The following is a 135,649-nucleotide window of genomic DNA, read 5'->3' on the forward strand; positions in this document are numbered from 1 at the left end:
GCCTGGAGCAGGCTGGCCATGTGGTGGACAAGGACATGTCCCTGCCTCCTGGTGCCCCTGAAGAGCCCGGAGCCGCGTTCCTCCCACTGCTGGTGCTGTCCATTCGTCCCCTGGGCTGGCCGTGCCGCTACATTCCCGTCCAAGCAGAGCCCAAAGGGGTTTCAGTCCTGAGCGGGGGCCGCTGTTCCTGCCCGGGCAGCGGGAGAGGCTCTGTTGGCTGCCGGTTACCGGGGCAGGGGGGATGCGGGCGGGGGGAGCCCCCCGAGCGGAGGCGGCTGCTGGCGGTGACTAAGGCTCACGTGTGACGGGGAGCGGGGGAGCAGCAGCTCCAAGGCCTCTCGAACAGCTGAGGTGGGGCTCGGAAACGGGCAATCGGTGTCTTTTTGGGGTGCCTGAGGCTGGGGCAGCTGCCCCGGGTGGTGCTGGCTGCGCACCGCGGTGCTGCTCAGGGCGGGGCGTGTTTGCTGCGGGGCCAGCGCTTCGCGCGTGACTGGAGCATCACAAAATGAGTGTGCGAGCCCCAAAATCTGGGAGAGCAGGGGCTGGAGGCGGGAGAACGGCCGAGCAAAGCTGGGGGATGCTGAGCACTGCGGGGACAGGCCCGAGGCGGCGGTGACGGGCGCAGGGTCCCAGCCGCGGCTGCGGGAGGAGCGGCGCCGGGTCGGGGCTGCGGGGCCGCGTCTGGAGCCGGGGCGAGGCGGAGCATCCCCCGGCCGCTCCCCCCGGCCGGGGCCGCGGGGCCGGGGCGGGGAGCGCTGAGCGTCCTCCCCCGCGGGCCGGGGGGAGCGGGGCTGGGCCAGCCCCTGCGCCTGCCGCGCCATGGAGCGGAGCTGCGCCGGGCGGGAGCCGCAGCCCCGGCCCCAGCCCCAGCCCCTCGGTAAGGATCCGCGGCGGCAGCGGCGCCGGTACCGGCTCCGGGGAGCGCCCGGGCCCCCTCCCGCACGGCGGGGCCGCAGGGAGTCGGCGTGCGGGATGCGGCCGAGGGCTGCGGGATGCGGCCCGGGGCTGCGGGGTCTGCCGGGGGTGCGGGATGCGGCCCGCCGTGCCGGCGGAGATGAGGCGCCGGGTCCGCGGAAAGCGGCGGAGCAGAGCGGGGCGGCGGCCCGGGGAGGCGGTGGAGGAGCCGGGGGGGCGAGGGGGGGAACGCGGTGCCGGGGCCGGGGCGGCTTCCCGGGAGGGACAAAGCCCGGGCACGGCCCTTCCATCTTGGGGAGGGCCGGAGCGGCCCCGGCCCCGCCGGCGTGGGGGAGGCAGGGGGGCTGCCCTTGGGAAGCCCCGGGGGTGGCGGCGCCGGCGCCGCCCCGGCTCGTCCCCGCCGGCCGGTGGGCGATGCCCCCCGTGGGAGGCACCCGCCGCCCCCCGCCCGCCCGGGGCCGCCCCCTCCCCGCCGCGTGGGATCGCGGCTCGTCCCGGCAGGGCCGGTCCCGCTGCCCCGGGATGAACCGGGGAGGGCGGCGGCGGGGCCGGGGCCGGGCTTGGCGCTGCCTCTCGGGGCTCCAGCGCAGCGCTCGCTGTGACTAAGCAGAGCTCCGCGGAGTCGCTTCCCACCGCGGGAGGAAGAGGAGAGGCGGCTCCCCTCCCCCTCGGCCCCAGTGCTCCATCGCCCGGGCCCGCGCACAGCGAGGGATGGCTGCGGCTCCCGGCGATGCTGGAAACCGGCGGCTCCTGCACCAAGCGGCCGCAGGTCCTGGCATCGCTGCCCGAACGACGCGTCCTGCGCCAGACATGTTGTCTGAGTCCCGCTCGCTGCCTTCGCTGCCTTCCCGCCCGCCCTGGCCCGCCCGCTCGATGCTGTCGCGGCCGGGCACCAGGGCTGGCTGCTCCCGGCCACCCTGGGCTCCCCGCACACCCTGTGGGTCACTGGCTGCTCTCCCGTGAGTGCAGAATGGTGCTGAAGGAGCAAGGGCGGTTTTGCACCATGTCCTTCTTCAGGGACCATCCCTGACCTGTCCGGCGTGGGTGACCTGCATGGCTGGGCAGCCCGGGCTGCTTCTTGTCTTGCTGCCTAGAGCGGGTTGGAGCCACCAGCAGGGAAGAGATTTCACTCAAGGGGCCAGGACCCACCATGTGTGGGGCAGCCAGTGGCACTGGAGGCCAGAAACTCGTGAAGGGCAGCTAGGGCAGGGTGTGACCTGCAGAGCTGCCCAGGTGGGCAGAGGGATGCAGTGTACAGAGGGATGAGGACCAAGGCAGGGGGCAGGCAGAGGTTTGTCCTTATCCAGGTTTTCCCCACTCCTCCAGCCCTTCTCCCTTGGCGCAGCAGAGAGGGAGGGCGAGCTGGTTGCCCGCCAGTGCCTGTGTTTGGGAGCAGCAGCTCAGGAGTTCTCCCAGCGCGGGAGCCGCTGCTGCGAAACCGTCAGAGCAACGTGATGCGATGTGCAGAGTGGTGATGTGACAGTCCCGTGGTGCCATGTCCAAAATAGTTAGCACAGCTCTCGCTCCTTGGAGGGCTCTGAGCAGGGTTGGGCAGCCCCACAGGCAGCCTGCTGGGAGTGGAGCTGGATCCTGCACGGCCCCAGCCCTGGTAGGTGCCACATCTGTGTTGTGAGGCACAGGAGCTGTTTTTTTGGGGGTACTGACCTGCTCCCCAAGGGGCTGGATGCTGGCAGGCACAGAGCCCCATGCCCTGCCTTCCAGCCAGGTTTCTGTTTCCCAGCATGATGCTAGCAGACAGGTTTTCGGGAGCGCGCCTGGGCTGGCTGCCCTGGGCACTGGTGGCGCCACATGGGTCGCCCCAAGGACGAGGGCACCTCCTGTCGCCACTGCCAGCGTGCCAGATGGATGGTGGGCAGGTGTTCCTGCCCCTGCTCTTGGGCTGTTTGGGGTTGCACTGTGACCACAGCCACAGTTTGCTGTGGGGGTGCTGGGGCCAGGAGCAGCTCCAGCTCTTTCCTTCATGTGTGTTTTAAACCATGGAAACCCCCTGACTCTGGCCTTGCTCTCACCACAAGATCCCAAGTTCCCCTTGTTGCTCTCCAGCTCAGCACGACAGCACCGTGGGAGCTCAATGACCTCTGCCCTGGCCCGGGGGCTGGTGCAGTTCCCCCATGGCTGCCCCCCATACCTGTATCCCAGAGCCTTGGCAGGACACGAGCCCTGGGAAAGGAGGCTGGATATGCCTGGCACCTGGCTGTGCCCTCACAGGGGCCCTGCTGCAGCCTGTCCTGTCCCTGGAGGCCTGTCCCCTGCAGCGGGGCTGTGGGCAGTGCTGGGGCACTGTGGCTGAAGCCCAGCCAGCTGCCAGCTGTGTTTCACTGGCTCCAAGGTGGCGGGGAGAGGAGCCAGCCATGGGTGACAGTGCCCATGTGCCTGGGGACAGGCTGCAGGTGGCTGTCCCCGTTGAGGACAGGGTGTCATTGCTGGTGGTGGCTGCCAGGGTGGCACTGGCCACCCCTAAGGAGGGAGCTGCTGGCATTGCCCATATCTCCCTGCCCAAGCATGTGAGCCAGCACTGAGGGCGCGTGTCAGTGCTGTGCCTGTGGGCAGGACATAGTGGGGACGTGTTGGGAATGTGCTGTGGACGTTCCAGGGATGTGTCAGGAGCGCTTGCTCACTGTCCCTGTCATCCAGGTGTGAGGGTTGCTGCAGCGCAGGGGAATCCCAGGAGCTGGGTGGGACAGGGCAGGGCTCAGCCCCAAGGCACATCTGAGTGTTGAGGCAGGGGTGGGATCAGGGGCAGAACTGTGGCTTGGAGCACACCCAGGCCTTGGAGCATCCCAGTGCATCCCACAGTGCTCTGGGGGCCTCAGGCAGAGTGGACACCAGCACCCACACAGCCACCCCTGCTCTGTGGCCACTCTGCCTTCCTGCTCTGCACCAGGACCTGCTGGCAGGGAGAGACCCAGAGACCCATCCCCATGGAGCTGCTCTCAAGGCAGGGGAGGCAGCTGGGAACAGCTGCACCCAGGAGGGCCTGAGGGTGTATTGCACACATGAATGTCCCCACGGGCTGTGGGGAGCAGCCCTTCAGGGCCAGCAGTGGCTTTTTGGGCTGGCCTCAGGGTCTTGTCCTTGGCACAGCAGGGACTGCCGCAATGCCGAGATGTCTGGGCACTGTTGCACCAGCACCTTTGGGTGGCATTCCACTGCTCACCAGTGACCTCCACTGCACCATCAGCCCTGCTCTGCTGATGCCCCCTGCCCGCTGGGTGCTGTGCTGCGGAGCGGGAACACGAGGATACGGAGCTGAGGGGAGCTGAGGTGACATCGGGCGGGTGCCCCCCCTGTTCTTTTGGGCAGTGCCCTGCAGGGACAGTTAACGAGGAGGGCCGCTGGTCCGAGCAGTGCCCGCGGGCCTCGATGTGCTCTCGCTTCACGGCACCGGGGATCTGCCTGCGCCTGGCTGAGCATCCCTGGCCATGTGCCGGCCAAGGAACCGCGCTGCACCGGGCACTGCCGGGCTGGATGTGCCGCTGGCGCTCGGTGGCACGGGCACCGGTGCCAAAGGGAGCCGTGCGAGGAGCAGGACGGGCTGGGTGATGCGGCGTCGAGGGCAGCGCCTCGCCCTGAGCTGGGCACGGCGCCGTGCCGGTGGCGGCAGCGGGGCCGGTGCCACACGGGCTCGCCCGGGCTGGGTGCTGCAGGGCAGCCGTGCCTGCGTGTCTGGGGGGACGGGAGCTAATCCGTGTGGAATGCCCTGGCCGGGGGAGAGGGGACGCCCGCGCCGCCTGGGCGCAGGCAGCGTTGGGTTTCAGGGCAGCTGCCGTGCTGGAGCAGCGACAGGGACAGATGGCGGCAGGGCTGGCCCTGCCCCACCTTGGGGGTCTTGGCTGGGCCTGGAGGTCTTGGCCGTGCCCACAGCCCTTCCCTGGCCACAGGTGCTGTTGTCTCTCTGGCCAGTGGGGCACGGCAGATCCTGCCCAGGGCTCTCTGCCTGGCTGTGTGGGCTGGCAGGAGGCACCCACTGTCCCCTGCCAGTGGTCTCCACACGTCCAGGGCTCTCTGAGGTATTTCCATCTGCTCAGGGGATCAGTCTGGCCTTGATGCTTTCACTGGGCCCTGTGTGCAACACTTGGCTGTGCTGCCACAGTGGTGCCAGGGCCACCCCTCCCAGCTGGGACACACATAGTGACACCGCAGGTGCCATCCCGGGATCTGGCACCTGGGCGCTGCCAAGCCCTGCTACCTGTGCTTGCCCATCTGAGGCAGCCCTGGGGGACAGAGCTGGGACCCCCCAGTCCCAGCCCCTCATCAGACCCGTGGCTGCCTCGCAGGGCGCAGCGCTGGGGACATGGGATGTGCAGGATCGGGGCCAGGGGATGGGCCGGCTTCCTGCAGCAGAAAATACCCGGAAAGTCTGCGGGGGGGCCGGGGCTGCCTGTGTCCCCACGGAATCCAGGGTGGGGGAACCCTGTTGGCACAGCCCTGGCCTGGGGGGCTGCAGCAGCACCCTTGGCCCCTCTCTGGGGACCAGGGGACCTGGGGTGTGCCCATGCTGTCAGTGCAGGGAGCTGGCAATGCCTCTTTGGATAGCCTGGGCTGACCCTGGGTTTGAGCACTCCAGCATGGAGTGGGTGAGGAGCCATGAGGTGGATGAGGAGCTGTGGGGAGGGTGAGGTGCTGCAGGACGGGTGAGGAGCCATGGAGTGGCTGAGGAGATATGGGATGGTTGAGGAGCTGCAGGATGGGTGAGGAGGTGTGGAATGAGTGAGGAGCTGTGGGGTGGGTGAGAAGCTGTGGGGTGGATGAGGAGCTGTGGTATGGGTGAGGAGCTGTGGTGTGGGTGAGGAGCTGTGGGGTGAGTGAGGAGCTGTGGAGTGAGTGAGGAGCTGTAGGGTGGATGAGGAGCTGTTGGGTGGATGTGGAGCTGTGGGATGGATGAGGAGCCATGGGGTGGATGCGGAGCCGTGGGATGGATGAGGAGCCATGGGGTGGATGAGGAGCTGTGGGGTGGGTGAGGAGCTGTGGGGTGGGTGAGGAGTGGCGCCGGCTGTGTTTGCAGAGCCCACACTTTGCCCCTCGCTGAGGGTTGTGGAGAGCTCTGCAAACACGGCTGAGCCAGCGTGTGACATCAGCTGGTCGCTGGGGTTCTGCCACCCCCTCCCTCTGCAGTGCTGTCCATGGGGCTGGAGCTGTGTGTCCTGCAGTGGGGCTGGAGCTGTGTGTCCTGCGGTGGGGCTGGAGCTGTGTCCTGCGGTGGGGCTGGACCTGTGTGTCCTGCGGTGGGGCTGGAGCTGTGTGTCCTGCGGTGGGGCTGGAGCCGTGTGTCCTGCGGTGGGGCTGGAGCTGTGTGTCCTGCGGTGGGGCTGGAGCTGTGTGTCCTGCGGTGGGGCTGGAGCTGTGTCCTGCGGTGGGGCTGGAGCCGTGTGTCCTGCAGTGGGGCTGGAGCTGTGTCCTGCGGTGGGGCTGGAGCCGTGTGTCCTGCGGTGGGGCTGGAGCTGTGTGTCCTGCGGTGGGGCTGGAGCTGTGTGTCCTGCGGTGGGGCTGGAGCTGTGTCCTGCGGTGGGGCTGGAGCCGTGTGTCCTGCAGTGGGGCTGGAGCTGTGTCCTGCGGTGGGGCTGGAGCCGTGTGTCCTGCAGTGGGGCTGGAGCTGTGTGTCCTGCAGTGGGGCTGGAGCTGTGTGTCCTGCGGTGGGGCTGGAGCTGTGTCCTGCGGTGGAGCTGGACCTGTGTCCTGCGGTGGGGCTGGAGCCGTGTGTCCTGCGGTGGGGCTGGAGCTGTGTCCTGTGGTGGGGCTGGAGCTGTGTCCTGCGGTGGGGCTGGAGCTGTGTGTCCTGGCAAGTACTGGAGGGTTTGTTTGCAGAGGGCAATAATGGGGGCCGGGGGAGTCACCAGCACTGGTGTCACTGGTGTCACTTCCGACATCCCTTCTACAGGGGCACGTGCCGTGGCACTGCCAGGCGCTGGCACCGTGTCGGGCTGCGCTCCGCGCTCCCTCAGGGTGCCCAGCGGCCACCCAGAGTGGGAGAGATCCCCGGGCTGCCCACGGCCGGCCCCACGCGGGGAGTGGGCTCTGTCTGGCGGCCTGGTGTGCATTCCTGGGCCGTGAGGTCACGGCTGTGGGTCTGGCGCGATGGGGGCCACCACGGGCTGTCATGGTGACGTCAGGCCACGGCCCGCGCCCATCCTGCCTCCGGCGCAGCCGACGGTGCCGCGGAAGCGCTCGACGTCCTCGTCCCCTCGGGGAGAGTGGCAGGGGAGAGTGTGGGTCCCCGTGCCCGTGGGGGGTCTCTGGCCCCGTGTCCCCCCACGGCAGGGCCAGGCGGCAGCTGCCAGGGGATGAAGGGCAGCTTTGTGGTGGCAGTGCCTGGTGGAGCCCGGCTGTCCCTCTGTGCATTGTGCGCCCAGCGCCTGGCACCCGCTGCGGGTGCCCCCCAGGATTGGGGCAGCAGCAGCAGGGCTGAGGTGGGGTTCCACCGCCCTCCCCACCTTGCTCCTGAGGGATGTGTTTGGGGGTACAGGGCTGTGTCCCCTGAGAGCTGTCTGGGGAGATCTTTCACAGCCTTCCCCAACTGAGTGACCTTGTGTTCTGCTCTGTCCCTCTTGCAGGGAAGCCACCATCCCCGATGGGAGACAGCATCCCCCCACCCTCCGTGCCACCCCCTGTGCCTGGGGGTGCCCTGCAGGGAGAACGCAGCTTCCCCCAGCATGGCCGACCCGGCCCTCCAGATGTCATCCCCTCGGAAAAGAGCATCCCACCCATCCCTGCAGCCATCACCCCCTCTGAGAAGATCGTCCTGCCCGTCCCTGCAGCCGTGCCCCCCTCCCAGCAGCCCGTGTGCCCCCCGGCCGTGATGCCCCACTCTGAGAGCAGCCCCCCACAGCGTGACCGACCCAGCCCTCCAGCCGTGGCACTGCCAGGACAGCCCGTGTCCCCCAGCCCTGCAACTCTGGTCCCCTCAGCACAGAGTGTTCCTCCCCAGGGTGACCAGTTCCCCCCTGTACCCCCCAAGCCGCCTGGGATGGAGCACCCCAAAGAAGAGGCGTTGCCCCACACCGCTGGCCAGCCTGTCCCCGTCCACGCTGCTGCCCCTGGCTCCACAGAGACGCCGCCCCAAGGGAGCCAGCCCCCAGCCCCAGCTGCCACTGAAGGGGCCCCTCCTGATGCCAAGAGCTCCCTGGGTGCCACAGCCGGGCCCTCAAAGGACGTGAGCCCCCGGAGCAGCCGCCCCTCACCGTCTCCTGCCGCCAGCCCCCGGCCCAAGCAAGGTGGGTGCCAGGATGTTGTGGTGCTCCAGTGATGCTGCACCCTGTGGGCACCAGTCGATGCCTGGTGGGGCTGGGCACTGCCCTGACCATGTTTCCCCTCTGCAGATGCCCAGAAGGCCCAGGCAAGGCACAAGCAGGCGAAGGAGCGGCGCGAGGAACGGGCCAAGTACCTGGGTATGGGGCTGGAAGGGAAAGTGGATGGGGGGGTGGAGGCAGGGGCTAAGGAGCTTTGCTGGGTCATGGGCAATCCCATTAGCTGTGGTGAGCTGAGCTTGGGTGGGAACTGCAGTGCTGGCAGCTCTGCCCGCCAGGCACAGCACTGATTCCCTGGCACATCTCTGACCCCCGGGCACACTGCTGACCCCCGGGCATATTGCTGACCCCCCAGCACACAACTGACCCCCCAGCACACCACTGACCCCTCCAGGCATACCACTGTCCCCTAGGCACACTGCTGATCCCCAGGCACACTGCTGACCCCCAGGCACACTGCTGACCCCCAGGTACACTGCTGAGCCCCCCAGCACCCCACTGACCCCCAGGCACACTGCTGACCCCCCCCAGCACACCACTGACCCCCAGGCACACTGCTGACCCCCAGGCACACCACTGACCCCCAGGCACACTGCTGACCCCCCCAGCACACACTGTTGCCCCCTGCTTTGGATACTCCCCGGGTGTGTGCAGGTGCCACCAGCGCTGGTACCCGGCTCTGCCGTGTGCAGGCAGCCCCAGGCAGCCCCACAGTGGCTCGGGGCAGCGGGCGAGCAGGGCCCCTGTGCTGAGCATGGGGCCTCCTTGTCCCCGCACTCTTTCCACCCTCATTCCCCCATTGTTCACCGCGCGCCTCGGCGGGCTCCCGGCGGGCTCCCGGCCTTCCTTTTGTCCTGGCCCAAACCCCTCCCTCACCGGCCGATGCTGCCTGCCCCGAAAACCCAGCCGCATGCCCTGGCCGGCCCGTGGCCCCACGCCACCGGCATGGGCACGCGGTCCCACCGCCGGGCTGCCCGGGGCTGTGCCTCCGGTGCCACCCCACTGCCCCCCACAGCTGCCAAGCGGGTGCTGTGGCTGGAGAAGGAGGAGAAGGCCCGGCTGCTGCGGGAGAAGCAGCTGGAGGAGCGGCGCAAGCGGCTGGAGGAGCAGCGGCTGCGGGCGGAGAAGCGCCGGGCGGTCCTGGAGGAGCGGCAGAGGCAGAAGCTGGAGAAGAATAAGGTGGGGATGGGGATGGGCATCATGGGTGCAGCGGAGCAGGGGCTGGGGTGGCACGTGGGATGCAATCCCTGAGGAGTTCTCATGGCTCCAGCAGCCCTTCAGGAGATGTTTCATGAGCCTTTTGGGAGCTGCCCACTGCACCCACCCTCTGCTGCCCCTCCTTCCTGGTGCAGAGCCTGCGCTGTGCCCAGCTTCTTGGCATGTGTGCCCTGGCCAGGGCAGGCATCACTGTCCTGTCTCCCTCCAAGCACCTCCATCACTGGGAGGCTCTGGCTGGCCCCAGCCCCGCTCCCTCAGCCGCTGGGCTCAGCCTGTCCCTCTCCCTCGGGCAGGAGCGCTATGAGGCAGCAATCCAGCGGTCGGTCAAGAAGACGTGGGCAGAGATCCGGCAGCAGCGGTGGTCCTGGGCTGGGGCCCTGCACCACGGCTCCCCTGCACACAAGGATGGTGAGTGCCGGGGTGGGCACAGGCACCTGGGGACCCTGTGGCTCTGACAGCGGTGGGGGCAGCTGGGCATCTCTGTGCCAGCCCTCAAATCCCGCTCAGCCCCACTTGGTGCGTCATGCTGCCATCACTCTGGGCTGTGCTGGGGACTGATGGGTTTCCTTGGCTGTTCTCTGCTCCTGTGGGGCTGGGTGTAAGCTGGAGGCTGTGTGTCACAGTCCCTGTTCCACTCAGAGACCTGCCTGCAGGCAGCCCTGGCTGCTTCAGCATGCCATAGCCACACTGCCAGGTCTCCAGCAATCATGAAGAGCCCCCAGCCCCAGGGGCTGTGGGGCTGCATGAGGCCTCTCTGAGCTCTGGTTGGGGTCTGTGCTGTGGCGTGTCCCCTTGTCCTCCAGCTGGGTGGGGGGCAGTGCTTGGCCTCTGCAGGTCCAGTCTGGAGGTGACTGTGGCTGCATGTGTGGCTGCAGAAGCTGGTCCTGCTCCATGGGGGCTTCTTGGGGACACCCTGCACGATTCAGCACTTGGACATGTGGAAGTCTCCACTGTCCCCTGACTGCTGTGCTGTGCTGGCAGGTGCCAGCACTGTCTGGCATGGATAGTGACATAGAGCACTGTGTCCCTAGGAACTCTCTGCCTTCACATGCCATGGGGTGGCTGTGGTGGCCCCGGCTGTACCTGGCCAGACTGTGAACAGGTGTTGTATTCCTGGCTGTACCTGGCCAGACTGTGTACAGGCGTTGTGTTCCTGGCTGTACCTGGCCGGGTTGTGTACAGGTGTAGTGTTCCTGGGTGTACCTGGCCGGGTTGTGTACAGGCGTTGTGTTCCTGGCTGTACCTGGCCGGGTTGTGTACAGGCGTTGTGTTCCTGGCTGTACCTGGCCGGACTGTGTACAGGTGTTCTGTTCCTGGCTGTACCGGCCGGGTTGTGTACAGGTTGTGTTCCTGGCTGTACCTGGCCGGGTTGTGTACAGGTGTTGTGTGCCAGGTTGTGCGCACTGGCACCGTGTGCCCAGTGCCGTGTGTGCTCAGGTGTTGCATGCCCAGCTGTACCTGGCTGGGCTGTGTGTACAGGCTCCACGTTCTGGGTACGCCTGTCTCGGTGCTGTGTGCCACTGTGGCTCATGGCACACTCGGGTGTCTGTGGTGCAGCACCTGGCAGGGTCTGGCAAGGGTGGACACCTTCCCCTGTCACTTCTCATCGGGATGTGCTGCTGGAGCTGCTGCCAGGTGTCTCTCACCAATCTCCTGCCTCCATCGGCCCTGAGCTTCCCTGGCTGCTTTGTCCAGAGGAGCCCAGGCAGGGTGGGGAGATCCCAGCTACCTGTGGAGGTGCTACCAGCCACCAGCACTGTCCTGGCAGTGCCGTAGTGACCCAGCTCCGGTGTGATGTTGTCTCGTGTCTGTCTGGACCTGCTGCGCTCACCCTGCTCCCCCAGGGTGGATGCTCGCCTGGTGCTGCCGAGGTTCCTGGACACCTGCTCCCGATTCCCAGACTGTGTTTGGGAAAATTGTTGTAGCGGGGCCTGGGAGCCGCCCTGGCTCTCTGAGGATGAGATCCCTGCATGACCCCAGCATGACCCTGCAGGGTTCAGACACTGTCACACTGAATGCCAGTGCTGTGTGTCGTGTCCCCGGACACCAGTATCTCCTCTGGCCCCACTCTGTGCCGTGTCACTGGATTCCAGCATCTCCTGTCCCACTCTGTGCCGTGTCCCCAGACTCCAGCATCTCCCGTCGCATTCTGTGTTGTGTCCCTGGATTCCAGCATCTCCTGCCCTACTCTGTACCATGTCCCTGGATTCCAGCATCTCCTACTCCATTCTATGCTGTGTCCTCCGACTCCAGCATCTCCCCTGGTCGTTCCACTTCTGCCCCAGTGCCCTGGCACGGCCGTGCATGCTGCATGTGGGGGGCCTGGCCCCGGCCCCGGGACCTTAATGCCCTTGTGTCTTTTCCCTCCTCCAGGTGCGAGCCGGTGCTCGGTGTCCGCTGTAAACCTCCCCAAACACGTCGACTCTATAATCAACAAGCGGCTCTCCAAATCCTCCGCCACCCTCTGGAACTCTCCCAGTAGAAGTAAGAGCCCTTTGCGTTTGCCCCAGCGCAGGGGGCACAGCCAGGCCCCTGCCCAGAGCTGGGGACCCCCGATGCCAGGGTGCCCCATCCCCAGGTGCCCGCGGAGAGAGGAGAAGCCGTTTGCTGTTTGGGGGAGGAGGCTGGAACCGGCCGGTGGCTCCTTGAGGCTGTGTGGGCTGGGAGGAGAAGGAAGAGGAGGAGGAGGAATGGCTGCGTGGTGGCAGCCCCATGGGGCGCCAGGACAGGGATGGGAGCTTGGCTCCCTGCCCCAGGGCAGCTCTGGTGGGTGCTGGTTCAGCCACAGAGGGGCTGCCTGTCGCCGACCCTCCTGGGGCTGGGCACGGCTCCAGTGCTCCCACAAGCTCCAGGGGCTGGGTGCCACAGAGCTCTGTGGCCATGGTGCTGCAAGGTCATCCTGGCCCTGGGAGCGCTGCCCAGGGCTGCAGCCATGCCAGAGGGATGTGTCCAACAGAGGGATGTGTCCAGTGCCGGGGCTGCTGTTGTGTTTCGGGGTTGCCTGGAGATGAGCGCCTTCCCGGACGCGTATAAATAGCCAGAGCAGCTGACGCCGGTGGCTGTGGTGACGCAGGCAGCTCCCAGCGCCCTGTGCTGGGGCTCAGCCCAGGGACAGGCTCCTGGGGGCTGTCAGCACTGCCCGGGTGGGAGCAACATCTCCCTGGGCCCGTGCCAGACCTGCCACCCTGTCCCCCTGCAGCACCCATGGCTCTGTGCTCTCCCCTCCTGGCAGCCGGTGCTGCCCCTGGCCTGACGCCCAGTGGAGAGGGGCAGAGGGGCCCTGTCTCCATGGGTGGCTCCCATGCGCCGCAGGGTGTTTGGTGACATGTGCTGCAGGGCAGCCAGTGGCAGCTTGGTGCCCAGCTGAGCCAGCTGTGTGGCCAGGCATCGCCGTTCTGTGGGTGCTGTAATCCTGGCCTGGCTCCTGGGGCACGCTTGGTGATTTAGCACAGCTCCTGTGGGATGAAGGCACACTGTGGTGTCCTGGGGCAGCTGGCACGTGCCATTGGTCACACAGGGCAGGGGCACAGAAGGGTGCCATTGCTGGGCACAAGGAGAGGGCAGAGTTGGAGGCTGTATCACCAGGATGGCACCCAGCACTGCTGGTACACGGTGACTGCAGTGTCCACAGGACACAAGGGCACCACTGTCGTCATGCCACAGCGCCGTCCACAGGCACCCAGCCGCCCACCCATGGGCACGGCCCTTCATCCTGCTCGGCTGTGTGGGGCTGTGGGGACCCCTCCCCAGCACGGCCAAGCTCTGGGCACTCCTGGAACTGTGCATGCACCGTGGTATTGCTGCAGACACACGGCTGCTCCCTCCCAGCGGCGGCTGTGAGGGCAGGACTGGAGTCTGGAGGTTTGTGGTGCACTAATGGCTCCTCTCCCTCCCCAGACCGCAGCTTGCAGCTGAGCCCATGGGAGAGCAGCATCGTGGACCGGCTGATGACGCCCACCCTGTCCTTCCTCGCGCGCAGCCGGAGCGCCGTGACCCTGGCTGGGAATGGCAAGGAGCAGGGTGAGCCCCCCGGGGGTCAGGGACACACGGGTGGGTCCTGGCGCAGGCAGGGAACCAGGATGAGGGAGCCTGGAGTCAGTGGGCAGCTGGTGTTGGCTCCATCCTGACGCTGGCCACTCCTCCCCCAGTGCCCGTGTGCCCTCGCTCAGCCTCTGCCAGCCCCCTCAGCCCCTGCCACAACCACCGCCTGCCGCACCGCTGCTGGGAGCGCCGGAAGGCGGCCGCCGCCAGCCCTGATGTGACGCCGCGCCGCAGGACCGAGCCCTCGCCCGTGAGTGCCACCTCCCGCGGGGACCCGGCTGCCAGGGCGGCTGTGGGGCACGGCGTGGCTTCAGGCCGTGCCCAGCACCCAGCGCTGATGCCATCCCTGTCTGTCCTTGGCCGGAGCAGAAGAAGAAGGAGAAGAAGGAGAAGGATCGGGAGAATGCCAAGGAGCGCAGCGCCCTGTCCCGTGAGCGCAGCCTCAGGAAGCGGCAGTCGCTGCCGGCGGCACAGCCCCGGCTCCTGCCTGCGGCTGACAGCAGGTCGGGACCCCTCTCCCTGAGGATTCCCAGCCCCTGGCCCCACCCGCGGGCTGCCCCAGCCCCACTAACACTCTCTCTTGTTCTGTTTGCAGCCCCGGCCCCAAAAACCGTCCCTCATCCCCTGCCACCCCCAAGAACCGTCCTTCATCCCCTGCCACCCCCAAAAACCGTCCCTCATCCCCTGCCACTCCCAAGAACCGTCCCTCGTCCCCTGCCACCCCCAAGGCCCGCCCGGCATCCCCCAGCCCGGCCCTCAGCTCTCCCCACAAGCCGCCCCTGCCTCGAAGCGTCCATTCCTCCCCCAAGGTGCGGGCCAGGGCTCGGGAGGAGCGGGGGGAGCAGGAGGGCCAGGCGAAGGCACGGGAGAGGAAGGAGGAGGAGCAGGGTCCTGCACCCCCAGCCCTTCCCGAGTCCCCCAAGGTGCCCGCAGAGCCGACGGCAGGTGGGTACGGTGTCGCTGGGGAAGCTGCAGGGCTGGGAGAAGCCAGAGCAGCCCTGACGCTGCCTGCCTCCCCCAGGCCCCCCAGTCCCTGCGGTCCCCGGCCCTGTGCCGGCCAGTCCCCCGGCCAGAGCTCCCGCCGGCACCACGGACCGGGAGGAGGCTGCCCGGCTGCTGGCGGAGAAGCGCCGCCAGGCCCGGGAGCAGCGGGAGCGGGAGGAGCGGGAGCGCCGGGAGCAGGAGGAGCAGGAGAGGTGGGTGTTGTCCCCTTGGCCCCCAGCCCCGGCCTCCTGCCGTGCTAAGTGCCCCTCCCCGCAGGCGGGTGCAGGAGGAGCGGGCGCAGCGGGCGGCCGAGGAGCAGAGGCGGCGGGAGGCCCTGGCACGGCAGCGGGAGGAGGAGCGGCGGCTGCAGGAGGAACGAGAGGCCCAGGAGAGAGCCCGGGCTGAGCGAGAGGAGGTGGAGCGGCTGCAGAGACAGGTTGGGCTGACAGAGTGTGGGGGAAAGGGGCTGCAGGAGGTGGGGGACAAAGGCAGGGATGGAGGAGGAAGGCGGGGATGTTCTCACTCTCAGGGGAGAAAGGGTGAGAACCAGCCCAGCCTCTGCAGGACCAGGGCGGCAGGAGGGAACAGGGCAGGGCTGTGCTGAGCTGTCCAGGCAGCAGATCCCCACAGTCCCTGCCCCATCCCTTTCCCCCTGTCACATCTCATCCCCTCCCGCCCTGCTGTGGCACAGAAGGAAGAGGCCGAGGCGAGGGCACGCGAAGAGGCTGAGCGGCAGCGCCTGGAGCGGGAGAAGCACTTCCAGCGTGAGGAGCAGGAGCGGCTGGAGAGGAAGAAGGTGAGCATTGGGGGCACCTCCAGGCATGGGGCACAGCAGGTTTTTCCCTGGAAGGGATCTTGCCTGGCTCCGGGGCAGGTCCTGGTGGTGAGAGCCGTGTGTGAATCTCTGTGTGACTGCAGCGCCTGGAGGAGATCATGAAGAGGACGCGCAAGTCAGACGCAGCAGACACCAAGGTGGGAGCCTGTCCTCTGTCCTGGGACCCTGGGGACTTGGGCACTCGACAGAGCCCTCCTGCCCCTGCCTGCAGACCCTCACAGCTCTCCTGTCCCTGCAGAAGAAGGACGACAAGAAGGTGCTGAACGGGAAAGCAGCCGAGCAGGAGGATGTCCCAGGTGTGTGGGCACCCCGGGCCTGCTTCCCCCAGCCACAGTCTGGCCCCAGCCACGGCTGAGCCGGGTTCTGCCATGTCCTCAGGCCACGAGAAGCACCTGGGGCCGATCCCGAAGGCAGAGGAGCTCCCAGAGACGGAGACCCCAAGCGCAGGGACACCGGGGGGAACGAAGGGCTTGGTGGGCGAGGGGCTTCAGCCGAGGTGAGTGTGGGGACACCGGGTGGGAGCCAGGGGCTGGCATGGTCGGGGCTGAGCCCGGCCCTCCCATCCCACAGCACCAAGGAGGCGGCGGCCCTGGTGAATGGTGTGCAGCCCAGCAAGCACGAGAACGGCTTCTCGGGCACCGAGGGCTCCAAGGAGCTGCGGGATCTCTCCCACCACGGTGGTAGCCCCGGCAGCATCATCCCCTTTGGCGACAAGGAGCCCTTCCTCAAGCAGGCTGTGGTGAAGCCCCCGCAGGTGACAGGTGAGCAGCGGGAAGGCTGTGGGGGGACGGTGCTGTGAGCACCACACACTCACACCGCTCTCCCCACCCACAGAGGTGCTGTGAGGGCCTGGCCGATGCTCCCAGGGGCCACTGGCCACACCCTGACCCTGGTGGCCCACGCAGACCTGTAGCTGTCGTCAGAACACGACCCTCGCTGCTCCTCCCGGGCGCCCGGGGGCTGCAGGGCCCTGGCCAGGACGCCTGGCTCCTCTCTTCGTTCTCGTTTTTATTTCGTTTTGTTGTTTTTTGTTTTTTTTTTAATTTTAAATATGCACCTTATCAGACTGACAGCCCACCCTCGCAGCCCGCCGGAGCCGCCTCAGACGTGTGGTGTAATGATGTAGTTATTTAACTCGCTGGGTACAACGTCTGTGAATACTGTAAATAGAGCCGGCCGGGCATGGGGATGCTCTGGGGGGCACGGGGGGGCCATGTCACAGCTCCTGTCCCCACGTTCCCCCGCACGTCCGTGTGTCAGTGTCCCCGGGCCCGGCCGGCACCACGCTGCTCTGTGCCCTTGTGACAGTGTTATGCATCCAGACAACCTTTGACAACAATTAAAAGTGGACAATGCCCTCGGCGTGCCTCTCTGTGTCCGGGGAGGGGAACTGGGTGGGTCCGTGCCCGTGTCAGTGCCTCGGTGCTCCACCGGGATGGGATGGGATGGGATGGGATGGGATGGGATGGGATGGGATGGGATGGGATGGGATGGGATGGGATAGGATGGGATGGGCAGGCTGGGCTGGGCTGGGCAAGGCAGGGCAGGGCAGGGCAGGGATGGGATGGGCTGGGCAGGGCAGGGCAGGGCAGGGCAGGGCGCTCTCCTGGCCCCCACAGCAGCGGGGCAGGTTCACCCCCATGCCCGGGTTTGCCCCCGGAGCCCCCACCCGCAAGCCGAGCCCAGTCCCAGGCTGCCCCTTCGCTCCCGGGCCCTCAGGAGCCGCCTGTGGGACAGCCCGGGAGGGTTGCATCAGGAGGAGGCCTGGCGCGCCCCGCCCCCGCCGCCATTTCCCGCCCGCGGCCCTGCTCCCCGCCGGAAGGGCTGCGCGCACCGCCGCGCCACGGCCGGAGGAGGAAGTGGCGAAAGGGCGCGCGCGACGCCCGCCGGGAGCTGTAGTGCGGCGGAGCAGCCTGGCTAGGGGCGCGCTGCGCGGGCCGGACTACGGCTCCCGGCGGCCCCCGCGGGCGGGCAGAGCGCGCGCGCGGAGCGGAAGTGCGTGAGGCGGAGGCGGAGGGGGCGCCTGGTGCGGAGGGGCCGCGGCGGAGCGGCGCCGGTGAGTGCAGGGAACCGGGGGATACCGGGGGGTCCGCGGGGCTCCGGCTCCGCCCGCCGCCACCGGGAGCTCCCCTCACCCCTCCCTCCTCCCCGCGCCCTCCGCAGCCGCCTCGCCCCGGCTCTGCCCACGCCCCCCTGCCGCCCCTCCTGGGCCTCACCGCGGCGCTGCTCCCTCCCTTTCCCGGTGTCCTGGCCCCGCGCGTCCGCGGGCGAGGCTCGTTCGCAGCTCTCGGCACCGCTCCGGCCCGGCCCCAGCGGCGCCTCGTGGTAGGCCCGGCCAGGCCTTGGCGCCTCCTCGCGGTCCCGGGGCCGGTTGGGCCTGCCCGGCCCTTCCCCGGAGCCGCCCGTGCTGCGCTGTGCTCTCCGCTGTCCCGTTCCCGGAGATCCCTGTCCTCTGGGCCGCGCCCCTGGGCATCCCCCCGCTCCGTCGGTCTGTCCCGGAGGTCCCATCCCGCTGTCTGGGGCTCCCCGTGCTGCCACGGCCCGGCCCCTCGGGGGTGCCGCAGCCATCGCCCCTCGTCCCAGCCCCGCGGGCGTGTGGCTCCCGCAGCGGCGCTCAGCACCGCCCGTTTCCCGGTGCAGAGGGAAGCACCGGAGCTCTCTCGGTGCCTGCCTTGCGTCTTGCTTACTCGTGAAGTTTGGCTGAACTTCAGGCGATGTGGCAGAAGAGACGTTGCAGTGGCTCAGACACGCGTGTGAAGCCTGACTCTTCATTTTCCTGTAGGATTTTTCTGCTAGTTCATGTTGTTTTAGGGGAAATTAACGTGTTTGAGGTTTCTACAAATGCGTTTTAAGCCTGCCAAAGGTGATTATCACCTGAATGGGGTTCTGGGTGTTTGTGTGGAAGGTGACGTGGTAAGTCTGGAGTGAGCAGTGCTCCATAGAATCACGGAGTCATGGGATGATTTGGGTTGCGATGCACCATAAAGCTCATCCCACCCCCTGCCATGAGCAGGGACACCTTCCCCTATCCCAGCTTGGACACTTCCAGGGATCCAGGGGCAGCCACAGCTCCTCTGGGTGCCATGTGCCAGGCCCTCACCAAGCTCACAGGGAGGAATTTCTCCTTAATCTTCGATCCAAGCCCACTTTCAGTGTGAAGCCATTCCCTGTGCTCTGCCTTGGGAGGAGCAGGCAAACTCTTGTGTGTGTGTGTGTATGCAACACCATCCTCTCAGGACCTGTCAGAGGTGGGAGACTCCTTGATTTTTATGTGTACAGTGATGTGCCAGGTGTTGTGGCACAAGAACAGATTTGCTGCTTGAAATGAACAATTTAAAACCGTTTGGAAGATGGTCTGGGTTGTCTGGTAGCTGGTGGTGGAAGAGAAGAGCCTTTATTGCTACATCAGCAAATGGATGTTTTCAGGCTGCTTTTCCTGAGAGCACAATGAAATCACCCAATTATTCTCTGGAAGGACTCCTGAGAATTCCCTGTGGCGGGGAGCAAGGGCAGATGCTGTGTCAGTGCTGATGGGGTGTGACATTTTGGGTGGGCTTTACTGTGCTCTTGGTGGGTGCTGGGCTGGGAGAGCTGCTCACAGGGATTGGATGTCACAGCCTTGGCTCCACGCACTCAAAAAGGTGTTTCAAAGCTTTGCCTCTCAGGTTCCCTCAAAGAGAGTCAGCTGTAGGCACAGGATAGAGCATTGTCTTCTCCTGGAGTCTTCTGTGGTTGCTCTGTGTCCTGCTCTGGAGCTTCACAGGTGCCCAGCATGGAGTGAGGAAATGGCTGACTTTGTGACCTTTCTTGCGGGTTGCACAATCTCACAGCACATGAAAGGACAAAGCAAGACAGTTAGTGTAGAGAGCTTTTGCAAATGTGCATTTTTGTGTCACAGGATCCTCTGGAGGGTCTAGAGCCTTGTGATTTTTGTCTAACATTTCTTTGGGTGCTGCTGCATATTTTTGAATTGTATTTTTCCATCTAGGAATTATTGTCCCTACCTCAGCGGGAACAGGGAGGGCAAGTAAGAACTTGATTTGAACAGTTTCCTCCAATGTCCTTAGGCAGCTGAAGGTTGGGAATGCTGCTCCTGAGGCAGTGCTCCAGTGGATGGGCCTTGGTGTCTGTTCCACATGAGTGTGATTTGGAAATGCTACAGTCTGGTCACAGGGAGGTACAGAGTTCTGGGGCTTGAACCCTTCCCCTCCAGCTGGGGGTCCTGTCCGTGGGATGAGGGCGGTGCAGGGTGCCCCTTATCTCATTTTCACATCCTCTTTGTCCAGAGATCCAAAGAGGAAACTTTCTGCCTGTCAGGTTATTGCAAGGGGAGGTCAGGCATTGGAAGGGAGGAGCTATCCAGGGAGGTCTGGAGTCCCCATCCCTGGAAGTGTCCAAGGAACATCTGGATGTGGCACTCTGTGCTCTGGGCTGGGTGACAAGTCACAGGCTGGACTTGATGATCTTGGAGGTCTTTTCCAACCTAAATGAATCTGTGAAGAGGTGACCTGGCCCTGGGAAGGAGATGCCTTCCCAAGGTGCTGTGAAGAGCTGTGGTGCTCTGGCTGCAGCCATGTGTTCACCCAGACTGTGTTGGCAGCAGCAGGTGGAGCAGCCACGGATCTCTGCCCTGTCCTTTGTCTGCAGGAGTCCTGCCTGTGTCTCTGCTGAGTTATACCCTGCTGACTTCCTGCTGTTTTCCATCCTTCCTAATTCCCTGCCTCTCTGTGAGTTGTGTGTCTCTGGAAGACAGTTCTGCTGTCAGTGCTTCAGCAAGTGCTAGCTGGGAAGAGGCTTCCTTAGACACTGGGATTTTGGACCAGCCATGTGCCCTGACCTTCACTTCCAGTTCTTTTTCATGGAAGTAAGGCTTTGTCATGTGTATTGTAAAAAAAAATTGGATATTCTGCTGATGGGATTATGAGAATATAATTTAGCTGTCTGCTGCTTTCTCCAGCTCACCTAAGTCAGGAAGTGTGTAAAGTATTAAAGGAAATGCTCATTTGGGTCAGGCCAGGCATGTGGGCTCACAGTGAGGTGTTTGAGGCTGCAGGAAAGCTGGGGAACACTTTCTGACATGCGTGTTGCTATTAGAAAAGAAAAATGCTATGGTTATAAAACACCAACACATAGAGTAAGTGACAATCCATGCACATCAGCAGATCTAAATTTAGTTTACCTGTTCCCACTTTCTCCATTGTTAAGGAAATACTGCTTTGGGAGGCCTAGGGAGTGCTGAGCTGGACTGGATAAGCCTGAGGATGCTTTTCATTGTAAGGCCATGATGTTCCATAGTTGTATCCCTGAAGGAATAGAATGGTTTTGCCAGAAGTCTGAGTATTTTTCAGCTCACTTGGCTTTGTCTTTGTGAAATGACAGTTTGGCGTGTTGGAAGTTTTTAATTGTTTGAGCAGCCACAGAGCCCTTGAACTTTTTCTCCATTTCTGGAAAAGTTTAGAGTATCCTGAGCTGTGTTTAATGGCTGCACGTGCCAGGGCAGGGACGTGGGGTTAGGGTCGTGGGTTTCCTCAGAATTATGGTGGTACAGGGAGTTCTTTGGTGAGGCAGGAATTTCAGGATATTTAACCACGTAGTTCAGGCCACGGATGTTGGAAGAGAGAGGAGCAGTGGTGGCAGTTACAGAAGCTGTTCTGGCTCCCTGGGGAGCTTGTGCCAGATGATGGTGCCAGGCTGTGTGACAGCTACTGGTGGCAGTGGGGCTGTGCCAGTGCCCCTTGAGCTGCCCCTGTTCCTGGACACAGTGATGCCTGTGCTGGACAGGCTGGGAACAAGGCTTAAACTGCTGTGTGGGATTCTGTAGTGGGTCCCAAGATGAGGAAGTTGTTACTCTTGGCCCTAGCAGCTCATCAGGTCTTTGTTTCTGCTGGTGCCAGGACAGATCAGTGCGTGGGAAGGAGCCGGTGCCATTTTGTTTCCAGATGACAGGCTGGGCATGTGGGTCTGGAGTTTCCTACCCTAAAGGAAACATCCTTCACCTCCTCGCAGAGAAACTGTGTTAGGAGAGCCTGAGCATTGAGGGAGTCACTGCTGGGAGCTTGGAGAAGTGAAGAGTTCCTGCTTAATTTAGCTTTATCATGTCAGAGCTATGAATAGTGAAATCACGGGATCACATTTCATGCCAGCTGGGAATGGTGTTTGCGCTGCCTCACTCCATGGTAACCGGAAGCTGCCGGGCCTTAAAAAAAAAAGTGAAGCGAATGGCACACAGAGATGGCAGCCGGCTGCTCTGGGGCTGTTTCCCACCCAAGGAGGGGTTTTCTGTGCATGCCCTTGCTCCTGTCACACATGAACACAGCTTGTGCCTGTCTGGTGTCTGAGAGTGAGGCCTGTGCACAGCCCTGATCGCGGCTCCAGCGATCCCAGAGCAAGTGCCCTGCTCACAATTTCACCTCCACAGTCGTCACCCGGCCATTTTTAGCCTGCCATGATTTACAGGGTAAGGTGGGTGTGCAAACCCCAAAGAGCCCCCGCTGGGACCGCAGCGTGCGGAGCTGGCTCGGCCGGGCACTGCTCCTGCTGCTGCCTGGGGTCACTCCTACCTTTGGCCGAGTGAAAGCAGCAGAGGAAAGCGGGGCAAGGAGCCCCCCAGGAGTGTCTGCTCTGCGAGCACTGAAGGTGATGGGGCTGTGGGGTGTCAGGCTGGAATTCAGTGCTCCAGGGACTGAGGCTCAGCATTGATGATGTTAACTAACCTGTGCCTTAACGCGGGGCCGGACATGTGATACCAGGTGGCATCGTGTACATCGTAATTTACACCTGAAATAATTACATTAATTGCTCCTGTGGGGCTGTGGGTGAGGGTTGGTTTCCCAAGTTAAGACCTGTGTATGCACTGGCTGATTAGATGAGGTTATTTTGGTGGCTTTTTTTTACTGGGAAACAATGCTGAGATGAATAGCCAAAATCAGAATCCTTTCCTGTGCTGCTAAAGTAAAAGGATTTGCCGGTGTCTGGTTTGGTTTAAATTTGATTTTCTCTTTTTTACTTAGGTCAATCACTTCTAAAGAAGCAGTGTTTAGAACCAGATTTGATGGGACACTTGTACAAGGTACGTGAACACAGCATGGAAAATTGTTCAAATAAGCTTATTCCATATGTACAGGATTCCTGTGGACGGGCATTTCCCTCTATTTTGAAGTCTGGCAAAGTGTAGTGATGGCCTGGTCTGGTGCCTTGTCCTTACAATAATGCCACAATTAAAAAACATTTTAAAAATAACTTTTTATGTTATACCAGGTCATGGTAATCCTTTTCCTTGTGTTCCCCTGAGGTAGTGGGATTCCCATTAAGGTAGAGATAAATGAAGTGCTGGCTTGAGAATATGTGAGTAGTTTGGCTTTTTTCAGCTTAAAATGAAATTTGCTGGAGTTTGTATTTTCGTAGGTTAAATGTGTGGAGAGTTGTAATCCCTAAGGAGATTTATTTTGGCTGTAACTATACTGTGTGTTGCAGAAGAAATTCCAAAGAGCCCCCAGTCAAACAGTTTTTTTGTTGCTTGCTGTTTATTTGGAAGCAGAACTTCCACATTTTTAAGTGTGCGTGGCGCCTGCTGGGCTCCAGCTGGCAGACACCTGAGAGGATGGAAATGTCCTCGAGGGTGCAGTTCATCCTCCCTTTGCTGAGAACTTCACTTACACGCAAGTTTGAGTTCTTTGAGTTAACTAATTTGTGAATAATTTTCTTAAGGGGAGTAAATTGGACTTTTTCTTGCTTCTTGGGGATTGGATAACTCCAGGCACAGATTACCAGCCCCCCAGCATCCAAAGCTGCTCAAAACAGCAGGGCTGTGCTGTGAGGAAGCCATCAATTTGGGGAAGCCCATGATCTTTCTGCTTTTCCCTAGCTGTGTAAATTTGGAGAGAAAAAGCTGATGAAATAGGTTTTCCCCTTTTTTTTTTTTTTTTTTTTTTTAAATTATGGATGTTTTCTTCTGTGTTTAACAGACATTCCAGCCACCCAACTTCTGTAACAAAACCACCCAGATTTCTAATCAGCTTTTTCTTGGATTGTTTCCTTGAACTCCCTGTCACTAAACTGTCTGAATAACAACATATGACTTTTTGAGCTCAAACATTTGTAAAATAGTATCTCTCAAGTAGCCAGTTTCAGAAACGTCACTGATTGGGGTTTGTAACTGTTCAAATTAATTGGAAAGTGATTGTTCAGCACTACAATCTGCAGAATCAGTCCTTTCCAGAAGAGCCTGTAAATACTCTTCAGCCATTCCGTAGAACCTGCTTCTTATTATCTGAACCCAGGGCTGGAGCTCAGGGTTAAACTTCTTTAGGGATTAGTTTAATGGTGTGAAACCCCAAATGTGCTTGAGGGAAAATCTTAATTTTGAAAGCACATAGACTAGAGAGAAATTGAAACTGCTGCTGACAAATTTGTACTTCCCTTCCTGTGGCAGAATAATTTTGGATGTTTTCCCCCAAGCATGTTTAGCACATATTAGAGTAGAACACTCTGTTTTGTGGTTAGGTTTTTGGTAATTTTTTTTTTTGAGCAGTGTTGTCTGGGACATACTTTGCTGAGGAGGTTGGTAGGTGTAGTTGTAGCTTTAGTTAATGTGTGTCATAAATCTTCTGAAAACACGCTGATACTGGATCTGAGAAGAGAAATCATTCTGCTTTTTGTTCCCCCAATGAAATTTGATTATAATTAACATTTTAATTTGCTTCTCCCTGGCTGGCTGTAGGAGCTGTGCAGGTGGCCCTTCCCCTCAAGTGTTCCATTGAGATCAAGAACATAGTTAAGGTGTCTTGCACCAAAAATTAGCTTGGGAAGGAAGAATCCAGTAGAAAGTGAGGTGTTAAGAGTTGGGTTCTGAGCTAACAAAGATGAGTCTGCTCTTTGCACTTGCTGCTGCACTTCAGGGACGTGGGGAGAACTGCAACTCATTATAAGATTATTTTTGCAGTGATTGTTGTTGCCTTATTATACAGAACACACTTTGTAAGGTATTTTGTGGGATTATTCCTTTTTTTCAGAATGAACTAATCTTGTTTGGGTTTTGGGGCTTGGGATTAGGAATTGTAGAGCTGGCAGAAGGAGAATTAATTTTTTTTTCTTTCCTGATAATGAGGGGTGTTGAGCAAATGCAGGAGCAGTTCAGCTGTTCCTCCTGAGCTGAATGTCTGTGCTGGTGACACCAAATGTATGCCAAGAGGCTCGGGCAGAAATTTGCTCTCTAATGAGGTGCCACCTCATTTGGTTTGGGCCTCACAGCAAAGTAAACCACAACAGCTTCACTCAAATGCTGGCCAGTAAAAAGCAGATTATTGTTTTCCTAAAGCACTTCCAGAGAGGTTTCCACAAATGCTTTTACAAAACATTTAATATTTGAGCTGAGTGTTTGCAAACACCCTGTGACAAATGGAAACACTGTAATGAATTTCACCACACCATGCTTGTGTCTGAGGCATGTACACAAGCCATGTCACTTGTTCCAGGTGTTTTGAGGTTTATGCTCAGTTATGAACACAAACAGCTGCCTTGGCAGAGAGGTGCATGCTGCGTTTCCCTCTCCAAGCTGGCCAGCTGTGGTGCCCCGTGTGCAGGATCCTCACTGACACCTGGGCATGGAGTGGGCTCAGCTGGAAGCTGTGCCAGCTGGCTGCTCTGGGCAGGGCTGGGGAAGGGCTGAAATCCCAACCTGCCTGAAAGACCTCGAACAAAGGAGTGGAAGATGGAAAGAGTCACAAAGAAACACAGGCCAGTTGGAAGCAGGGAACAGATTCCTGGAAAAAGGCGTTTTGACAACCAGCAATGTTTTTAATTTGACCCATGACTTGGCACATGGAAATGTTCTTTACGGTGTTCTGGAATAAGAAACTCCTGGACTATGATTTCCATTTCAGCAGAGTGTTGAATACGTTTCCCAATTTCTTTTCACAATCTAGAAGAAAGGTTTCCTACTTCTGCCTGTTGTGTCTTGACTTGGTTACATTTTCTGTAGTAGTGCTCTAAACACAAAAATAGTATTTTTCTCCAAAGGAGAATCCAGATTTTGCTCTGGATTACACCTCTGTGTGTGGGATTGTAGCAAAACTTGGTGGTAACAGTGATGTTTGGGAAATAGGCAAAAAAACCCTCAAAGCCCAAATGTCACAAAACAAGAACTAATGGGTATGGCAAACTCATTCTGCCACTGTGAAAGACTGAAAGTCAAAGATGCTTGTAAGATATAAGATGAGGTTTCATTTTGTGGACATTTAGACTGATGGACAAGACAACAGTAGAAATAATTTTTAAAATGTCTGTGGCTTGTTGTTCTTTGTGACTTTTTCCCATTATTGGTAAGCAGGATTTAAGAATCACTAAACTTTGCAACACCACTTTTCCTCTTGGCTGAGAACAGGACTTAATCACCAGTTCAGAAAAAGGTTTCAAGGCTACTTGAAAACTGTGCTTTTTCAGTGAAATGAGGACAAGACATTAATAGCTTTAAACAAGTCTATTTTATGGCTGAACACAGAGTAAGGGACATTCTTGCTGTTAGCTCAGAGGTTTAATAACATGGAGTAATTTCTGAGGTTGTGTTTACTGTTGTTTTCTCTTCTAAAACCTCCACCCCTCCAGCAGTGCATGGAAGGATTCTGAAATGTAACTGTAGACCTGTCAGAAAAGCTCCCAGTGGACTGGTGGCTCCCTTGGATGACGGCGATATGCTGACGGATGAATTGTCAGGAAAAGAATTGTTTCTGTTGGCTTGTGGATTCCTTTAACAATATGGGAAAATCCTTAGTCCTGAGCCCAGTAAGACCATTCAAATGGGCTGAGAGAAATGACTCCAGCACGGCTGTACAGGTGCACTGACAGATGTGTGTCACAGCAGGTGGGATGGGGCAGGGGAGGTGGAGCAAGAAAGGAAGAAGACTTAAAATTTTGAAAGCATGAACAATCATTTTGAAACCTACATTTTTCCCACAAAAGTCCGTGAAAAAAATTCCTGGTCAGCTGTGGTGTGTGTGTTCCCTGAAACACTTTTGGCTGCAGCAGGAGCTTAGGGCAGCCAGTTCACCTCTGGTGACAGTACAGCAATGCATGTGCAAAAGTGTATTTTCTTCTCATTTCAGGTTTTCTTCCTGATTTCTTAGTTGACAAAGCTGAGACGGTGAAATCTTACAGAAGGGTGCAAGTTGTGAGCCTGCTCAAGCAGGTAGGCACAGCAAATAAAATATTCACAAGAGGTAAAACTGCCTGTCTTGGGATTTGTAATAGACTTTCTTATATCTTTTCTCTTCTGGGCATACTACAAGTTAGACTGATGGTAAAATTCTGCTTTCATTGTTGTGCAAAAAATATGGAGCAGGTTTAGATGAAAAAAATGAGCCTTGTGTCTTGGAATGTTTGGACTGATCTTCCCAAATAACTGCAGAATAGGGTAAAGAATAATTTAGTGAAAAAATCCTGGATGTCCTGGAAGTAGTACCTATTTTTGTTTTTTTAATGCTGTATTGACTAATCTTTGGATTTATGCCGTGGTGATTTTTGGGAGAAGAACCCTGCTTCCCCCATACACCATAACTGGCCAGATTATTAAATGTCACATTGAACTAAGTGTTAAATCCCATATTGTGCCATGTGCCCTCCTCCAGCTTTGTTCTTTGCTTGAACATTGCAGTGATTTCAGTCAGTGGCCTTAAAAGTTTTCCTTAATTATTGTGAACATTTAAATTCCAAAGCTGTGGAAGCTCATGGGAGGGCACAGCTGTGAGAGACTCTCAGTGGTGTGGTGACCTTTTTTCGTTGCTGTGGAGTGGAGCAGAGTTGTGCCTCACTTTTGGGTTCTGTCAGGAGGTAAAACATTAACTTTCCTACCACTGTTTCCTGACAATAGTTTGCCTTCTGGGCAAAGTCCATCGTGGTGCTTTAGTGGGAGCATTTGCTTCTCTATTGTTTCCATCAGTGGTCTGCTGGATTGCCCTGAGGGGGCAATCCAGCTGTTTGGGAATGGAGAAAGCAAAGTTTGCTCTATACAGTGTGGTTTTATGACAGATGAACAAGCTGTCAGGTGTTCTGTTTCCCTGGGGATGGTGCCTTACCAGAGCTTCTAAATTCAGCACACGGATCACATCCAAAACCAGGATGTTTTTGGATGGGAGGCTACACTCCTTGGGAAGATCTGCTGGACAGCTTAGAACTGGGCCTGCAGAATAAACAAACCAAAATAAACCAGAAGTTGAAAATCCCCGGCAGTGCTTCCGTCAGGACATGCCCTCCAGATGAGTGTAGTCACGCTTGCCTGCTGGGACAGGAGATGTGGATCAGGCAGCAGCATCAGCCTTGTCCCTTCCCAGGTGCAGGAGGAGCTGGTGTTGGGGGGTTCTGTAGCTGTCAGAGGGAAGTTGGACTCTGGCAGGGCAGATTAAAGACGAGTCCCCATAGCACTGTTTCTTCTGGTGCAGCAAATAGCAAATGCTTCTGCTTGCAATCCCTGCTCAGGGTCAGACACAGCATCTCCAGGAGCTGTGTGCCCTGGGCACAGCTCTGTGGGCAGGGGAAAAATAGGAATGGCAGGGAAAAAATGGAAATTGGGAGGTCAGCAGCCACTGCTGTTCTCAGAGATTGCTTTTGCTTCACTTACAGGCACCTCTTTATTTAAAAATATATAAAATCCTTTTTAAAAGATGCTTTCAGAGTAGGGCTTCTGCTGAACATATTTTATCTGAGTCAGTAATTCTTAAAACTAAATGTGTATCCCAGTAAGTTTACAACTGCAGTTAACTCAGGGGAGCTGACGTGACTCCAGTGTGCAGTTTGTTTAACCTTTTAAGTGCTGATGGAGCATAGCAACTCGTTTCTATCTTAGTAGAAGTTACTTCATATGTTAGGAATGAATCAACTTTAAAACGTTGGCAGAGATAAAGAATCCAAGACGTGAGTGTTTGGCACACGTTGCATGCACCAGGGTGGTTTGGCTGGGAAGTGTTGCAGATCAAAGTAAAAGGCAAAGCTATTAAGCAGATCAAAGTGGTAATTTAAAAATCTATTTTGGGGTCTTCTTGGGATTTCCTGAGAGTTGGTGCCACATCTTGCAGTAGTTCCTGTTAACATTTCTTTCTTGTCCTCTTCCATGTTTTGGTTTCCAGTTCTCAGCGTTGGATTGTTGTGGGCAACAGAATAGGAAGTGTTGCAGGAAGTGGTTCAACAGACATATTCAGTGAATTAAAGAGAAATACTTAAAAATTATCCTTCCACACATTCTTTCCCTAAAAAATGACCAAGCACAAGAATAAACTTTGGTTCTCAGTGGCAATATCTTTTGGTTTTCATCCCTGAGGCAACAGGGAATAAAACAACATCTGTTTCCTTAGAACAGGAACATCAAATTTATTATTTTTTCTGCATGCTTTCTGATGTCGAATACATTCAAATACTTCAGTTGAATTGATCTAACATCTTTAGTGTAGTTAAAGGGAAGAACAGGAGCATGTAACATGATTTTTTAAAATAAAAGCCAACTTCCCATGTCTGTAAAGTCCCAGCTGTGGTGATGGACCACCATCCATTCTCCCAGCAGCTGCTCCTGTGCTGGGCATTGTGTTTTTCCTGGAAATGCCTTGGCAGAAGTTGAAGCCTTGAGTAACCATATATGTAATTTTGGAGAGCACTGGAAGTGAAGGCATTGCAAGTCAGTCCTCTGGAATTTCCTTAAAATGGATATAACAGCAGCAGCCACACTTGATCAATTGTGTTTATGTATCTGAATGTTTCTATTTTTAAACAGTGGGTAAAAAAAAAAAGATAAATTTTGTGCTAACATAGTTCCTTTTTACTTCTGGCTCTTTTTCATTAGTCATTTTAGGTGGAAAGTTTGTAGATAACTTATTGACTATGCAATTAATGCAAATTTTGCTCATTGGTAATGGAGAACAGATCAGGGAGGGTGTAACTGAAAGATTTGTGTGGTCAGACTATTCCCTGAATCATCTTCTAAGGGACTTTCTAACCTTTACCTGGATACATGCCTGAAAATAGCCCAGGTAATTCATAATTGCAGCTATTTGGAGTCATTTAGTGCTACAGTGTAATCTCTTCTGTCTCTGAATATTTGGAAGGACATCTGATTTATTTTGGCTGCAACAGAGCTCCTGGCTGGGTGATCCACACTGGTGACTGATCACAGCAACTGCAGGAGCTGCACAAGCAGAGAGGACAGGATTGAGCCTGAGCAGAGCTGTGCAAATAGGGTCAAATTCCTGTGCCTTGGAGTATCAGCTCTTTTTTGATTGCCTTTGAAAGTTTAGATAAAAGTTTACGGGGTGGGTTTTTTAATGGTAAGCCTTTTTATTTCTTCCCTGTCCTTTAAAGCAGTGGCAGCTGGCTGCACAGACAGGGATATGGCTGCAATTACATGGAATTTTCACTTCCACAGGCTAGTTTGCCTCTAGAGGTGTCCTTGCCTCAGCCAGCACTGTGGCCCTGCCCCTTCCCAGGTTTGCATTAACTTGGTGTTTTCAACTGTCACACTCTCATTTGTGATTATTATAGGTTTAGAGTCTTTTATTCTTTTTGCAGTTTTCCTTTTTAGACTGAAATAAACCTTCTATTCTGAGCCCAGCCCCATTTGTCTGTTCCTAGCAGGCACTTCAAACATTCCTATTTCCAGCCTTATCAAGCTCCACGTCCCTGGAGTCTGTCAGCCTGCCAGGTGCTGCCTGTCCTCTCCTATCAACCACATGCTTCATTTCTCAAATAATTCGATTTCCCTGTTTCCCTCAGGTGCACTGAGAGGTGCTTGCAGAGATGTCTAAAACGAACAAATCCAAGTCTGGGTCCCGTTCCTCCCGCTCGAGGTCTGGATCGAGGTCCCGCTCCCGTTCCTTCTCCAAATCCCGCTCCCGTTCCCGCTCCATCTCACGCTCCAGGAAACGCAGGCTGAGGTGAGTGTGTGCAGCCAAAGGGTGCAACAGGGCACTTCCTCCCTTGCAGGTGGTTTGTCACTTAGCTCCTTTCCAGGGAAAGACTTGGATTAGATCCCAGGACAGATAACTGTGTGTCAGGCTGCTTCCTGCCAACCTGCGCTGTTTGGGTGTTTCCAGTCACTTAGGAGAATAAATTAGTGATAAATAAATAAATAAGCAAAGTAAGATGTTTGTCAGCACAGTCAAGATCTTTCTTTTGAGACTTTGGCTTTTTTAAGGAGGCTTTAATTTAATGGATCCCAGACTCAAAGGGTCTGTGTAGATGTCGTGTGTTTTTCCCCTCTTGACAAGTGAATTCAAGCAAATTTTAATATAAATTTTAAACACTGCTGTGAAAAATGGGGACAATTCTTGATATTCTCATGCTCCTCCCCTTTGCATGCAGGAGCCAGGTAACAGGGAAGATCCTCCTGGAGGGATAAAGTGGATAAAAGATAATTTTGCTGCAGTTAATTTTAAGAAACAATTAATGTATCTAATAGTTGTTCCTGTCTCCCTGAATTGTTTCTGAGCAGGCCAGTTACAGGCCTGTGTCTTCCCTGGATGTCATTTTTTTCCTTTTCTCTTGGCTAAGCATTCTACATCTGGCAAAGCCATTCCAGTTGGATGGGGTGTAATGGTGTTCTCCTGCCTTTTCACTCATATGAATGACACGTATTCTGAAAACCACGGGGCTGTGAACACATGCAAGTGTTACCAGCTAGAGATTTTAAAAGTACAGAAACTATTGAATGTACGGTTGGAGAGAGAGGGATATGACAAAACTAAATTAGAGGTGGAGACTTGAGTCCAACCGAGCCCTTTGCACAGGGAAGCTGGAATGCTGGAAGATCCATGCTCATTTGGGAATATCTTCTAGCTGTGAAGGAGCTTTGGCAGTTGAGAAAAAGGCACCCTGTGCAGACGTGGTTGTTTCCTCTGCTGCTGAAGCTACTTCTGCTTTATAAATAATTCATTTTTTTAAAAAAAAGGAGTCTGAATGGAGGGGGTCAGCCCAGCCCAGCCCCCCTGCCTGGCCTTGGGATGTGCTCCAAGGTAGGTGTGGTGGGATCTCAGCATAAAAGGCCATTGCTGTATACTTCAGGATGCACCAGAAATTCTTTTATTCTTCTTTTGGTAGGTGTGCTGTTTCTTCTGAGTTACACTGCTGTGTTGGACTCTGCCTAATACCTTCTGCTTTCGTTATGACTTTATTTCTCACTTCTTGTAAATGCGGGGGATTTAGCCCTGGAGCCTACAGTTCTGAGGGCTGGCAGAGTTGGTGGAATTATCACTTTTGGTATTTCTTTTACTGCATAACTTCTACTGTATTTTTCTAAAAAGATTTCTGGTAAATAGTTTGCAACTTTTGGAGTGAAATCTGCCTGCTGCAGCCTCTCTAAAGCACTAGAACAGATTTTGGAAGCGTCATACGACAGGTCCTTGTTGATAATTGATCACAGATGCAGCAGTTGTCTGAAAATTGAGCATCTGTGTTCCTCTTGCCTTGGACTAGAGCTTGTTACAACTGGTCCTTGCCTCCTCCTCTGCTTTTCCATATGGTCGCTGTTGTTTGAATGAAGAAACATATCAGATAAGTTTTTCTATTGTTCGAAGGATTGAAAAATCTGTTAAAATGGTCATTAAGCTATTTGTTAGCAATGACTAGAGTATGAATAAATGTTTCCTGCTAAACTGTGACCTGTTTGGTAGGAGGAAGAAATTAAAATAGAACTAAAGTTCATCTCTGATTGCACATGTGTGCTAACCGTGTAGGAATTCCAGCAGCAGGTTGTTCCCTCTTGGTTCTGGGGGTCTGGGGTGTGAGAGGTGAGGAGCAGCACTGAGATCTGTGTGAGGAAGTTCATGTCCATTGGAGTACAACCAACATGTGTGTCAGAGCCAGAGCTCAGAATGCAAGAAAGGGCTGTGGAAACTGTTCCAATGAATGTTATTTACTAAAATTCCATTTGGAAAAATCTCTTCTGTTTCAGTTTTCTAGTTTGGCCAGTCCTTCCTGTAGCTCTGGCATCTGAGCTACAGCAGGACCTGTAAACAGTTACACAACTGCAGCGATTTAATGGCAGAGGCTGTTGGGACAGTTAGTCACTGGAATCTGAGTTTTTCCAGGATTTGTGCATTCCTGGATTCTGGTTTTATGGATGCGGGCAGGGGCGTCCACAGCGGCACCTGGCGGCGCCTGGCGGGGGTGTCCCAGCGCTGTCCCTGCCCGGGAATTCCGCGGGATGGAGCTTGGGATGGAGATGGAGCCATGGGATGGAGCTGTGGGATGGTGCCCACGGGATGGAGCCATGGGATGGAGCTGTGGGATGGTGCCCACGGGATGGAGCCGTGGGCCGTGGGATGGAGCTCATGGGATGGTGCCCACGGGATGCAGCTGTGGGATGGTGCCCATGGGATGGAGCCCGTGGGATGGTGCCTGGGATGGTGCCCACGGGATGGAGACTGGGATAGTGCCCATGGGGGGATGGTGATATGGGAAGGAGCCGTGGGATAGTGCCCACGGCATGGAGCCACAGGATGGGCATCCAACTCCGTGGGATGGAGTTGTGGGATAGAGCCATGGGATGGTGCTGCGGGATGCTGCCCATGGGATGGTGCCACGGGATGCACCTTTGGGAGCTTAAACCCATAGGCAGCATGCCCTTTGCCCACTGCTGCCCTGCTGCTGTTGGGGTGTAGCCATTTATGAGAAAGAAGTGAGGTTTTGTCTGGATTATCAGAATTTTAAAGTGCATCTGAAGCTGGGACAAGAGATGGAGATTTGGGGTCTGTTGCAATAACAGTAGTGTGATTTGCATAAAAAATACTTCTTTGTGGGTGAGGTATAACCATGACCTTGATCTGTTAAGGGCTGGATGCTTGAGATCTGTCACTTTTTCTGAAGCTGGATAGCAGCCATTTTCAACCCAGCAAAATAAAGAGCAATGTGTGCTTATTGTAGTCTCTGCAATGATCCCGAAATCAAATATTTGACAGTATCACAGCTACAAGTAATTTCCACTGCAATTTGTTCATGGCAAAGTGTAATATACCTCAATCAGATAAGGGTAAACCAAAGGATACCCTCAATCAGATAAGGGTAAACCAAAGGATATTTTTTTAAAAGCTGAGAAATTAGTTTTTCATAGTCTTTTTAAAATATGTCTTCAAATAAAAAGTTGTGGCAGAAGAACAAACTCTAAAAAGGAATTATGAAAAGAAACTATAACATGAAATATTTGTGTAATTTTTTTTTTTTTTAATCAGTTCTAGGTCTCGTTCAAGATCCTATTCTCCATCTCACAACAGAGAAAGGAATCATCCACGAGTCTATCAGAACCGTGATTTCAGAGGCCATAACCGAGGGTACCGGAGACCGTATTATTTCCGTGGCCGAAACCGAGGGTTTTATCCCTGGGGCCAGTACAACCGAGGAGGGTATGGGAATTACAGGTCCAACTGGCAAAACTACCGCCAGGCCTACAGCCCTCGCAGGGGGAGGTCGCGCTCCCGCTCGCCCAAGAGAAGGTCTCCTTCCCCACGCTCCAGAAGCCATTCCAGGAATTCTGATAAATCATCTTCCGACCGGTCAAGGAGGTCTTCCTCTTCCCGCTCGTCCTCGAATCATAGTCGGGTTGAGTCTTCCAAGCGTAAATCTGGAAAGGAGAAGAAATCATCCTCCAAGGATGCCCGGGCATCCCAGGCTGCAGGAGATAACCAAGGAGACGAGTCTAAGGAGCAGCAGTTTTCAGCAGCGGGGGCTCAAGATGCCAAGGCATCCGAGGGATCGAAACCATGGCAAGATGTGAGCAGCTACGGCACAGGCTCCACGTCCAGAGGCTCGGTGTCGGAGCTGAGCCCCCGGGAGCGCAGCCCTGCCCTCAAGAGCCCGCTGCAGTCGGTCGTGGTGCGGCGGCGCTCGCCCCGGCCCAGCCCCGTGCAGAAGCCGAGCCCGCCGCGCTCCAGCCCGTCCCCGATGGGCTCTGCCCCCCCGAGCGGCTCCACCTCCTTCCAGGGGGGCTCCCACCAGAGCCCCTTCGAGCAGGCAGGAATGAGCCCCACCAGAAAGAGCCCGGTGTGCAAAAGCCCCACACCCGTCAGTTCGATGTATGGTGCTGCTCCGAAGGAGGAGGGCACAGCTCCCGGGGGAGGAGCCTTCTCCAAGAGGCAAGTGATGTGTTTTGTGGTTCTGGGTTGGTTTTTGGGTTACTTTTGAGGAGCCAAGTGTACATTGGGATGCTCCCCATGAGCAGGCTCCAGGCTAGGAAGCTGTGCCAGCATACTGCCAGCTCTGGGCCTGGTCCTTTCTGAATTATGGAAAAAAAACCACAGCAGCCCAGAATTGTAGGAAGTTGGAATTGGTTTTCCAGCTTGGATAGTTCTAAAGATTATATATATTCCCTGCAAAAATGTTCATAGCCCATGAACACTTGCAGATTGCCCAAGGAGGTTTCTTGACAGCTGGAAGCTCACATTTCCCAGTTACATATGTGTTGGTTATAGACATTTTTAGTGTTGCCTTCTGGAATTGTTAGGTACTGTAAATTAGAAGAAATTAATTAAATCCTACCTCATATCCTGCAAGCAGCCCAAGGCAGGTGCAGCTGCAGTGCTTGTGCCTGTGTGTTTGGGTAGGATGAGAAACTAAAGCACCAAATACATCTTTAAAATGAAGACAGCCTTCCATGCAGAAGGCATCTGCTTCCATCACTCTCTAGATTAGTCCACTGCAAATTGTGCCCAAAGGTGACACTTTGTTTTAAAATATACAGCACCATTCACAAGTGCTTTCAAGTCTTTATTGTTTTTAAAGATGGTTTGATCTTATTCTATATTAAGGATGTGTAAAACTTAAAAAGGGAGAAAATTCCTGTGACTCTTTGGGCTCCATCCAAAGCATGGAGCTGGTGTCTGTGGGCTTTCCTGCTGTCCCACAGAGCCAGGGTATTGATTTGTGAATGCTTTAAAATTGTTCAGATGCTATAAACCAGCTGAATTGTTCTCAACAGAAGTATTTTATCTCTCCCAGCAGCATATTCTCCTCTGTTAACCTGTTTGCTTTTATTTGTGTTTGCAGTCTGTCATGAAATATTTAGCTTACCTATGAAACTTGCATCCCAAATTTGAAGTAGCTTTTGAGGCTTTTATTTCCAGTGTGTTGTTTAAAGCAGAACAGTCCAATTTGAAAGGTTTGATGTGTTGTTCTCCTGAACCAGGTTTGTAAGTAAATAAACGGAGTGGGTAAGATGTTCCTCTTTTCCTTCCAATGCATCTGTGGGTCAGGTGGGTTTGATTTGTTCTTGAGCCTCATTCCATCAGTTCTGCATATCCATCTCCTTGTACATTTGCTGAATTTAGTGAGAACAAAAGTCTGAATTCAGGCTGAGTAATCTGCTTGACATTTTAATTATTTTAGGGCCTAGAGGCAGCTTTCAGTACATGCATAGCTTGGTGTTCTCTGAAGTTTGACTCTTTGAACTGAAGAATTGACCTTGTCGAGCTCTAATAAGAAACCTCCTGTAATGTCTGTTTATGATCAGGTATCTGGAAGAGCAGAAGACTGAGAATGGGAAAGACAAAGACCAGAAAGTTACAAATGCTGAGAAAGAAAAAAACAAAGAAAAAGGGAATTTCTCTGAGTTGGGATCAACAGATGGAAAGGCAAAATCTGACTCGTATGGATCGAAAGCTGACTCGGAGAAGGGATACCGGGGCAGCCAGTCACCCAAGCGCTACAAGTTCCGGGATGACTTTGACAAGCTCAAGGTCCCAGAGTTCCACAAGGAAGGTCATTATGGGAAAGATGAAACAGATGAGCAGGACAAGAAAGACAAGGCAAAGGGCCGGAAAGATTCGGAATTTGATGAGGAGCCCAAATTTATGTCTAAAGTCGTAGCGACTTCAAGTAAAAGTCAAGAAGAGGATAGGTCAGGAAAATGGGAAGGTGTGGTGTTCCTGCCACCTGGAAAAGAGAAGCAAAGGAAGCCTGATGAAATGGAGGAGGAAAGCTATTCTGAAAGATCCAAAAAGGAAGAGAGACCAGGATCCAAGAGAGCTGAGCCTGGTCACAGGGGTTTTGTACCTGAAAAGAATTTTAGAGTGACCACTTACAAGTCAAGCCAGGAAAAAAGCTCTTCCCCTCCACCAAGGAAGGCTTCCGAGGTGAAGGAGAAGCCAGGCACCAAAGTAGAGGGGCTGACTCCTGGCAAATCCTCCTTTTCCATTACTCGTGAAGCCCAGGTCAATATTCGAATGGATTCCTTCGACGAGGATCTTGCACGGTGAGGATCTGCCAGCTTTTGAGCAGTCTCAGTAGTGGTGTTTTTTCCTGTTTCTCTTCCTGAGATCCCCATGTGCTTGCCAAGTGTGAGGAAGGCTAAGCAATATTGCATCACAATTTGTGGTTTTGGGAGCCAGAGATTAACTTTTTCCTAACCTTTGCTATGTAAGATTAGTTTAGGATGCAGCGGGATCTGGGAAGAGCCCTAGATGGAGTCAGGTACTCAGTGGCTTCTGGTCAAGGGAAGCTGACTTACAGAGGGGAGCTACTGTGCTGCTTAAATCCATTTGACTCTCTGCTGTGTGTTTTACTACTCTTTTTCTCCATGCAGCATTGGAATAGTGACCTGAATTATCACAGTAACCTGGAGCAGTGTGTTTATGGATGTTTAAAGGAGCTCCTTGCTCATGCTTTTGAGTATTCATGGGTGCCTCCCTAATAACAACATAAACCATCAGTGAGCTCCCAGCTCCTGCAGAATGAAACACTTTAAATTGCTCTCCTTCACCCTATTCTTCTGTTTCATGGGCTCTTCTTTTTCCAGTCCCAGTGGCATATTGGCTCAGGAGCGCAAGCTCTGCCGGGATCTCGTGCACAGCAACAAGAAAGAGCAGGAATTCCGCTCCATTTTCCATCACATCCAGTCGGCTCAGTCACAGCGAAGCCCTTCTGAACTGTTTGCTCAGCACATAGTGACTATAGTCCATCATGTAAGAGGTGGGTCAGGAGTCCGTGTGTCCTCGGGGAAGGTTCACTCCTCTCTTGCCCTGACAAGTGTGCACTCAAAATGCCTGGAGTTGTTTTCCAGCAGATATTCCAGTGATGAGAGCAGCAGCATAATCACAATCATCTTTATTTACATCTTTATTTATTTATAAATAATCTCTTGCACGGGGCAGAAGGTGTTCTTGTTTCAACCTGAGAAATATTCAGAGTCCAAGACTTAGAATTTTGTGTTCTGATGAATTTGTAACTCGCTTGAAGAAATTGTGTTCATTTCACCGAAACACCAAAAATTGAAACCGCAGTTTGTCAGCAGCATTACAGCTCATCCCCACAGTGCTTCACTGACCTGCACCTGGGTTTTAACAGGCTGTGGGATGGGTGGGCTTTGTCTTTTTACAGAACTGGTGCTAATATTTTGGTATTATTTGTTCAAACCCCTGACAGAGCATCACTTTGGGTCTTCAGCTATGACACTGAACGAACGCTTTACCAAATATCTAAAGAAAGGAATGGAACAAGATGCAGCTAAAAACAAAAAGAGCCCTGAAATCCACAGGTTGGTGCCATTAGACACTGTCTTAACATTGCAGAAGTATTCCACATTTTATTTCTTAAACTCTGAAATAATTCCAGAATAATTCAAGTATATAACTAGCTTCAGCCAAAAAACCACAAAAAGTAAAAATATGGGGAATTTTAAATACTTTTGGAAATACTGATCTGCTTTAAAGGACATTTGATCTAAAATCTTCAGGTTCTTCTGATAAACAAGGATATATCTATGATTTTTTGTTTGGTTTTTTTTTTTTTTTTGCTTTAGGAGGATAGATATATCTCCCAGTACTTTTAGAAAACATGGATTCTCTCAAGAGGAGTCGAAAAGCTCCAGAGATCCTGGCTTCAAGGTGAACTGTTACTCTGATTAGTTTAATTCAACAAAATGAGTGCATTGGGCATGAACTTAACAGTGATGTTTTTGTTTAAATTACTCTCTACTTAAGTTTGTGTTTTTCTTTTAAGGATGGGCATAATTCTAAAAATGAACTACAAAGGGTTAATTTTTATTAAAAATGTATCAACAACCTTTGTGAAGTGGTTAGACTATGGTAAATGACCCCAAAGTCAATTGAGGTGAGCTTGAGAAAAAAGAGAGGATTTTTGGAACAAGTGCCCATGATGAGAGAAGAGACTTTTTGTGATATTTTTCTGCTTGTAAGTATGATTAACTCCATTGTTACGTGCAATTTTGCCAACCATGTTTTCAAAGACATGCATGTCAAAAAGAGGAAAGTAAAACTAAATGCTGAGCTAAAGCAGATACACTATTAAGCAGTTGATAAATTTTGTTCTAACAACTGACTGTGCCATTTCTGTTGATTGCTGTTACTTTAACATTCAGCACTTGTCTTAGATCCAGAGCATTTGGGATTGAGTGTTTTAGCTTTGCTAAGTAGATGAATGTTAAGCCATTGAACTCACTGTAAACAATCATAAAAAAGGCTTAACTTAAAATGTTTGAGATTTTAACCTTTGTTTATTCACCTTCATACATATTTACATTGAAGAGATTTTAACCAGTCCTGCTGAAACCTTACTTGTTTCATATTTGTTTTCGATTTTTTCCAAACACACTTGTGGCCTGACATGGACGATGGTGAGATGGATTTGATGGGCCTGAACTCTGAGCATCAGCTTGGCAGAGTGTGTTATAAACGTGGTTTCCAAACAGCTCGCCAGCCTTCCGTGAAACAGACGTGCCCTCCCAAACCCAAATAGGTGTTTGCTGTGCCACATAAGGGAGCTGCTGCTGATTTTGTCACTTATCTGTCATCCATCGTGTTGGGAGCAGTTTTATTCTCAGAGTAGAAATTAAAGCTCTTTGCCTGGGGAAAGTAGAAGAGCAAAATACCAAAACAAAATGCCTGCTTTCACTCCTGCGTTATTTGACATATTTATTTAAACAAAAAAGTGGTTAGAAACTCATGTAAGTAAAAATTTAACAGCTAGAGAATTACTAATCCTTTTGTATTTAATTGAAGGCGATTAATTTGATGTATGTTGCATATCAAGTTGTACAGTTCCCAAGATGAGTGTTTTGTAAATGCAGTAGCAATGGCTGAGGCTGGGTGTTGGTACCAACATGGTGTAAGGCTTCCTGCTGCCCAATTGCCTGTTTGTCAAACCACAGCCACTGTCACTTAGGGCAGGCAGCAGAATCTCACCCAGGTGCCACAGTGCTCAAAGGAGGTGCAGAGAAAACAACTGCTCCTTTCCCAAAGTTAACTCCTAATCCCTTCTTGATGTACCAGTTTAAATACAGCTCAAAGCAAGCATTACCAGGTGTCTTTTATGTTTGTTTGTAATTAGCAATGTAAATTTAGTTTTAATTTTTCATGCAGCTGGTGAGTTTTTGCTCTGTGAGACACCAGCTTGCTTTAGCAGACTTGGCAGCACTTTGGGAGACACACACAAGTGTGTCTGTGGGGCTTTGTGGCACCTGTCACACGGTGCCCTCCAGCCCAGGGGAAGGAGCTGTAGGTGGCATCTGTAGCAAATAAATCTTCCTGACAGACATAGTAACACCTCCCTAATCCACGGGATGTTGGCCTTCTCCCAGACCCCTTGGATGCTGCCTTTCACTGGCCTCCTCCTGCCCCTTGGATCACTAATCTTGGGTAGCTCCAAGCAGCAAAGAGCTTTTGCTTCTCCTAGAGTGTCACTTCTAGACCTGGGGATTAAAATCCCTCTGGTCCCTGCCCAGGTGAGACTGTCAGCAGGACCTCAGGTGCACCCGTGGGCTGTCAGAGAACTCTGCCACACTGTCCTTGTGGTCCATAATCAGCTGCATGGGATTCCCAAGTTGTTCACATCCTTGCTGGCTGTGGTGTACAATAAATGTCAGCTTCCATGTCTCCCTCCCCTCTACCAGACTGTTTATTTTAATGCTGTTTAAAGAGGAGATTAAAAGTTTAAAAATCGGTGATTTTAAGTGTAGGAAAATTGAATTTTGACAAAGGCAGACTTAATTAATAGTGCATTATTTGACATCTTAAAGTGGAATATTCATTAGTGCTCAGTTAAACTCCAGTTCTCCAGAAGTCTGTGCAGTCAGTAAAGCAAAGTAAAGTGCTGAGCTGGGGCACTGCAGACCTTGTGTTCAACTCTGCCCTCCCTCTCCCCTGCGTTTGTAGGCTGAAGGGAAATATAAGGACGACCCTGTTGATCTGCGCCTTGATATTGAACGCCGTAAAAAACATAAGGAAAGAGATCTTAAACGCGATAAATCCAGGGAGTCGGTGGACTCGAGAGATTCAAGTCACTCAAGGGAAAGATCAACTGAGAAAACGGAGAAAAGTCACAAAGGCTCAAAGAAAAAGTATGTAGGAAACCCAGTAGCCATTTCCTTGTGCCTCTCGTGTCTCTGCTGCTCAGGTTGGAGGCGACCCCGTGTACAGCAGTTGTGCACACAGTTGTGCACCTGTGGCATAACTCCTCCAGAGGCCTGAGCTGCCCCTCTGCGTGTCGTCTCGCTATCATTGTATCTCTCAGAAACACTAAATAATTGTAAAAGGTAGATGGGAAAGCTCCATGTGTCAGGATGGGTGAGTCACTTTTCCTTCTTGTTCCTGTTGTGTCAAGAGAGAAACAGCCATGTTAAAATGACTTGGCTTTGATGTTAATTTAATCCTTTTCTATTAGCTTAATTTTCCATTTGACTAAAACTCCATGGATGCATGCTAAGCTGAGAGCAGATGGTGTAAACACTTTAAGAAGGAGCAACAAGTTCCTTCTGGAGAGATCTTGGGCCCTGTGTTAAAGCCTGAGCTCTTACTATGGCTTTTCCTCTTGTAGTAGGAGAGCATGGCTTTGATAAGAGGGTGATAAAGAAGTGGTTTTGTGTCTGATGGGTCACAGTGAGTGCCTAATGCTGTTGTGTCCCACTCCCCTCCGCTGCCACCACTGAAACAGGAAACACCGACGGGTGCGTGAGAGATCCAGGTCCAGCTCATCGTCCTCGTGGTCCTCTCATTCCGTCAAAGCAGAGGAGTATCCCGAGGAGACTGAGGAGAGGGAGGAGAGCTCCACAGGCTTTGACAAGTCCCGGCTTGGGACTAAGGAATTCTCTGGTCCAAATGAGAGAGGAAGAGCAAGAGGAACCTTTGTAAGTGTTCTCCACCCCTGCCCCAAATGTTCTCCACCTGTGGACTGAGGGGTGATTCCCAGAGTGGGTCGTTGTGTGTTGCTCTCAGTTAAAGCTGCCCTGGAGGAGAAGCCCCCAGAGTGATGAGCCCCAGTGGAATCACTCCAGGCCTGGGGTATAAAACAAACTGCTGGGATGTGCTGTGGGCAGCAAACTCCAGATGGGAGGAGCAGAACAAAGCCTGGAACGTTCTGTGCGTTAGCGATGCTGAGCAGTCCGGTGGGCACACGCTGTGCTTCTCTGGGGTTTGGCCACACTCGTGTGCAGTCCATGTACAGAGGGGTCTCACCTGCTTGGGGTTGCCCTGGAAATGCCTTTAGGTGATCTTCATCAGCTTTGCAGGAACTGTGATGTGCTCTGTGATCAGATGAAATAAAACTCCAAAAACATGAGTGCAGGAGGTGGTGTGGCCACTCTAAAGCTGTCCTCTTGCTTTAGTGATAGGTTTTAGAGGTGTTTTGGATGGTTAAGAGAAGGGATGCTGGATATTTTGGGAGCCCTGAAAGCTGACTGCCTCTGCAGCTGCTCTATTTTTCTCCTCTGTGTTGCTGTTGCAGCAGTTCAGAGCTCGAGGGAGAGGATGGGGCAGAGGCAACTTTTCAGGCAACAACAACAGCAACAGCGGCGGCAACAACGACTTCCAGAAGCGCAGCAGAGAGGAGGAGTGGGACCCCGAGTACACACCCAAGAGCAAGAAATACTACTTGGTACGTACCTGGGTGCTGAGACAGCCGTGTGCTCCGGGTGTGTCCGGTCTCAGGTGCTTTAGAGACGAGAGCACCCGCTGTCACTGACACACCAGGTAAGGCTTTGGCTGCCGCTTCACGGCAGGCTGCTGCCTCGTGCCTAGAGAGAGCTGGCTCCTGCTCCCTGTAGAGTGGTTCCCATGAAGGGGAGCCCCAAGGGCGGTGGCAGAGGCGCGGTGCAGGGCGGTGCCAGCCTGTCTCACCTGCTGTCCTTGGCTTCCCGTGCAGCACGACGACCGCGAGGGCGAGGGCACGGACAAGTGGGTGAACAGGGGCCGCGGCCGTGGCGCCTTCCCCCGGGGAAGAGGCCGCTTCATGTTCCGCAAGTCCAGCACCAGCCCCAAGTGGGCTCATGACAAGTTCAGTGGGGAAGAGGGAGAGATCGAAGACGACGAAAGCGGAACGGAAAACCGGGAGGAAAAGGACGCCCTGCAGACGACGGCCGAGTAGCCGCGGGGTCCGCGCGGTGCTGGGAGCCCTGGCAGGAGGGGAGGGGTCAGGCTGGTGCTGGGGTGGCAGGGTGATCCCCACGTGCTGAGCAGAGCCCTGGAGAGCAGCTCGGAAACCATCCCGACGTTATTTAACTGCATTTCCAGAGTTCAGCCTCCCCAAGCACGGATTGGGACTGATCCATCATTTACGCTCGGATCCACTCCTGGAGTTTCTCTTCCCAAAGACTTCCCTTCTGGACTGGATACGGTCAAGCGCTGGGTGAGACCCCAGATTTTCCCTTCTCTGTGACCTTATGGATGGTCGGTTATTTTTTGGTAACAGGCTTTGAGGACGATGTGGTTTTAGTTTGTGCCCTCCTGACCTCACCTGTCCTGACATTTTGTTTCTCTTTTATAATTCGACCCAGTGATAGTCGGGGTTCGCTCACCTGCTCAAATTTTCCTCCCCTATTGTGTATTCAATTTTCTAAATTCTGCTTATTTTAGGCCTTTACATACGTAGTAGCATCAATTCAGAGATAATTTTGGAAACTATTTTTGGTTCTTATAAATAAGAAAATAATGAAGCATGTGAGCAAACATCTAAATGTTCATTTGTTGGGACCAAACTGCTATGACTTTTTTTTTTTTTTTAACTTTTTTTAATGTAACAGTTGAGTTTAGGGCCTTTTAAAAATTACTATTTTCCTTTTATGTTGGAAGTTAATAAAATTAGCATGGTTTAAAAGAGGAAAAAAAAATACACCCTACTTCTGGCCACTGTTTGTGTTCACTATTAGGCCTGGTGTGTGCTGGACCCCAAACTGCTTGTAGCATTTGTGTCTCCTCCCTGCAGCTGGTTGTGACCCGAGTGCCCTTTCCAAGGTGACACAATTTTCTAAGGAACTTCCGAATTATTCTTGGGGAAAAATATAAATGGAAATGATAATTTTTCAATATTTTTTATTAATCTTTTTATAAAACCAAAAGGCAGATTCCTCCTGAGCTGGTTGAGGATGGCCCTTACGATGAATTTCTTTTTATCTTCTACTTTAAAGACATTCTGGAGCAGTTTGTGGAGGGTTCCCAGCCAGGTCGTGAGCCTGGACGGGGAGGCACAGCCGTGCCCTTGCTCCCCTGTCCCTCTCCCCAAGATTGCTGTGCTGTTCCCCACACACCAGCTAGAGTTTGGTTTGTTTTGACTTGAACAGTTCCTGTTTAGCAAAGCCCCGAAGTTTGTTTATGCAAATAAAATACAATAAAATAAGTTGTAGGTGTAACTCTGCTTGGTTTGTGTCCTGAGTTGCCGGGGGGGGAGACTGAAAGGACCAAGTTCCTGAAGCAACATGGGGGCAACTCCTGTTGGGTTTTATACATTAATAGATCATTCAGCTGCTGTTTCAGCAGTAATTGCCTGGGGACAGTGGTGACACAGCCCCAGGCCCTGCCTGCTGCCAGCAGGGATTGTGTCACCATGCACAGGACCTGCTCCATCCTTCCCACACCTGAGCTCCTCCCAGGAGCTCCCTGGGCTGGTCCCGGTGCTGGGCAGCTGCAGCCCCGTGTGCTGCCCTGGCTGGTGCCCAGCAGAAGCTGCTTCTCCATCGCTGCCATCCCAAGGGAGCTGGGAGGCTGCTGGCTGTGCAGCCTTTGCAGGAGTTCAGCTTTCCTGGCTGCTGTGGGTGAAGGTGTTGGCCAAGAGCTGTTGCGTCCGTGCTGGGTTAAGGGCTGGTGCTTCCCTTCACACTCAACCTTGGGCCAGCCTGAGGAAATGGGTGCCCAGTGTGCCCAGCTCCTTGGCCTGGGGAGCTCAACCTCCTGGTCTGCACTGGAGCTTCTGTTCTGCCATCCTTCTCTGCCCCGTGGCTGATTCCCAGCCCCTCTCCCTGCCCCCGGGTCACTATTGCTGGGTCAGATGCGTTTGGCCAAAAGGAATCTCCACGCTGTCTCCTGGAGCAGGCAGTGGCCAGGACCAGGAGGATCCCTGGTGTCACACTGACCCTTCAGGCCTCGCGGAGGGACAGCCACGGTGTGGCTCTGTGGCTTTCAGCCCCTCTGTGGTTTGGGTTTCACTTCCCCTGCAGCCGCGGGTGACAGAACCGCGGTGAGCCCCGGGTGGGTGTGAGCCGTCACCCCGGGCTGGCTGCGCTCCTGGCCCGGCTCTGCCACGCAGGGAGGGAGCCCCGGTGCCAGCCCCGAACCCCGCGGGGGCACAGACGGAGGAGCTGGGCGAGGGCTCCGAGCTGGGGCTGGCAGGGCAGACACGGCTCTGAGGGGCTCTGCTGTGCCAGCGCCGGTGCCCTCCAGCCCCTTCCTCATCCAAAGCCTCTTCCAGAGCCGAAACCGGCGCTGCCGTCCCAGCACGGAGTCCCGTGAGTGGTCCTGGTGTCCACCCTGCCTTGGTGTCGTGCCAGGATGGCCGGGCAGCCCCGGGAAGGGCACGAGGTGGGTTCGGGGTGCCAGCCGGGGAGCAGGGGTCCCCGGTGGGGCACAGGGATGCGGCGTGGACCAGCGCTGAGGTGCGCTCTGCTTCAACTTCCTTCCCGGTGTGGAGCCGGTTTCCTGCGGCATCACGTGCGCTGTGGGGCCGGGGCAGCCTGGCACGGCACGGCACGGCCCGGCTCGGGGCAGCCCCACTGCAGCAGGTAGGAGGGAGCAGCGGCGGCCCCGAGGGTCCCGAGCACGGGGAGCATCCCCACGGCAGCGCTTGGTGTGATCACACTGCTCCAGGGCTGTGCCGTGCCCGGGAGAGAGGGGCTGGCAGGATGCTGGGCACTTCTGGGCACCGTCCCCCTGTGCCACCAGAGCAAGGAGCGCTGGAGCCTTGGACAGGGGTGTCCTCATCCCTCAGCCCTCGGTGCTTCAGCCGTATCTTTGGGTGGGAAATACCAGCACCATTTTTGGTGTCTGCAAGGCCTCTGTGACAAGGGCTGTGCTGGTGGCAGCATCAAGGCTACTGGCCCACCGTGGGGTCAACGTGGCCCACCACAGGGACATGGTGGCCCACCACAGGGGCTGCGTGGCCAACCGTGGTGACAGGGGGGCCTGCTGTGACAACAGGGTGGTCCATGGGCACTTGCCCGTGGCCTGATGTATGCCACCACGCTGGTGGGCTTGTCCTGGTGTGCCCGCAGGGTTCAGGGATGCTGCTGTGCCGGGATGGTGCCGGGATGGTGGTGGGTTGGTGCCGGGAGGACACCCTGCCCGTGCCGCAGCGCTCACGGCAGCTTTGAGCTGCCTGCTCCTCCTCACGCAGAGGAAGCGCCGACCACAGCGGGGCTGCTGCGGGGCTGGGGGAGGCTGAACAGGGATCCCTCCTCAGCACCCCACGAGCCCCTTCGCTCCCCGGCAGGTGCAACCAGAGAGGAGGACAAGGAGGGCGAGGACAGCGAGCCCCGGGTGAGTCCTGGGCTGCAGAGGGAAGGACAGGGATGTGCCTGGGCTGGGCATGTCACGGGCAGGAAGCGCTTCCTGCCCCACTCTTGTCAGTGCCGGGCCCGGCCTCAGCCCTGCCTCTGCCTCCTCTCCCCAGAGCTCCCAGCCCAGCGAGGATGGAGCCCACCAAGCTCCCACTCACCAAGAGGATGGCTCCTGCTCCCCCCGTTCCTGCCAAGACCAAACCTGCCCCCGTGCTGGCCGCCAAGTAAGAAATGTGGCTGTGCTGGGGTGTCCAGGGCCAGCGCCATGCTCGTGGCTGGCCCTGGCATGGGGCTGGCACCTCCCCGGCTGTGCCACTTCTCATCTCTGCTGTCCCCAGGCCCAGTGACCCCCAGCCCAGCGCCTCAGCTGACATGGAGTGGGGCAGAGCCGGTGACCCAGGTAGGCTGCAGGGGTTGTGCAGGGGTGGCCTGGCCCTGCTCAGCACCAGGGGCTTATTCCTGTTCTTTCTTTGGCAGATGCCAATGGCTTCAACACGGTGTCAGTCACCACAGCCAGGTTGAGCCACCCCACAGCCACACGGCCACGAGTGCCCGGCCAGCGGCCACCCAGCATGGTCCTGGGGAGCACGGGGGGTCCCCATGGTGGGGAGCAGCCCCAGGGGCTGCCCCGTGCTGCCCTCTGTGCCCCTGTCCCCAGCACGGGGCAGGCTCCTGTCCCGCCGTGGAGCACAGAGGGGCTGGAGGTGTTGGAGGGGAGGTCACTGGCCCTGGAGGACCTGAAGGCTGAGGTCCGGACCCTGCACATCCTTGTGGACCTGATGCGAGTCCAGCACCTGTGAGTGGGGATGGGGGTGTCAGGGAGTCCCCAGTGGCTCCTGGCTGTTTGCTGCTTGCCCTGGCCCCAGCTGAGCCACCCTGGATGTTGCAGGCGGGACCTGCAGGACCTGCGGCAGGAGCTGTGCCAGGAGCAGGCTCAGCGCCAGGCGCTGCAGGTGAGTCCCTGCCAGGGGTTGCCTCGTCCTGGGGTCCCCTGTGCCCCCCAACAATCACAGCCTCTCCCCACAGGCAGAGATCGAGCGAGTGAGGAAGGGGCTTCCCTGTTAGCGTGGGGGGGCTGCAGTGCCCAGCCATGGCATGGGGCAGGTGGGTGGCACATGGCTCCAGCCTGGTTCTGCGCCCGTTGGATACAAATGCCCACCCCACACCCAGGCACTGCTCCTTGAAGCAAAACAGCCCCAGGACCTATAGAAATTCTTTAAAATAAACTATTTTGGGTACAGAGTGCTGTGTGGGGGCTGTTGGCTGCCATGCCCCTGACGGCCTGGGCTGGTCCTGCCAGGCACAAAGGGTCCCACCATGGATCAAGGGGTCCCTCCAGGGCCCGTGGCAGGGTTGGGGCAGGGCCTCCTCCTCCTTCAACTCCTCCCCCTCCTCCTCCACCCCCGCACAGTTTCCCAGGCCAGCTCCAGTCCCAGCCCCAGCCCATCCTGGCCCCCCGCCACTGGAGAACATCTGGAAAACATCTGGATCCTGCTGGGGCTGGCGGCGGGGGGGAACCAGCCTGGGAAGGAGCTATTTTTATAAAACTGCCGGGGAGGGGGCAGCGGGGCCCGGCACCCCGAGGGGCTGGGCTGGGCTGGGGCAGGATGCGGCCCAGCCCGGCGGGAGCTGCCGCATCCCTGGGGAGCAGCGGCCGGCCCGGAGCCCAGCGGGAACATCCGCCCTGGTCCGGCCGCAGGGCTTGGGTCACGGCGGGCGGCGCCGGAAAAGACCCGGCTAATTTTAGTGGGGCCGGGAAGGGAATTGGCTCGGGGAGAGGCCGAGACCGTCCCTGTGTCCAGGGCCCCCAAAACGCCGGAGCCGCCACGCTGGGCTCTAGTTCGTACAACAGCACCATGTTTGAGGGGCAGGAGCCCACGGCTCACACGGGGGTACAGCCCGGCCCTGCCCCATGGGGTGAAACCCCCCCAGATCCCGGCTGAGCCGGGCAGCAGGGGCTGCCCTGTCCTTGTCCCTGTCCCCGCGTGTCCCGGGGCTGCTCGGCTGGTGCCAGCCGTCGTACCAATGGCTCAAAGTGCATCGTGTCCCACCGTGGCGGGGCGAGTCCAGCCCCGGGGGTGCCCGTGACCCCGGGGTCTGGTGCGGGGACAGTCCAGGGCAGCTCTGCCAGCTCAGGGGCAGCGAGCAGCCCCCCTGTCCCCCTGGTCCCTCCTGGCACGGTGTGGGATCGGCCGTGGGGGAGCAGACACCGTGCCAGGGCAGCTGCCGGGCTCAGTAGTAGTGGACGCGGCCCAGGGTGCCGATGGTGCCGGATCCCAGGATGTCGGGCTGCCCGTTGCGCCAGATCTCGCGGATGATGCGCTCCCGCTCCTCCAGCCGCTGCGCCCGCTCCAGCTCCTCGGCCGACGCGAACACGTTCACGGCCAGCGCCCCGTCCCCGGGGCCGTGGCTCTCCAGCGGGATCTCGGTCACCGGCAGCAGCGACTCAGACGCTGCGCGGTCGACGGTGTCCTCTTCGTCCTCGTCCTCGTCGTCCTCGTCGTCGTCCTCGCTGAGGTCGCCGGGGCGCGCCGGGGGCCGCGGGGACGGCCGGCAGGACAAGCGCAGCACCAGCAGGCACAGGGTGAGCACCAGCCCGAAGCAGACGCCCAGCACGAAGTAGAGCCCGAAGCTCTCCGGGTTGGCTGCGGGGGGAACGGAGGGCGTGAGGGACCCGCCCGCGCCGGCCGGGGACCCGCGGTGCCTCCCGGCCGCGCCCCGGCTCACCTCGGATGTGGGCGTACGCGGCCATGCTGTTGCTGAGCAGCTCCATGTCCCTCCGGCGACTCTCCATCCTGCGCCTGGCAGATCTCAGCGGCTCCAGGGATGGCACACGCTGGGCATCTGCGGGACACGGGCTGAGCAACGCTCTGCAGGGGCTGGCATCGCCCCAGGTGCCCTGTCCCTCCCGAGGCCGTGCCGGGGTGCGCCCAGGGGCTCCTCGCTGGGCTCCAGCTGAGCAGGGGTTCGTGCCTGGGCTGGAACCCCACAGATGCTGAGCTGGAGCGTCCCACTCCCACCGCCCTCCGTCCTTCCTGAGGGACCAGGACGGATACGGCTCCTCCTGGCCACGGCATCAGGCGGATCCGTGGCACCGGGCCAGGCTTTCTGTCCCATGCCCGGCCATGGGATGGGTCACGGGGCAGAGCAGGGTCCCAGCACCAGGCTGCCAGTGCTCATGGGCGCACACGTGTGCTCCACACACTCCTGGGGCAGTCCCTGCCCCTGTCCCCGTCCCCCACACTGCTCCAGCCCAGCTCCAGCCTTGGCCCTTTGCCGTGGGACCCTGTGCAGGGACAAGGCCAGGCACGGGGCAAAAGCCACCGGGACAGGACAGCGGGCAGGATGAGAGGCAGGGCAGCAGGAAGGATGGGCAGCAGGGCAGTGGGAAGGATGGGAGGCAGGACAACGGACAGGGCATGGCGGGAGAAAATTTGGCTCTGGCAGGGGACGAGCTCATTCCGAGAAACAGCCCCAGAGAGGGAGGAATGAGGAAAGAAATGCAGAAAATGTGACACATCAGCAAAACCATCCCGGACGGTCCAAGCTGAGGGGCCGCAGCCCCTCTAGCGGGACACCCCAAAACAAGTCCAGCAGGGTCCCTAGGAGGGGCGGGTGCCCTCCCTATCCAGCACGGCCAGCCCCTGTCCCGGCAAGGGGCTGCGCTGAGGCTGGAGGGGCACAGCCCACCCTGGAACCCCAGGGATCCCTGCCGATGGCGGGGTGCCGGTGAGCGCCGGGCTGGCTCTAGAGCCTTGCGGGTCCCCAAGAGCCGAGCCCCGGGTCAGTGCTGCGTCCCCGAGCATCACCCCGTGTCCCCCGCTCCGTCCCCGCAGCCCGAGCTGTGTCACCGAGCCCCGCGCCCTCAGCCCCCGTGCCCCGCACTGCGCCCGCGTCCCCCAGCCCCAGAGCAGCCGAACCGGGACGGGCCGGAGCCGGGACGGGCCGGAGCCCGGACAGCCGCCGTGGCCGTGGGCCGGGCGGCCGCGGTCCCTCGCGGTGCCCGGTGAGCGCCGCACGCGGTGCCCGGGGCCGCTACTCACCGGGTGGGAAGGCGGCGGCGGCAGAGCCGCTGCACTTTGGCTGGAGCGAGGGAAGAGAGAGCAAGGTCTGTTTAGCATTAACGCTGCAGCAACAGGAAATAGTTCGGAGGCGGCTGGCGGTCAGCGCTCCCGCCGGAGCCAATGGCAGCCCCGGCCGGCGCTGAGCGGGGCCGGGGCCGGGGCTCGTCCCGCTCCCCCGGGACGCCGCGCTCGGCCCGGCACTGGAACCGCCCCGGAGCGGGGCCACGGGCGGCCCAGCCCCGGCCCGGCCTCGCCCAGCGCCCATCCGGCCGGGCCGGGCTTGGCTGTGCCAGCCTAGGCTGGGCCGGCAGCGCCGGAGCCAAGGCGAGCAGGCTGGGGGGCTCAGCCCCAGCCCAGCCCCAGCGGCCGCCGTGGGGTGGGTGCCAGCCCCACAGCGGTGCCTGGCTCAGCCCCCAAGCCGGGCTGGTGGGGCCGGGTCTCAGGGACACGAGGTGATCCCACCATGGCCACTCCAGGCCAGCCTGGGAGGGACAGGCTCGGTGGGACTCAGGGCATTGGGGCAGGACAGGGCTGGGGGTCCCATGGGGCACTCAGGGCCGCTGAGCTGTGAGCCCCCCACCCCCTCCCCCTGTACATGTCCCAGAGCACATCAGTACCCCAAAATCCCCCATCCCACCCATCCCTTCCCTGTGGGGTCACCGGGCTGTCGTATGAAGTTTTATTGCCGACATGCAGGAGTAGTTCCGATGTAGTACAAAAATAACGTCTTTATACAAATTTTTTTCCTCTTTTTTTTTTTCTTTTTCTTTTTTTTTCCTTACAACAGGCTCTGTCCCGCCGTGGCCCTGTGGCCCCCATGCCCCCTGCACCACCCCCTTCCAGTTTGCCTTAGCACAAGTGGATTGACCGGTGCTGCCACTGCAGGATCCTGGTGTGATACAGCCTCAGGGAGTCCCAGAATATTGCTTTTTGCTTTAACATTGGGGAAAAACAGTAAAAATAAACAGGGAATGAGGCAGGAGAGAACCAGAAGGAGAGAGCAGGGCCCTGCTGGGGTGCTCAGGGGCTCCCTGCCCTGCTGCTGGTGGCACGGGGGGGGGGGTGATGGGATCATGGGACAAACCCATCATCTTCAAAATAAATAAGGCGAAAGAGTTGGGGCTACTGGCTCAGCTGGGGTGGTGCAGGGAGCTGGTCTGTGTTAGTGTTCACGAGGCCCTGCCTGGCCACAGGGCCTTGGCGAGACGCAGGCAGGACCTAATGCCCAACATGGCCAGGGAGGTTCAGGTCCAGCCCCCTGTCCCCACAAAGCCACTGCTGGCATGGCCCAGCTTAGACCCCGTCTCCTCCCCCAGCCTGGGGCAAGAAAAGGCAACAACACGCTACAAACATCTGCAACTCGCTCCCTGCCCATGCCCACTGTGCTGCAAGAGCTGGGCCCAGAGAACAGTGCAGCCCCAAAAAGCAGGGCAGCCCCCCCAGCTCCAACCCTCCCTGCTCACAGGCTGGCAGGAGGGTGATGCCAGGGCTGGGAGCAGCCAGGAGCAGGGAAGGAGGCAGCTGAAGAACGTGCTGCCTTGAGCAGAAGCCCTGGCCAGGGCACTGGGAGCCCTGGGAGCTCTGTGTGAGAACAGTCATCTGGCAAGACAGGCATCCAGTTCATAAATGAGGCTCAGAAACAATCGTTCCTGCTCTCAGCACAGGCCAAAGCTCTTCCAGCGGCACCAGGTGACAAACCAGGATGTCCTTCCCCTGCCTTGGCATGAGGGCAGAGGCAGCCCCAGGTTTGGGCTGGGATGGCAAGAAAAGCTGGGAACAAATACAGTAGAGACTTCAGCCAGCCCCTCCTATCTCTAGGCAAATTATTTTGGGAAGCTTTTCACATTATAACTCATATATTACATCTGTACCACAACTGAGGGGGGGAAACACTAAATCAGAATTAATGCAACTGTAACTGCACCTGGGATATGCTACTAAAAAATAAGATTAAATCATAGATCCTTATAAACAAAAGGAATCAGTGAGAGGTGGGAGAGGGGGCAGGAGCCCTGGCGGGCCAAGTCCTGCAAAACCTTTGAACTGGGGACAGGATCTGATCCCTGCAGGCGGCGCTGCCCCGACGACTCCTCGACTCCTGCCTGAGGCGGTGGCCACACAGGACTGGCCAGCATGGCCAGACCAGGTGGCACGTGAGGACAGAAACAGATTGGATGCAGATGAAGGGAAGTGGGAGGTTTCAAGAAATTCTGCCTTTCGAGAAACCCTGATAAATCCAAGCTTATTCAAACCACACGGAGCGGGTGCCACGGGCTGGCTCCGCGCTGCACGGCCACGGCTCTGTGCCAGCAGCTTCACCCTTGGAAGTCTCCTCCTTTCCCATGGGCTTTGCTCGATCCAGAGAACAGCATGGTTAAAAAGACAAGAGAGGTAGATTACAGTCATGATCAAAAGCAGATTAGTCATCTAGGCTTCGATTTTAAAAAACAGATTCCAGAAGATGCCAAGAGGTTGCTGCTTCCAAAACTAGCTTTTCCAAAAGTCTTCTCCGTCCGGAGCGGGCGTGAGTGCGTGTCCCTGGACAGAGCTTGGGATTGCTACATTATTCCCCATCGTGGGACACCGGTATTGCTGTAGGCTGGAGCAGGCGAGGTGAGGGCAGACTGCAGGGTGGTGCTCGTGCTCTTGGGGCATGGGCAGCTACTTCCGGAGGTACCTCTGGGCCAGGATGGCCGCGTCCAAAGGGTTCATGGGCTGCGCGTCGTGGCCCAGGCGCCGCACTGGAGGGATGTTCCCGAACTGCCGCTTCTGCAGGAAGCTCTTGGCCTCATGCAAGGTGTTCTTCTCCTCAGCCAAGAGCAGCTGCTGCCTCATGTAGTTCTCGAACTCGTACTGGGAGCACTCCTCCGTCACCTTCACCTGCAGAGACTGACCTGTCACAGCCACACCTGGCAGCCCCCACGGTTCCTGTGAGCTACCACGGGATATCTGGGGTCCTAATGCAGGAAAGGGCCCTGCTGCTGGGGATGCAGGTAGGATTTCGCATGAGCTAGCAGTGCCACCAGGACACAGCTCTGGCCATCACAGCAGCTCTGTCCTGACATGGCTCATCCCAACCCTGGCAGTATTGAGGCTGCAGCTGCTTGACCCCTGTCCCTGCGGGACCATCACAGATCCTGCATGGCTGTCCCTGGGCAGGCAGGCCGTGGCTGACACTTTTAGCACGAAACATACCGGCAGGAAAACAGGATGTTTGCTCCCATGGCAGAGCTCACTGGGAGCCAGAGCCAACACTGCTGCCTCCTCCCAGCATTCCCAGCTGTGGGAGAGGCAGTGAGCGCTGCTGGGAGCACAGTGAGCTGCTCTCATCAGCTCCGGGGCTCAGCTCACTTCCTGGCAGCTCAGCCAGCTGGATGTGCCTCCTGCTCCCAGCAGCATCGGCCTTTCCTTCCGCTGCACAACGTGAGGGACTCAGCTGGGTCCTCCCCGCCCTCCCCTTCCCAGCTGGGGGTGGGTGCCATCACAGACAGATTGGCACAGCAGCAAGGAAAACCAGTTCTGTGGAAAGCAGGGAAACCTACCTCCTGGGGGTTTTCGGGATTAGCCACTTGGTCATCTATGTCCGGCACCACTTGCAAAGGGCCACTCAGCGAGGACATGGACTGCCTGGAGGAGAGCACAGCATTGGGATCCAGAGCATAGCACTGGCTCAGCCACCCTCACCCAGCCCCAGGGTGATCCCACTGGGATGGCATGGCTGCCATGAGCATTTGCACAGGCTGTAAAGCTGTATCCATCAGCACACAGTGCTGGACACGTGGGATTTAAAGGCTTACTGCAGTTCCCAGACTCTCCTCTGGCGAGTGAGCCAGCCACAGCTGCAACAACACAGCCTGTGGCCAGAGACAGCGTGTCCTGCCTCTCCCCTTGCACATACCAGGACGCTATGATGGAGCTGAGGGAATCCAGCACTTCAGAAGCCGTCAGGCGCTGCTGCGGGTCCAGGACCAGCAGTTTCCGGATCAAGCACACAGTGTTTTCTGAGACCCGGCCATCCCTGGGACAGACAACACAGCGTGAGCAGAGTGTGGCAGGATGGACATGCTGGGAGCACAGGCCAGGAGCTACAGGAGCCAGGAGCTACAGGGAGCCACCACTGCTCTGAGCTTGCCTCTCCTTCCCACAAACCATCCCCTGCTCCTGCTGTCTAATGCACACAGCCTGCTGTCAGTACTGCTGTGACCCTTGGGGTGCTGAGGGCAGCTCCTCCAGCTCCAGCTGGCCCAGTAAGCCCCCGTGGCCAGGCAGGGGGGCAGGCTGTACTCACTCGGGGATGGTGTACTCGGCAGCCTTGATTTTGCGGAAGAGCTCCTGAGGTATGCTGTCGTAGAAGGGGAACTGGCCGTAGAGCATGGTGAAGAGCACCACCCCCAGTGCCCACATGTCGCTGGGCTTCCCACGGTATGGCCGGCCTGCAGGGAGAGGGCACACACAGCCTGAAAATCCTGGAAAGCACAGCCTTGGCAACCCACCTCACCTCCCACAGCAGAAGTGCTGAGTAACTCCCACATGGGACCTTTTTTCTAAGCATTAACCAAAACACTTAAGGCTTCCCATAACATGACACCAAAACTCTTTCCAAGGCGGATCCTCTGCGAATGAGCAAATTGTCCATCTCCACACAAGTGTCCTCCTGTTCCCTATGGAGCAGGAATATCCCTGCTGTGAACTAAGGGCATCAGGTAGTTGGAACTGCTGTGCTGGAGTTCCCAGGTCAGTGTCTCTCACACAGAGCCACCCAGCTTGCAAGGTGGAGGGAATTTAAGGAGCAGGAAGCACAGGGAAGGAGGATGCAGGAAAGAAGACCAGGAAGGATAAAGGTGAGCCCATGGAGAAGGGACTCTGTCTGTGGGATGAATCTAGCACTGAAGCCAGATGTAAAGGCACAGAGTGTGCACAAGGTGCTTTCCTACACAAAGACATTTAGACAAAGATACTGAACAAACCCTAACCCTAACCCTGCTGCAGCCCCAGGATTCACCTGATGGAAATGCTGCTTCTAAGCCCCTTTGGCCACGATAATCAGCACACAGCAGCATGGATAGGGTCACAAAATCAAACCCCAGTGCTACAGCAGAGCACAGGACTCAGGGAGAGACTTCCTCTGACTCACACAGTGAGTCACTGCTGCAGCATTTGGTATTTGTACTAATTATTCTTTGCTTTATATGCTCAGAAAAAGGCACCTCTCCCTCCTCCTTCCAACTTTTCCTGCTGTGACATTTCAGCAGCCATCCCTCAGCAGAGACAGCTTCTCCTGGAGACCCACAACAATGATTAATTCCTCAGGCGTTCCACTTCCCCTGCACAGGAGCAATACAGAGGGATGCGCCAAGGCTGAAGGTGCTGGTGAGGGCTGGAATGTCCTCAAGTAACTTCCCCCTTGATACTTGGAGGGGAACTGTAGACTGAGCAATTTTGGGAGAGCACAGGATGGGCCCCATGGGAAGGTCTGTTGGCACACACCAGAGCTGGGGTGCAGCACAATGGCAGTGAGAGCCAGGCTGGGCAGAGCAGGATGAGTCCTGAGCTAGGACTGAGCCTTGCAGGGTCTCAAGCAGCCTCAACTGCCAGAGATCAGCCAAGACAGCCTGTTCAGTGCCCCGTGGCAAGTTACACCACAAGAGTGCCCTGAGAAAAAACATGACAAGGTAGCTGGAGGCCTGGATAGATCAGCACCCCAGAGCAGAAAGGAGCAGCTCCTTGTAGCCTCCTTCAGCCACTTGAGCCACAACTGTTCCAAGCTCCTGCAGAGCAGTTGGCTTCTATCATCCATCTGGTCACAAGGGCCTCAGGATATCCTGCAGAACAGGAAAGGCTTGCAAAAAGCCCCAGGATCCACCTCCTCGCCTGCCTTTGCTCCCTTCCTTGCCAGGAGGGAAGTGCCTCAAACCTGCCTGGCAGATCAGGATGGAAGAACTCAGCTACATTTACTGCTGCTGCCTGCAAACCTGACAAAAAACCTGCTGAGGGGAGTCCACTGGGACTGGATCTTCCAGGACTGGCTCCCTCTGAGGGCATTTCTGCAATACAGTTGCTTGGGATACCAGGAACAAATAACTCAATGCCTCATATCTGGATCTACAGGAGGGAGAGACTTTGTATGCACAGTCCCACCTGTACGTGCAGCCTTCAACACTAATCTGGCTCACCTGCATTAGAGGAAAAAACTCCCAAAATGATGTCTGGGTCACTACACTGACAACAGGACCACCCCTGCCTGCTCCAAGGCTGGTACAGGAGCAAAGAATCACCAGGTTGGAAGAGACCTTCAAGATGGAGTCCAACCCAGCCCCAACACCTCAACTAAACCCTGGCACCCAGTGCCTCATCCAGGCTTTGTTAAACACATGCAGGGATGGTGACTCCACCACCTCCCTGGGGCAGACCAGTCCAGTACTTTAATCACCCTTTCTGTAAAAGCTTTTTCCTAATATCCAGCCTGGTCATAAAATGAGACCAGGTTGCTCAAACACGACCTACACTCCTAAACCCCTGCTGGCTGGGTCTGATACCCTGGACATCCTGTAAGATGAAATCAATATAAACTGTTCCATTACCTTATCAGGTACTGAGGTCAGGCTAACTGACCTATAATTACCAGGATATTCCTTTCCACCCTTCTTGTGAATGGATGTCACATTGGCCAGCTTCCAGTCATCTGGAACTTCCCAGTGAGCCAGGGCTGCTGGTAAATGATGGAGAGCGGCTTGGCAAGTTCATCTGCCAGCTCCCTCATCACCCTGGGGTGGATCCCATCTGGTTCCAAAGATTTATGAACAGAGCAGAGATGAGAGCTCATGGAGAGAAACCTCCTGAAGCAACTGGACAGAAAGCACAGCTGTTCCTGATGGTCTCATGCACTGGGAACAGTAAAAGGCAGGAGGACACCAGGGAAAGCTGCTCTGTTCTAGAGCCAGACTCTGCTCAAAGCTCTGATAGAGACAAGGCACAGGCCAGGCTGCTGGAGAATGGATCCAGCCCAGACTGCTCTGGCCTGCTGTCATCATTCCTTTAATTTTAAGTAACTCCTCTCAGTTGGTCCAGAAGCTGCCCAGAGGGTCACTAGTTCCCTCCTGGAAGTGAGCAGATGGAGGAACTGGTGCTCTTAGTGCACAGCTGGAATACACTGACATGCTGGTGGGATCTGGACTGGCTGTCCCTCAGGCCCAGGGTATCACCTGCAGCTTAAGGAAAGCCTCAGGAACTGGATTCTGACACTGGAAACAGAACATATTATCTGCAGTCAGACTAATTTGGGAACAGGCAGATTTGAATTAGCTTTGAAGTTCAAACAAGTCTTAAGAAAAAAAGTCAGGCAAGCTCCTCCCCTCTGACTTTCCCAGCTGGAAAAGCAGACCAAGTCTCCTATCTGGAACCTTAATTAAGAGGTTCTCATGAAGGTACATATGGCAACACAATAGGTGGGTTTATTTCTTGTCAGGAGGCACAAATGAGTGAAATGAGTGTCGAGGGGAATTCCTACCACTGAGCACGTCTGGGCTGATGTAGGCAGGGCTCCCACGCTGGTCCTTCAGCAGGTCATCCTCGCTCACCAGGTGCTTCCCCAGGCAGAAGTTGGTGATGGTGATCCGATGAGTCCTGGGGAGAAGCACAGGGGGTCAGGGAACACAGGCCATGCAGCACAGACAGCAAATTGACTCCAAAACTGGGACTGTGCCTGTGGGGCTTTCTGGGGGGCTTGAAGTGCTGGGAGAGGACAAACAGAGCTGTAAAATGAATTCTATCCCAAAGGGGAGGGATTCCATGCCTGCCAGCAAGGCTTGCAAGGCACTCACGGGCAGGAAAAAGGCTCTGTGACAATGTCTGGCCTGTGTCAGCATGGCTGTAAGCACAGGGTGTACCTGGCTTATCTTGCAGCCTTGGCCAGTCTCCCAGGAGCATCCCAGCCTGCAGCACCAGAGCTGCCCCAGGTGTTGCCTAACCACTGGAGGGCATGAGTGTCAACAAAGCTGAGGTTTATTTCAGCTGCTGATTGTGCCCTGCACTTCCCAGCTGCCATCTTCTCCACACAGCATTTTCTGGGAGCTAAGGAAAAACACCCTGTGGAAGCTGCCCCGTGCCTGGCCCCTGAGCACTGTGTGTTTACAGTCACCAGAGGAGCTGCAGGAGTTGTGATCAGACTCAGCACAACCATGCCTGTGTTACTCAAGAGTCCCACACAGGAGCCTGGTGGCAGCTCCATCTGACCCACAGGACTGCTCTGCATACACAGGTGTGCACAACACAAAGCCTGATCAACACCCAACAACCTCACACAGAAAAGGCAGTGCTGCAGGTACACAGAATTCCTTTTTTAGTTCACCCCTACTTCCCTATGGCACTGCCAGCTTCCATTAACGATTCTTTCCAGTGCAAGTGAGCTAATTACAAAACTATTGTTCCATTAATCTTCCCTGTCATTCAGATAATTTGGATTTTAACTTACAATGTAAAGGTGTGAGTACAAAAGTACTCTCTGGAAGATTTCTTGAAAAGTATTTCACAAATAGAACCTGAGAGAATGGATTAAGTCAGTCACAATACCCAAGAAACATTTCCAGCCAGTCTCACAGACAAATGAAATAGAACCAAGTGTGGGTTGGCCACAAAGAGCTGGTTATTAAAAGAGACAGACTTGTGTTTAAGAAGTGTTAGCTTCAACTGTCGGGAGACTTCCCTGGCTGAATAACAAACTCCAGGATTTGTTAAGGATTTAAAAGACTAAGTGTTCTATAGGACACTAAAATGTTCAGAGTTGCTTGGTTCTATTTAGTCCCTGAAATTTGATCTAATCTGTAATCACTCAACTCCTCCTCCACTGGCTCATGAGGAAACCTGAGAGGCTTTAATGCCTGTGGGGAAGGAGGTCTGAGGGAGCCGCAGGTGGGATGTGCCTGCCAGGTCCTGGCAGTGCCACGTTGTTACCTTCCTTCCCTGCCCTGAGAAGGGCCCTGGCTCTTGGTGAGCAGGGCTGGAGCAGAACAAACGGTTCTGCTGCTCTCCATGGAGATGGCTCTTACGCCTCTCCCACCCTTCCCCGTGACTCACTGCTGCACAGCCTGCAGCTCTCCCTCACCAACGCTGAGTAAAAAGCAAAAGCAGAGATGTAACACAAAGAGTGACTCTGGCAAGTGTGTTCAAAGCTTCAAACACCTCCCCCTGCTCGTGGGGGCCTGCGTGTAGCTCCATCGGTGGGGTGCTCCCCTGCACCCAGTGCCCAGAAAAGGAATTCTGAATGGATCCTTTGAAGCACCAACCTTTGTCTGCCTCTTGCAGCAAGGAGGAGAATCAAAGGAGCAAGCAGAAGAGATTTATCTTAAAGCAGCTCTACAGAAACAACTTGAAACAACTTAGAGGTGGCCCTGAGAAGCAGCAGCAGCCGTGTGTGTGTGTGTGGGGGGGGAACCAAGAAGTTCAAGCTCTGTAGATAAAACCCATTTCCTCTCAGTGTTAGGGAGGAGAAAGCAGCAAGCTGTGAGCCCAGCAAACCTGCAAGCTTTGTAGACTCAAAGCCTGCAGAACTCCAGCCTTCCTGCTTTTTATTCATTCCACAGAAACCCAGACAGTGTGAAAAGGATGAATTCCACTCATTCTTCAAGTAAATGCAAAATATTTAGTCAGTAATGTAATCCTGGAAGAGAGAGCAGAGGGGATCTGAGCTGAACTAGGCTGCCAGCTAAAGAACACAGACCCCAAGGCACTGAGCAGCTCCAAAGAGCCACCAAGCAGAGCCAGGCCACCACTCCCTGCCCTGAGGTCCTGCTGAGCTCCTGCCCCTCTCTGGGCTGGTCCCTCTGGGTCTGCACCAGCATCCAGCACCTGCCAGGCTCCAGAGGCTCCTGTCAAACCAGCAATGGAACAAGGGAGCCATTTCATACACAAATACACACTGGACAGAAGTGCTTTTGTTTAGATAAGTCAATATTTCACTGCTAGCAAAAACACAGCAGTGCAGCAGTCAGATCTAACACTGCTGTGATTGTGGAACAGCCAGCAGGGCTGGGAATGCCTTTAGCATGATGGAGGGTGAATGATGGGAACAGAACCAACCACCATAGTTTTTTGGTTCTTTCTAATATATATAAAATCAGTACTTCTCTTGCAGGTTACTAAATTACTATAAAATTGAGTTTTCAGCAGTTAAAATCCAAAAAGAAGTCCTGACAAGGGGCCACTAAGCTGGGTGGGAAAAGTGAACTACCCACTATTCGTTTTTGGGGATTAATTTATATAACTTTGAGCTAGATTTGTGGTTTTGCACAGCCTGCTTTCCCTTTCCCTCACCCTTCTGCACAAGAGCACTCAACAAGTGCTGCCTCTGGCTGTGTTTGTATTAACAATCTGCTTCAAGGAAGAAACAAGACTACTGCCAGGCCAGCAGCTCTCCAGCACACTTACCTTTTGTTTAGCACCATGTTTCCTAGTTTCAAGTCTCTGTGCACAATATTTTTCTGTAAAAAAATATAGGAGTATTACATGAGCAAAAGCCTATTTGTTGTAGAAGTGCAAATTTCATACTTGCACAAGAGCACTAAAAAGAAATCATGGCATCTGTACTCTCTGAAATAACCCAGGTCAAGGTTCCAGGTCAGGTTTCACCCTGAGTACTTTGTGCCCTTCACTTTTGATTACAATCAGGACAGAACAAGCAAATTTGCTGCTCTGAACACAAAGACAGACTTAGTGTGCCCAAGAGACCTGAAAGTGAAGTGTCCAGGCTTGGTCAGAGCAATCTGATGGGCATTCCTTTACCAGACCCACACTGCACTGTCCTGTGTCACAGGGGAACGAGTCAAACATCAGCAGAATCCATTTTTAGTACAATACTTTCTACTTCATTGATCTCAAAATGTGTAGCTTGAGGTTCTGACCTTCAATCAATTTTTACACTCTGATTTATTTTGCTTCTCAAGGAAACAGTTTCTGTTTCCTGTGTTTGATCAGGCTCTCTCCTCTTTGACTGTCCCTGTCTGAGGTTACCACAGTGGTTCACCTGACCTGCCCACAGCCCAGCTGGCCCCTCTCCACAGCCCACAAACACCACATTATCATCCAGAAACGTGAGGAGCAGGAAGGGAAGGGAATGCACTTCAGGGCTTGGGGCACGAGGCCTTATACAGAGCACTGTAAACATCCATGCCCTGTAACCTGGCCACTGCCTACCCCAGGAAGTTTTGAAGCATCTGCTCTTGTGATGTGGGAAAGCTCTGCCTCCCAGCACTGTAAGGGAGCTCTCTTTCCAAGCTCTCACCTTGTGTAATGCTTCTACCACTCGTACCACGTCATAAAATATCACCACGGTCTCCCGCTCGCTGAGTCTCTTCTCTTTAATGACATAATGCTGCAGATTGATCAGATCTGCTGTTTTGTCACTGAAATCGTGAGCACAGAGACAGTCCAACACCAGGCAAATGCGCTTCTTCATCTTTCTGACCATCCTGTTGGCTTCCAGATCTTCTATGATTTCACAGGCTCGGTCCTGTGGGGAGGGAAACACAGCAGCAACCCTCAGGGAAGCACCAGGGCACATGTACAGAGCCTAGCAGAATAAAGAACTCAATAACTGGGAGGTGATCTCAAAATACAGTCACAGTGCTTGGTCTGTGTCCTGAGGCAGGACTTCAGAAAGATACAGGAACTCTACTTAATGAATCACAGAATCCAAGGCTGGTTTGGGTTGGAGGGAACCTTAAGGTTCATCTCATTCCATCCCCTACCATGGGCAGGGACACTTTTCACTATTCCAGGTTGCTCCAAGCTCTGTCCAACCTGGCCTTGTACACTTCCAGGGATGGGGCAGCAACAACTTCTCTGGGCAGCCTGTGCCACGGCCTCCCCACCCTCACTAGGAAGAACATTTCCAAGGAGGAGGAGTACAGAAGGCAGAGGAAGTCTCTGCTGTACAGCTCTGTGTGCACATCAGCACTAATGCTGTTTATGCACACAGAACACCTTGAGCTGAAACCAGGACAGGTCTGCAGTGGAGCAGCCTCTGGGAACAGAGGGATTCATCACACTGTTCATAAGAGGAACAGAAATCTCAAGGCACAGTTATAGCAGTTCTTCCATGACAGTAAACAAGACACAGCTGAGCTGGACATTTGGCTTATTTAAGATTCAGTACAGATGGTCTCAAGTGAAAAGTGTGTTGGAAAAATGTAACCAGCAAGTCAGGCAATACCAACACCCAAAGCAGTAATTGCTATCAGCCCCTCACATCAGTGAACAGCCCTAAAGGCACCCACAGCAACACAATCCACTCACACAAAAACTGACCAGCACAGTATCTGGTTTAACTTGCTGAATGGTTTCTTGGCTATTTGTCCCCTTTAACAAGTTATAAACAGTACAGAGACTGAAAGCACAAATTTAATTCTAAAAAGTGTTAATTAATTTGCCAATGAAATAGCTGTTGTTCTGTCTGAAGGGGGGTGCTGAATGCCTGCCCCATCTGTGAATGTTCTCACATTTCCCAAAATCCTGCTGTACTCTCCTGAGCTCCTGTTTGAAGCAGCAGTGGTTAACCTCAGAGTGCTGCAACTTGGACACACAAGAGCAGGGTCAGCACAAACTGTACACTAAACAAAAGCAGCTCAATCCACCAGCAATCCCTGGCATTGTCCCAGCCTGGATGGTGACCAAGTGTACCTGGAAGAGCCCGTGATGATGGACCACTCCTTCCTGGTTGTGGAGCAGGGAAAGAAGAGAATACTCCGTGTGCAGCAGCATCTTGCCCTGTCGCTCCTCCTGGGTTTCTATTCCTTTGTCACCTCTTTCTTCTAAGGTGAGAATCTTCAGGAAAAGGGAAAATGCCTTTACAGTTCCTAGAGGCACACAAATGCCCCCAGCACTCTCTCATTTTTGGCATTCCCATGTGTTTACAACTGGTGGAAGTGCTTTGATGGTTGTGTCCTTGCCACAGGTCTGTCAGAAATCAGCACCATCCCCAGCAGCAGCTTCATTAACATGGAAAGGTGGCTGTTTGCAAATATCCCAGGTGCTTTTTCCCTCCTGGAGCTGCCCCATTCAGGTACAGATCCAAGGGCTCTGGGAGAGCAGCACAGCAACAGAGGCCTCATCTGAGGGCTGATCTGGACATGGATCTGGCCCTGCCAAGGGGGAACTGCAGCAGCCACATCCCAGTGCACTGGCTCAGCCCACACCACTCACTCACTGCCCAAGTGCTTCTGCACAGGAGCTGGAGAGCCCTGAAGGTCTGGGAGCCTGCAGTTTGCTTACCTTCAGCTGATAAAAGTCATCTGTCCCGTCCTTTCTTGCCAAACACTGAACAATACTTGGCACAGGGGAGTTACCTAAACGTGGACCTACAGCACAAAGCAGAAACAGACTTGTTTTCCCTCCAGCAGCAGTGACTAACCCAGGTTACATCAGCTGTCCCCAGTTATGTTTGCTTGCACCAAGTTCCCTTTTTTGCAGGAGTTTGAGTGCATTTTCACAAATCTAAAGCCAAAAAAAAAAAAAATGTCTTGAACTCTGAAACCTTTTTTTAGGATAATGTTTCATTTTTCTCTGAAGAAACATTTATCAAAGCCCACACATGGCCCAGCTGTTTGCAGAAATCCTGATTTCTGCATGCCTGAACCACACAGCTCTTACATTCACAGCTACACCCATGGCAACTGTTGCTGCCACACCTGGGAACACAGCTGCCACCTCTGCAGGGATGGCTCAGGGGTGTCCAAGTTAGCCCAGATTTCAAGTTCACATACAATCTCCACTCCTCACTTTAAAGCAGTCAACTCCAATTGATCTTCCATCAGTTTCCGATGTGATTGGTTTGATTTTTGACAGTTTGTATAACCAATTCTGAAACAACAACTATTCTAGCAACTCTCCAGAGCTGGCAGAGTGGCCTTGCCTTAGTACATACCACTTTGAGTGACCCCTAGTGAGTTGTTAAGTTGCCCTCATGCTGATGTGACAACACATTTCAGGTCAGCAGGGTCAAACACTGCCCCACAGCTCTAATCAAAAAAACCCCAATGAATTTGGTATTTTACAAAGTTTAAGAGTTAAAAAAAAAAACCAAACCAAACCAAACAAAAACCAAAATAAATCCCCCATGGGGATAAAATCAAGATCTTGTATTTCTCTCCCTGCCTGCCTTGCTGCACTGGCATCCTACATCTCCTCAGCTTGGCCAGCTACAGGAGCTCCCAGGCTGCTGCTCTGCACATCCAGGTAAGACACGGAGTTACACACCTGCTTCCCCTCATTCCACAGCGCCCTTTGTTTGCAGTTTTGCCACCCTGCCAAGTGCAGAGCCCCCTCCCTGCTTACCCAGGATGAAAGGACCTGCTCTCTTGGCGTTATTCCCGGAAATCCCCGCACACAGAGCCTTTGCCTTCGCGGATGTTTCCCCAGCTCCTCTGTCCGATGCTCGCCGCTTCATCCTCAGCTCTTGAAACAGAAGAGAGATCACATCTAATGAGCCACTGAGTTATTTTCTCCTGTTATCCCTGATTTCTACTGGAAGGCTCTCACCTACAGATGCACTGGTGGCTCTGCCTACTTGTGTGTCTACACACAGCCCTGGCTCCCTGCTGACAGACCAGGGGTGGGCTGCAGGCTCAGAGCAGTTCTCAGGCATAAATCAGCCTCGTTATTCAGGGCAACATTTCCTACAACAGTTGTTTGACAGACATAGTGGGAACAAGTCAAGATAATTAAAGCTTGTTTTACAGCAAAAACAAGTTTGCAAATTAACATATTCCAAAAGCTCTGAAAGAAGATGCCCAAGCCAGCTCTGTGTATGGGTGTCTGCTGCTGCTGCAGCCTTTGGGGGTTCCTCCACAGAGGATCCACATGAGGCATCACAGCCACCCACTGAGTCCCTCAGAGGCTCGAGTCTGTTCCTCAAATAGCCAAGAATGCACAAAACTGACCACAAAAATCAGCGTCTTTCACCTTTCCCAACAAGGGCATAGAAAAAACAAGCACAATAGTTATTGTGAAATTCAGTTCAGTTCACAATGTTTTTTCAAAAATGTATTTTTAGCCTTGAAAAAAGTCCCCTCTCTCTCTGTACCTCATTAGACTCTGACCTTATTACATCTCCATCTACCTACATCCAGTGCAGCTGGAATTTGGACTCCAGCATGTAAAACCCTGTCACCTCAGCCTCCACGTGCAGGAATCAATGCTGTGTTTAGAACTAACACACTATTAAATGCTCCAATGGACATTCCAGTGAAAAGCAACTCTGGTGACAGCATGTGTGTTTTCTTGCACAACCACTATGGGCAAAAGCCCATTTGATCTATTAGATGTGAATCTCATAGTTTGCATCTAGGAATTTATTCAAGGTCCACAGATCACCTCCTCCTTATTCAGGTAGTGCAGAAAGTCTGATTTCCAACGTCCATTTTCTGCTGCTTAGATTTCTAAAGAGAATTTACACAGCCAAGATCTAAAGGGCCAAATAAATTCAAGGTTTATGACTAAAGCTAAAGAAAAGTCTTGTTTCAGTTTAGTAAGAAAAGCATCTCTTAGGTGAGCTGCTAGGTGTGGTGTGAGCTCTCCACATCCATTAGCTCCAGCCAATGGAAGCTCTGCCTCCAGTACAGCTCCTCTTCATCTCTAGATTTTAGAAAATGGCTTCAAAGACTTTTGCAAACATCTACACATTCAATGTCTGTGCTCTCAATTTTTAAAGATACTTTGGGGGCTAGGTGAGAAGAGGAACCAAGCACAGCTCCATTTCCTTACTCAAACCCAATCCCAGGAGTTCTTCCCTAAGAGGTTACTACAACAGACAGGGGAAAATAATTTTTGGGTTGTATGTATTTGTTTTAGAAGATTCCAGGTGTTTCAGCACGTAAGAGATTGATAAATCACCACCCTGTGAGTGAAGTTCACTCTTGGCAGTCCCGCCCTTTCTGTGGACACAGGCTGATCTCACTGCATTGATTCATCCAGCAGCACCTGTCCAGGACCAGAAGGTAAAGGGAGGAGCCTTGCAGCAGACTTTGCATCCCTGCACTCCTGACTCCAGCACCTTCACACCTCCACAGAGCAGTGTCACCATCCCAGTGAGCTGGACAGGACACAGTTCTGACCCCAATGTGCTCCTTGCTGTTCATTCTGCATCCCTGACCCAACATCCTTATGAACTCCTCCTCTCCTTGCACATCAGCACCTCTGCTGGAAACACGTGAATAACAATTCCACTGGAGAAACCCCCTGCACAGGAGCTAGGAGATAATCCCACTGTGCAATTTGGCTTACTGGTGCTACTGCAGTCAAAACAACCTGAGGACTCACGTAGTTCAGCATCAACTGTATCGTTACTCTTCTTCCAAACTAGGTTTTCCAACGTCTCAGGAGGCAGGAGTCGTCACCTTGGAGAAGGCTGGATGGGCAAAAGGTCGAGGACTCTGTAATGTGAAATGAGATACACTTGATGCTGTGGTTCTGGATTATTCTGATTATGATAGCACAGGATGCACTGAACCTTTATGGCCCCAAATATCTCTGTTTGTTTGGGAAAAGGATTGGAGCTCCTGGTGAGAGAATAAATGGGCTCTGGAAGTTCAGTTCCTGCACTGCTGGACAAACTCCCATCTCCAAAGTGATGCAGGGCAGGCCTTTGGAGCAGGGACAAACATGGGTTCCACTTCAAACCACGCCATGCAGCACCTGCCTGGGCTTAACAGCATCTCAAACACACCTGACTGAGCACTGAGACTCCTTGCCACCACCAGCAGCTTTTTATCATGCTAGGAGTTAGCAGAGTTCGGGTCAGATCAGTATCTCATATCACTGTCCCTGGGACGGAGTGTTTTAAACATGGGTTTGTCCTGGTTCCTTGCAGCAATGTAAGAGGCTCTCTCTCAAGACTGATCCTCCTGACATCAAAATGATTTTTTCTTTTCAGTCTTAAGAACTGGAAAGTCCCACCTGTTTGTAGATAGATGCATCCCTTCCTCCCAAATCCAAGCTAAATCAAACCACCCTCCTCCCTTGTCCTGCCATTGGAACAAAAATGGTCCCTCACACAGACAAAGTTACAAGTCCAGCACAGAAATTTATACTTAATTTTGATGTGATACAGGGGATATATCAAACATCTCACTGGAGAAATCAGTCCAAAGCCTCTCAGTGTGCTAGCTAGGGCTTTAATAGAATTATGAATCAATTAATGTGGGGACCTAAATGTAATGTCTTTTAATTATGTAGCTTAAGGAAATAGTTTAATTTCTGAATTACTGTGTAATTCAGTGACTGGTGTAACAACAGTGGAAAACATGAGATGAGGAAAGCCCTTTTCATCCCAGAGTAAGAAACAAGCAGGTCCTGCAGTCCAGCAGCCACAGCTCAGAGCTGGAAAAGGTACCTTTGGGGCATGGACAGAATTACTCAGCAGCACAGAAACCACTCATGGCTCCAGAGCAGTTGATCCATCCCCCACTGGACTTTTGGGGGGCTTGTCCTGCACCAAGGACACAACACGAGCTCAGTGGTGGTTACACTTCTTGTGTGAGGACTGGGAACCCCAAAGTGCTCGATCCTGCTGCTGTGATGAGTTCATCACGGTGAATAAGGCAGTGGATGAGCTGGGAACCAGCAGCAGGTGACAGAGCACCTGCTGGAAGTTCAGGAGTGCTAAGAAGAAGCTCCTTTGAGGAGCTCACACCATTCCTGGGACCTGCCTCTGAAGACCAGTGATGGAGACATTCTGCCACTGCAGCAGCATTCCTGCCCAGCATTCCCTCCTGAAGCCAAAAGCTGCAGCATTTGGGATGAAGCTGGATAGCTGCTCCACAGGTTTTTGTCCCTCTCTGTGCAGCCTTCATGTCTGCAAAAATGAAGCTAAAAAACAGAATCACATGAGCAGCATCAGGCTGCACCTTTTCCCACCCAAACACCACACTGGGCAGTATTTATCAGTGATGGTTAATCCAAGGTCACATTTAAGCCTGGCTCATGGGAAGCTTTGTTGGACATGACCTAAAAACCTCCATGAACAAAACATTAAATGGGTAAAAGCTGGAGCACGGCCCAGCTTCCCACATGGAACACCAGCAGGTCGGTGTCACTGCAAGGAGCAACCATCCCAGTGTTGCCTCACTCCTTCCCGGGCAGACCCGGCCAGGAACAGCTCAGACCCGAGTCATCAGCACGCCCAGGGACAGAGCCTCGGCTCTCCCTGGAAAAGCTTCCCTGAGAACAGGCGGAGTTTGGATCAGGCAGGCCTGCGGAGGAGTCACTGGCTGGGGGATTAAAGGGAATGTTTGCGGGGCAGATCCCAAGGAAAGCAGGCTGTTGCATTAAGTGGATGAAATTTGGTCAAAAACACACCCCTTGTGTCCCAGCTGGTCCTCAGAGACCAGGAGCACATCCAGAGACCTCAAAGACCAAGAAGACATCATCCCACCCTGGGAGCAGGGAGAGGAGAGTCACCCACCAAGTGTATCCAAAGGCTTTCTAGCTTTTCTTCCTTCTCAAAAGGTGAAATTTCTGCCCCCCTCATCTACAGCCCACCCATATCCTCTTCCTCCCACGCCACACACAGAATGACCTAGGAGGGGAAACTGAGCAAGACAGTCATGCGTGGTAGCATGTACTTCATTAAGCAGATGTGCATTTTAATATTTAAATGACCCATAATCAGGCAAAAGTTACTTTCTGGACATAGTGTCCTTCAAAGTTTCAGTCACAGGACTTTTGTTTTGTTGTTCAGCACCAAACCAGGCCCATCCTGTCTGTGCTGTCCCTCCTCCTGCAGCCAGCTCAGCCTTCCCGACATCAGCCAGGAACAATTTCATCCCTAAAGATAATGTGGAATGCACAGGGGAAGACTCAGCCCTTCCCTGGCTCCTTGCTCATCATCTCACATGGGCATGCAGGGAGCAGGAGTGGGGGCATCAGGGTGGGCTCCACTCCTCTCCCTTTGCACAGCACGGGGGAGATTCCTTATGCAGGAATGTTAAGCTACTGAAGGCTCAGGGACCTGAACCACTCTCCAAAAGAATAATATATATATATATATAGATACATATAAAAAAAGCCCATTGGATGACTCAGTCCAGCCTATGTTCCGCTGCTCTTCCGGGAAGGGAAGCCTGCTCCCGAAACAGAGCCCTGACTCACAGGGTTCTTGGAACCGAGAGGAGACTCATTCAACTTCTTCCCTAAGCGAGAAGTTCGCTCAAAACCAGGCACAGAGTTTCTCTGCCCACAGGAGTAGGAAGAATCCTGGGGTGCTGGGACAGCCCTGTGCTGTTGGAAGGCACCCAGGGGAGCCTGGACTCGCTGAGCTCTACAAGCTGGGAGACAGGAACACCTCTGAGCCGCCCCACTGGAGATCCTCCTTCCTCAGCCCAGCCTGTGGATCAGCTGAATCCCAGGCACAAGGCACAGCCAGACCTGGGAGCCCCTGCAGGAGCCCAGCACACCTTACCTCCACCCACATCCAGCTGTGGTCAGTCTCCAACTTCTCAGGGACAAAAAAGGCTTCCACAGGCCAAGTCACACATCAGGGAAAGCAAATTCCATCCTGGCTGCCCCCCCGGCAGCCAGGGAAACTCTGAAGCACAGGCTTCCAGTGCGTAATTACGGCGCAAGCAACAAGCCAGGCTTTCTTCAAGCCCTTCTGATGCATCAACACATGAGATAGCCAAGGACTCATCTCTGGGAGTTCCCTCTTTGGTTACATAAACACCAACCTCAGCTTAACCCGTTCGTGCTGCAGCACAGGCCACATCTACCAGAAAAAATCCTCATTCCAGCACGACACCCTCACAGCAGCAGCCTGGAAATGCAGCTGCAGCACTTGAGGCTGCATTGCTGCCCCAGCACAGGAGTCCCTGACCTGGTCTGTGCCTGCAGTCAGGCTGTGCTCACCTCCCAAACCCCACCAGGGGTGAGCAGTGGGTTGTATGACAAGGTTTAATTTCTCACTGATTGCTTCTGACACTATCAATATGCTATAAGCCCCTGCAGCAGGACCTCTGCGTGCACAGAGTGTGACCCACACACGTGCTGCCACTTCCCAGCAAGGTGTGGCTGCAGTTTCTTTCAGCAGTGACTCACCTGGCCCTACCTGGAGACAAACGTGTTGAAGTTACCTGCACACATTGCCAGGCCTACGCTACCGGGGTTTGCAGTGTGACAACACACTGACAGGAACTGCACACTCATGAAAAAATATTAACCAAAACAGCCTGTTTCACACAGAAAATGGCCACACAGAGCCTAGTCTGTCCAGCAAGAGGTCCCAGGCAGGAAGGAGACACACACTGTACCTGCCTGGAGCCTCTGCGCAGGTAACATCCCTTGAGCTCAGTGGGCAGGTCAGGCACAATTCCCAGGGCTGTTCCTATTCCTAGTCACAGAATAATTTGGGTTGGGAGGAACCTTAAAGACCCTTCTACCCTCCTGCCATGGGTAAAGAGATTTTTCACTACCCCAGGTTGTTCCAAGCCCTGGAACAACCTGGGGCCTGGAACATTTCCAGGGATGGGGCAGTCACAGCTTCTCTGGGTAACCTGTGCCAGAGGTTACCCTCACAGGCAAGAATTTCTCCCAGATATCCCATCTAACCCTGCCCCCTGTCAGTGTAAAGCCATGCCCCCTTGTCCTGTCACTTGAGGCTCTTGTAAATAGTCTCTGTCCATCTTTCTTGTGGCCCGTTCAGGCACTGGAAGGGGCAGTTATGTCACCCTGAAGGCTCTCTTCTCCAGGCTGAACAACCCCAATTCTCTCATAGCAGAAGTGCTCCAGCCCTCTGATCAGGTTGGTGCCTCCTCTGGACTCGCTCCAACAGGTTGGTGTCCTTTCTGTGCTGAATCACAGCACAGCTTGCTACCTATGAGGCTTCCCTTGCCTCTCCCAAGCTCTGAAACATCCTGAGGGCCACAGCCCAGCTGAACTTTGCTTCTAAGGAGCACACTTATGAGATCAATCCCTCAGCATGGATACCACAGAGAAACAATCAAAGGATGCAGCACGAGCCCTCCAGCAACGGGGAAATATGTCCTGAATCCTGAGTGCTGCCAGCCCAGGGCTCCATGCCAGCAGGTGAGTGCTCCCGTGCTGTCCCTCAAGCCACGCCTCACCTGGGTGCCAGGTGCCTCACCTGGGTGCCCCATTGTGTCCCTGCTGCCTCAGAGCAGCCATCTGTCCCACAGCACAGGGCAGAGGGGCGGTGGCTCAGCCCCACCACATCAGGCAATGGCCTCTGCTCTGACTTCTCCAGCTCCCCCTGGATATGGGATTGCAGCCCGAGACCCCCAGCACACCTGTTTATACCAGCAGATGTTAAGCCTTTTAGCCATTAGGGCTCTAAACTAGCAAAGAACTGAATCCCCAACTCTGGTGCAGCACATTTCAGCACAGCCTGGGCAGGAGGGAGCAGCTGGACGGGCACAACCCTAAATCCCCCATACAGGGGTGGAGACGATGCCCCATGAGGTCCCCCCAGCAGTGAGACACCCTCAGCACTGCACAGGCAGCAGGGCTCCCACAGGCCAGACCAGAGAGGGACAGCACCTGGCTCTGGGGGTGGGAGGTGCCCCAGCCCCTCAGGTGAGCTCCCACGGAGTGCAGGGCAGGGTCTGTCCCTGCTCTGACACCTGCTGATGTTACTCACCCTCACCCAGAGACACAGCCCTCACCTACTCACTGCTGAGGCACACGAGGCTCCTCCTCCGCATACAGCTCCCGAAAGTCTAAATTCAAAGATTCCTGCCCAGACTGGACCGTGACCCCAGTCACGGGCCGTGCTTCCTTCGGCTCCCGGACGGACCTGCCACCGTGCTGGCAGCACCGCCCCAGCCCCCGCGGGGCTCAAACCCAGCCCCGGCCTGGAGAGCACCGAGCCGAGCGGGGCAGCCAAGCCCCCAAGCACCTGGGGGGCTGCCCCGGCCCGGTCCCGTCGAGGCCCGGTGCATGAACGGTACCACCGGCGCGTCTCCCCGCAGCGCCCGGTCCAGCGCACAGGGGCACCGGGACGGGCACCGGAATGGGGACGGGGACCGGGGCCATATCCCACCCGATCCCCGCTTCTCCCCTCAGCCCGCCCCATTCCCCCCGCGGGCCCGGTTCCCCCGGCTCTCTCACCCCTCACTCACCCTGTCCCGGTTCCCCGCTCTCTCACCCGGGCCCGGTTCCCCGCTCTCTCGCCCCTCACTCACGCTGTCCCGGTTCCCCGCTCTCTCGCCCCCCGCTCTCTCGCCCCTCACTCACCCTGTCCCGGTTCCCCGCTCTCTCACCCGGGCCCGGTTCCTCGCTCTCTCGCCCCTCACTCACGCTGTCCCGGTTCCCCACTCTCTCGCCCCTCGCTCTCTCGCCCCTCACTCACGCTGTCCCGGCTCCCCGCTCTCTCGCCCCTCACTCACCCATGGCCCCGGGCCCGGCCCGGCCCGGCCTCGCTCCGCTCCGGCGGCCGCCTGGCACCGGAAGTGACGCGCCGCCACCGCCCCCCGCCGCCAGCCCGCCCCCTGCTGGCCGCCGCCGGAACGGGGAAACGGCGGCGCTGATTGGGCGACGGCGACAGCGCGGGCGGTGATTGGAGGAGAGCCCGGGGGCCGGACCGGGTTTTGCAGCTGGCTCTGATTGGTTAGGACGTGCAGAGGCGAGGGAAGCAAGCAGCGAGCGCTGATTGGCTGTGGCGCGATGAAGCCATCGCTGATTGGCTCAGGCCTGGGCCAGGAGCCCGCAGGGTTGGTGAGCACGCGGGAGATTCGAACGCGCCGTGATTGGCCAAGGGGCGGGGCTTGTCAAGATGGTCCCGCCCACAGAGCACACAGGCCCCGCCCACAGAGCCCCGCCCGGCGGAACCGGGACCCCCGAACCGGGACACCCGAACCGGGACCCGCAAACTGGGACACCTCGAACTGGGACCCCTAAACTGGGATACCCGAACCGGGACCCTCAAACGGGGACCCGCAAACACACCCCGAACTGGGACCCCTAAACTGGGATACCCGAACCGGGACCCCCAAACCGGGACACCCGAACCGGGACCCGCAAACTGGGACACCCCGGACCGGGACACCCGAGCCGGGACCCGCAAACTGGGACACCCCGAACTGGGACACCCAAACTGGGATACCCCGAACTGGGACACCCGAGCCGGGACCCCCAAACTGGGACACCCCGAACTGGGACACCCAAATTGGGACACCCCGGACCGGGACACCCAAACTGGGACCCTCGAACCGGGACTCCCAAACTGGGACACCCCGAACTGGGACACCCAAACCGGGACTCCCGAACTGGGACACCCCGAACCAGGACACCCGAACCGGGACCCCCAAATTGGGACAACCCAAACCGGGACCCTCGAACTGGGAAACCCGAATTGGGACCCCCGAACTGGGACACCTGAGCTGGGACCCTCAAACTGGGACCCCCTGAACTGCACACCCAAACTGGGACCCCCATACTGGGACACCCTGAACTGGGACACCCCAGACCAGGACATCCCAGGCTGGGATATCCCAGACTGGGACACCCGAACTGGGACACCCTGGGTTTGGACCTGCAGACTGGGACACCCTGGGTTGGGTCCCCCTGACTAGAACACCCCGGACTGGGACCACAGAACCCCCACGCTCTGAGCCCCGGGTTGGGACCAGCGGGGTTGGAGCCCTCCGGGCTGGGCTCCCTGCTCTGCCCGGTGCTGCTGCCCAGCCACAGGGCTGTGCAAACACACACCCCTGGGGCACAGCCACCAGCTCCGCTCGCAGAGGCCACAAGGCTCCGTGTCCCGCGGGTCCCTGTGGGAACTGGCCAAGGAGGGCTGCAGACTTTGGTAGCACGGCAGAGTTTGGTGATGGAGGGGCAGGAAGCAGAGGAGCCGGCAGTGCCAGCATCCTGGTAAAGCACGTTCCTGCTTTTTGGGACAGACGATGCTGCCTCTTCCTCTGCACGTTCCCCTTCATCTCGCTCTCTTCTGAGCACAGACCAGAACCAGCCCCTGCCCAGCTCAGCACCAACAGCTCCAGCTCCCAGGGTAGCCATGCTGGTGACAGCAAGTCCTTTGCTCAGCGGGCAAGGAAAGCCTGAGCCAGGGGCAGTGGGATGGCAGCTCCGCTCCTTTGGCCATTGGAGGAGGGACACGAGTAGCTGCCAATGGAACAGGAAATGAGCAGAGAGACCACAGAGCCTTTAAGTGGTGTTATTCACTACAAAAAACAGTCCTGCTCCTCTGCAGGTGTGGGGAACAGCAAGACCCTGAAGTCCCTGGGAGAAAACATTCCTTGGGGGATGTCGTGTGGGATGGAGGGAGCTGGCAGTCCATCAAAGGGGCACCTCCATGCCAGCCCCGTGCCTGGTCCATGCTGGCTGCGGTGGGCAGCACCAGCTCCTCACTTGTGCTTGGCAGGAGGGAACTCCCTGCGGCCCTTGTCGCGGCCCCCGAAGTAGCGCACCCTGTGGATGGCCTGCAGCTGCTCCTCGATGGTGGCCCGGATGTCCACCTCGTCGGGGATGTGCACGTAGCGGATGTTCCTGCCGGTCACAAAGAGCTCGTCCAGCTGGGACACGGCGCCCCGCCTGTCCGTGAAGGTCACCTCGGCCAGGCGCACGTTCATGAAGGCGTCCACGCTGGTGACGCGCCCCGCGGCCGCGCTCTCGTCGCGCAGCTCCACGGTGGTGACGCGGCCGCGCAGGCCCTGCAGCAGGATCACCAGGCTGTTCTCGGCGATGGTGCGCTCCTTCAGCGAGTGGCTCACCTCCATGGCGGCTGCGGTGGGACGGGGGCTGGGGACAGAGGCTGGGGACAGCCACCCGCTGTGCCTCACACCGAGCAGTCCCTTCCCATGGGCTGAGCCCTGCACGTTCACCTGTGCGTGGGCCAAACCCTGCACACACACCTGCACACGGACCAGCCCCTGAACACGGACCAGCCCCTGCACACACACCTGCACATGGACCAGCCCCCGCACACACACCTGCACACGGACCAGCCCCTGCACACACACCTGCACACGGACCAGCCCCTGAACACAGACCAGCCCCTGCACACACACCTACACACGGACCAGCCCCTGCACACACACCTGCACACGGACCAGCCCCTGAACACGGACCAGCCCCTGCACACACACCTGTCCGTGGGCCAAGCCCTGCACACAGACCATCCCCCGCACACACACCTGGCCATAGACCAAATCCTGCACACAGATCATCCCCTGCACACACACCTGTGCATGGACCATCCCCTGCACACACACCTGCACGTGCAATAACCCCTGCACACACAACTTGCCCATGGACCAAATCCTGCTCACATACCTGCCCATGGAATAACCCCTGCACATACACCTGCACATGGACCAACCTCTACACACACACCTGAACATGGACCAGCCCCTGCACACACACCTGAACATGGACCAAATCCTACCAACAGACCAACACCTGCACACACACCTGAACACGGACCAAATCCTGCTCACACACCTGCACACACACCTGCCTATGGACCAAGCCCTCCACACATACCTGTACATGGGCCATCCCCTGCACGCACACCTGCACACGGAATAACCCCTGCACACACACCTACCCATGGACCATCCCGTGCTCACTCACCTGCCCATGGGCCAAATCCTGCCCACGCACCTGCCCGTGGCCCAAGACCTCCAAACACACCTGTATATGGACCATCCCCTGCACACACACCTGCCCATGGACCAAATTCTGCACACACACCTGAACATGGACCAATCCTTGCACACACACCTGCCCACGGACCAGCCCCTGCACGCACACCTGCACACACACCTGCCTATGGACCAAATCCTGCCCACGGACCAATCCCTGCACACACACCTGCCCATGGACCAAATCCTGCCTTTGGACCATCCCCTGCACACACACCTGCACACACACCTGCCTATGGACCAAATCCTGCCCACGGACCATCCCCTGCACGCACACCAGCGCACACACACCTGCCCACGGACCAATCCCTGCACACACACCTACCCACGGGCCATCCCCTGCACACACACCTGCACACACACCTGCCCACGGACCAAATCCTGCCCACGGACCAATCCCTGCACACACACCTACCCACGGGCCATCCCCTGCACACACACTGCACGCCGTACCAACCCTCAAACGCTGCCCTGCACGCACACACGCTGTGTGCGCCCTTGCACTCTCACCTTGCACACGCACCCCAGCCGCGCACACGCGGCCCTTTCACACCCACCTGCTCTCACCCCACCCCGCACTCCCACCGCACGCCCCCCCGTCCCCCTCGCCCTGTCCGTGCCCCCAGCCCCTCCCCGCCCGCTGTCCCCGGTCCCGGTGTCCCCGTCCCCCCCCGCACTCACGCGCCGCCGCCTTCCCGCGCGCTCGCCGCGCCGCCCCGCCCCTCGCGCACGCGCGGCCCCGCCCCTGCCCCGCCCGGAAGCGGCGGGCCGGCTCCGCCCGCTGCCGCGCCGTGCCCGCTGTCCCGGTGTCCGCGTGTCCCAATATCCCATGTTCCGCTGTCCGCGTGCCCCGGTGTCCGCCTGTCCCAATGTCCCTATGTCCTGCTGTCCCATGCCCCATTGTCCCCAGTGTCCCCAGTGTCCCTGTGTCCCGGTGTCCGCCTGTCCTAATATCCCATGTTCCGCTGTCCCATGTCCCATTGTCCCCACTGTCCACGTGTCCCGGTGTCCGCCTGTCCCAGTGTCCCTGTGTCCCACGCCCCATTGTCCCCAGTGTCTCTGTGTCCCACTGTCCCATGCCCCATTGTCCCCAGTGTCCCTATGTCCCCAGTGTCCCTGTGTCCCGGTGTCCGCCTGTCCCAATGTCCCTATGTCCCCCTGTCCCATGCCCCATTGTCCCCATGCCCCCAGTGTCCCTGTGTCCTGCTGTCGCATGCCCCATTGTCCCCAGTGTCCCTATGTCCCGCTGTCGCATGCCCCAGCGTCCCTGTGTCCCACTGTCCCATGCCCCATTGTCCCCAGTGTCCGCGTGTCCCGCTGTCCCATGCCCCATTGACCCCATGTCCCAGTGTCCGCGTGTCCCCATTGTCCCTGTGTCCCGCTGTCCGCGTGTCCCGGTGTCCCCAAGTCCCGGTGTCCCCATGCCTCAGTGTCTGCATGTCCCAATGTCCCTATGCCCCGTTGTCCCCATGTCTCGGTGTCCACGTATCCTAATATCCCTATGTTCCACTGTCCCGGTGTCCACGTGTCCCAATATTCCTATGTCCCACTGTCCCTATGTCCCGCTGTCCCTATGTCCCACTGTCCCCATGTCCCGGTGTCCCTATGCCTCATTGTCCCCATGTCCTGGTGTCCATGTGTCCCGGTGTCCCTGTGCCCCGTTGTCCCCATGTCCCGTTGTCCGCATATCCCGGTGTCCGTGTGTCCCGGTGTCCTCGTGTCGTGCTGTCCACATGTCCCGGTGTCCGCTTGCCCCGGTGTCCGCGTCTCGCAATGTCCCGATGTCCGCTTGGCCCGGTGTCCCCGTGTCCTGCTCAGAGCCCGTCCATCAGTGCCAGCAGATCCTCTCCCTTCTCGGCGCTGTCCGGGCGTGGCTCCGCCACGTCCAGCTCGCCCAGGATGCGGGACAGCTCCGCCCGCCGCCCCGGCTCCTGCGGGACAGACACCGCGCTCAGCCCCGCCGGTGCCCCAGCCCCGGCTCCTGCGGGACGGACACCGCGCTCAGCCCCTGCCCCGGCTCCTGCGGGACGGACACCGCGCTCAGCCCCAGCCCCGGCTCCTGCGGGACGGACACCGCGCTCAGCCCCAGCCCCGGTTCCTGCGGGACAGACACCGTGCTCAGCCCCGCCATGCCCCCGTCCCGCTACCGCGGCCGGGACTGAGCTGGGCTGGACTGGGACGTGCCCCTTCTACACCCAAATCGGTTAAAAACCTGCTCTGGTGTTTGTAAGGTTCAAGGTTTCTTAGCAAATATTCACCAATTCTGCTGTCTTGGCAGAAAATTGGCAAATTACCTAGTTAAGAGCTTAAGTGAAATGGGAAAAAATGTATTTTTAAATCACTGTTCTGGGTGAAAAACGGTCCTTAGCAAGGCAGGGACGGTGAGAACCAGTGATGTGAAACGTGTTACGTACCTGCGTGGCTTCAATGTTGATAACCTTGTAGGATAACTCCTCGGGTCTGGTCTGTGCAGCGTGTCTTGATTAAAAACATGGAAACAGTGGTTAATCCCATGAAGATGTATGAGGAAATGATAAAATGAGGCTCCTGTAGGCACAAATGATGCTCGGAGATTGCTCACAGAACCAGACTGGATGGGGCTTGAAGCAGCCTGGTCTATTGAAAGGTGCCCCTTCCCACAGCAGAGTAGAGTTAGAGGACCCTTAAGTTCCCTTCCAGCCCAAACCATTCTGGAATTCCATTAAGTTTGGTAATGTCTCTGTTCCTATTTGGCAAATTAATGTATTCACCCCAGTTTGGAGGCTTCTCCCTGTCCTAGATATTTTTGTTAAGTGTAGAAGAGCAGGGACATTTCTGCAGCAGAAACAAGCAGATAGAAACATCCTGCTAAAATGGCTGAGGAGATGTTTCTGTCCAGTGGCACTGGAGAAAAGCTGCATCGCAGGGAAACATCCTGGAGCAGGACAACAATGTGCTGCTCTGACCCTACAGCTCTCGAGGGCTAGCTTTGGTCTCCAGGGCTCCCCACAGGGCACCCCAAAACTAAACCCAAACCCAAACCCAGAAGGACTCCAGCATACTCTTCCTCCTCGTCAGTTGTGAACAAGTTCAGCCGAAATCCCGACTCGCCACCAGCGGGTTTCTGGATGTCCAAACCTCCCAGCAGCCGGGCCAAAAAGTTCAGCTCTTCTTTAGCAAGAGGGTTGGGGGCTATGTTCTCCTGCAGGAAACAGCAATGGGCTCATTGGGCAATTACCTGGGAGATTGGGGCTGCAAGGAGCTTTGATATTCCATCTATGTCCTTCATATATTCCTGATATTCCATACATCTCCTTCAGAGGGATATAAACACATTTATTTCCCTGTTATTCCTGGGACAGGTTGTGCAAGACAACCACAGTAATCACCAGCTCGATACTGGAAATGGTTGCTTGAATTTATAGACTCAGCACAAGCTACTGGACAGATGAGAAATCTGTCAAGCCAACTTTCTGTTTTCTGAGGAGATCAAAACAGAAGCAAGCACATCCTTGCACGAGCATGTGGATTCTTTGGGAAAATGTGCCCTGGTTTCAGAGGACTGGGGAGCATTGGATGAGGCTCTGAGAACAACAGAAAAGCTTCCCTGAACTTATCCCATATCTGCAGACTCAGAATTTGGGCAGTTTAAGCAGTGACAGGAAGAGGACAAGGCTGACCTTTGCCTGGGATGCCAGGTTTTTGGATGATCCTGACGTGTGTGTCTCCACTGGCCGGGTCACGCTGTACCTGGAGGGAAAACACACCTGGGGAAGAACAGCTTGTTCTGGGACCAGGGACAGCAACCAGAGGGAGCAGCAGAGGATGCAGAATTTTAGGAATATTTTCCTGAAGACTGAGCAATTGCAATGGGAAATTACAGCTCAGTGTGGTGCAATACTGAGGCAGTAAGGTGTGTGAGGGACAAAGCTGTGAGAAAGAGCACAGATCTCTTTGGATGGAAAATGTACATTAAGGCAAACACAGAGAACAGAGAGGATTTCTTGACTGTGAAATTAATTGTGACATTAAATCACATTTCACATGAGATGCAGCAGGTGAGAACACTCTTTCTTCAGCTCCACTGTGGACATAAATGTGGTTCTTAGATTCAGTCAAAGAGAGAAACGGAGAATTTCTAGCCAGGCAGAAGCCTGGGAAAGAGTTGGAAAAGAATGTAAATAATTCTTTATCTCTCTTGTTGTTCACATTGTTTATAGTTAAGTTCTATCACTGTGTGTCAAGCACTTTGCACCAATAGTGTAAGTTATTTTCACTTCAGGTCCAATGAAAATGGCCCTCACAAAACTCTGTATAAAAAAGCAGTATATTTTAAATAAACCAGAATTTTACTCTCACAACCTTCTAAGTCAGAGTCTTCTCATTCCCGTCCTGCCTCAACAGCAACACATAAATCAAAGTTTTGCTGTTTTTTGCAGCTCTTTATACACTGTCCACACATGTCCTGGTGCAAGACAGCACCTTGTAACAAAGTCAATCTGCTAATTAATAGCAAAAGAAGACAAAACCACAACAGGCTGAAGATGTGCTTCTGAACAATCCATCAGCATTTGGTTCAGGTTTCTACACAGAACAAAAATGACTTACATATTTGTTCCAAGTTTGAGGACTCTGTCTCCATAAAGCTCAAAAGATCCTTCCCTTTGTGGAGTAACGTAATTCCCAGCAGTGGTGAACTCGGCCCTTTTCACTTCCACTCCTTTGTGATTGAATATCCTTAAAAACGAGGAATTATGGAAATATTTAGTAGTTTCAGTCCTGATTTTAGTACCTAATTCCTCTGCTTTCTGCACGAGGGGAATAAAACACTATTCTGTAGTATAATTATAATTATAATGATAATAATAATGATAATAATAATAATGATAATAATAATAAAGTTTTATATTATGTTACATTATAAATAATTTGAAATATAATATATAATCATACATTATATTTATATGGTATATATAATAATTATAGCTATTATTTGTATTATAATTATAAAAATATATATAATTATATATTATATATAATTATAATATATATTATATGTTATGTTATAGAAATATTTTATATTTACATTATAATAATAGTCTGTATAATTATAATAATAATGATAATTCTGTACATTGCTAAATGCCTCTGTTATGGGATAAATTACTAATAGCTAATTTATTGGGATAGAAAACTCCCAAAAGCAGCTCAGCATTTCATTGCTGGGTGACTCAGTCCCAAATTCTACCCTTTAAATATTATTAAATAGTAATGATAACAAATAATAACTTTTAAAAAGGCTCCTTAAATAGAATTTACTGGAGGTTCAGCTATCCATGCAAGAGGAATGGCAGTTTGAGCTGGATTCCTGAGCCCCCTGGCAGGAGATGCTCCTGGCTGGGCAGCCCCACCCGTGGCAGCAGCTCACCTGATGAGCCCTGGCACCTCTGTGCCCCATGGGACAGGCCCCGAGATTGGCAGCACGAAGCGACCGTTGGAGTTTTGCACTTTGTCCTTCAGGAAGATGGAGACCTGCAAAAGGACATTACAGACATCACAAACATTACACCCCTCTATGGACCTTCCCATCCAAATTCCCTGAAACCTGAGCCTGAGCAGCTCTGCCTACGCTGGGGAAGGTTTCCCAGAGCTCTTGATGTGTGTAGGGATGTATTTACAAAGCCAGAGATATGGAATTGTGGACCAGGGGATGGGCACACTGACCTAACACAAAAAAATATTATATTAAAAACTACTGTTCATGCATGTGAGTGTCACCAATTTGTTTAGAGATCATCAAGACTTCACGCTCAGGTTTCCTATCAAGTTTCTTCTAAAAGGAAAAATGGATTTATCAATCAGCAAATCACACTAGTAAAAATTCCTTTTTTCCTAATATTGTAGAATTATTCAGCATTTTCCATATTCTCCATTTGTGAAATCAGTGCAATCACAAGCACATCAAGATGATTGAAAAGCACAAGCAACAGACCCAAACCTTCAGTGTTTATAAGCAGATTCCTTTATATTCTTTATATTCCAGCCCCAAACTCCCTGTCATTCTCCCTTCCTAGTTAGATTGGGCTCTTACCCTGATGTGCATGTCCTGGAAGAAAATGAGAAGTGTTTGCCTGATGAGCTGGAATTCACCATCAGAGAGACAGTTGTAGGTCTAGAAAAAGAAAATCATCATGCAAGGGTTTAAAGGTGTGCCATGAACCACCCAGGGAAGAGGAACAAGCAAGTACAGCTGAATATTCTGATCCAGGGGCAGCATAGATGCTCTAAGGGGGCTGCTGGCTATTCTCAATAATTATTGTCTGCCACTAGAAGTCTGATAAAATTTCTGCTGAAATCAGGCTGAATAAGCAATACATAGATTTAAACTGGGCCAGTAGAAAAATACCACTTGACTCACAACCCCCTCCAATGTAGTAATTAATCTCTTAAGAGGTAAAAAACCCCTAAAATCAAACCACAGTGTGTCCCACCCTTTTTGTGAGGATTCTTACTTCAATCAGCCGCCGGAAGGTCTCATCCACCTGGTTCAGAATGCCAGGGGAGTCGGAGATGAAATCCTTGATGGCATCCAGGTGGTTGAAGGTGACCAGCAGAATGTCCCTGGGCCGAGGGCACAGCAGCACTTGGTATTTGAAGGCCATAGTCATGAGGTCGTAGAGCTGCAAAGGAACACAGGGACATTTGTCCTGTCAGAGGAAACTCATGGGCATGGAGGGAGGGATTCAGTCAGCCTGTGGCACAAGGGACCATTTTAGCTGCCTTTTCTAAAAAACAAGACCTCTGCAGTGCCACCCCCAGCCTCCCAGCTGGGTCTCCAATGCCACCAGTGCTCCATGAGGTCACACCTCGAGTGTGGGTCTAGTTCTCAGCCCCTCAGTGCAAGAGGGACACGAGGGGATGGAGCGTGTCCAGAGAAGGGAACAGAGCTGGGGAAGGGGCTGCAGCACCTGAAGCAGCTGAGGAGGTTCAGCATGAAGAAAAGGAGGCTCAGGGGGGACCTTCTGGCTCTGCACAACTCCTGATAGGAGGGGACAGCTGGGCTGGGTTGGGATCTGCTGCCATGGAACAGGGACAGGAGGAGAAGGAATGGCCTTTGGATGTGTCAGGGTGGACATCAGCAGGAATTTCTGCATGGAAATGTTGATTAAACACTGGAAGGGGCTGCCCAGGGAGGTGGTGAAGTCCCCATCCCTGGAGGTGTCCAAGGAATTCCTGGAAGTGGCACTCAGTGCTCGGGGCTGGGTGACAAGGTGGGGATTGGGCACAACTTGGACTTGATGCCCTTGGAGAGCTTTTCCAACCTCAGTGATTCTGTGAATTTCAGCAGCCCTGACACCTGGGTGGAGGGCTCTCTGATAATCCCATTCCTGCCATTTTTTCCTAAATTGGCTGCGGATACACTGTTTGCAGGGAATAACTGCAACACCTGCAGCTGCAAGACAGTGGGTGTCAGTACAGAAATACAGATATCTATCCACATCCATACATCATACATGTTTATCTTCTTAATACATATGCAAACACCTGATACTCTTAAGGAATGCTCAGTGAACCTGTTCAAATCAAATATTTATCTCAAGCAGAGATCAAACATTTCGTTCAAGCAGAAATCATTCTGAAGCAGCTGATACCACCACAGATTTCCTTGGCTGAGAACCATTTTCACATGGAAAGCTGCTCCAAAATACTTCAAAATGGTCAAGCCATGGGTTCAATGCTGCAACAAGAACTGGTGAAGGGCAGCTGGGGAGTGCAGCAGGGGCAGGCTGGGCAGCAGGACTGTTACCTTGTCCATGCTGGCCTGGTTGAGTCTCATGATGGAGGCGTGAGCCAGCCGGTCGTACACGGTGCGCAGAGCTTTCTTGGAATACAGGTCCTGGGGTTTGAACAGCTCCTCCATGAATTTTTTGTTGAACATGGTGCTGATGATGTCGTTCATAACTGCAAAGACAAAGTTAGGCTCTGTGGTTTGCTCCAGTGTCCCAGGTTGAGAAGCAAGATGTATTTCATTTGTCCTCTCTATGGCAGTTGTTTTCTGTTAATTGAGCAGTTTTTCCTTATCTCTCCCACAACCAATCCTCCCTCAGGGGAGACACCTGCTGATAACGGGCTACTGAATGTCACTGGTGACTGATAAGAGCTGTAACATCCCACTGGGAGATGCTCTGCCCAGAGGGAGGAGCCAAGCATTCCTACCTGGATATAATCTGGGTTTTGGGACACCAGCACGGCTTTTCCTGCACTGGATTTCCCACAGGAACAGCTGCCTCTTCTGAGGAAGACTACATCCTTTTCTACAGGATCACTGCTCCAACAGAACCACACCTGCCACTCCAGGGACTGCAGCCACAATTCCTAATTAGACTGCTGCCAGCACCCTGATTAACAGGGTACCAGATTGTATTCTGACTCTGTCAGGGTTGTTTTGGTTCACTGCATTGTTTATTTTATCTTTTATTTTCTTCTCTAATAAAGAACTGTTATTCCTGCTCCCATATTTTTGCCTGAGAGCCCCCCTCCATTTCAAATTTAAAACAATTCTGCAGGGGGGGTGTCTACTTTTTTATTTTTTTATTTTTTTTCCATTTCAGGGGAGGCTCCTGCCTTCCTTAGCAGACACCAGTCTTTCCAAACCAAGAAATCCAGAACAGCGTGTTCCTGGTCCATCCCAGGGTCACACCAGGATGCAGAGACAGGAGAGGGGGAACAACACCTCTGGATCCAGCACTGCCCCAGCCCCACCTGGGCTGAGCCACCTGATGTCCCCAGGGCACAGATGCCACCTGAGCTGAAGGCTCAGTCCCTGTTTCCCAGGGGGAATAAGGCTGGCTTTGTTGCCCTGGTTTCACAGCTACGGTTGGCACTTTTAATTTTTAAATAATGTTGCTTGTAGGCTGCTCTGATGTGTTATTATCTTAAAAAGCTGCAGCTCTGCTTCCTAAGGAGAGGCTTTTGTGGTAGATCTTTGCTGGGCCTGTTCCTGAACACCCTCTGACACCATCAGTCTATTTTTTAACTTCGCAGCAGAAGCTCCTGCAGGGCTCTCTGTAATCGTTATTCCAATCAGATTAACACTGGCAGGTTTTTAATAAAGCATTTATATCCCTGGGATTGATATCAACTCATTCTTCCAGGGCTCTTACAGCTGAAACATCTGCAGGCCCTAGAGTTTCAAATGCAGAACTCCAAACTTCCTTACTTGTGGTTCATTTTTTTTATGTGTGAATTTAGCCATGGAACTGTTTTATTACTGAGGAGCTCTTACAGCTCAGGAGTGCTGAGTGTGAGGGCTGTGCTCTGGTTATTGAGATTTTAATGCAAACAAGATGGAAAACATTGTGCAGTGCTTCAAGCAGATGCAGCACCTGAGCTTTTGTGCTGGATCTGCCACTTTAATTATCTCCCTGATACACTCTAAAGAGTTATAATCAATAAACATTTATTCCTCTATCAAAAAAAGGTAAATGAATACATCAGGTCACAGAGTACTGTACAAGTGTGGATTTTCCTAAGCAGATGACTGTTACAAAGCTCATAATGCCAGACAATTTTTGAGGATTAGAAAAATCTCTGAATAAAAATAAAAAAGAAAAAAAGGGAAAATAAGAAGTGAAGAAAAAGAAGGTGGTAATGACCAATGGTTTGAATTATTGCCCTAATGATTCCCTGGGGGGTCAGACACCTGGCTTTTCACACCTGTCCTACCCCAACAGACAAAATAAAGATAATTTCTCTGTCACTTCATCTCTTCCTAGAGGAAAAACTCCCTGGGGATTGCTGGGAGCCTGGGCAGGAGAGCTGAGTTCCCAAGGGCAGAGGCTTCCTGAAGTGATTCCCTCTCCTCCCTAAACCTGCTGGTTACAGGTTCCTGCTCACACACAGCTCAGCAGCCCCTGTGCTGAACCTAACAGGGCTCCCTAGTCCTGGTTTAAACACCCCAAAACCACAGACAGATCTCAGCTCCTCACCAGTCTGGACTAAGAATACACCTCATTATAAATGGGAAAAAAATCCTTCCTTCCTCTCTCCCTTTCAAATAAGCTGGCCATAAAAGAATCCCTACTTGCAATCTCAGGCAGAAATCCCCTATTTTTCATGGAGAAAATAAAACATATTAGCACTATTAGATATTAATATCTAGTTAATTTTGCAAGGAATCAATTATGATAAAAAAAAGAACTTCTGCTTTATACTGCTATTAAGGAAAATGTTTTTAAGCTGCTTGTGTGTGCTGCCCACAGAAAGACTGCTTCTGTCTTTGGGGAGTCACAAACAACCCAAACCAACAGGAGATAAACACCTCCCAGTTTTTAAACACTGATTTTTCAATAGAATTGAAGGTCTGTGTGAACCACAGACATAAATTATCTTGTGAAAATTAAAACCTCTTGTGTGGGCTATAAAAAGAACTGAGAAAGACATTAAAAAAAAAAATCATGGTAAAGGGCAAATTGATAATAAATCTCTCACGTTTGATAATGGCACAGCAAAAGTCTCAGGGGGGACCTGGAGTGGCTGTGGCAGGTGACACAGGAGCACTGGCCCAGGGACATGGCACAAGCAACACAGAAAAAGCAACTGAGCAGAGAGGGGAGATCTAAACTGGGATGAGAGGAGGGAAACCAGTACAGCCAGTGCGATGGGTAGGACTGGAGCTGGGGGTGATGGTGGCCTTGGCCTCCCCACCACAAGTCTCTGGTGCCAGCAGTGCCACTGGCATGGCTGGGATGCATGGCACGGGGCTGGAGCCAGGCCTGGGTGATGCTGGTGCTTCCTGGAGGATGTTTGGGGCAGCAGAAGGAACTTGCTGAGCTCTGGACAGTCACTCTGCATGCCACAGGCTCCTCAGGGAACCTCCTCATGGCTCCAGCAGTGCCAGCCCCAGGAGGTGACATCAGAACCCTCCTGAGATGCCCTGGAGCACTGAGCACAGGCAAAGGGTTCCTCAGGGAATCTCCTCATGGCTCCAGCAGTGCCAGCCCCAGGAGGTGACACCAGAACCCTCCTGAGACGCCCTGGAGCACTGAGCACAGGCAAAGGGTTCCTCAGGGAATCTCCTCATGGCTCCAGCAGTGCCAGCCCCAGGAGGTGACACCAGAACCCTCCTGAGACGCCCTGGAGCACTGAGCACAGGCAAAGAGTTCCTCAGGGAATCTCCTCATGGCTCCAGCAGTGCCAGCCCCTGGGGGTGACTTCAGAACCCTCCTGAGATGCCCTGGAGCACTGAGCACAGGCAAAGGGTTCCTCAGGGAATCTCCTCATGGCTCCAGCAGTGCCAGCCCCTGGGGGTGACTTCAGAACCCTCCTGAGATGCCCTGGAGCACTGAGCACAGGCAAAGGGTTCTCTCTCCCAGGAGAATGAGGGGTCAGCCTGGGACCTGCCCCTGAGCCAGCCCTGTCTCCCTGCCTCACAGCTCTGGGCAGCTCCTCCTTCTTTGGGATGGGATGGAATCTGTCCCTGGACTTCTGAGTTAAAGGGTGTGCTTGGAAACAGGCTGTAATGGTAAGGAAAAATCTGGGGCAAACTCCAGGACATCAGCATTTACCTCCAATAAATATTAAAGCCTACTAAAATGATGCTTGTTTTGCACAACACTAATCATAACCTTGACCCCTGTTGAAAAAGGGCTGCTCAGAAGTGCTGTAAGTTCTGCTCATGCTCACGGAGCAAAAACCTGAGATTCATTTGCTCATTCCTTAGCACAGCCTCTGCTGCAGGCTCCTGTTCCAGGGCAGATTCCAGAGGGAAACAGCCGAGGGCTCAATCCCACCCTCAGGATCCCTCCAGGATGAGCCTGGCTGAGCTGTGGGCACCTGCTCCTTTGGGGTGACTCTGCCAGGTGTGACCACCAGCACAGGTGGGTAAAGCAGCTGGGATGGGAATGCCTTCCATCATCCCTGGAGTTCACCTGTCCAAACCCTGAGCAATGCATCAGATAAAACCTTAGCAAAATGGAATATACCCGGTATTCCTGCATTTAAGCAGAAAAACGACCTGCACAATGCTCACACAATTACATGCTTGCATGAAAACAGTGGTAAAGAAACACAAATACCATTTTTGCAGGCAAGACCATGAAGATAATAAGTTTGGATCCATTTATATTCTTGGTTAAATATTAACAGCTGATTTTTGAGGCCATACGATTTTAAGATATGGTCCGTTTTTTCACTTATTTACAGTCAAAAAGGCATTTAAGGACCAGGTGAGCATTATTGTTCATTTTTGACACTGCCTGAGGGCTGCAGGAGCAGCCTCAGGTGTTCAGGCACGATGAGCCCCAGGTGTGCACGTGGGGTTGGACTGGTGCATGCAGCCAGCAGTTACTGTACCTCGTTTCCTGTCCACATCTGTCCATTCATCTACACGAAGCATATAAAACAAAACAGCAGTTCAAGATGTAAGAACAAGAGTTGCAAGGAGAAGAAAAGAAAATAGAAATAAATAAACTGAAAAGAAAAAAAAAAAAAGCTAACTGATGGATTTTGTCTCGTCTCATCAGCATTCAGCACTGAAAGAGAGCATCACCCACCCTTTGCATAAAATCCTGCTGCTTCAGTGCACATCAACTTTTACCCTTTGCATGAGCTTGGGTAGTTTTCAGCTGCATTTTGTACTTGGAGATAACCAACATTTGAGTGAACAGCTTTAAGCATCAACAAACACCTCAGTGTGGATGAACCACACTTCAGTGAAATTAACACACAATTTTTTGGAAGAAAAAAAAACATCCATGCGTGGACAAACTAAAACAGGCCAATTCTCCTGCTGAGAGACTCCACCAAGATTTAATTTAGCTAAAGTCCTAAACTTGTCCCTGAATGAACAGCAGTAAACTTCTGTACGATCATTCCCCCATCAGAACACACATGAATAATTACAAATTTCCCCCTCACAAACAATACAACAATTACACAGTGAACCCTTTGTTGTTTAGCACTTCATAAAGGACAGGCAGAAGGGATAACAATACCAAGCTCATACCAAGCTGATTTTTAATTAAAACATCACCGAGCTTCCTGAGGCACATTCCCCATCCCCGGACAGAGAGGTGCAAGGACTTGTAAAGCAAAGCTTTAAATTGAAGTGGTAAATGCAGAGGTGCTTGGCTGTGAGCTGGAGTTTCATGCCCCAGTGAAGACACGAGGCTCTGTTTGTATAAGGATTTTGGTCAAATGAGATTGTATAAAAGCCAGGGTTTCAGGAGCTGTACTGGTATTTGAATTTCACACAATCACACGTGCTGTGTTTGCACGAGATTGATAAATTTAATCCTGGAAACTCCTTCCCATTGCAAAGCAACCTGCTCTGCCCCAAACAGTCCAGGAGCCGGGCTGGCACCACCAAATCCTGAGTTATTTTGAGTGCAAAAGTGCATTTGTGAAGCTTTAACCCCCGAGCTGAGCACAGAAACACCGACACGGACTCCACTTTCTCCTTCTGTGTCAGAACCTCCCAAAACAACCCCAGCAACACCCTCGGGCTGCTCACAGCAAAGGAACCTCACCGAGCTGATCAACCCAGCGGGCTGGGCTGCTCGGTGGGGAGCACCCAACACCGAGGGCTGATTGCCGTGGTAATTACTGCGGTAATTACTGAAATGGGGGCAGGGAAACTCCAGCCCCGGAGCGGCACCGGGGCCGTGGGCTCGCAGCATCCTCTGGTGACAGCACAGCGTGTCCCTGAGGGACCCGGGAATGACAGAAGGAGAGGACACAGCCTTAAGCTGCGCCAAGGGGAGTTTAGCTTAGATGCTGGAAAAAAATTCTTCACTGAAAGAGCGATTGGGAAATGGAACTGTCTGCCCAGGGAGGTGGTGGGATCACCATGCCCGGACTGGAGGTGGCACTCAGCGCTGGGGTTTGGCTGATGAGGAGGTGCCAGCCATGGGCTGGGCTAGGTGACATTAAAGGTCTTTTCCAGCCTAGTTCGTTCTGTCATTCGGTGGCACGCCTAGAAGCGGAGCCGCTCTCGGGCAGGCGGGAGCGGGGGCAGAGCCGTGCTCGGGGACACCGGGAGCGGCTCCCGGCGCTCCGGTGGCACCGGGAGAGGAGGGAGCCGCGCTCCGCCGGCACCGGGACACCGGGAGCGGAGGGAGCCGCGCTCCGCCGGCACCGGGACACCGGGAGAGGAGGGAACCGCGCTCCGCCGGCACCGGGACACCGGGAGCGGAGGGAACCGCGCTCCGCCGGCACCGGGACACCGGGAGAGGAGGGAGCCGCGCTCCGCCGGCACCGGGACGCCGGGAGAGGAGGGAGCCGAGCGCCGCCGGCACCGGGACACCGGGAGCGGAGGGAGCCGCGCTCCGCCGGCACCGGGACGCCGGGAGCCGAGGGAGCCGCGCTCCGCCGGCACCGGGACACCGGGAGAGGAGGGAACCGCGCTCCGCCGGCACCGGGACACCGGGAGCCGAGGGAGCCGAGCGCCGCCGGCACCGGGACACCGGGAGCCGAGGGAGCCGAGCGCCGCCGGCACCGGGACACCGGGAGCGGAGGGAACCGCGCTCCGCCGGCACCGGGACACCGGGAGAGGAGGGAGCCGAGCGCCGCCGGCACCGGGACACCGGGAGCCGAGGGAGCCGAGCGCCGCCGGCACCGGGACGCCGGGAGCCGAGGGAGCCGAGCGCCGCTCACCTTTGCGCGCCTTCTCCCCGGGGATGCTCTGGGCGCGCAGCCGCTGGTCCAGGATGTAGAGCATCTCCCCGCCCAGGTTCAGGAACAGCAGCGGCAGCGTCCGCGCCGACATGGCCCCGGCCCGGTCCCGCTCCGCCGCCGCCGTTGCCGGGCAGCCGCGGGGCCAATCGGGGAGCGCCGTCTTGGCCGGCCGGGGCGCGCCTGCGCATCCTCCCGGTGTGAGTGTGCATCCTCCCGGTGTGTGTGCATCATTGTAATCCATGTGTGCATCCTCCCGGTGTGAGTGTGCATTATCCTGGTGTGTGCATCATCGTAATCCATGTGTGCATCCTCCCGGTGTGAGTGTGCATTATCCTGGTGCGTGTGCATCATCGTGATCCATGTGTGCATCCTCCCGGTGTGAGTGTGCATTATCCTGGTGTGTGCATCATCGTGATCCATGTGTGCATCCTCCCGGTGTGAGTGTGCATTATCCTGGTGTGTGCATCATCGTGATCCATGTGTGCATCCTCCCGGTGTGAGTGTGCAGCGTCCTGGTGTGAGTGTGCAGAGTGTGCATCCTCCCGGTATGAGTGTGCATTATCCTGGTGTGAGTGCATCATCGTGATCCATGTGTGCATCCTCCCAGTGTGTGTGCAGCGTCGCGGTGTGAGTGTGCACCATCCCCGGTACGTGTGTGCCTTGTCCTGGTCTGAGTGTGCACATCATCCCGGTGTGTGTGCATCCTCCTGGTGTGTCCTCCTCGTGAGTGTGCATCATTCTGGTCTGAGTGTGGGCATCATCCTGGCGTGAGTGTGCACATTATCCCTGGTACACGTGCATATTGTCCTGGTCTGTGTGCACTGTCCCTATCCATGTGTGCATGATCCCTGTCTGTGTGCCATCATCCCAGTCCCTGTGTGGACCATCCCAGTCCGTGTGCACATTGCCCCAGTCCCTGTGTGGATCATCCCAATCCATGTGCACATTGCCCCAGTCCCTGTGTGGATCATCCCAATCCGGGTACACATTGCCCCAGTCCCTGTGTGGATCATCCCAGTCCGTGTGCACATTGCCCCAGTCCCTGTGTGGATCACCCCAGTGCACAAGCACAGCCCCAGTGCATGTGAATAATGGTTTAGGTTGAAAGGGACCTTAAAGCCCATCCAGTGTCACCTCCTGCCATGGACAGGGACACCTTCCACTATCTCAAGTTGCTCCAAGCCCTGTCCAACCTGGCATTGGGCACTTCCAGAGATCCAGGGGCAGCAACAGCTTCTCTGGGAAACCTGTGCCAGGGCTTCCCCACCCTCACAGGGAAGAATGTATTCATAACATCCAATCTAAATGTCTTAAGTTTCAGTTTATAAATATCTAAGAAAATGTGGCAGTGCAAACCTCTACACTGGCTGTGCTGAGAGGACACAGGCAGGCCTTGAGCTGTTCCCACTGACAGATCTGCAGGGTACTGCTGGAGCCCCCAGGTCCTCTCACAGCCCGACCTGCCCAGCACTCAGCCTGAAATTAAACTTCTAAACCACTCAAACCACCAGCTGCCCTTCCCAGGTGCTCAAAACGGCTCAGACCACACCACGAGAGCAAAGAGGCTTCAAGTCTTTGGGCAGGTGTTTATTGTCAGCCTGTCAGTGCCAGCCTGGCTCTGCCACTACACAGGTGTCCCCTCCTGTGCCTCCTTCTCCTGCACTTGCTTCTCCTGCTGTTCCCGTGCAGCCCTTGCTCTCGCCTGCCTTTGCTTCAGTCTCTCAGCTGCTTTCAGCTTCTGCTTCTCCTGGAACACCTGTGGAACAGAAGGGAGAGAGATAAAGCTGCCTGCAGAGCTGCTGCCCAGGCTGTTGGCTGCAGGCAGAGCCAGATCAAATCCTCCCTCTGTGCCTTCCTTGCTCCAGGGAATCATCTGAGATCGTTCTGTTAGAGCCACCCAGTCAATCACTGAATCATTCACATTGGAAAAGACTTCTGAGAGCACAGAGTCTAACCTGTGACTGATCCTCACCTTGTCAACCAGGCCAGAGCACTGAGTGCCATGTCTAGTCATTCCTTGAACACCTTTGGTTATCATTTAATTGGATTAAAATTTATCATTTAAAAACCTAAGGCATGTGCAGCTTTTGGTTCTGCTCAGTTTTACCAAAATCTACTGCATGCAGTAGTTTCACTCATATATTCTGAGCAAATCAGGGCAGACAATGGGTGCACCCACGTTTCTGTTCCAAACTGCCATCAAATTATCTCACATATTGGTTCCCATACCAGGATTTGAGAAAAAAAGCTAGTTTGAGTAACACATTTTTGAGCAAACCAGTGGCCCAACCTGAAGTGCCTGAGTCCAGCATGTGTCAGTGCCCATGTAGCTCTTGGCTGAGCTCAGGCAGTTCTCTACAGACAGGATCAAAGTCAAAGCCTGGCTTAAGAGGACTTGGCTATCGGTCTAACTTTTCTATTTCTAACTTTTATGTCGGATTAGGTCCTTTTCTAACATCTCACATTATAATATTAAAATGTTTTAAAAAAGCTATTAAAAGCAGTGACTTAAATTCCCCATATTTTAACAATGCAGTAAAAGATATATTTAATTCTGACAACCTAACACCATCCAATTGTAAAATTGTAAAATAATCTCAAAGTTTACATACAAATCCATCCTATTTGAATATCACACGATTGCACGTGCTGCATCTGCTCAAGATTTACAAATTTATTCCTGGAAACTCCATCCCATTGCAAAGCAACCTGCTCTGTCCCAAACATTCCAGGAGCTGGGCTGACATAACTTCTGCCAAACTTTAAGAATTCTCTGTGGCAGGCACAGTCTTCTCTCTGTGCTCCTGTATGAAAAAATCCTGACAGAGAGAAGACTCTGCCTGCCACGTTTCTCGGTAAATTCATTTCCCACACTTTTGCAGAGGGGTTTTTCCTGTCCAGCCTGCTCCATACCTTGATGCACAAAGCTTTCTTGACCAGCCAGCGCTTGGTGACGCGGCGGGTGTAGGGCTGGGGGGGGCTGTACTGGATGTCCAGCTGCCTGCAGGTGTTCTCAAAGGTGCTGTAGTTCACCCGGCGCAGGTAGCCCAGCATCTTCCTCCGCCGGTCCAGATCCATCAGCATCAGCCTGCGGTTCTTTTTGTCCTGCAAACACCCAAGGTTCACTCCACTGCATCAACCTTTGGTTCTTTTTGTCCTGCAAACACCCAAGGTTCACTCACTGCATCAACCTTTGGTTCTTTTTGCCCTGCAAACACCCAAGGTTCACTCCACTGCATCAACCTTTGGTTCTTTTTGTCCTGCAAACACCCAAGGTTCACTCACTGCATCAACCTTTGGTTCTTTTTGTCCTGCAAACAACCAAGGTTCACTCCACTGCATCAACCTTTGGTTCTTTTTGTCCTGCAAAGCACCCAAGGTTCACTCCACTGCAGGCAGATTGTCCTGCCTGTCCAGTAATTACTGAGAATAAAGCAGATTTTGGCTGAAAGGTGAAGGACAGAGTCTTAGAACAACTTTTGTTGGCAGATGCTGAGAGAACATCAGGTCAGCACAAGCTGATCCAAGGAGATGTCATTTACTTTGCACTGGAATTCCTTTCTCCCTTCCATGGTTGCCACTTCACCTTCCCTGAAGACTGTTTTCAGCTTGTATACAGGTTCAGGCTGTGCCAAAGCTGCAGAAAAGGTCTTCTGGCAAAAACCTGTTTCTCTTGAAGTGTGCTGCTTCAGAATAACAGAAGCATTTATCTTTGTTTTGCCAGAAATTAAATATGAAAATAACCTGTGACTTGGCTCTGACTGCCTGGCTGTTCTTTGGAAGGGCACAAGTGTAGCCTAAGCCTCAGCAGTCAGGGCAGTCCCTCACAGGAGACATGTCCCTGTCCTATAAAAGTGATTTATGCAAAAAATTCAGCCAAGGAATTCAGAAAGGTCCAACTTCAACACTTGGTACAACTTCTGGTGGCTTGTAGTGAAAAGCTCAATTCTGTTCTCTTGTACCCTTCAAGTTTTCATGAGTAACAATTATGCACTACTTTCAAATGCAGTTATCAACCCATTTCCCACCTTTTACTCTGCATAAAGAACCTTTGATATGTGTTTTATGAACATAAATCCAGACAAGATGTCTCAAATTTGGGCCTGAACCCAGGTAGCTGCAGGTAGGGGAGTGGGACATCCACAGAGTGCTGTCCACCAAACATTTCCATGAGCAGAACAAGCACAGACTTTGTGTAATACTGCAGCTGTGTTCACTAATAAGTGAAAACTAAGTGGTGAAGCCCCATCTGCAACGAGGAGAACTGGAGCTCAACTCTGCCCAAAGGAACCTGCTCAGCTGTTTTCTCCCCTACAGTAACAAACCAGAACTCAGACCAGAGCGGGCGAGACTCCAGCTGTGCCTGAGCCAGCAGCTCCCCACACTGGCACCAGGGAGCAGCTGTAACTATTTCATAAACCTCCTCAGCAAAGCCATAATCCCCAGGATTAAAATCCTTTTGTTATAAACTGAGAAAACCACCTGAGCAGCTGTGGGCTCAGATCCCCGAGTTACCTTGGGGTGCCTCTGGAGGTGCTCCTCGAGCGTGCGTATCTTGGCAGTCAAAATAGCAACTGTAAAGGAGAGAGAGAGGAGCTGTGTGAGAGCAGCAGCTTTCCCAGGTGATCCAGGATCATCTGCCTTGCCTCAAGCTGCCAGCTGAGCACTGCAGCCCCTGCAGGTACCTACAGCAGCACAGCAGGGACTGCCCATGGCAAAACTCTGCCCACAGCAGTGTCCACAGCAAAGTGTCCACAGAAAACAGTGTCCACAGCAAAGTGTCCACAGCAAAATGTCCACAGCAAAGTGTCCACAGCAAACAGTGTCCACAGAAAACAGTGTCCACAGCAAAGTGTCCACAGCAAAGTGTCCACAGCAAAATGTCCACAGCAAAGTGTCCACAGCAAACACTGTCCACAGCAAAGTGTCCACAGCAAAGTGTCCACAGCAAAGTGTCCTCAGCAAACACTGTCCACAGCAAAATGTCCACAGCAAAGTGTCCACAGCAGTGTCCACAGCAAACAGTGTCCACAGCAAAACACTGCCCACATCAACACAAAAAACACTGCACACAGCAAAACACTGTCCACAGCAAAACACTGTCCACAGCAAACAGTTCCACAGCAAAACACTGCACACATCAACACAAAAAACACTGCCCACAGCAAAACACTGCCCACAGCAGCACAAAAAACACTGTCCACAACAAGCACTGCCCACAGCAAACACTGTCCAAAGCAGCCCCTGCCCACAGAGCACAACAACCAAGAACACACAACCTGCAGGGCTGTGACTGTTATGAGGCTGCTTAATTAGAGGGTAAGATTCTAACAACACATCATATAAATTTATATGTGAATTTATTCCTCTTGCACTCATTCAATTCCCAGTGATTTGACATTTATTTCGCCTCGTGGGATTTAAGCTCTGGGGGAGCAGACAGCAATAAAGGTTTTATTTTTTTTTCTCAGGGCAGCAGCCAAGTCTTTGGGATTTCAGTGGCATCTTGGGGAACTGAAGGGCTTTGCTGATGACAAAGGAGATGTCAGTGTTGGTCAGTGCAACATGGCCTTTGTCCCTGCACTGTCCCCACTGTGCCTCAGCCACAGCTCTCTGATGCAGAGAAAAATTTGGGTTCTGTGGCTGAATTTGCTTCATTTTGGTAACAGCTGCAGCTCAGTGCTTCAAGTCACAGAAGCACTACAAGCAGAATGATGCACCCACTGCCTTTGGAGGGTGGATGTGGAGCAGGAATTTGGAAGCACCCCAGCAGCCTCTGCAACACTTCCAGACCTGGAGCAGTCCTGCAGGGCATCCTGCAGGCTACCTGCCTCTCAGCAGCTCTCCTGGAGGAGATTCTCCTGAGTTATACAGCAAACTGGAAGTGCTGGGGTGGGAACAGCTGAATAGAAGCAGAGATGTTTCATCTGCCAACAATACCCTTCCCTTTTTTAACTTGCCTTGCACCTCAAAGGAGCCATTGTCACTAGGAGACCTCCTGACCTTCTCCACCAGCTGCTGTGTCTTTACCTTCAGCTTCTCCTTCTGTGGGGCACAGAAAAGAGCTTGTCACTGTCCCAGAACACCAGAGGTCAGAGACACTCTGCTCTCTTCCCAAACACCCAGGTAAAGGCTTTGCAATTCAGACCTTTACTAAGTGCTTTTTCATCTTTTTAAGCTGAAGTGGCAAGCATAGAGGAATGGCATAGAGATCTTTGTGCCACTTTCCTACCTGTTTGTTTTCTGGGCATATGGAAAGTAAAAATAACTTGAAGGACATCAGCTGTCCAGTGCAATGGTTTCTAGAACACAGGAGGTCAGCCACGAGCAGCAACAGAAGAGCTCACTGCCCTGTCACCCCTGAATACTTTCTTCTCTCATTTTAATATGCAATTGTAACCACTTTAGTGTGATAAATTTTAAGAGCAAACTGGATTTAACACTGTATTGCATCACCCTATATTTACAGCCACTTAAAAATACAGTAAGTGAAAGATATTTAACAACACAGACAAGTCTCACATGGAGGTGTTCATTAAATCTATTTTCTTTTCAAGCAAGCAGAATGACACTGACCTGACTTGCCATTTCCAGGGACAGCAGCCGTTTCACCACATCATCCATGCTGCAAGGAGATGGCAAATTAGCTTATAAACCAGAAACACATATATTTAACAACACAAATGAACTCAGGTTCTCAGAAAGTACTCATTTTTTTCAACTTTATTTTATTCTACAAATTTACAGGGACTCTCCTCCCCTCCCAAACCTGACAGCCGGTGCTCACTTTCCTAAGCAAAATCATGGCTTGGATTACATATAGAGTATTATATATAGAGTAGTTTTGCTGCAAAAATATTTAATTTGAAGGCTGGTTCCTTCAGAGAGCAGTGAAAGTCACAGTCGGGCCACTGGAGGCCCTCCCTGCACCACACACAAGCAGCTCTGCATCAGAGCACAGCAGTGCTGAGCCCCAGAGCCCAAATTTGGCAGCAGCTGAACTCATGGGGAGCTGTTTAATGACACTCTATCACCTGAGTTCAGGACAGGCACAGGTTATTTGCAAGATGACTGTTTCTAGTATTTCAAGATTATTTATTTTCTTTTTTTTTTTTTTTTTATTTCTTATGGACTACAAAGCCCACAGAGGGTGTGGGCAACCAGCACTTGATCTCCCATGGATTGTAATCAAGCCCTGACCATTGTCTGTCTGTAAATCTGATTTCAAACTGGCTTTGCCATTTTTGTGCCCACAGAGCATTAATAACTAATTAGTGAGCAGGTGACAGCTTCCACACACCATGTGTTTGTTACATGTAAATACAAACCCCTGGAGAGAGCAGCCATTCCCTCTCCCTCTCCATACCTGCTCATGATTGGGAGATTGGCATAATCTTTCTTCAGCATGGTGGGAGGAAGGTCATCCAGATGGCTGGGGATGTCTACAGAGAGATAAACATTTGAGGGAGAGCAGGACAAAGTCAGAGCTCTGACATGCTCTGAAGGAAACTGGCTGTGTGCTCCACACAAGAAGAGCTGAGCAGATCCAGCTAAGAGAGCAGGAACTGAGTGGAAAAGAATTGGTTCAGTGTCTTCCCTTCAGCCCTCTGGATTTACAACATGGTGTACATATATTTACAGCATTCCACTGAGCTCAGAGATCACAGAATACCAAGAGTTTGTGCTGGAAGGGACCTTAAAGCCCATCTGATCCCACCCCCTGCCATGGCAGGGACACTTTGCACTGTCCCAGGCTGCTCCAAGCCCTATCCAACCTGGCCTTGGGCACTTCCAGGGATCCAGGAGCAGCCACAGCTTCTCTGAGCACCCTGTGCCAGGCCTTTCCCACCCTCACAGATCTGCTGCTGACAATTGTTCACTTCCCCACACTGAGGAGGAGGGGGATTTTATGAGTAACTCCTGAGCTTGCAAGGAACTATTTCTGGAATGATTTCTGTGCCATGAGGGTTCAGCTCTGAGCACACCAACAGCAAAATATTTAAAACATTTGGTCCTGTGGATCCTGACATACCTTTCCTCTTCTTTATCACAGGTCTGGCATAGCCCCTGGCTGCTTGGAGCACAGGACTGCAAGCTGTGGGGGAGAAACAGAAAATTCAGCCTTGTGTGCACTTCTCCAGCTCTGTACAGCCAAATACTGCTCGGTGTGTGTTGCTACAGGACACGAGAAAACACGAGGTGTATTGCTGTTATTGTAAAGGTAAAAAAGGGAAGTTTATTTTCTGACTCCAGCATTTATAGTTTTCCAAAGCTGACAGTGGATTGGAGGGTGAAAGTGCCACCTCTCCAATGACATTGGACAAACTACCAGTACATCAAATTTCTCTGCCTCTATGAAGGAATGTAAAAACAAGAAGCTATTTACAGAAAGTGTGTGAAAAAGTTTGCTACAAGAATGTAAACTCAGAAGGCTTTAGAAAAATTTTAAAAAATCAGGGTGACAGGTGGGTGTGGGGTCAGGGCACTGAGGCTCTGGGTGATCAGTGACCAGGCAGATCTTTAGTCCCAGAGGTGTGTGGGGTAGCTCAGGGTGGCTCTCACACGGTGCTGACACAAACCAAGCTGGGCTGCCTGATAGTGGGAAAATGGCAGGGCTGGAGCAGCAGAACTGACTGCACACACTGAGTTATTGCTACTGAGCAGAGGGAGGGCACCCCCGGGCAAACACGTTCATTTAGAGGGTTTAAACGGCTGAATTAACAGATTAATTAATCTCATTAGCGATGTGGACAGGCTGCTCTGGCCCACCACAGTGTCAGAGCTCAGGGGCAGTGACACCTGGGGGGACAACCTCTGACACAGACATGAATATTCATCACCAGCTGCGACTTCGTCATTCTTTGACCTTTCAAGAACAAACTCCTGATCTCAACATTTCCAAACTTGCAGGATTTCTCCAAAACTACAGTGGTCAGCAACTAAGAACCTGTGTGATCTTAGAGCCCCAATCCTCACCTCTAAGCAGATCCTCAGAGCCTGGGGAAATGACTTCTTTTTCCCATGGAAAATGGACTTTAATTGCAGCCAATTGCCTTGGCCAACAGTGGCGTCTTGACCTCAACATTTCCCAGTTTTGCAGGATTTCTCCAAAACAACAGATGTCAGCAACTAGGCACCTGTGTGATCTTAGAGCCCCAGTCGCCACCTCTAAGGAGATACCCAGATCCTGGAGAAATGACTTCTTTTTCCCATGGGAAATTACCTCCAATTGCGGCCACTCGCCCTGGCCGACAGTGGCGTCCTGACCTCAACATTTCTCATTTTTGCAGGATTTCTCCAAAACAACAGATGTCAGTAACTAGGAACCTGTGTGATCTTAGAGCTCCAAACAGCAGGAACTAGGAACCTGTGTGATCTTAGAGCCACCTCTAAGCAGACCCCCAGAGCCTGAGAAAATGCCAGTGCTCTTTCAGGGCCCTGCTGCTGGGACCAGCACCTGCTTCAGGCCACTCGCCTGTGCCCGGCTCAGCCACCCGCGATCCGAGGGACCCCCAAGGTCATAATGGCAACAAACCCCGCCTGTCTCGTTTCGGGGGGACAGACCACGAACCCGCCGTGTGCCCCCCTGAGTACCCCCGGCCACCCCCGACCGCCCTTTCCCCGCACCCTCAGCTCCCGCCGCGGCCCCGGCCGCTCCCAATTCCTCCAGCGCGAGTTCCCAGCCGCTCTCCCAGCGGCCTCCCGACCCCCGCGGGCCTCACCGGGCTGTGCCCTGCCCAGCAGGGCGGGCCAGGCGCGGCCCGGCCGGGCCAGCAGCGCCAGCATGGCCCGAGTCACCGGCACGCCGCCACGGGCGCCGCCATCTTGCCCAGGCGCCACTGCCGAGCGCCGACACAGGGCGCAGGGAGGGAGCGAACGCCGAGCGAGTCGATGGCCGTCCAGGATCCCGGTCCCGGTCCCGGTCTCCTCTCCGTCCCCATCCTCGTCCCGGTGCCCTTACTGTCCCCGTCCCCATCCAGGTCTCATCGCCATCTCCGTACCCGTCTCGGTTTCGTCTCCTACCTGTTCCCGTCCTCGTCCCGGTCCCGATCCCCGTCCTGTCCCCATCTCGGTCCCGTCCCCATCCCCATTCCCATCCCTATCCCCATCCCCATCTCCGTTTCGGTCCCTTCCCCATCGCCATCCCCATCCCCGTCTCAGTCCCGTCCCCGTCTCGGTCCCTATCCCTATCCCTATCCCTATCCCTATCCCTATCCCTATCCCTATCCCTATCCCTATCCCTATCCCTATCCCTATCCCCATCCCCATCCCCATCCCCATCCCCATCCCCATCCCCATCCCCATCCCCAATCTCCATCTCCGTTTCTGTCCCGTCCCCGCCCTATCCCATCCCTATCCCGCTCGCTTCCCGCAGAGACGCCCGGGTTGTTCTCAGCACGTCCCCGTTTATTTCGGAGGGAGCCGTTCGGCGGCGGACACGCACACAGAGCGGGCTGGATCCGGGCAGCGCCCCGGGGTGCGGCCGGAGCCCCGCGGGTGGAGCCGGCTGCCCGGGGCCGCCGCTGGCGGAGCCGCCGCCCAGCTCCAGCCCGCGCTAGTCCGCCCGGCACTCGTGCAGCTCCTCGGCGCCGCCGATGCGGAGTCCCTGCAGCAGCGGGAAGGTGGCGGGGGGCTCCTCCAGGAACCCCCAATCCCCTCCGCCGCCGCCGCCGTCCCCGCGGCCCCGCAGGTTCTCGTAGAAGCGGGGAGCGGGCTCGGGGAGCAGCCGCTGCCCCCGGTACCCCGCGCCGCCCACCCGCGCGTACTGCACGGGCTCCCCGGGACCCTCCTGCCGCACGTAGGGCCGCGGCAGCGCCGGCGGGGCGGCGGCCGGGCCGGGGGGCTCCTTCCCCGGCTGCTTCCCCGCTTCCCCCTCCAGCACGGTCACCGTGGAGATGGCGGCGGGGCCGGGCTCCCTGGCGGCCAGGACGTGGAGCGGCTCCTGGGGAGCAGCGGGAGGTCACGGGCGATGCCAGCCGTCCCTGCTGTCCCTCCCGTGGGCACCGGGGGAGCAGCCGCCCGCTCTCACCTGCGGCGCCGCTGCCGGCACCCACTTGCCCAGGCTGCTGTTGGCGGGGTCGGGGACGCTGGGCCAGAGCTGCTCCTTCATCCTGGGGACCACGGGGATGAGGGGACTCAGCGAGGCGGGCTGCAATGGGTGGCCTCAGTGCTGGACCGGCTCCCGGCGGGATGTCATCGCTCCAAGGCCACCCTGTCCCACCCGGCAGCCCGGCCCGGGCAGGGCTCCGCTACTCACCGCTCGTTCTTCTGGAAGCAGATGAGCAACACCATGAGGCCGACAAAGACCAGCCCCAGGCTCAGGAAGAGGAACTGGATCTCGGTGTCATCTGGGAAGAGGGACAGGGTCGCAGGGAGCTGCAGCAGGCACCGCCAGCTGTGCTGTGCCATGAGGCAGGACCGGGAGCTGCGGGTCCCCTCCCTCGTCGCCTCGCCCCGGGTGGCCGCAGCCCTCACCCAGCACTGTGGTCACCAGGGTCAGGCTGGTGCCGTTGGTGCTGCCAGCAGCCGTGGATGCCATGATGTGCACCTTGTACAGGGTCGATGGCTTCAGCCCCCGGATGGCGAAGGAGCTGAGGGAGGGATTCACGGTGGCACCTGGGCACACACGGGGCTGTTGGTGTGGCAGAATGCCCCCACCTGCACAGCCCCCCACAGCACACCCCACAGGTATCTGCTGGCAGGGAGCCCTGTGTGGGGCGCACAGAACTCCCTGACCCTCTCTGAGGAGAACACAGGGACTCCTGGTATCTCCACCCAGAATCTCGAGGTGGGACAGAGGACAAGGTCCATGGTGCTGCGGGCAGCACTCACTGGCCATGTTGGTGATGCTGCTGGCCCAGAAGATGGTGTAGCTGGTGATGAAGCCATTCTGCATCTCCACTGGCAGTGGCTCCCAGCATAGCTCAGCCTCTGACTTGCTGATCCTCTTCAGGTGAAGCTTGGGGGCATGGGATGGTGCTGGAAAGAGCAGGACAAGGGGGACCAAGTGCTGAGCAGAGCCACTGCCTCAGGTGGGAACTGATGGGGGGGGTCCCACTCCCAAAGTGTGGGCGTCAGGACCTGCCCATGCTGCAGGGGGGCTGAGAGCACACTCGGAGATGAGACAAATCCAGCCCCCCAAGCTGAGCTCTTTAGTACAGCCCCTGGATTTGGGGTAGGTGGGGAAGAGGTTGTTCCTCCTTTTGGAAGGGCAAAGTCCTGGTGGTGGGGTATCCTTCCCACGTACCCTTCTCCTGGGAGTAGGCTGTGGTGTGCACGGGCACCCCGACCGTGCCCTCATAGAGGGGGTACAGTGAGATGTTGTAGCGCTGGAAAGGCTCGATGCCATCTGCAGGGGAAAGCAGAGAGGGCTGGGAGCTCAGGCCCTGGCTGCTGAGACCCCCCAGCACCAGCCCACCCACCCTGGGGGTGCATCCAGAAGGAGGAGGGAGGGTGGGAAGCGAGCTGGGGGCACGCCTTGGTCCTGGTTTGGTCAGGATGGGTGTCAGCCCCCTGGGACAGCTGAGCAGGGGGTCAGGGCTCCCTGGCAGCCCCCACTTACCCTGGATAAGGGCTCTGGTGGCAGTCCCGTCACGCTCCATCTGCCAGCAGGCGCTGCAGTGCCCAGGCTCGGCTGTCACCCGCTGCCACTCCAGGACGTAGGCGATCACCGGGGCCGGCGGTGCCTCCCAGTGCACCCAGAGGCTGCGCTCGCCGCCGGGCACAGCCCGGAGCCCGGCCAGGGGCTGCCCTGCGTGGGACAAGCAGCCGGGATGGCAGGAGAGGGGAGCACCTCCCCTGTGCAGCCGGGTTTGGAGTCTGCCGTCTCCTTGCTCGGAGCGAGCAGAGCCGCGGGGGATGCGCGGGGGTTTCGGGCACTGCCCTCACCTTTCCTCTGCAGCAGGATGACCTCGGTCGGCGCCGACTCGCCGGCGGCGTTGTAGGCTGACAGGTAGACCCTCCTGGTGGCCGCGGGCACCGAGAAGTTGCACTGGGTGTGGGTGGTGTTGCAGATGGTCGGGGGGTCCCTGCCCCTCCTCCGGGGGCTCAGGGTGACGCGGTAGCCCAGCACTCGCCCGTTGGCGTCCCGCTGCCGTGGGACCTGGTGCGGGCAGGGCGTGTGGGTGGCAGTCCCTGCAGGAATTTCGGGAATGCCCCCGGCCGCCCCTGCTCACCTTCCAGCGCAGCTGCACCTCCAGCCGCCCCCCGGGCCCGGCCGGCTGAGCCCCCCACCAGGCGTCCAGCTTCCCTGTGGGGGCTGCAACGGGACGGGTGCGAGAAGCTGAGACCCGTGTGGCTGTGTCCCCAGCACTGTGCTGTGTGTCCCCAGCACTGTGCCATGTCCCCAGTGCTCTGCTGTGTGTCCCCAGCTCTGTGCTGTGTGTACCCAGTGCTGTGCCTGTGTCCCCAGCACTGTGCTGTGTGTCCCCAGCTCTGTGCCATGTGTCCCCAGTGCTGTCCCTGTGTCCCCAGTGCTGTGCTGTGTGTCCCCAGCTCTGTGCTGTGTGTCCCCAGCTCTGTGCCATGTGTCCCCAGAGCTGTCCCTGTGTCCCCAGTGCTGTGCTGTGTGTCCCCAGCTCTGTGCCCTCTGTCCCCAGCGCTGTGCTGTGTGTCCCCAGCTCTGTGCCGTGTGTCCCCAGCACTGTGCTGTGTGTCCCCAGCTCTGTGCCATGTGTCCCCAGCAATGTGCCCTCTGTCCCCAGCGCTGTGCCATGTCCCCAGTGCTCTGCCGTGTGTCCCCAGTGCTGTCCCTGTGTCCCCAGTGCTGTCCCTGTGTCCCCAGCTCTGTGCTGTGTGTCCCCAGCTCTGTGCCCTGTGTCCCCAATGCTCTGCCCTGTGTCCTCAGCTCTGTGCCCTGTGTCCCCAGCACTGTGCCATCTGCTCGGGCAGAGGGGACCCCGCAGGTGACTCCCACTCACCTTTCTCATGGGTGGTGAAGTTCCTGACTGGGCTCCACTCGCTCCAGGAGGCCAAAGCTGCCGCTGAGCTCCGCCGGCAGCGCATCTGGAAGCGGTACTGCGTGCCGAACAGGAATCCGCAGCGCTGCGCCGAGCCGGCCTGGCCGATGATGCCGCTGACCTGGGACAGCCGGAACGGGGCTGTGCTGCCTCCTGCCTCGGGCAGGGGCTGGCCCTGCCCTGGGCTCGGGGGACACCTTGCTGTCCCACTCACACGGGGACCCTTCTGCTCCCACTGCTCCTCCAGCAGTGGGAGCAGAAGGGTCCCCGTGGGAGTGGGACAGCAAGGTGTGAGGCAAGGCTTGGAGCAGTGGGAGGGTCCCGGCTCCTGCCCGCTCCCCCTGCCCCAGCAGCACTCACCAGAAGCCAGGCAGAGTCCTCAGCTGCCCGGTAGCGCAGCTCACACTGCAGCTCCATGTGCTCTGTGCCCCACGCCACGTCCCAGGCCAGGGCAATGCAGTCGGTCTGGAAGGGGATGGACTGGATGCTCTGCAGTGTTGGGGGGTCCAGCTTGGCTGTAGGAAGGGCAGGGGACAGCTGGAGAGGTGTGTGGTGGGCAGTGCCCAGAGCCATGACCTCACGTGTGCCTGTTAATGCCAGGAGCTGCAGCCAGGGTGCTGCAGCAGGAAGTGGGGGGAATCACCCCAAAACATGTATGAGAATGGCTGGGGGTGAGGGACAGGAGCCAGTGTGTGTTCCCCTGCTTGGGATGGAGTAATGCCCGTGGGAGCAACGCTGGCACAGCTCTGCATTAATGCCTATGCAGAGAAAACAGATTCCATGGGGCCTGGTGCCTGGAACACCCCACATTTGGGTAGGCTTGGGGGTGAGAGTGTGGCATAGGCATGGCAGAGCTCAGCTGGTTCCTGGGCAGCCCTTCCCCAGCCCCAGATGAGGGAGGATAAGTCTCTCCATCTGGGAAGGCTCCTTTTATAAATAGTTTATAGGCTCTGGATCCATTATTAATAGAGCTGCAGAATAAATGGGTAATCAATTGCTGCAGGAGCTGTGGAGTGCAGCAGGTCAACTGGCAGCTCATAACCCGCCGTGCGCGCTGCTCGCTCTGCACCGCGGCGCTGGCACCGATTCATCCCGGCAGGACATCCATCACGGAGCTGCCCGTAAAACGGGACCTCACGGGCTTTAATGTCACTTTAACACCCCTGTCACTGCTGACGAGCTTTCCCCGGCCCCTGACCCCTGCACCATCACTCACCCACGTCCATGGGGTCGATGCAGAGGCGCTCGGACTCGGCCGTGCCCAGGGCGTTGGTGGCAGACACCCAGATCTCCATTTGCCGGTACAGCTGGAGCAGCCGGCGTGGCACGGTGCAGTGGCTGTGCCCTCCTCGCGGGGTGCAGCCCGTCACTGCCCCGGCTCCGCTCCTGTGGCAGACAGGGCAGTGGGCTCGGGGTCCTTGCTCTGGGGTTTGGCAGGGGAGCACGGTCCCGGGACTTACCCCGTGCATTTCAGCACGACGCTGGTGGGGAGGTGGCTGTTGGTTCCCTGCTCCCATCGGCACGTCAGCCCATAGTCACTGAGGTTCAGGACACAGCTGAGGTTGAGGGGCTTTGCAGGAGGGTCTGGGGGAGAACAGCCAGGAAGGAGCCTGAGCAGGTGCCCGTCCCTGCTGGAGAGGAGGGTGACCCACAGTGGCAGCAGACTTACAGCCCGCCCTGATCTCGGCCATGCCAACGCGCTGCTTGGTTCCATTCCACTCCACACAGCAGAACAGCCTGGCCTGTGTGAGGTTGAACCGGGGCAGGGTGAGGTTGGACACCTCTGTGCCTCCTGGACCCTGGTGCTGGCTCCCAGACACAAGCTTGTTGTCCAGCATCCAGCTGATCCGGACCTTCCCCTGCTCCAAGCCGTGGCACAGCTCTCTCTGGATGGTGCAGGATGCTGTGACAGCCGAGCCCAGGGGCACAACGCGGGGGCTCACAGTCACTGAGGCACAGCCCAGTGTCCCTGCGGGCAGGAAAGACATGTCACATCCTGGGCACAGCTGTGACAAAGCCATCTCAGCTCCTCAGCACCCAGGCAGGGTATAGAGATGAGCCTCTTCCCTTAGACGGGCCCCCCTCTCTGGAGAGGAAGAGCCAAGCGTTAGGCAAGGCACCAGCACGTGCCAGGCCCCATCCTGCCCGTGCTGCCGCCGTTCCTGCCCGCCCCGGGCCCGGCCAGCCCGGCTGGGCACAGGGTGCTGCGGGTGGCGTGGGACGGGACAGGATGGAGCGCACTCACCGCCCAGGTGGAGGAGCAGGAGCAGGGAGAGCTGCCGCAGGAAGGGTGTCCCAGCACCGCGCCTGGCCATGGTGTCCTCCGTGGCTTTGGCATCACCTGGAGCGGAGAAAGCACCTTGTCCTGGGGGTCGGCAAGGACTGGGGACGAGGTGGGCTGAAGGAGCCGGGCTCCATTGTCACCGGCTTTCCCTGGAGCAGAATGTCCTTTCGCTGCCAGCGTCAGCCCTTCCCGCAGCCCTTCTGACACCTCCGCCCCCGGCTCGCCGCCCGCGCCGCCACCGCCGCCGGCGTGGGACGCGCAGCGGAGAGACCCCGGAACGCGGGTCCCCCCACACCGCCGTCACCCCGCACCCCATCCCGGCCACAGCACCCTGTGCCCGGCCGCAGCACGGGCTGATTTTATCTCCATTATCTCCAGCCGCTGCCGGGCAGAGATTTGCGGTTTGAGGGCGGGTGAGGGCGGCGGAGGGCGATAAGCTGGGAGAGAAGCGAATGACCGACAGCAGCAGAGCGGGACTGGCCGGGGCTGCGGGGTCTGCCCACGCCCCTCCCGGTTATCCCCTGCCCGCTGCTGGGAATGGCCCTGCGAGCGGTGGCTGCCTCTGCCCTGCCCGGATCCTCTGCCCCGGATGGGTCCCAGACACGTTCCTGGTCCAGGAGGAGCTGCCCACACTGTGCCCATCTCCGGGTGCCCACAGCTCCTCGCCCCCCAAGCCAAAGCACTCGAGAGTGGCAGGGGGACAGCGGCCACCCCTGGGCTCTCGGCACGTGGGGGGACGGGCAGAGCGGCCACAGACCAGATGCTGCTCGGTGGGACCTGAGTGACACCCACCCCTACCTCACCTCCACCCCTACCTCGCCTCCGTCCCTGCCTCTCCTCGGTGTCCGGTGTGCCCGGCAGCCGCTCACCGCCCGCTCCGAGCCCGGGGCTCCGGCAGCGGGCGGCTGGCCGTGCTCAGCGTGTTTGCTAACATGCTGCTTTCCCCGTTAGTTCCTCAAAACCAGGGCCGTTCGTTAGTTGCTGTGACGCTCTGAAGAAGGTGATTGCAAAACACTTCCCTGAAGTCTGCGACCCCCTCGCTCGCCGCAGGCAGGAAAGCCCAGGGGGCGCGGGCACCCTGAGCAGCGCCCGGCCTCCACCCTGCCCGCTCCTGGGCAGGGCTTGGCACAGCCGGGATGGGGCACAGACAGTTCCTCACTGCAACTGCCCTGGGGCCACCGGCCTGGGCTGGGGGACACGGCAGAGGGGCGCTGGGGAAAGTGGCAGCAGGCCATGGGCCAGGGCATGAGCAACTCAAGGGGCAGGAGGCAAACCCAGCTGTGTGATGCCACCTGGGAGCAGCCCGCATCCCCATGCCCGAGTCCGTGTCCGTGTCTGTGGCAAGCACATTTCTCTCCCTCTCAGGATTTTTCATAGAGGTGCACAGAGAGAAATGAAAGAGAAAACAATTTCTATTTCTGCTCCTTGTTTTTCCAATGTGGAATGTGTTTGGAGAATTGTTTACCTGGAGTGAGTGCTTGGTTGGATTCTGGTGAGGATTGTTTGAACCTCATGGCCAATCCAATCCACTTGGGTCTAGACCCTTGAGAGAGGGTCACGAGTTGTGTGGGAGTTAGAGTCAGAGAAAGTAGTATGTAGTTTTAGTATCCTCCTTTTATATAGTATATTAATGTATTTTAGCATAGTTATAATAAAGAAATAATTCAGCCTTCTGAGTTGAGTCAGACATCGTAATTTCTTCCTATTGGGCTCGTCTGCATTTACAATACATGTCCTAGGGTGTGCAGCCCACAAGATGCCCGAGGGCATGATATTCCCACCAGTATTTCCCAGTACTGACCATTAACCCATGCTCTTTCACAGCTCCTTGCCTGGGGCCGTGCCGAGCTGCCGTGCCCACCCGTGCCAGGCTGGAGCACAGCCCCGGCGGGGAATCCCGTGTCTGGTGGGATGGGGCTGGCGTGGGGGTAAACAGAAGTTTGCTCAACCCTCCCACACTCGCAGCCTTCGCAACCAGGGCGGCTGTTGTGCCAAGCGCTGTTTACGCTGGGCTGGGGCGGTGTTGCATCTCCGCGCTACAGGGCTCACATAGCCCCGTGCTGCCAAACCTGGGGGCCAGAGCAGCCCTGGCAGCAGGGTGTGTCGGTGTGCCGGGACACAGCCTGGGGAGATGCGGCTTTGCCTCCTGCCGAGCCGGGCGCTGGCCGGACGGGATTCCCTGGGGCTCTCACAGACAGTCCAAGCAAGGGCACCTTCCCCTAAATCTGCCCTGCTTGTAAGGGGTCAGGCTGCTGCTGGGAGTGGGGTGAGGGCTCAGCACGCTGGGCTGGGGCACGGGGCCCGGTGCCCACTGCCTGCCCGAGCCGGGGGAGCTGCCGTCGCAACATTTCCCCGGGGTGTAGCAACCCGCAGCGCCTGGGGACGACAGCCGGTGCCTGCGGGCTGTTTACCAGCCGAGCCCAATGTCCCCGGGTAGCCATGGCGACGTGGGCATCTCCGTGGGAACCGAGGGCGCAGCGCTGCGAGCACCCAGCTGGACCCCGCGCCGGCGGGGCCCCGCCGCAGGCTGCGATCCGGGCTGGGCAGGGGACCTGGCATCCCTGTCCTCGGGCTCCAGGCTCGCCCAAGGAGGCTCCAATTGCTGGAGAGCGGCCCGAGAGCGGGGATGGAGCAGCCGTGCCCCCTGTCAGCGCTCTCGGTTCCCCTTCGGCTCTGAGTCACGCTCACAAGCTCGCAGATCCCGTCCCTGGGATGGGACAGGAATACGAGGCAGGGCGCAGGGAGCCACCCCCGCAGAGATCCTGAGCCGAGGGGCCCAGCCAGCCTGGCAGAGGGGCTGGGGCAGGAGGATGCATGGGGAGGAGGATGCCAGGCTGTGAGGGCCGGCTGGGTGCCCAAGGGTGCCACGGCGCAGAGGCAGGTGGTGACACAGGCCATGGTGCAGGACAGACAGGGAGCACGGTTTGAAGGGAAGGCGGATGCTCACAAAGCAGGTTTTGGGGTCAGTGGTGGGGCAGTGGCTCCCGGTTCGTGACAGAAGAGCCTCCCAAGTCTGAGGCCATCAGGCAAGGGGGAAGGTGGAAAGGGGAAGAAGCTGCGGGGTTTTTCCTGGTTGCAGTTTGTAGGATGGGGACTGCTAGCATTGGGCAGCAGCTTTTGGGCAGCTCTGCTTGCAGTCCACAGACAGCAGCCCTACATTCAATGCTTGGGAGCTCTCAGCCACTTCTCTATTCCCAGTGCCTCTGATTCAATCCCTGCTGGGTGGATCATTGCTCTTAAACAGAATAAAGTACATTCCTGGTGTGTAGCAGCTCCACAGGCAGCAAAGCCCAGCTCCCCTAAAGGGATTTTCCCTTTCTTCTTTTCATTCCCTAAAAACAGAATATTGCCAGTCACATAAGATGCAAGATCTAAGTGCAAAAGCTTCTGCAATCTCTAATGGGTGAGGAGAGCTGCTTAATTGGTGCCCAATGCAATTAGTTCAGACTACCCCCTTGCTCAGCCATCAGCAGTGAGGAGGGAGCAGAGGGCTCCCCATCAAGTTGCTCTGTGGGTGGGCAGAGGTGGCCAGGAGAGGACCCTTGGCTCTGGATGGCATCCCCAGGGGGACAGGGGGACGTGGGCAGCCTGCCAGCATGGAGCCACTCCTGCCCATGCAGGACCCTCCTGTGTCTGCAGGCTCTGGTCGCCCAAACCCCAGAGATGTCCCTGGTGCTTGTCCCTGCTGTGCCACTGCCAGCTCCTCCCCAGCGAGGCAGCAGCAAACTGGGGAGGATTGATGGCAGGGGTCCTCGAGGCTGACCTTGAACAGCTCCCGACACATTCCTGCAATTAATGAGGCAGGAGGATTAATTTCTGTGTGGCAGATCCGGGGAGGCCCTGATGGGCATGGGGAGGGGAGGAGGGTGGGATGTGCTGCCATTATTCATCTCTGCTCTGCCAGATGCCAAAGTGGTGCCAAGAGGCTGCAGCTTGGCGGAGAGGTTTGACAGGGTAGATGGGCAAGAGGGAGAGATCCACCTAAAATTGCCTGTTCTTAAATTCCTGCCTCTGTTGCACAGGTGTCAGTGGCAGAGGAACCTCCCCATGTATCGGAATCTGAGGTATTGATGATCCCGAGATTGTAGAAAGTCTCTGTCTTTCTGCCCCACTGCCAAAGCAGAAGCCATAATTGGTCTGTGCTGGTTTCCAGGTTGTTTATTCTGTTGATCTCTCACATGTTCTGCTGCCCTGCCCAGCTCTGTCCTGCAGGGCAGCGTGTGGGGCTCTGCCCTCAGTGGGATGTGACAAACATTAAATACCAGAAACTCCCTGGGCTGGATTTACAAGAACGTGCCAAGATCTGTCACCTACGTTGGACAGTGTGTCCCCAGCCTGAACCAACAGAAAAATGCCAACACCACAGTGAGACATGGAGGGCATGAAGAAGGAGAAAAAGGACAAGGCACACCAAATTTCCTCCATCTTGTCCCCTTTGGGCCCCTCATCTAGAATGAAATTTTACTTTTGCACCTGTGCCACACTTAATTATTACTGATATCAAACACTCAGAGCTGGTAATTCATCCTGTAAGATTGAAAACTCTTTTCCATGGGCAGAGATCACAGCCAGTGTCTCTGGGGGCTCTGTCCAGGGGGGTTCCTGACCCCTGCCAGGGTCCCAGACCTGCCAGGGCAGCCAGAGGGAAGCTCTGGATTCCCAAACCCATGAGCTTTGGCTGAACCCAGTACCAGCCTCTCACCCCTCATATTCCTGGAAATTCCTGTTCTTACTTCCTGCCTCTGTTGCACAGGTCTCTGTGGCAGAAGAGCCTCCCCATGAGCTTTGGCTGGACCCTGTACCAGCCTCTCACCCCTCATATTCCTGGAAATTCCTGCTCTTTTCTGCTGAGTCACTCCAGAGCTCAGCCTTGCAAAGCATCTCCTCCTTCTGCCATTGCTGAAAAGAATTTTCCCTTTGATACTGCCTCCCACCAAACCACCTGGGCAGGGGCTTTTCCTGCCCCTCACCTGGCTGTGCCCGTGGTGCCAGGCAGCAGGTCTGACTCTGATGCCAGCTGTCAGGGCTGCGTGGCCACTCCTGTCACTTCCCAGCAATCAGGCCGCAAGCAAAGCACTATTATTTTTCTGCTCTAATAAACACCTCTGACAGTAATAGAAAAAAAAGAAAAAAACCAGCATTTATCAGGAGAAAAGGATACCTGGGGATTATTTACTCAGAGTCAATAGTTGCAGGTAGGGGCTGCCAGTCCAGGCAGGCGCTGACAGCTGCTCGTGGCTGGAGTGTTGCATGGAAAAGGGGCAAAGCTCCCCCAAGTGCTGCCCCTTGCTTCTGCTGTATGAACCCCCCATCTGGGCTGTGGAGCACCCCTTCATTCCCTGTCCATGTCACTCTGGGACACGCTGCCAGTGCCAGGCCCCTGGAAGGCACAGGGGGCTCTGGGCGCTGGGGCTGTGGGGCAGGAACGTGACTGGAGCTGGCACTTCTCTTCCAAGGGCTGAGATCTGGGAGAGCAAAAAATCCACGGTCAATTGAGCTAATCACAAAGGCAATGAAATGTCCTCGTGAGGTTATAAACATCCCTGCTTGAACCCAGTGACACAGGGAAATAGGAATCCAACCAAGCAGCCTCCAAAAGTGCTTCATTCCCCATTATTTTCATTAGCTGCCTTGTAATTTGATTTGTCCCTCTCCTGCTGCTGGGTTTTTCCATGGCCAAGAGGAGTGACAGATGAAACATCCCCAAATAAGCCTGACAGTGTCCAGGGGTGGGTCAGGAGCGACACAGCTCCCCTGGTTCCTGGGAAATGGTCGTGTCTGGTGGGACTGAAGGTTGGGGTGCCTGCACCACCCTGACTGTTCTGGTACTGCCCAGATCTCCTGGGCAAGACTCCCTGAGCCTCAGGCTGGGGTTCCCAGTGCCATCAGTGCCCTTCCTGGGGGCCCCAGGGCTGGCACTGTGTCAGCAGCACCACCTGTCTCCGGGGGATCTGTGCCCCCTGCTCCACACTGACATCCTGTCCCCATTATCTGCAATTTCCTTGAAAGCTGTCAGGCATCGAAGGGGGCCCCATCGCAAATGAAGAGAGGAGGAAACAACCAGGTCTGCATTTATCCCACTAGAAATTAATCCCCCCTTCTTATTTAAAGGTATCAGTGAATGAGGCCAAGTTGTTAAGTGACAAAAGAAAAATGATTCTTGCCTTCCAGGGTTATTAAAATCATGTTCTACAATTTTAGCAGCCACAAGGAAGCCCAGATAATGACAGATGATGATAATCCATCTCCAGCACAGCCTGGTCTATAATGATACTGCCCATATCTCTTGTATTACCACCAATTACTCAGTGTATAATGAAAATGTACATCCATTCTGGGGAGCTGCATTTGCTGCCTGTGAATCCAATTTCTCCCTCTCCCTCCCCCACTACTCTGCTGCTACAGCTGGAGCCCCACCATGCCTGGCTCTGGGATCTGGCTTGGGAGATCCAGCCTGTCCATGGCAGGGATTTGTGTCTGTGAGTGCCCCTCACCTTGGCCTCGAGCTGCTGTGGCTGCACAATGTCAGAATCTGAGGTATTGATGATTCTGAGATTGTAGAAAGTCTCTGTCTGTCAGCCCCGCTGCCAAAGCAGAAGCCAGAATTGGTCTGTGCTGGTTCCAAGGTTGTTTATTCTGTTTATCTCTCACATGTTCTGCTGCCCTGCCCAGCTCTGTCCTGCAGGGCAGCGTGTGGGGCTCTGCCCTCAGTGGGATGTTACAAACATTAAATACCAGAAACTCCCTGGGCTGGATTTACAAGAACGTGCCAATATCTGTCACCTACGTTGGACAGTGTGTCCCCAGCCTGAACCAACAGAAAAATGCCAACACCACAGTGAGACATGGAGGGCATGAAGAAGAAGGAGAAAAAGGACAAGGCACACCCAATTTCCTCCATCTTGTCCCCTTTGGACCCCTCATCTAGAATCCTAAAATTTTACTTTTGCACCTGTGCCACACTTAATTATGACTTATATCAAACACTCAGAGCTGGTAATTGATCCTGTAAGATTGAAAACTCTTTTCCATGGACAGAGATCACAGCCAGTGTCTCTGGGGGCTCTGTCCAGGGGGGTTCCTGACCCCTGCCAGGGTCCCAGACCTGCCAGGGCAGCCAGAGGGATTCCCAGGACTCCCACAGCACAAGGCTTGTCTGGGGACACAGGCAGCAGGAGAGGCTTTGAAATGCAAATTTCAGGAAGAACCTGAGGAGATACAAAGCAAAGTGAAAGCTCTCTGCTGGCTGAGGTGGCAGCTCACGGCCAACCCAGCCTGGGCTGCCCCCGCCGCACCGTGAGCTCCCGCTGCCAAAATCCGGGTGGAAGTGCCTGTCCAAATGCTGAGGTGGCAGAATCCTGCTCAGCACAGCGACATCCTGCTGGGCACAGCATCATCCTGCTCAGTGCAGCATCATCCCCTCATCACAGCATCATTCCCAGAATTCACAGAATCACCGGGTTGGAAGAGACCTTCAAGATCATCGAGTCCAACTCAGCCCCAACACCTCAACTAAACCCTGGCACCCAGTGCCACATCCAGGCTTTGTTAAACACACCAGGGATGGCGATTCCGCCACTCCACATTCCAGAACTTTATCACCCATTCTGTAAAATAATTTTTTCCTTATATCCCACCTGTATTTCCCTTGATGCAGCTTGGGGCTGTGTGCCCACTGGGCAGAACAGAATCCTACTGGGCACAGCATCACCCCACAGGGCACACGTCCCCTGCCACAGACATTTCTTGGGGAAAACATCCCCCCATAGCTTTTCCAGCCCCTCCCAGGGGGAAGCTGTGCCCCCTGCACTGGGACCAGCTGCATTTCACAGCAGCATTTAATTCTGGTAAATCAGAGTGGGAATTACTCAGACCCAGGTGGGCACCTGATTGTAACTGGATTTTCTCCTGCTGCAGCACCTGGAAGCAGTGCCAGGCTATGTAAGATTAATGTGGATATATATTTCATCTGGATCCTATTGTCTTTCACTTTATTCAGGTCAAAAAGCAGCAGACAAAATCTTTTTTAAGATGAAAACATAATCTTTTGGAAAATTGAAAATACAGATCGTGGTTTGGCCAGCAGCCTGTGCACGTGCTGCTATCAGGACCTTCAGTGGCACCCCAGAGACCCTCAGCCTGTGTGGGGGCCACCTGCACAGGGGTCCCTGGAGCATGAGCATCCTGTGCTCATGGAGAGGAGCTCGCAGTGGAAAAACTCCCAGAAAATATCATGCATGTTGTTGTGGTTTGAAAAGTAGAATTAGTAGGAGGCTTTGAGTTAGAAATATAATTTATTAGGAAAAGGGAACAAAGAACTAAATATATATAATAGCATAAAAGAAGAGCCACTGACAGAGTCAGAGATACAGCCTGACACTCGCTGGCTGGGGCGGTGGTGGCAGATATGGTTCTGTCCATCAGTGCTCCTGCAGACTGATGTCGTTTCCCTCTGGAGGTCCAGTGCAGAGAAGGTCTCAGCTGTTCCTCTTGGAAAATGGGATTTACTCGCTGTTTGTACAACCCCGTTATATCCTTGATGGCATCGTTTGGCTCCTCCCTCTGGGCGGAGCATCTCACAATCGAACACTGTGATTTTATCAGCCGTGTGGCTGAAAGAACAGCTCCTCCTGGAGGGACTTATCTCTGAGTCAAGAGATAAGGGCTAAAAAAAGGAATTGCAGCTCGAGGTGGTAATGGAATTCACCCCAGTATTATAACCTAGGACACACGTGCACTGGGGCAACCCTGCCTGCCCTGCTGAGCTCTGAATCTTCCACTGTTGCAGAAGAGAGATAAATATGATTATCCATAAATAATACAGCCATGATGAGAACAATCCTCCCAGCTAGCCGGACAATGCCCCTGCCTATGGATGGGTCCTGGGGTCCAGTGGACTGTTCCATCTCACCCCCAAAAGATGTACGGTTCACCCTGCACCTCTGTCCCTCCCCTAAAACATCAAGTGCCTGTAACCCCATTGGCCTGAGCCTTGTTCCAGCCCACCTTGAAGCCCCTTGAAAAGGGGGCTTCGAGGGGCCACACGCTCTCTTGGAACCTCCTCCCCTCTCTTGGAACTTCTCTCCTAGAGCATCCTTCTGTCTCTCTCCTCCCCCACCCTCTCAAGCCCTGCCACGAGGCAGGACCTTTCTGCATCCCCAATAAACCTGATCCCCCAAGAGCAAACTTCAGAGATCTCTCGTCATCATTCATCAATATCATCTGGGCGCCTGCAATCTTCTACATCCCACCTAAAGAAAGAGCTCACCACAACGGGGCCAGGCCCCCTGTAAATGTTTTTCCTTGGAGCAGAGCTCCACAGCCAGTTGCCTCGTTAACACGGCTCTCCAGGTAGCAGTACTTGCCTCGTTATTTCTCAAATTAAATGCCTTTGTTTTTCATAACTTTGTGCTATAAATCTCTGTGTGTTTAATACATAATTAAGGGCTCCTCCTGCTCTGAGCTGCTCTGAGCAGAGCACCCAGCACCGCCTTCCCCAGCACAACTTTACACGAGTTATTAAAGAACAGAGGTGCATCTATTAATTATTTCATAAATATTAACAAGCCCTTAATGGATGGAATCCTGGAATAACAAGTTCTCAGGGAGTTCAATTTTAAAGAGGTTTTAGCTCCACTGACCACCAGGCTCTGGGAGCCCACAGGACCCTACACTGTGTTATGGCAGCAGGAGCAGTGCCAGTGCCAGCTGCTGTACCTGGATCCCTTGGCAAGTCAGCCCTGAACTGAGGATGGAGCTGGGGTCACCTGAAATATGGTTTTAAATTGAAAGAAAATCGCTTTAGACTAGATATTGGGGAAAAAACTATTTCCTGGAAGGGTGGTGTAGCCCTGGCACAGGTTGCCCAGAGAAGCTGCGGCTGCCCAGAGGTTCAAGGCCAGGTTGGACACTGGGGCTTGGAGCACCCTGGGATAGTGGGAGGTGTCCCTGCCCATGGCAGGGGGTGGAATGAGGTTGGTTTTAAGGGCCCTTCCAAGCCAAAGCAGTCTGAGATCCTGTGTGGGAACCCAGGGCCTCCCTCTGGCTGCCCTGGCAGGTCTGGGACCCTGGCAGCCAGAACCCCCCTGGACAGAGCCCCCAGAGACACTGTCTGTGATCTCTGTCCATGGAAAAGACTTTTCAGTCTTACAGGATGAATTACCAGCTCTGAGTGTTTGATATAAGTAATAATTAAGTGTGGCACGGGTGCAAAAGTAAAATTTTAGGATTCTAGATGAGGGGTCCAAAGGGGACAAGATGGAGGAAATTGGGTGTGCCTTGTCCTTTTTCTCCTTCTTCTTCATGCCCTCCATGTCTCACTGTGGTGTTGGCATTTTTCTGTTGGTTCAGGCTGGGGACACACTGTCCAACGTAGGTGACAGATATTGGCACGTTCTTGTAAATGCAGCCCAGGGAGTTTCTGGTATTGAATGTTTGTCACATCCCACTGAGGGCAGAGCCCCACACGCTGCCCTGCAGGACAGAGCTGGGCAGGGCAGCAGAACATGTGAGAGATAAACAGAATAAACAACCTGGAAACCAGCACAGACCAATTCTGGCTTCTGCTTTGGCAGCGGGGCTGACAGACAGAGACTTTCTACAATCTCGGGATCATCAATACCTTGGATTCCAAGAGGCAGGAGCTCCAGCATGGGCATTCCAGCCAGGAGCCCCAGTGAATTCCCACGGGTTGGGGCATCTGAAAGTGAGAAACAACGAGCCAAACCCATTGGTCTGGCATGTTTTCATTCCAAAATTCATTTCATTCTGCAAATTCTCCTTGCTGAGGGACAATCCCATGGACTAAGCAGGAATTCCCTGTTGGAGCATCACTCCAGGGCTACATCCCTGCCCCTCTTCAGGCCTGGGGATGGAGAGAGGGATGCACGGGCACTGCCTGGAGGGCAAACAGCCCCGGATCCGCTCCTGCATGCTGTTCCTGCTCCTCGGGCAGCGGCAGCCCGGCTCGGGCACACCCCGACATGAATATTGATGCGGGGAACGCGCTAATTGAATCAGGGTGACGGGAGCGGGGCTCCCCGGAGGCGCCGCGCTGCCGCCTGCTGACATTAATGTTACTTTGTGTCACAAGGCATTTTTTAATGTATCTTGCCAGTAAAATAATCAGCCTTCTCCCGGGTACAGAGGCACTTGTTTCTCATCCATTATGATACAGACGTCGCTCCTCAGCTGTCATTAGCGCGCGAGAGGAGAGTCGGGGCAACACGTCTGGTATTTTTAGAAGTATGACACGGATGAAAAGCATATTCTTGCCTTTCAAAGGCAATAAACAACGTCGGGCGTGCAACTTCCCTCAGGGCACACGGAGGTGGTGATGCTGCAGAGCCCACCCAGACCCGCGGGGTGTCCCTGGGGAGCAGAGGCTGATCCCAGGCTCAGCGCGGGGGGAGGAGTGGGATTTGGGGGGCTCTGGGGGCCCTGGGGGACCCCTGTTGCAGTCCCTGGGAGCTGGGTGGCTGTGGGAGTCCTGGGCATCCCTCTGGCTGCCCTGGCAGGTCTGGGACCCTGGCAGGGGTCAGGAACCCCCCTGGACAGAGCCCCCAGAGACACTGGCTGTGATCTCTGTCCATGGAAAAGAGTTTTCAATCTTACAGGATGAATTACCAGCTCTGAGTGTTTGATATCAGTAATAATTAAGTGTGGCACAGGTGCAAAAGTAAAATTTTAGGATTCTAGATGAGGGGTCCAAAGGGGACAAGATGGAGGAAATTGGGTGTGCCTTGTCCTTTTTCTCCTTCTTCATGCCCTCCGTGTTTCACTGTGGTGTTGGCATTTTTCTGTTGGTTCAGGCTGGGGACACACTGTCCAACGTAGGTGACAGATATTGGCACGTTCTTGTAAATCCAGCCCAGGGAGTTTCTGGTATTGAATGTTTGTAACATCCCACTGAGGGCAGAGCCCCACACGCTGCCCTGCAGGACAGAGCTGGGCAGGGCAGCAGAACATGTGAGAGAGAAACAGAATAAACAACCTGGAAACCAGCACAGACCAATTATAGCTTCTGCTTTGGCAGTGGGGCAGAAAGACAGAGACTTTCTACAATCCAGGGATCAACAATACCTCAGATTCTGACAGGTGGCCTGCGAGAGGGCCCTGGCAAGGACATCTTGGACCAGAGTAGTCCCAGGGACATCTCAGGCACCCACCTGGCAGTGCAGGGCTGGCATCAGCCAGGGCACAGGGCTGGGACCAAAGCACCCCCAGGCACAGCGAGGTTTGCAGCCGGCTGCCTGTGCTCTCCTGACCACAGATCTGAGGCAGTTTATCAATTTATGTAGGGAGCTTTCAGCTCACCTTCAAAGCCCCTGACTCCTTGGTGAGCAGCCTTGCTCGTTCTGCTCATGCATCTTTAATCTTGAGTGAAAAACGAGGGTTTTTTTTCCCTTTTCTTTTCACTGTTTCACTTCAGACACTGGGATAACAACATCAAATCTCCTCAAGAAGACCCAGTGGGGTTTTCTGTTCCCCAAAAAGCACCACATTGCCCATGAGGGCTGTGCCCAGCAGCACGAGGGGGGCACAGAATGAGCAAAGCCGGGGGAGCAGGAGCCAGGCAGCTCCTGTGGAGTTGAGACTGAGTGAAAATTTAACAGGGTAGAAATCCATTTGGATTTAGGTGAAATGTGCCACTTTGAGCTTGCTAAATATGCTGTTTAGTCTGGTGACTGCAGGCCTAGCAAAACTACCCCAGCTAAGGAGAAAGAATGCAAATTTCTACATTAAAAAATAAGAGATAAGAAAGACTCCTTGAACCTTGAAATGGACAGGGCAGAGTGACCCAGGAGTTCTTTCTATACTTTCTGACAAAAACTGAGTACAGTGTAACTAGCTGTAAGTATAATGTGAAATCAGCAGAATAAATATGCATTAACCTATCGTGAAATTCTATGCATATAGAAATTAGTAAGGGTAATAAAAAATGACCGGGAGTTCTCAGAGGTACACATGTACATTAAAAGGCAATGAGTCCCGACATGTGTCCACAGTGCTGTGAATAAACAAACCCATTCCCTACAAATCTTTATTAGAATTGTAGAGTTTGAATCTTCATCCGCGTTTCAGTGTGGGGATGAGCCTCCCCATCACGGCCACTTAGGCATGGAGCACTAAGAGGAGCCAGACGGGCACTTGAAGAGCATTAAAATCCCACTGATGGGTCAAAACGCACCTTGAGCTCCTGCCCCAGCAGGGTCTGGCTGAGGCCGTGGGATCAGCAGGGAGAGCAGCAGCGCCTGGCGGGAGCACAGGGATGTGCTGCCTTGTTTGGAGTTTATTCTATTATCTGGTTTATTATTTTTTTTTTTTTTCCAAGAGGGAAAAAATCTCTATGGCAACTTCTGCAACCGCAGCGCTCCTGGGAGACTGACTGCGAGTGAGACTTGCCACTCATCATCTGACAATGTTAATCTGCCGGATTTACATAGTAATTAATGTCAAGAGGCAATCTACGACTTGAGCAATCAGAGTTTCTGTGCATTAAGTCAGACTCCGAAGACAGCAATACATAATTGTGTGTGAGAAAGGCATTTAACCCCTCGTGGGCTTTCCCCAGGGAACAGGAGGGTCGGGCAGCTCTCCCCTGTCCTGACACTGATGTGGGGCGCAGAAGAACTTTAAATCTCCCCAGCCCTGACCCTGCTGAGCTCGGGGCTCTCTGGCTACACCTCCCAAATCCTGCCACATCCTCTTTGCCCTTGAGCTTCACCAGCTGTTCCCTGAGCAGACAACCCTTGCTCAGGGCCAGCCTTTCCTGCCCAAGCCACTCTGCATTTTCCCTGGATGCATCACGAACTCAGCACGTGCAGGAACCCCTGCAATAACCCCCCTCCCCCAGCAGCACCCCCAGAATCACCCCCAGCTCTGAGCTGTGAGCTGAGGAGTTGCCCCAGCCCCAGGGCAGCCACCCTGCATCCCCCTTCCCACTCCAGCCATTCCCAGCCACTCCTCCAGGCTCTCTGGGAAAGGCACAGGGGGAGCCAGGCAGTTCAGGGTAAAGGGAAAGGGTGGTGGAACACCTGGAACTTGGTCCTGGAGGAGAGAATGAGGGGATTGAGGGAGGGCAGGGCTTTTCTGCCACACAACCAACCTGGTGCTGAGGGGTTGCTCATATCCTCCTCTGCATCCTGGGACAGGGCTCAGTCCCTGCCTCCCAAAAACCCTCCAAACCCCTGCCTCCAGCTGCTCCTACAACCTCCTCTGTAAAGAATAAAGCTCTGCTGAATCCCAGCATCCTTTCTTTTCATCCCTCCTTTCAGCTGGATTCAAAAACTTCAGAGGAATGAAAAAAAAAAATCAAATTGATTTCTTCCGTATTAACAAGTCAATCATTAGGGTGGGTTTTTTAATGACTCATAAGCAAGCTTGACGTGTCTGTTAATTAAATAGCCATCCCAGCTCTAATCTGCTGCGAGTTAATCATTTGGGGAATTAAAAGGTGTCAGTGCTGAATACCTCATTATTGTAAGTGCTCGCCTGCCCTTGCTGCTGGAGGAGCCTGGGTGAGGATGGGACGGAGCCCTTGGCAGGTTTGAGCCCCCAACACCCCAAACCTGCCTTCCTGCCCCCCTCAGCTGCCCTCCTGCCCCAGACCACTCACCCACTCTTTCCTCCTACCAAACCCACCCAGCTCCCCAGCACCCACACAGCCATTGTCCCAGGGTGACTGAGCGATGCTCCTGTCGTGGCCTGATGGAAGGGGACAATTTCAGGGGTGAAAAATCGGTCTGTTTTAATTTTGAGAGCAGGGTTGGTGCCTCTGGTCAGGCTCTTTTTAGTATCATCAAAATTGATATTGATGAAGCCACCAGAATTGAACGTATTGACTCAGTGCACAATCCTGTGACAGCCATGTGCAGGAGCTGAGGGATGGGGTGGGGTGGGATGGGATGGGATGGGATGGGATGGGATGGGATGGGAATGGGAATGGGGATGGGATGGAAATGGGTCCTTCCTGGCCTCGTGGGAGAACCTATGGGGGGAAAAAAAGCAGTGGAAAGCAATTTAAGATAAATCCTCCTTCTGTCTTGTCGTGGTTCAAGACCTTTAGGTTTAAAATCCTGCTGCAGGGTGTCAGCAGCCCACAGGTTGCACTGGTCATGCAGCGGGGCAGGGGATTTATAAGCCCGTTAGAGGCTCCTGCATTAAATCTTAATTACAAATTCCTCAAAGCCAATTCTCCTGCCTCCAGAAGATCCTGGCCCAGCCCTCTTGCTCCTTTGCCTTCCCAGCTGCTCATCCAACAACAAATACTGATTCCTTGTATTTCCTGCCCTTCTTGCTGCTTTTTGAAGGTAAACAACGAGAGGGCAAACAGGAGAACTCTGCTGGTGAGTGAGGGATGCAGCTTCACGTTGCTGTGTGAACTGTATTAATCACTTGGTGACATGCTGGCTACTGGCCTGATGCAAGATAACGAGAGGTAATTAGTTACTAAAATTAAGAGGTGGGCAGGTTGCCAGTTGTTTACAGGTGCCATGGTGATGGGGCAGCCAGGAGAGTTGTCTTTTCCGAGGGATCAAAACTTGTTTTAAAACATTTGGTTCAATTATGGACCAAAGGCTGAGCTCTGTGTGGCAGCAGAAAATGAACCAACATCTGCAGGGTCTCTGCCCCTCTGCAGTGAGCGTTGGAGCATGGATAGGATGTGTACCCACCAGGGAATATGGGAACATGCCCTGAGCCCTCCCAGCCCCTCCCAGCGCTGGAGCTGCTGCTCAGGGCCTGCCTGGAGCATTCCCAGACACTGAGGCCAGGAAGGGATGCGCAGGAGGGAAGATGTGGTGGCACAGTGAGGGCCTCCTGAAACCAACTGAACAAGGAATGGGAGTTCTACTGAGAGTTCATTTGTCAGATTGGCATTGAAAAGGCAGAAAGGTCAGAACGAGGAAGACTTCATTGACTTCCTCATCTTGGGACCCCTCCCCATGAAAGGGACACCGACCCATTTCAAGGGACAAACTACGCATCCTGAATGGCTTTTGGAGTGATCAGCATATGAAGCGGGAAATGGGATGTACCAAAATGATGAATATGTATCTGTATTTTGGGTATTCAATACTTGTATGGATAAAAAGACTCTGTAATCACCTGGAAGGTGTGGTGTGGATTTGGGAGCGATCCCACACACAATAAACACACACTTTCTGACTTTAAACTGCTAGAGAGTTTTTGTCTGTCACAGTTGGATATCGGTACTAGATCAATATCCATATTTTTTTAATAAATCACTCCCACAGCACCACCCACCCTCCTGCCCTCACCCCAAGGGGCAGCCCTGCTCCTCTGCCTCTCTGGAGGATGTTCCCACCTCCAGGAAGCATTTCCTCCCCACATCCCCACGGCCACCACACAACACCCACTGGTGCTGCAGCCTCCCCACGGCTGGGGCAGGAGGAGGAGAAGAGAGCAAGCGCAGCTCAGGGGAAACCTTGAACCTCTCACTGGCAGTATTTAAATGTTTTTTTTCCCCCCACCCATTCAGGTATTTCACTGGTGTGAGCTGCAGCACCCTGCACACTGAGAGAGGGCTGGCTTGAAGTGAGCATCGTGCACCCTGCTGTGCCCAGGCTGCAGTGAGCTCCTGCTTGTCACACCAGCACAAACATGGCAGCTTGCACTGCCCATCGCTGGCAGAGTGGTGGCCACAGGGCCAGCAAAGCTGTGAGCACGTGGAGCTGGGCTTTTCTCCTCTCTGAGATCCCTGGGTGCCACCGGTGGAGCAAAGCCCAGCTGGTCACGACACACAAGGGGTGTCCTGGTGTGGCAGTGCCAGGCTGTGGCTGTGCCAGGAGCCACACGTGCCTGGCCATGTGCATGCTGGCACACGTGGTGTCACCAGGGCCAGGAAACCTCCCCTCCCCTTCACACGCACTGGAACAAGAGCCACAGGGAGGATTTGATATTTTCCCCTTGTAGATCCAAGGGATGTGGGCAGAAAATATCAGCTGCCACTTGGCGAGGGGTGCAGAGGCCAACTCCATTAAAGCTGCTGGAATTGGTACATCTGACACGACACTGGCCATAACTTTAAGCCAGAGTATGAATAATAGAGCTCTGCACTCAGACCTGTGAGAGAAATATATCTGATTGTTGGATTGCCTGCTGCTCAGAAACAATCCCAAATCAATTCCTGCGTGTCTGCAGCACCGGCCAGAGCAGCATTGCCTCCCTCCTCCTCAGCTGCTGCCCTCAAACCAAGAACAAAGAGCCACCAGGTCCCCTCACCAACGTGTGGAGCCCGTGATTGATCGCTGTGCCCTAAGCCAATCTGCACATCATTAACAGTAATGTCTGTGCTGGGTGTGGGGAGCTGGGGCACAGCTGGGGCTGTGAGAGGATGCTGAGCCCCTGCAGGGCTGGGGATATGGAGCAGAGAGAGGGACCATGGCTGGTCCCTGAGGGAGCCCCCAGGGACATCCCGCTGGGGACCAGGGGTGCACCTGAGGGGTGATGGTTTGCAGCAGGAAGGGTTAGTTTGGTTTTAGATTTTGGAGCCTCCAGCTGTTGGCAGGGGTCCTGCAGAAGTGCTGAGCACAGGTGTGCTGCCCACAGGTGTGGGACTCAGATTCAGTCAAAGAGAGAAACTGAGAGTTCTAGCCAGGCAAAAGCCTGGGAAAGAGCTGGACAAGAATGTAAATAATTCTTTATCTCTCTTGTTATTCACATTGTTTATAGTTAAGTTCTATCACTGTGTGTCAAGCACTGTACACCAGTGGGATGAGTTGTTTTCACTTCAGGACCAATGGAGTTGGTCATCACAAAGCTCTGTATAAAAGAACAGTGCATTTTGAATAAATTGGAGTTTTACTATTACAGCCGTAGGAGTCAGATTCTCTTCATTCCCGTCCTGCCTCAACAGCAACACACAGGTGCTGCCCCATCCATCCCCTCCCCATGGGGGTTGGTGAGGGCTGGAAAATGGGGTGCTGCTCATCAACATCAGCTTGGGCTTTGCCCAGCCTGGGGCTGGAGTGTGACATTCACATTCTCTGGACATAATTCTGTCTCTCAGGATTTTTTGGAGAACACAGAGAGAAGAGGAAACAATCTTTATTTCTGCTCCTTTGTTCTCCCCATGTGCAATGTGGTGTGGAGATTGTTCACCTGCAGGGATGGCTGGGGTGGATTCTGGTGAAGTTGTTTGGGGTCAGTGCCCAATGGATCCAGCTGGGCTGGACTCTCAGCAGAGTCACAAGTTTGTAGTTAGATGGGTAAGTAAGAAGTAAGTATGTAGAATAGGATAATATCTATTTAAATAGTATATTCATGTGATATAGTATATTTTTAATAAAGCTATCATTTAGCTTTTTGATCTGGAGCAGACATCATCATTTCCTCCCTGAGCCAGGGTTTGCTGCATTTTACTATCCTGGGGCACAGCAGGGATTGGAGGAGCATCCTTGTGTGGGAGAGGAGGACGGGAGGGAGATTGGGGAGGGCACAGGACAAAAACCTCCCTTGGGCTTCCCTCTAAGGGAAGGGACGGTGAATTACAGACATGTCAAGGATTCTGTCAGTTCAGCTGCCAACCTGAAAAACCCGGTGGTTGAAGGTGGTTTGAAACCCATTCTCCAAGCAGTATTAATTTCCACAATATTAATTTCAAACAATATTAATTGCCACACGGGATCATCCTTGTGTGGGAGAGGAGGACAGGAGGGAGATATTGGGCAGGCACGGGAATTTCCATCGGGATTTCTCAGGCTCAGCCGTGGCACACAGCCATGGCAGATCCCTGGTTAATCCTCTCATTGCCGAGGTGCTTAAGGAGGGATTACAGCGTTGGGTTTGTGGTTCCTGGCAGTGTGGCAGTGGCCAGGGAGTCCTGTTGTCACAGGGAGGGGTTCCCCGGCTCTGGCTGCTGCCCTCCATCATTCTGGCTGCTGTGCTGGCTTTTACAGCAGGAGACAGCACTGATCCATCTTGTAAAACACCGTTGGCAGGCGAGCCAGGGAAGGTTTTGGGTGAGAGGGTGTGCTGTGTCTCCCCCTCGAATCCACGGGAATAAAACCCCTCTGGAGCCCGGCCAGCTGGGCATTGGGGCGAGGCAGGCAGAGGGAAGGAACTTCTCCTTGGATCCCGGGGGGCTTGGAGAAGCTCCCTGTGAGTCCAAAGACGAGCTGGTCCCACAAGCAAAGGAAAGAGGTGCTCTCCCTCTGGATTAGTTCCAAAGTTTAACGAGGGCCTGGAGAGATCCCAGGCCACATCTAACCTCGAAGGGCATCCAGAGCAAGAGGGAGAGTTTTCAGACAGCAACAGCCAGTGATGAAGGTGGAGTCCCCCCAGGTCCAGCTTGCTAGGGCACTTTTTACAATCAATTTTCTGAACTGCTCCTTTGAAAACCTAAACCCTCCCATCATCCAGCATTTTCACACATACCCAGAAGCTAAATTCAAAGAAAAACCTCCTGTCATGATAAAAAATCCAGAAACCTGGCAGCAGGAGGGACCCTATGATTTAGTAGCCTGGGGGCGTGGGTATGCTTACATGTCTACACCCTCAGGCCTGAGGTGGGTCCCCTCAAAATTTGTGAGACCACTCATCCCCAAAGCACAACCTGTCATTGTCAGTCCTCAGGTGGAGAATGCAGCACTGAGAATGCAGCAGAAATCATCCCTTTCAGATTCATCCTCTCCCTCCAGCCCCCTCAGTTCTCTGTTCCCTTTTGATTTAGACCTCCCCTACCTAAATGATTAATTTGTATCACAGTTATTTTGCAGAAATCATTTTCACCTGGTTCCAGACTGTGATGTTGCTGAGAAAGGGCCCCATCCTCCTCATCCTGGTCACCATCTCACCACAACTCCACAAGGGTGGAATCAGAACGGACCAGGGATGGGAAAAGCACACAGCATTTATTCACTCTAGTAAGGAATTAAAGCTCCATCCCCTCCCCTTAGGCTGGGCATGGGGAGTCCTGGGGGGACAGCAGAGCCCAGGGAGCACGGACACGTTGTCACCCCTGAGCTGGCTTCTGCTCGTGGCACTCCTGAGGGCAGAGAAACAGGCACAGGTTGATCTGAAATTAATACTGCTTGAAAAGTGGGTTTCAAAGCACCTGCAGCCACCGGGTTTTTCAGTCTGGCAGCTGAACTGACAGAATCTTTGACATCTCTCTAATTCACCGTCCCTTCCCTTAGGGACTGGGAGCCTGTGAAGGGCACTGGGCTTGGGATGCCCCTTCCCCAGCAGCCAGCAGGTCTGGAAACACTCTATAACTGGAAATTTACAGTTTGTGTTAATTTAATGGTTCATTTTTATTCTCTGGGGTTTTTGGGGGTTTTTTGTTGGGGCTTTTTTTTTGGTTGTTGTTGTTGTTCTTGTTGTTTTCCCCTTTACATTTATTTACTTTATTTGAGTTTTATCAGTGTATTTATTCAACTTTCTTTCGTGAAATCCCAATTCCTGCCTGGTTTTGAGAGGAGACACCTCCATGGGTCTGGCCGATGTGACTGGGCAGCGGAGAAGGGAATGGTGCAGCCTTGTCCCGTGGAACGGTCACAGCCGGGAATTGGAAATTAAGGAATCAGGTCAGGATCGCCAGGGAAGCTGCGGTGCCACGGCAGCGGTGCCAGAGGGCTGGGACAGCCCGGGGGTGCCAGCCAAGCCTCGGGCATCACCTCCGGGAGGAGGCACGGCCACAAATCTGGCCACAGCCAGAGCCAGAACAGGGTGACACAACCAGAGCAAGGACAGGGTGACACAACCAGAGCCAGGACAGGGTGACACAACAAGAGCCAGGACAGGGTGACACAACCAGAGCCAGGACGGGGTGACACAACCAGAGCCAGGACGGGGTGACACAACCAGAGCCAGGACAGGGTGACACAACCAGAGCCAGGACAGGGTGACACAACCAGAACAAGGACAGGGTGACACAACCAGAGCAAGGACAAGGTGACACAACCAGAACAAGGACAGGGTGACACAACCAGAGCAAGGACAGGGTGGCACCCAACAGGAGGTCGCTGCGCAGGGCTCTCGCTGCTGGGGACCGCCCAGGGCTCAGAGCAGCTGTGTGACACCGCTGTGCCCGTGTCCCCCAGGACACACAGCTCCTGCTTGGGCTGTCACAGCTTGAGTCCTGCCCGAGGGAAGCTGGGCACCAGTCCTCCTCCATCCCCCTGCCCGCTGTGCCTGCCGGTGGCATCCTCACCCCCGCAGCGTCCGTCTCTAGTGGTGTTTCTGGACCGGTCCGCGCTCTGCAAAGCCCAAATGGGCACCCCAGCCTTTCTCAGCCCCTCGCAGCCCCTCTGAGCTGCCGCGGGTGCCAGCCCGAGCTTGGGAGCCCCGGCAGCTGCAGGGCTCGGTGCGGCAGCCAGGGAGCAGAATTGCCGCACGCTGCTGCTCACAGCCCGGCTGCACCGGGGATGGGGCACCGGGGATCGCTCCGGTGTGCCTCATCCCGGATAGGGCACCGGGGATCGCTCCGGTGTGCCTCATCCCGGAGATCGCTCCGGTGTGCCTCATCCCGGATAGAGTACCGGAGATCGCTCCGGTCTGCCTCATCCCGGATAGAGTACCGGGGATCGCTCCGGTGTGCCTCATCCCGGAGATCGCTCCGGTCTGCCTCATCCCGGATAGAGTACCGGGGATCGCTCCGGTGTGCCTCATCCCGGAGATCGCTCCGGTCTGCCTCATCCCGGATAGAGTACCGGGGATCGCTCCGGTGTGCCTCATCCCCGAGGGGCACCGGGGATCGCTCCGGTGTGCCTCATCCCGGAGATTGCTCCGGTGTGCCTCATCCCGGAGGGGCACTGGGGGTCGCTCCGGTGTGCCTCATCCCGGATAGAGTACCGGGGATCGCTCCGGTGTGCCTCATCCCGGAGGGGCACTGGGGGTCGCTCCGGTGTGCCTCATCCCGGATAGAGTACCGGGGATCGCTCCGGTGTGCCTCATCCCGGATAGAGTACCGGGGGTCGCTCCGGTGTGCCTCATCCCGGTCGGCACAGCCCGGGGCCACCGGGGTCTGTCCGTGCTGGAGCGCTCTGAAAGGAGGAGCCAGGACAGGGTGACACAGCCAGAGAAAGGACAGGGTGACACTCAACAGGAGCCAGGACAGGGACACACAGCCAGAGGAAGGAAAGGGTGACACCCCACAGGAGCCAGGACAGGGTGACACAACCAGAGCCAGGACAAGGGGACACAGCTGGAGCCAGGACAGGGTGACACAGCCAGAGAAAGGACAGGGTGACACTCAACAGGAGCCAGGACAGGGTGGTGGCACAACCAGAGCCAGGACAGGGTGGCACAGCCAGAGAACGAACAGGGTGACACTCAACAGGAGCCAGGACAGGGAGCCATAACCGGATCAAGGACAAGGTGGCACAGCCAGAGCCAGGACAAGGGGACACAACTGGAGCCAGGATGGGGTGACACAGCCAGAGAAAGGACAGGGTGGCACTCAACAGGAGCAAGGACAGGGTGACATTCAAGGCAGGAAGCACCTCCCGATGCGCCCCCAGCCCCTGCAGCCCTCCCAGCCCCTTCCAGGGAAATTCTTCAGGAGTAATTGCAAAACGCTCTGGTGCATCACACGCAGCGTGCGATGTTATTAACTCGGCAGCCAGGAGCTGGCAGGAAAGCAATCGGGCTGTTTCCCCAAGACTGAGCCAGGGATAATTGAGTTGAATGGGAAGGAATTGCTGCTCTTTGTTAGATGATCTTCCAGCCCTTCCATACTGATCACGTTTTGGGGTTATTCAAACAGACTTTTTGAATTAAGAGATAAAGTTGTTTCAAAACGTTAAGAAGCTCTTAGAAGAACTTGGAAATTCTTCCTGTTTACACATAACTCTTCTCCTGGGGGTTAAGCATCATCTGGGAGGGTTTCAGCCCTGAGAGGTGCAGGTGAAACACAAACTGCCCATCCCATCCTGTCCCTCTCCTGCCACACTGGGGGCAACCCCATCCCAGGGAGGAGAGCTCAGTGAGGGATCTCTGGAGTTTGAGTTATCCAAAGTACAGCAAGCTGGCAGAAAATCAATGCTGAAATATGGCCAGCTCTACTCCCTCCCTTAACTAGCTCCTTTAAGACTGTTTTAAGATGCAATTATTTAAGGTCAGCGAGGTCAAGTACACAGCACAATAGTGCTGAAAATTAACTACACCATGTAATGCTGATGAAAATTAACTACACAGTGTAATACGGCTGAAATTTCCCTGTTGGAGCAGTTTTGCCCCAATAATGGGGACTCCTTTCTGACCTATGTATTACCTCATCCTAAATGCAGGAGAATCCAGGGTTTTCCTTCTCTCCAGGCTCTGAGACATGCAAAAACCCACAAAAATCTTCACCACTTGGAGCAAACCCAAGGGACACAGCAGTGCTGGTGGTGGCAATTTGGCCTGTGCTTCATAGGAGCAAAAAACATCAGCTGGATAGAAACAGTAATCTTACAAAAACACAGGCGTTGCTTCATAAACACATCCAGGTTGGAGTGAAATAGGGCTCTGCAGGAGGAGGGTGAGCCATCAGCTGAGTGTTTCGATTGATTAAGATGCCAATCACAGCAGGGTACCAGCTCCTCTCAGTGCAAATGAAACCCCTTCAACCACAATGGCTGTGCAAGATGGAGCTCCCCAAGTGATCCCTTAGTTCCTCTCCCTAAATGCCCCTCAAAACACCTCCAGCCAGGTGAGACCTTGAGAGGAACTGGGGGGCTCAGGGCCTTCATGGGCTGGGGTCAGAGCGAGGCCTGGGGTGCTGATAACAGCAGGTATTGGTCTGGATAAGAAGCTGGAAACAGCAATTGATTAGATGAGAATTGATATGGAGGCAGCACAGGAGCAGAAAGGGTTAAATGTGGAGCGTGAAGGACCCACTCACACCAAAGCAGCAGCAGCTCCCTGCTGCCAGCACTGACAGCCCAGAGCTGATGGAAACACAGCATTTATACCGAGTTTATTAATTTTCTTACATAAAGGGATGCTGCCAGAATAACAGGCGCTTCCTCCCACTAATAACAAAATCCATATTCAGGAAGTTTGGAATGAATTTCTGTCACACTGCGACACGGAATAACTCATGGAAGCGGGCTAGATGTAAAATGAAAGAAAAAGAATCCAAAAAAAGCAAACTTTATTTTCTGACTCCACTATATATAAAATAGCAAAAGTGACAGTGGATTGGAGGGTGAAACTGCCACCTCTCCAACCACACTGGTCAAACCAACAGCCCATCAATTCTCTCCTCCCACAAAGAAGAATACAAAACAATCATTGTTTATATGAACAGTGGGAGAAAACTCAGTTGAAATATGTAAATATCAGAAGGCATAGGAACTTTTAGCAGAACTTTAAAACTCTCAAAAGAACAGGGCAACAAATTTCTGTGCATTTGCACCTTAAGCTGTCAGCAAAAATCAGGTTGTAAATGGGAATTGGCTGTGCCAGGAGTGCCCTGGGGGATGTGGGGAATCTGAGGGTAATTTGTGCTGGGAAAATCCAGGGCAAAGCCTCTCTGCCTTTTCTCTGAGGAGGAGGAACCCTCACTTGTGATGATTTTTGTCTGTGAAAATAAATTATTGCCCCTTTTGATGCAGTGTCCCAGGTGGGGATCCCCAGTGTGGGAGATGCTCTGCCCTTGGTTCATCCCAGGGTTGGTGTTTTTCACATCCTCGTTTGCTCCAGGATAGTTTATACCTGGTTTTCATCTCTAATTAAAGATAAATCAAATTTTGCAATGACAAAAGGTAATAAAAATCTCATCAGAAATCAGTATCCATCCTTGAAGAGGTGCCAAATCCTAGAAGCCACAGGCCCAACCCTCTCCCTGACACCCATTTCCCTTCTGTCCTGGTCTCTGTCATTATTTCCATGTCATGATTTCCATCCCAGCTCTGCTCTCCTGGCTCTTCTCCTTGGAGGAAGAGGCTCTTTATCCCCAAAACTGATTTTGTGGCCCCAGGAGGACCCTCAGCTACTCTGGGACCTCCACAGCCTCCTGCAAAATCAATGACAACAAAGCTGGGGCCTTGGTTGAATTAATTTTGCTTCAAATTGTTAAAAAAAAAAAAAAACAAACCAAAAAACTTGCAAGAAAAAGAATTAATTATTCACTAAGCTCTTAAGATAATAAAGATAAAAATTAAGCTTTGATTTCAAGACAGAAAATAGTTCCTTTCCTGTTCAAATATAAATTAGGAGTGCAGATAAGTGCTACACAACTCAAAATCCATTTTCATTTCTAAGCAGCTATACAATATTCACAGGCACAGAGGTGATTCCTTGTCTCACCCCTGAGAGGATCATGGTGGCACCGTGGGCAACCAGCTCCTGAAACCCACCTGGGTGAGGGAAAGGCTGCACAGCCCTTGCTGGAGATGGGAACTTTCATCTGGCAGGATAAATCCCAGAATCACTTAAATTGGGGAAAAAACACTAAAATCATCGAGTCCAACCATTCCCTCAGCACTGCCCATCCACCACGTGTCCCCAAGTGCCACATCCATGTCTGTTAGACCCTGCCCTGGGCTGGTGCCCCTGTCAGCCCTGCTGGCACCCAGGCACTGAGACTTTGGGAAAGCAGAAGGAATTATTAGATGCTGGAATTTTATATCACTTGGCAGCTGTTGCCTCCTTCGGTACTCGCAGGGAGCTGTCCTTTGCCCTGCCAGGACCTTTTCCTGCCTCTGGAGCTTCCAGTGCCTGCCCTGGCTCCGGAGTCTCGGTCACAGTGGCCCCAGAGCCGGGGTCAGGTCCCTGGTTGGGGCAGCCCCGGGAGCAGCAGTCCCAGCCAGGGATTATTTATTTCATCTTCCAGCATCAGCCAAAGGTTTATCTCACCACCCAGCCTCTGAAATGGGCTGGAGCAGGGGATTTATCCCACTTGCAGCCCGGGTGTTTCCTTCTGCAGGATGGAGAGGAGCTCCATGGGCAACCTGGGGGCACTGGGGGCACTGGGGGCACTGGGAGCACTGGGAGCACTGGGAGCACGTCCATCCTCACTCCCCCTCCTCGTTCTCAGGGCTCCCTGTGCCCTCTGCAGGTGCTGGCCGTGCCCTGTGGGGTTTTTGGGTTTTCCAGCTGCTCTGGCTGTTGGTGGGGGCAGACACCTTGGAATGCTCCAACCACGGAATCATTAATGGTGGAAAAGCTCTCCAGGACCATCAGGTTCAACACTCAAACACACAAATTTGGCCCCACATTGGGCGCCAAAATATTTGTCCCAGTTTAGGGCAAATCTGGGAGAAAACCCTCTGGAAGGAGCCCCCAGAAAACAAACCCCCACAGCCCCTCCCCATCCACCTGGTTCGAGAAAAATTCCTCTGAGAGAAGTGGAAAAGAACCTGTTTATTTAACAGACAAAGCACTCCCCAGCACCAAAAATATTAACAATTCCAGATGACAACAAAACTCTTTCACCACTCTGAAGAGATGAACAAATTCAGAATCCAGCTGAGAATCCCTCAACAAAACACCCCCGTGCCCACGAAACCGTGTCACAAAGTGCCACCTTTGGTTTTGTCCCTGGAACGGCACGAACAAAAGAAGGGGAAAAAGAAAAAAAAAATCTTCATTTTTGCCACGTATTTTTGTAAGTGTTGTGCAATAAATGCGTGTTGAACAAATTAGTTTGTGGTGAGACAGTGGCTGCTGGAACGTTCGGCTGCAGATAAGGCAGGGAAAGCTTTTGAAAGCCAGTGCCCAGCTGCACCGACAAGGAGATCGCCGTAAATGCTGCTCAGAACAATTTAAACAATTAATTTCAGCATTTAATGGGCACTTGCACTATCTGCTGGAGCAGAAATGAGAGCGTGTCTTTCATTACCTGCCACACTTCCCCTATTCCTCGTCTCACCACCACTCCCTGGGGGCAAAACAAGGCATATGGTAATTGAAATTGCAGCACAGCTGCAAAAAGGGGAAAAAAAAAAGGAAAAAAAAAAGGTGGATTTCAGGTTTTTGTCGACCCTGGTTTCCACAGTTTCCACAGGGGAATGTGATACTCAACTATTTACAAGCAGAAAAGTGTCAGGGGATGCAGAGGCTGTTGCAGAATGAAAACAAACAAAACTCATGTGCCGCCAGTGGAGGGGGAAAGTGAACCTGGATTGTTTTTGGCTGTTAATCAATGCAAATTGCTCCCTTGTCCGTGGAGGGAAGGGGAATGGGACAGCAAAACCTCCCCTGTGCCTTCCTCCCTTTGCTGCCCTCTGGCAGGGGCACCTGCTGAGCCGTGCCGCAGCTGCAGGCCCCAGGATGATGCCCAGGGGCTTCTGGATGCCCCAGCCAACATCTGGGGCTGGAAGGGGTCTGAAACACAACCCCTGCCCCCACCACCCACTGCCCTGCCCGCTCCCTGCCAGCCCCCTGCCTGGAGAGAACTGGTCCCCGCTATCCTTCCTGGTTCCCACTGTCCCTCCTGGTCCCTGCTGTCCCTCTTGGCCCCCGCTGTCCCTCCTGGTCCCCAGTGTCCCTTCCTGGTCTCTGCTGTCCCTCCTGGTCTCTGCTGTCCCTCCTGGTCCCCAGTGTCCCTCTCTGGCCCCCAGTGTCCCTCCCTGGTCCCCAGTGTCCCTCCTGGTCCTCACTGTCTCTCCTGGTCTCCACTGTCCCTCCTGGTCCCCACTATCTCTCCTGGTCCTCACTGTCTCTCCTGGTCCTCACTGTCCCTCCTGGTCCCCACTGTCCCTCTTGGTCCCCACTGTCCCTCCCTGGTCCCCAGTGTTCGTCCTGGTCCCCAGTGTCCCTCCTGGTCCCCGCTGTCCCTCCTGCTCCCTGCTGTCCCTCCTGGTCCCCGCTGTCCCTCCTGCTCCCTGCTGTCCCTCCTGGTCCCCAGTGTCCCTCCTGGTCCCCCCTGTCCCTCCCCAGGCTCTTGCTGGGGGTGGCAGGAGCTGCCTGCGGTGCCCCAGCGCTGCTTGGGGACACAGGGAACAAAAGCTGCCCATGGCTGTGTGGATGAAAACATGGGCTGAAAAAGGTTCCTGGCCCTGGGCAGGGGCTGGGAGGGTCTCGAGGACAAGGAGAGCAGCTGAGGGGGGCAAAAAGCCAAATGTTGGTTTTCTGCTCAACTGCAATTGCCTTAATTTTCTTCTTTCCGTAACAAGGGGCAGGCTCAGGAGTCCTTTTGCTCCTGCCATTTGCTCACTATCAAGATAGCAAAGCCTTCTTGGCCTGAAAATGATTATTTTTCTTGACAAATCCTCCTGCTGCTGCTTTTTCTATTAATCTCCCTCTGTCTCTTCAGAGCAAAGAGAATTACAGCGGCTGCTCAGAGCCCATTGCTCGTCTGTCCTTGAACCCGGCTGGCAGCCCGTTGTTAGCAGAGCTGAGCAAATAGCAGAGAAAGGAATTCCTACAAATATTCTCTCAAATTTGAAAGGAAATTTCCATCCAGCAGCACAAGCATCTCCTTTGTGGTCTTGTCCCGGGAACGCTGGAACGTTTGCCCTGAGCAAGCAGAAACACAGGAAGCACAACTCACGCTTCTGTCGACTCAAACAGAAAGTGTTGTTCCGACTAAAAATACTGGCTTTGAACAACGATTAGCTGGTGATTAATTCCAGAGCGTGAGGAAGGGGGTGGAGGTGGCTGTGTGCCACCCCAGCAGCAGCCCTGAGGTCTTTGTCACCGGTCAGCTGCCAGGACACACCCTGGGCATCCTTGTCACCACACCGCTGGCCCCAGCCCTCCATCAGAGCCTCATAAAACAGAACTGTTTGGCAATTCAGACAAGACAGGCATCCAGAATTTGGGATCCAGGTTTAAAACCCCTATTACTTTCTGCTGAGCACTTAGGAGAGCCTAATCCAATTGGCCATATGGTCCTGGGCTCCCTCCAATCTAATTCACCCATCCCTTGGGCATATTGAAGGGAAAAGGAGGGGGGGAGAAATTGGAAAAATGTAAATCACATTTTAATAGACTCATAAAAATACACAAAGTGATGACCGAGAAAACTTATCAGATTTTATGGGCATGTGGGTTGCTTGACAGAATATGGAAATGCCACTCAAACAGCAGAGCTGTCCTCGTTGGAAACTTCACAACATAATCCAATTTGTGCCGTTCACTAG

At 54.5% G+C, this 135,649-nt stretch overlaps 8 protein-coding genes and 1 long non-coding RNA gene across 16 annotated transcripts; 2 read left to right on the top strand and 7 right to left on the bottom strand.

Moving 5' to 3' along the window:
- Nucleotides 1-252: 252 nt before the first annotated feature.
- MAP7D1 (MAP7 domain containing 1) lies at nt 253-16,615 on the top strand. Of its 4 annotated transcripts, none has more exons than XM_077788463.1 (18): nt 253-351; nt 7,488-8,147; nt 8,253-8,321; nt 9,196-9,359; nt 9,692-9,806; nt 11,772-11,882; nt 13,296-13,418; nt 13,547-13,689; nt 13,809-13,942; nt 14,035-14,384; nt 14,461-14,635; nt 14,700-14,859; nt 15,115-15,219; nt 15,342-15,395; nt 15,470-15,554; nt 15,637-15,754; nt 15,829-16,019; nt 16,093-16,615. In XM_077788463.1, exons 2-18 carry the CDS (start codon nt 7,505-7,507, stop codon nt 16,101-16,103), a joined length of 2,751 nt encoding a protein of 916 aa, XP_077644589.1. In that variant the 5' UTR covers nt 253-351; nt 7,488-7,504; the 3' UTR covers nt 16,104-16,615. The 4 variants fall into 4 exon arrangements, with proteins under 4 accessions (XP_077644589.1, XP_077644588.1, XP_021410456.2 ...); XM_077788462.1 differs by lacking the exon at nt 253-351 and adding an exon at nt 779-877; XM_021554781.2 differs by lacking the exon at nt 253-351 and adding an exon at nt 779-877 and having other exon boundaries at nt 15,497-15,554.
- Nucleotides 16,616-17,245: 630 nt separating this feature from the next.
- THRAP3 (thyroid hormone receptor associated protein 3) lies at nt 17,246-43,855 on the top strand. 3 transcript variants are annotated; one of them, XM_021554778.2, is made up of 13 exons: nt 17,246-17,314; nt 22,269-22,327; nt 26,358-26,440; nt 30,007-30,167; nt 33,459-34,358; nt 35,732-36,472; nt 37,016-37,188; nt 37,642-37,753; nt 38,018-38,102; nt 40,389-40,573; nt 41,167-41,359; nt 41,956-42,105; nt 42,373-43,855. In XM_021554778.2, exons 4-13 carry the CDS (start codon nt 30,031-30,033, stop codon nt 42,592-42,594), a joined length of 2,898 nt encoding a protein of 965 aa, XP_021410453.2. In that variant the 5' UTR covers nt 17,246-17,314; nt 22,269-22,327; nt 26,358-26,440; nt 30,007-30,030; the 3' UTR covers nt 42,595-43,855. The 3 variants fall into 3 exon arrangements, with proteins under 3 accessions (XP_021410453.2, XP_021410455.2, XP_021410454.2); XM_021554780.2 differs by having other exon boundaries at nt 41,959-42,105; XM_021554779.3 differs by lacking the exon at nt 17,246-17,314 and adding an exon at nt 21,768-21,894.
- Nucleotides 43,856-47,829: 3,974 nt separating this feature from the next.
- EVA1B (eva-1 homolog B) lies at nt 47,830-50,137 on the bottom strand. The gene is made up of 3 exons (XM_021554791.2): nt 50,038-50,137; nt 48,722-48,838; nt 47,830-48,639 (listed from the first exon to the last, which is right to left on the bottom strand). Exons 2-3 carry the CDS (start codon nt 48,786-48,788, stop codon nt 48,227-48,229), a joined length of 480 nt encoding a protein of 159 aa, XP_021410466.1. The 5' UTR covers nt 48,789-48,838; nt 50,038-50,137; the 3' UTR covers nt 47,830-48,226.
- A 586-nt stretch (nt 50,138-50,723) lies between these two features.
- Nucleotides 50,724-72,537, bottom strand: STK40 (serine/threonine kinase 40). Its single transcript, XM_021554787.2, has 12 exons — nt 72,444-72,537; nt 66,367-66,479; nt 64,384-64,503; nt 63,322-63,407; nt 62,731-62,874; nt 61,334-61,561; nt 60,481-60,533; nt 57,566-57,681; nt 54,347-54,491; nt 53,957-54,076; nt 53,601-53,685; nt 50,724-52,938 (listed from the first exon to the last, which is right to left on the bottom strand). The coding sequence occupies exons 3-12, from the start codon at nt 64,493-64,495 to the stop codon at nt 52,720-52,722; spliced, it is 1,308 nt and encodes a 435-aa protein (XP_021410462.1). The 5' UTR covers nt 64,496-64,503; nt 66,367-66,479; nt 72,444-72,537; the 3' UTR covers nt 50,724-52,719.
- Nucleotides 72,538-74,211: 1,674 nt separating this feature from the next.
- LSM10 (LSM10, U7 small nuclear RNA associated) lies at nt 74,212-76,794 on the bottom strand. 2 transcript variants are annotated; one of them, XM_021554828.3, is made up of 2 exons: nt 76,398-76,794; nt 74,212-74,794 (listed from the first exon to the last, which is right to left on the bottom strand). In XM_021554828.3, exons 1-2 carry the CDS (start codon nt 76,792-76,794, stop codon nt 74,418-74,420), a joined length of 774 nt encoding a protein of 257 aa, XP_021410503.2. In that variant the 3' UTR covers nt 74,212-74,417. The 2 variants fall into 2 exon arrangements, with proteins under 2 accessions (XP_021410503.2, XP_021410502.1); XM_021554827.3 differs by having other exon boundaries at nt 74,212-74,824; nt 76,398-76,429.
- Nucleotides 75,024-76,308, bottom strand: LOC144247522 (uncharacterized). The gene is made up of 2 exons (XR_013341178.1): nt 75,472-76,308; nt 75,024-75,423 (listed from the first exon to the last, which is right to left on the bottom strand). It is a non-coding gene; the product is annotated as an uncharacterized LOC144247522 (long non-coding RNA).
- A 733-nt stretch (nt 76,795-77,527) lies between the features above and the next one.
- OSCP1 (organic solute carrier partner 1) lies at nt 77,528-90,495 on the bottom strand. 2 transcript variants are annotated; one of them, XM_021554823.3, is made up of 11 exons: nt 90,351-90,495; nt 88,050-88,079; nt 83,503-83,657; nt 82,208-82,375; nt 81,787-81,867; nt 81,124-81,227; nt 80,304-80,432; nt 79,376-79,445; nt 78,758-78,897; nt 78,131-78,194; nt 77,528-77,647 (listed from the first exon to the last, which is right to left on the bottom strand). In XM_021554823.3, the coding sequence occupies exons 1-11, from the start codon at nt 90,460-90,462 to the stop codon at nt 77,531-77,533; spliced, it is 1,170 nt and encodes a 389-aa protein (XP_021410498.1). In that variant the 5' UTR covers nt 90,463-90,495; the 3' UTR covers nt 77,528-77,530. The 2 variants fall into 2 exon arrangements, with proteins under 2 accessions (XP_021410498.1, XP_021410499.1); XM_021554824.2 differs by lacking the exon at nt 88,050-88,079.
- Nucleotides 90,496-91,937: 1,442 nt separating this feature from the next.
- On the bottom strand, nt 91,938-100,224 carry MRPS15 (mitochondrial ribosomal protein S15). The gene is made up of 8 exons (XM_021554764.2): nt 100,094-100,224; nt 98,404-98,466; nt 97,738-97,813; nt 96,948-96,996; nt 96,332-96,416; nt 94,887-94,945; nt 93,285-93,476; nt 91,938-92,127 (listed from the first exon to the last, which is right to left on the bottom strand). Exons 1-8 carry the CDS (start codon nt 100,155-100,157, stop codon nt 91,996-91,998), a joined length of 720 nt encoding a protein of 239 aa, XP_021410439.2. The 5' UTR covers nt 100,158-100,224; the 3' UTR covers nt 91,938-91,995.
- Nucleotides 100,225-100,926: 702 nt separating this feature from the next.
- CSF3R (colony stimulating factor 3 receptor) lies at nt 100,927-107,437 on the bottom strand. The gene is made up of 16 exons (XM_031506775.2): nt 107,429-107,437; nt 106,575-106,670; nt 105,999-106,298; nt 105,790-105,913; nt 105,546-105,715; nt 104,690-104,844; nt 104,291-104,450; nt 103,547-103,629; nt 103,260-103,473; nt 102,934-103,122; nt 102,619-102,720; nt 102,204-102,350; nt 101,847-101,987; nt 101,629-101,719; nt 101,401-101,482; nt 100,927-101,313 (listed from the first exon to the last, which is right to left on the bottom strand). The coding sequence occupies exons 2-16, from the start codon at nt 106,642-106,644 to the stop codon at nt 100,927-100,929; spliced, it is 2,415 nt and encodes an 804-aa protein (XP_031362635.2). The 5' UTR covers nt 106,645-106,670; nt 107,429-107,437.
- Nucleotides 107,438-135,649: the final 28,212 nt, after the last annotated feature.

This window comes from Lonchura striata, chromosome 26 (genome assembly GCF_046129695.1).
Source record: "Lonchura striata isolate bLonStr1 chromosome 26, bLonStr1.mat, whole genome shotgun sequence".
Classification (NCBI taxonomy): domain Eukaryota; kingdom Metazoa; phylum Chordata; class Aves; order Passeriformes; family Estrildidae; genus Lonchura; species Lonchura striata.

What these genes read in the sequence shown, in the direction of transcription:
- MAP7D1 (XM_077788462.1), top strand. Translation starts at nt 820, where the DNA reads ATGGAGCGGAGCTGCGCCGGGCGGGAGCCGCAGCCCCGGCCCCAGCCC. An exon ending in CAGACGCAGCAGACACCAAG is followed by an intron (nt 15,396 to 15,469) that starts GTGGGAGCCTGT and finishes CCCTGCCTGCAG; the next exon opens with ACCCTCACAGCTCTCCTGTC. An exon ending in GGCGAGGGGCTTCAGCCGAG is followed by an intron (nt 15,755 to 15,828) that starts GTGAGTGTGGGG and finishes CCCATCCCACAG; the next exon opens with CACCAAGGAGGCGGCGGCCC.
- THRAP3 (XM_021554778.2), top strand. Translation starts at nt 30,031, where the DNA reads ATGTCTAAAACGAACAAATCCAAGTCTGGGTCCCGTTCCTCCCGCTCG. An exon ending in CCAGAGATCCTGGCTTCAAG is followed by an intron (nt 38,103 to 40,388) that starts GTGAACTGTTAC and finishes CTGCGTTTGTAG; the next exon opens with GCTGAAGGGAAATATAAGGA. An exon ending in AGAGCAAGAAATACTACTTG is followed by an intron (nt 42,106 to 42,372) that starts GTACGTACCTGG and finishes CTTCCCGTGCAG; the next exon opens with CACGACGACCGCGAGGGCGA.
- EVA1B (XM_021554791.2), bottom strand. Translation starts at nt 48,788, where the DNA reads ATGGAGAGTCGCCGGAGGGACATGGAGCTGCTCAGCAACAGCATGGCC. An exon ending in CGCGTACGCCCACATCCGAG is followed by an intron (nt 48,640 to 48,721) that starts GTGAGCCGGGGC and finishes TTCCCCCCGCAG; the next exon opens with CCAACCCGGAGAGCTTCGGG.
- STK40 (XM_021554787.2), bottom strand. Translation starts at nt 64,495, where the DNA reads ATGAAGCGGCGAGCATCGGACAGAGGAGCTGGGGAAACATCCGCGAAG. An exon ending in AGCAGGTCCTTTCATCCTGG is followed by an intron (nt 63,408 to 64,383) that starts GTAAGCAGGGAG and finishes TTTGTGCTGTAG; the next exon opens with GTCCACGTTTAGGTAACTCC. An exon ending in ATCCCGAAAACCCCCAGGAG is followed by an intron (nt 52,939 to 53,600) that starts GTAGGTTTCCCT and finishes CAGTCTCTGCAG; the next exon opens with GTGAAGGTGACGGAGGAGTG.
- LSM10 (XM_021554828.3), bottom strand. Translation starts at nt 76,794, where the DNA reads ATGGGACAGTGGGACACAGAGACACTGGGGACAATGGGGCGTGGGACA. An exon ending in GCGCGGGAAGGCGGCGGCGC is followed by an intron (nt 74,795 to 76,397) that starts GTGAGTGCGGGG and finishes GTCCCACCGCAG; the next exon opens with CCGCCATGGAGGTGAGCCAC.
- OSCP1 (XM_021554823.3), bottom strand. Translation starts at nt 90,462, where the DNA reads ATGTCGGCGCGGACGCTGCCGCTGCTGTTCCTGAACCTGGGCGGGGAG. An exon ending in ACCAGGCCAGCATGGACAAG is followed by an intron (nt 82,376 to 83,502) that starts GTAACAGTCCTG and finishes GTTCCTTTGCAG; the next exon opens with CTCTACGACCTCATGACTAT. An exon ending in GAGGTGCCAGGGCTCATCAG is followed by an intron (nt 80,433 to 81,123) that starts GTGAGCTGCTGC and finishes CTCGTTTTTAAG; the next exon opens with GATATTCAATCACAAAGGAG.
- MRPS15 (XM_021554764.2), bottom strand. Translation starts at nt 100,157, where the DNA reads ATGCTGGCGCTGCTGGCCCGGCCGGGCCGCGCCTGGCCCGCCCTGCTG. An exon ending in CCCTGGAAATGGCAAGTCAG is followed by an intron (nt 96,417 to 96,947) that starts GTCAGTGTCATT and finishes TGTGCCCCACAG; the next exon opens with AAGGAGAAGCTGAAGGTAAA. An exon ending in AGAAAGCTTTGTGCATCAAG is followed by an intron (nt 92,128 to 93,284) that starts GTATGGAGCAGG and finishes TCTGTTCCACAG; the next exon opens with GTGTTCCAGGAGAAGCAGAA.
- CSF3R (XM_031506775.2), bottom strand. Translation starts at nt 106,644, where the DNA reads ATGGCCAGGCGCGGTGCTGGGACACCCTTCCTGCGGCAGCTCTCCCTG. An exon ending in AGGACTCTGCCTGGCTTCTG is followed by an intron (nt 104,451 to 104,689) that starts GTGAGTGCTGCT and finishes CGGCTGTCCCAG; the next exon opens with GTCAGCGGCATCATCGGCCA. An exon ending in CATCCTGCTGCAGAGGAAAG is followed by an intron (nt 103,123 to 103,259) that starts GTGAGGGCAGTG and finishes TGTCCCACGCAG; the next exon opens with GGCAGCCCCTGGCCGGGCTC.